At 44.4% G+C, this 130,651-nt stretch overlaps 2 protein-coding genes and 1 long non-coding RNA gene across 4 annotated transcripts; 2 read left to right on the forward strand and 1 right to left on the reverse strand.

The window, feature by feature from the left end:
• Nucleotides 1-44,212: 44,212 nt before the first annotated feature.
• Nucleotides 44,213-50,753, forward strand: LOC115151510 (profilin-2). Its single transcript, XM_029695499.1, has 3 exons — nucleotides 44,213-44,534; nucleotides 46,832-47,024; nucleotides 48,906-50,753. The coding sequence occupies exons 1-3, from the start codon at nucleotides 44,406-44,408 to the stop codon at nucleotides 49,001-49,003; spliced, it is 420 nt and encodes a 139-aa protein (XP_029551359.1). The 5' UTR covers nucleotides 44,213-44,405; the 3' UTR covers nucleotides 49,004-50,753.
• A 2,206-nt stretch (nucleotides 50,754-52,959) lies between these two features.
• LOC115151509 (E3 ubiquitin-protein ligase RNF13) lies at nucleotides 52,960-121,574 on the reverse strand. 2 transcript variants are annotated; one of them, XM_029695497.1, is made up of 10 exons: nucleotides 121,362-121,574; nucleotides 114,208-114,412; nucleotides 113,999-114,079; nucleotides 97,271-97,396; nucleotides 68,131-68,218; nucleotides 65,596-65,686; nucleotides 64,486-64,591; nucleotides 63,501-63,594; nucleotides 56,444-56,524; nucleotides 52,960-54,429 (listed from the first exon to the last, which is right to left on the reverse strand). In XM_029695497.1, exons 2-10 carry the CDS (start codon nucleotides 114,319-114,321, stop codon nucleotides 54,068-54,070), a joined length of 1,143 nt encoding a protein of 380 aa, XP_029551357.1. In that variant the 5' UTR covers nucleotides 114,322-114,412; nucleotides 121,362-121,574; the 3' UTR covers nucleotides 52,960-54,067. The 2 variants fall into 2 exon arrangements, with proteins under 2 accessions (XP_029551357.1, XP_029551358.1); XM_029695498.1 differs by lacking the exon at nucleotides 121,362-121,574 and adding an exon at nucleotides 120,710-121,262.
• On the forward strand, nucleotides 55,189-56,421 carry LOC115151511 (uncharacterized). The gene is made up of 3 exons (XR_003867314.1): nucleotides 55,189-55,269; nucleotides 55,514-55,657; nucleotides 55,775-56,421. It is a non-coding gene; the product is annotated as an uncharacterized LOC115151511 (long non-coding RNA).
• Nucleotides 121,575-130,651: the final 9,077 nt, after the last annotated feature.

Below are 130,651 nucleotides of genomic sequence, written 5' to 3' on the forward strand. Positions count from 1 at the left end.
GGCACACCTGTTTTTGGGGAGTTTCCCCTATTCTTCTCTACAGATCCTCTCAAGCTCTGTCAGGTTGGATGGGGAGCGTTGCTGCACAGCTATTTTCAGCTCTCTCCAGTGATGTTCGATCGGGTTCAAGTCTGGGCTCTGGCTGGGCCAATCAAGGACATTCAGAGACTTGTCCCAAAGCCACTCCTGCATTGTCTTGGTTGTGTGCTTTAAACATTTTTTTAAATAAAAGATCTCTGTACTTTGCTCCGTTCATTTTTCCCCTCAATCCTGACTAGTCTCCCAGTCCCTGCTGCTGAAAAACATCCCCACATCATGATGCTGCCACCACCATGATCACTGTAGGGATGGTGCCAGGTTTCCTCCAGACATGACGCTTGGCATTCAGGCCGAAGAGTTCAATCTTGGTTTCATCAGACCAGAGAATCTTGTTTCTCATGGTCTGAGAGTCTTTAGGGGCCTTTTGGCAAACTCCAAGCGGGCTGTCATGTGCCTTTTGTTGAGGAGTGGCTTCCGTCTGGACACTCTACCATAATGGCCTGATTAGTGGAGTGCTACAGAGATGGTTGTCCTTCTGGAAGGTTCTCCCATCTCCACAGAGGAACTCTGGAGCTCTGTCAGAGTGACCATCGGGTTCTTGGTCACCTCCCTGACCAAGGCCCTTCTCCCCCAATTGCTCAGTTTGGCCGGGCGGCCAGGTCTAGGAAGAGTCTTGGCGGTTCCAAACTACATCCATTTAAGAATGATGGGGACCTTCAATGCTGCAGAAATGTTTTGATACCCTTCCCATATCTGTGCCTCGAGACAGTCCTGTCTCTGAGCTCTACAGACAATTATTTTGTCCTCGTGGCTTGGTTTTTGCACTGTCAACTGTGGGACCTTATATAAACAGGTGCGTGCCTTTCCAAATCATGTCCAATCAATTGAATTTACCAAAATAAAAAATAAAACAGTTTTCGCTTTGTCATTTTGTGGTATTGTGTGTAGATTGATAAGGGGGAAAAATGTTTTTAGTCCATTTTAGAATAAGGCTGTAACGTAACAAAATGTGGAAAAAGGGAAGGGGTCTGAATACTTAGCAAATTATTTAAAAATATATATATTTAAGCTAGGTCAAATGAGTTGTTGATCATTGCTAGACAACCATTATCAGTTCATTCCATAGATTTTGAAGTAGATTTAAGTCAAAACTCTAACTCAGCCACTCAGGAACATTTACTGTCTTCTTGGTGAGCAACTCCAGTGTAGATTTGGCCTTGTGTTTTAGGTTATTGTCCTGCTGAAAGGTGAATTAATCTCCCAGTGTCTGTCAGAAAGCCAACTGAACCAGGTTTTCCTCTAGGATTTTGCCTGTGCTTAGCTCTATTCTGTTTAAATGTTTTAGGCTTGCCATAACAAAGTAGTTGAATACTTATTTACTCAAGATATTTCAGCTTTTCATTTTTAATGAATTTGTCAGATAAAATCAAACATTTTTAAAAACAGGTTTTCACTTTATTATAATACGAGTCTTTAGGGGCCTGTGTGTAGATTGGTGACAATTTTTTGGGGAATAAGTTAAGGGGTATGAATACTTTCTGAAGGCATTGTATATAATTAGTAATATATAATATAGTTATTATATAATAACTGTGTAATATTGCTACAGATTTTAATAACTGTGTAATATTGCTACAGAAAACTTTTCCCAAAATGGTCTTTCTCACCTTTCCACATTCTATCTAATTTTGTTTTTTACTTGCTTAAGTCTTGAGACTGATGATGGCTTGGTGACCGAAACACGTCCTTTAGACTGCTACTACAACACATCTAAAGAAATAACTTCATTTGTTATTTGATCATGTTTGATTACTTTATTTGCGTTATGAACACGTTGGGTTACTCTTGGGCTACAGCACCCAAAAATGTAGCAACATATCGTGTTAAGAGGTGGGCCCACCAGATTTTTCATTTGAAGCCTTGACGCCACCGCCTTGTTAACTTTTGTATCGCATATTGATATGAAACTACCAGACTGATTGATATGTTTGACAGGTTTATCTTTTCTTTGGAAACAGACGCTGAGACTAATACACACTGCGCAAAGACAAATAATGGTAAGAATTAAATGGTTTTAGATATCATCATTGGATGAAACACTTGGAAACATTTCACATGAGGGAAACGTAGTCACCAAATAAAGTCAAAACAAAATATACTAGCTCAGTGGCGGTTGGTGCCGTTGAAGATAAAGGAGGATGATTATTTTTAATGAGCATGGCTTTATTTCTATTACAGCATATTGGATGACCGTCATTCATTTTCGATTCACCCAGTTCAATCTGTCATCGATAGATTTAGGCTACTACATGATACTCGCATTTTCCCTGTACCCCATCACGAGGTTGCTACAACCTATCAAATCAAATCAAATCAAAGTTTATTTTACACGTGCGCCGAATACAACAGGTGAAATGCTTTCTTACAGGCTCTAACCAATAGTGCAAAAAAGGTATTAGGTGAACAACAGGTAAGTAAAGAAATAAAAACAACAGTAAAAAGACTGTGAAAAATAACAGTAGCGAGGCTATAACAGTAGCGAGGCTATAACAGTAGCGAGGCTATATATAGTAGCGAGGCTATAACAGTAGCGAGGCTATATACAGTAGCAAGGCTATATACAGTAGCGAGGCTATAACAGTAGCGAGGCTATAACAGTAGCGAGGCTATAACAGTAGCGAGGCTATATATAGTAGCGAGGCTATAACAGTAGCGAGGCTATAACAGTAGCGAGGCTATATATAGTAGCGAGGCTATAACAGTAGAGAGGCTATAACAGTAGCGAGGCTATAACAGTAGCGAGGCTATATATAGTAGCGAGGCTATAACAGTAGAGAGGCTATAACAGTAGCGAGGCTATATACAGTAGCGAGGCTATATATAGTAGCGAGGCTATAACAGTAGCGAGGCTATAACAGTAGCGAGGCTATATACAGTAGCGAGGCTATAACAGTAGCGAGGCTATAACAGTAGCGAGGCTATAACAGTAGCGAGGCTATAACAGTAGCGAGGCTATATATAGTAGCGAGGCTATAACAGTAGAGAGGCTATAACAGTAGCAAGGCTATAACAGTAGCAAGGCTATAACAGTAGCGAGGCTATATATAGTAGCGAGGCTATAACAGTAGCGAGGCTATAACAGTAGCGAGGCTATATATAGTAGCGAGGCTATAACAGTAGAGAGGCTATATACAGACACCGGTTAGTCAGGCTTATTGAGGTAGTATGTACATGTAGATATGGTTAAAGTGAATATGCATATATGATGAACAGAGAGTAGCAGTAGCTTAAAGAGGGGTTGGCAGGACACAATGCAGATAGCCCGGTTAGCCAATGTGCGGGGGCACTGGTTGGTCGGGCCAATTGAGGTAGTATGTACATGAATGTATAGTTAAAGTGACTATGCATATATGATAAACAGAGAGTAGCAGCAGAGTAAAAGAGGGGTTGGGGGGGCACACAATGCAAATAGTCCAGGTAGCCATTTTGTTACCTGTTCAGGAGTCTTATGGCTTGGGGGTAAAAACTGTTGAGAAGCCTTTTTGTCCTAGACTTGGCACTCCGGTACCGCTTGCCATGCGGTAGTAGAGAGAACAGTCTATGACTGGGGTGGCTGGGGTCTTTTACAATTTTTAGGGCCTTCCTCTGACACCGCCTGGTGTAGAGGTCCTAGATGGCAGGCAGCTTAGCCCCAGTGATGCACTGGGCCGTACGCACTACCCTCTGTAGTGCCTTGCGGTCGGAGGCCGAGCAATTGCCGTACCAGGCAGTGATGTAACCAGTCAGGATGCTCTCGATGTTGCAGCTGTAGAACCTTTTGAGGATCTGAGGACCCATGCCAAATCCTTTTAGTTCCTGAGGGGGAATAGGCTTTGTCCTCTTCATGATTGTCTTGGTGTGTTTGGACCATTCTAGTTTGTTGGTGATGTGGACACCAAGAAACTTGAAGCTCTCAACCTGCTACACTACAGCCCCGTCGATGAGAATGGGGGCGTACTCGGTCCTCCTTTTCCTGTAGTCCACAATCATCTCCTTAGTCTTGGTTACGTTGAGGGATAGGTTGTTATTCTAGCACCACCCGGCCAGGTCTCTGACCTCCTCCCTATAGGCTGTCTTGTCGTTGTCGGTGATCAGGCACTGTTGTGTCGTCTGCAAACATAATGATGGTGTTGGAGTTGTGCCTGGCCATGCAGTCGTGGGTGAGCAGGGAGTACAGGAAGGGACTGAGCACGCACCCCTGAGGGGCTCCAGTGTTGAGAATCAGCGTGGCAGATGTGTTGCTACCTACCCTCACCACCTGGGGCGGACCATAAGGAAGTCCAGGATCCGTTTAGTCCCAGGATCCTTAGCTTAGTGATGAGCTTTGAGGGTACTATGGTGTTGACTGCTGAGCTGTAGTCAATGAATAGCATTCTCACATAGGTGTTCCTTTTGTCCAGGTGGGAAAGGGCAGTGTGGAGTGCAGTAGAGATTCCATCATCTGTGGATATGTTTAGGCGGTATGCAAATTGGAGTGGGTCTAGGGTTTCTGGGATAATGGTGTTGATGTGAACCATTACCAGTCTTTCAAAGCACTTCATGGCTACGGACGCGAGTGCTACGGGTTTGTAGTCATTTAGGCAGGTTGCCTACAAATGGAAGTTTACAACGTAGGTGCACAGGTTGAGAGAAATTTTGAGGAATCAAGGTGACAGACAGTGACACATTCAATACCACATTGCACACTCTTGCCTGCGTCTAGCTGATCTAGGGTGTAATCATTAGTCCAACGGTTGCAAACCAGAGTTTTTATTGGACAAATTCAGGTATGTTTATCCCCGTTTCATACCATTTACTTCCGTTAAAGAAATGTTTTTCAACAGAATCGGTGCAATGAATATACGCCCTGATCACACGTAAACACAGTTCACTTTCATAGCAGCCACATACAAACAGCATGATCACTTTCATAGCAGCCACATACAAACAGCTCGTTGTATATTTAATTCCTTCTCACATCTATCTACATTCTCTCCTCCAATCATCTAATTCCCTTCAACATAGTTACTAGAACTAAGGTTTTAGTAAATCCTCTACAATCCTGCAGTAAAATGTTGTCAGCAGCAATCAGTTTAGCAGTTACACCGACGAGCTCTGGTGGCAATAAATTAATAAAACTAAAAGCTTACCTTGACTTGGAAGAGTTCCAGTGTTAGCTAGTCATAGCCAGCTAGCTAAAATAGAATCCCTCTCTGTTTGACCCGGGTGTTTGAGTAGGCTAAACTAGCTAGTTGCATTTGACACTAAGTAAGTGAAAGTGAAAAAAAAATTACTATGAAAAATAGCTCTCTCTTTCTCTCTTGCTTCTCCTTAATTTTGGAAGTAATTAATTTGTTCAAAACTGTTCAAATATTGTCTTTCTCTCTCTTTGAGTCAACTACTCACCACATTTTATGCATTGCAGTGCTAGTAAGCTGTAGATTATGTTTCAGTACTAGATTCATTCTCTGATCCTTTGATTGGGTCGACTATGTTTAGTATAGTGTTATCTAAAAAAGGATAACTTTTTTAATGTTTCACTATTATTTATTTATTTATTCACTGAGGACGGTGGTCCTCCACTGACAAGTTTAAAAAAAATACTATATTGTAAAAAATTCATGAAAACCAAAATTAGCTTTTCGGTCTTAATTTAAGGTTAGGCTTAGGCAGGGTTAGCAGTGTGGTTAAGGCTAGGGTTAAGGTTAGGGTTAGGTTTAAAATCAGATTTTATGACTTTGTGGTTGTGCCAGCTATTTTGGCTCTGTCAGCTAGTGTGCCAGCCAATGACCACTAGAGCTACTTCCAGAACAATATTCATGGCAAAAAGCGCTAACCTGTGGAAATCTCTCCTATTCAAGAATTTGACCGAAGCATTAGGCCTGTGTGTTTGGTCTGACCAGTGAGAGGCCCGGGGTCACATTATGTGTGTGCGTGCATGCTTGTGTGACAGAAGTTCAGAGCATCTAAACAAGACCTGTATAATAGCAGTAACCATTGAAGCATAAATTGCGCATAAGTTATGTGTCGTCTCGTCTCTCTTTTCTCCTTCGGTAAAGTGAAGATTGAAAGTGGAAAATAATGGAAAATAATATCTTAAATTAAACCATCAAGAAGTAGACATGTTGTCATGGTAACTCTAATCTTAGATTTGACACCTAAAACTGTTTTTACGGGTTTCCTATTGTGACTTCACCAACATAATCTAAATTAAAATCTTTAGATTGTCATCTCTGCAGTATGGCCAACCTGTTGAAACGAGTGGCTCTGTTTTCTGAGGAACAGGTTTGCTTGGAGAAAGAAAAACATCCCAATCCCAACACCACACTGTAAAATCAATTGTTTAGGATCTGAACACATAACTAAACACTTTTCTGTAACACTTTAGATTTTAAACACCAGAACATGTTTATTCGCTGTAATCATTTTTAAACATGAACACATTTATTCAACATAAGGCATTTCGGTTTTAAACACGAAACACTGGGGGTGTTGTTTTAACACTGTAGCGTGTAAAGCCGTATTTGCATATTTCCCAGCATTCCTTCCAAGTGAATGTGATAGATACGCACTCATGATTGTGTTTGTTAGTGATAGAGACATGGTTGTTGCATTCAATAACTTCCATTCCTGAAGCCTTCACCAAGTGACTGCTTAAGTGAATGTGTTTCAACTTAAAGTTAACCCTTTCTGACCACACCCTTTATAACCACATTTCCCAAGGCCTTTAGTTATGGCCTAGTTATCCTGCGGTCTGAAAATCAGGCCTGCAAGTCAGAATATGCCGGTTTGTTAAGGGATTATAGATTCCTATCAGAATCCATCCAGAATATTGAATATTCTATCACCCACAACCTGTACTCAGAATGACTGCTATGGTAAAGGACTGAACAAATATGACCTAAACCATCTAAACTGGAACAACAATGTCAGTAACGAGTGAAATAAGTCGAACCCATTACAGATTTTTTATTTTTTATTTTATTTAACCTTTATTTAACCAGGAAGGGCTCATTGAGATTTAAAATCTATTTTTCAAGAGCGTCCTGGCCAAGATAGGCAGCGCCAAGTCATTACAAAAATTACAGACAAACAACATGAAAAACTACAAGTAATCTAGTAAAAACCATAGAATTAACAAAGAATATAACAAAATCAAAAACAGCAAATTAAAAACATTGACAGGTCAGGGAATCAGTCTCCAGATCATTCATCCGTGATTTAAAAATACCAATCGGGACAAGTTCATCCAGTTTAAAAGTATTTTGTAAGGCATTCCAAGACGATGGCGCAGAGTACATTTGGAACAAATTCAGTTCAGACATTTGGAACAGTTAGCAGGATAAAGTCCCGCGAACGAAGAGAGTACCCACCACATTTCTGAACAATAAAAATGCCCAAATAAAAAGGTAGTAAACCCAAAATGGCCTTGTAAATAAAAGTATACCAGTGACTGAGCCTACGAGTGACTAGAGAGGCCAGCCAACCCTGGTATACAAAGTGCAGTGGTGCGTAAGGGTTTTGCAATTTAAAATAAATCTCAGTGTGCCATGGTAAAGGGTGTCAATTGATCTCAAACACTGAGCGGAAGCATTCATATATAAAATATCCCCATAGTCTAGTAAATCCATAAATGTAGCTGATACTAGCCTCCTTCTGGCTTCAAAAGAAAAACAAGCCTTATTCCTAAAATAAAATCCTAATTTCAGCTTCAATTTTTCTGTAAGTTGTTGAATATGCATTTTAAAAGAGAGGCCATCATCAATCAAAATTCCAAGATATTTATATGAGGTTACAACCTCAATCTCCTTGCCCTCACAGGTAGTAATAGGTGAAAGGTTCAGAGGTCTATTTCTTGCTTTATTTTCTAAAGCAAGAAATAGTAGTTTTGTTTTGTCAGTATTGAGGATAAGCTTCAATTGAGACAAGGTATGTTGAACAGTATTAAAAGCAGTTGGCAAGTTCTGGAAAGCTTTTGTAAGAGATGAAGCACAACAGTAAATAACAGTATCATCAGCATAAAAATGAAGTTGTGCATTTTGGACATTTTTATCTAAATTATTTATATAAATAGTGAATAAGAGAGGACCAAGCACAGAGCCTTGGGGCACACCATTTAAGACAGACAATTTAACAGACCTAAGCCCATCAAATTGAGTGCACTAAGTTCTATCAGACAGATAGTTAACAAACCATGCAACTGCATGCTCTGAAAGACCTACACTTGACAATCTCTGCCTTAGTATAGCATGATCAACTGTATCAAAAGCCTTAGAGAGATCAATAAAAAGTGAGACACAATGCTGTTTTTTGTCAAGAACTTCAGTGATATCATTTAAAACCTTCATGGCTGCTGTAATTGTGCTGTGCTTCTTCCTGAAACCCGATTGGTACATTGATAAAATAGAGTTAGTATATAAAAACTCTTGATTGGATTAGTTTAGAAAAATGTAAGTTATTATTTCATTATTTTAAATATTTTAATTATTTATCTTTATATAGTATAAGATCCATTAATCAATCAATATGCAGAAACATAGATATTAAAACAAACTATTCTAAAAATCTACTTGCAACAAAGTATGATTGTAAATATGATAATGATGCCCTTGCCATGTCTTTTTCACTCTGAGAGAGTTAACAGAAATGAATTCAACACAGTTGAATAAGAACAACAGCACGCAATTGAAAATATTTTTTAAATCTAATGTCCTGTTCAGTTTTGCTGAAATGTAGGTAAGGTGACAGACATTCCTAACACTGATCTGAATAAAAGGCATTGAAAGACACATCAACTTCTAATTGCTAAAAGTACTCTAAACAGGACGATGGGAAAGTAAAATCTGAATACTTAGAAGATATACAGTTGAAATCGGAAGTTTACATACACTTAGTTTGGAGTCATTAAAACTCGTTTTTCAACCACTCCACAAATTTCTTGTTAACAAACTATAGTTTTGGCAAGTCAATTAGGACATCCATTTTGTGCATGACACAAGTAATTTTTCCAACAATTGTTTACAGACAGATTATTTCACTTATAATTCACTGTATCACAATTCCAGTGGGTCAGAAGTTTACATACACTCAATTAGTATTTGGTAGCATTGCCTTTAAATTGTTTAACTTGGGTCAAACGTTACAGGTAGCCTTCCACAAGCTTCCCACAATAAGTTGGGTGAATTTAGGCCCATTCCTCCTGACAGAGCTGGTGTAACTGAGTCAGGTTTGTAGGCCTCCTTGCTCGCACACGCTTTTTCAGTTCTGCCCACAAATTTTCTATAGGATTGAGGTCAGGGCTTTGTGATGGCCACTCCAATACCTTGACGTTGTTGTCCTTAAGCCATTTTGCCACAACTTTGGAAGTATGCTTGCGGTCATTGTCCATTTGGAAGACCCGTTTGCGACCAAGCTTTAACTTCCTGACTGATGTCTTGATGTTTCTTCAATATATCCACATCATTTCCCTTCCTCATGACGCCATCTATTTTGTGACGTGCACTAGTCCCTCCTGCAACAAAGCACCCAACAAAGCACCCAACAAAGCACCCAAAGCACCCAAAGCACCCAACAAAGCACCCAACAACATAAAGCTGAAATAAATAATTCTCTCTACTATTATTCTGACATTTCACATTGTTAAAATAAGGTGGTGATCGTAACTGACCTAAAACAGGGAATTTTTTACTAGGATTAAATGTCAGGAATTGTGAAAAACAGAGTTTATAAATGTATTTGGCTGAGGTGTAGCTACACTTCCTGCTTCAACTGTATGTGTTCTCCTGGTTGGAAACTATTATGTTTAATCGTTGCATTCTAAATGTCTGTTTTAGAAATAGAACACTTTTTGGCTAATATAAATGCCTAATGTTTTAAACACTGACATTTAGGTTATAAACGTGTTTCATGGTTTTACAGTGCACCACATAACCTGCTTATAACACGCAATTAAAAAGTGGCGTGTGTGTGTGTGTCTGTGTGTGTGTGTGTGTGTGTGTCTGCATCTGTGTCTTTCTGGTTTCTGTGTGAATGTGTTTGTATGTGGTGCCAATGTGTGTGTGTGTGAGGTTTTTTGGTTTTCTTTGGCTTTTTCGTTTGCACTGCTCACGTCATTGAAGGTGCTACACATAGGATTTGTATACATTTTTGCATTGTAATTTCAGAAAATGTCCATAATGTAGCTGCAGTAATAGTGGAATGATAGTCAGTTCCGGTCACAACTTGCAGATTTGTGTACGTGCTGCTGTGCGTTTTGTTGCTAACCTTACTTTGCTACCTGACAACTTTACGGTTTTTACTTTTTAATTACCATTTATATTTTTTGTTTTTCCCTCACTCAACTTTTTTTCATTCAACTTTTTCACTCCGGACGCTTTATCTGGGCATGGTTCGTCAGGACATCCACCAGCCAAAGCTAAGTAGTAACATTAACATGATGCCTTCTAATTTCAGTCGGTGTATTCATAATATACAGGAGAACGATCGCCTTACGGCGAGGATAGCTGTGCTACTAGCCCAGCTTCAGACGCAATCCTTAGGCAAGGGTCATTTCAGTGTAGGAAAGGATGAAACAGCGTCTGTGCCACCAGTAAGTACAGATAGTAACGTTAGTATAAATCCCCTCGCACAGTCCCCGCAGCCGGACAACTTTCTTATGGTTTCTGGAGGGAAACGCTGTAGGAATGCTCAACCGGTGTCGCTCATTCAGCCGACAGAAACTTTCAACCGGTTCTCCCCATTAAGCAGTGAGTCGGAGTCAGAGGCCGAGCCTTCTCTGGTCTCTACTCCTCCCGTTACGGGGTCTGAGACGTCGAAGACTCCAACCATTAGCTCTGACAAATTGAAAACACTAGTCATTGGCAACTCCATTACCCGCAGTATTAGACTTAAAACGAATCATCCAGCGATCATACACTGTTTACCAGGGGGCAGGGCTACCGATGTTAAGGCTAATCTGAAGATGGTGCTGGCTAAAGCTAAAACTAGCGAGTGTAGAGAGTATAGGGATATTGTTATCCACGTCGGCACCAACGATGTTAGGATGAATCAGTTAGAGGGTTAGAAGGATTATTTTATCCTATCCCAGGTATTCCTTAAAGAGGTGGGGTTTCAAGTGTCTCCGGAAGGTGGTGATTGACTCCGCTGTCCTGGCGTCGTGAGGGAGCTTGTTCCACCATTGGGGTGCCAGAGCAGCGAACAGTTTTGACTGGGCTGAGCGGGAACTGTGCTTCCGCAGAGGTAGGGAGGCGAGCAGGCCAGAGGTGGATGAACGCAGTGCCCTTGTTTGGGTGTAGGGACTGATCAGAGCCTGAAGGTATGGAGGTGCCGTTCCCCCACAGCTCCGTAGGCAAGCACCATGGTCTTGTAGCAGATGCGAGCTTCAACTGGAAGCCAGTGGAGTGTGCGGAGGAGCGGGGTGACGTGAGAGAACTTGGGAAGATTGAACACCAGACGGGCTGCGGCGTTCTGGATGAGTTGTAGGGGTTTAATGGCACAGGCAGGGAGCCCCGCCAACAGCGAGTTGCAGTAATCCAGACGGGAGATGACAAGTGCCTGGATTAGGACCTGCGCCGCTTCCTGTGTGAGGCAGGGTCGTACTCTGCGAATGTTGTAGAGCATGAACCTACAGGATCGGGTCACCGCCTTGATGTTAGCGGAGAACGACAGGGTGTTGTCCAGGGTCACGCCAAGACCCCATCATAGCACTGAGACTGCACTTGTGAAGATGGTAAATTACCTTTTAATGGCGTCAGACCGAAGCTCTGCATCTGTCCTTGTGCTCCTAGACCTTAGTGCTGCTTTTGATATCATCGATCACCACGTTCTTTTGGAGAGATTGGAAACCCAAATTGGTCTTCATGGACAAGTTCTGGCCTGGTTTAGATCTTATCTATTGGAAAGATATCAGTTTGTCTCTGTGGATGGTTTTTCCTCTCACAAATCAACTGTACATTTCGGTGTTCCTCAAGGTTCCGTTTTAGGACCACTATTGTTTTCACTATATATTTTACCTCTTGGTGATGTCCTTCAGAAACATAATGTTAACTTTCACTGCTATGCGGATGACACACAGCTGTACATTTCGATGAAACATGGTGAAGCCCCAAAATTGCCCTCGCTAGAAGCCTGTGTTTCAGACATAAAGAAGTGGATGGCTGCAAACTTTCTACCTTTAAACTCGGACAAAACAGAGATGCTTGTTCTAGGTCCCAAGAAACAAAGAGATCTTCTGTTGAATCTGACAATTAATCTCGATGGTTGTACAGTCGTCTCAAATAAAACTGTGAAGGACCTCGGCGTTACTCTGGACCCTGATCTCTCTTTTGATGAACATATCAAGACTGTTTCAAGGACAGCTTTTTCCCATCTACGTAACATTGCAAAAATCAGAAACTTTCTGTCCAAAAATGATGCAGAAAAATTCATCCATACTTTTGTCACTTCTAGGTTAGACTACTGCAATGCTCTACTTTCCGGCTACCCGGATAAAGCACTAAATAAACTTCAGTTAGTGCTAAACACGGCTGCTAGAATCTTGAGTAGAACCAAAAAATGTGATCATGTTACTCCAGTGCTAGCCTCTCTACACTGACTTCCTGTTAAGGCAAGGGCTGATTTCAAGGTTTTACTGCTAACCTACAAAGCATTACATGGGCTTGCTCCTACCTATCTTTTCGATTTGGTCCTGCCGTACATACCTACACGTATGCTACAGTCACAAGATGCAGGCCTCCTAACTGTCCCTAGAATATCTAAGCAAACAGCTGGAGGCTTGGCTTTCTCCTATAGAGCTCCATTTTTATGGAATGGTCTGCCTACCCATGTGAGAGACGTAGACTCGGTTTCAACCTTTAAGTCTTTATTGAAGACTCATCTCTTCAGTAGGTCCTATGATTGAGTGTAGTCTGGCCCAGGAGTGTGAAGGTGAACGGAATGGGACTGAAGCAACGAACCGCCCTTGCTGTCTCTGCCTGGCCAGTTCCCCTCTCTCCACTGGGATTCTCTGCCTCTAACCCTATTACAGGGGCTGAGTCACTGGCTTTCTGGTGCTCTTCCATGCCGTCCCTAGGAGGGGTGTGTCACTTGAGTGGGTTGAGTCACTGATGTGATCTTCCTGTCTGGGTTGGCGCCCCCCTTGGGTTGTGCCGTGGCGGAGATCTTTGTGGGCTATACTCGGCCTTGTCTCAGGATGGTGAGTTGGTGGTTGAAGATATCCCTCTAGTGGTGTGGGGGCTGTGCTTTGGCAAAGTGGGTGGGGTTATATCCTGCCCGTTTGGCCCTGTCCGGGGGTAACGTCGGGTGGGGCCACAGTGTCTCCCGACCCCTCCTGCCTCAGCCTCCAGTAATTATGCTGCAGTAGTTTATGTGGCGGGGGCTAGGGTCAGTCTGTTATATCTGGAGTATTTCTCCTGTCTTATCTGGTGTCCTGTGTGAATTTAAGTATGCTCTCTCTAATTCTCTCTTTCTTTCTTTCATTCTTTCTTTCTTTCTCTCTCTCTCACGGAGGACCTGAGTCCTAGGACCATGCCTCAGGACTACCTGGCCTGATGACTCCTTGCTGTCCCCACTCCACCTGGCCATGCTGCTGCTACAGTTTCAACTGTTCTGCCTGCGGCTATGGAACCCTGACCTGTTCACCGGACGTGCTACCTATCCCAGACCTGCTGTTTTCAACTCTCTAGAGACAGCAGGAGCAGTAGAGATACTCTGAATGATCGGCTATGAAAGCCAACTGACATTTACTCCTGAGGTGCTGACCTGTTGCACCCTCGACAACCACTGTAATTATTATTATTTGACCCTGCTGGTCATCTATGAACATTTGGACATTTTGGCCATGTTCTGTTATAATCTCCACCCGGCACAGCCAGAAGAGGACTGGCCACCCCTCATAGCCTGGTCCTCTCTAGGTTTCTTCCTAGGTTTTGGCCTTTCTAGGGAGTTTTTCCTAGCCACCGTGCTTCTACACCTGGATTGCTTGCTGTTTGGGGTTTTAGGCTGGGTTTCTGTACAGCACTTTGAGATATCAGCTGATGTAAGAAGGGCTTTATCAATAAATTTGATTTGATTTGATAGTGTTTCACAGTATTACTTACCCGTCAGTGTTGTAATTGGCTGTGATATTCGCCTATTGATTTCTCCTGCCGAAATAGGAAAGCTGTTTTGACTTTGTGGCTGGGTTATTTAGTGCAAATCGGGTCAAGTGGCCATTGTAGAAATCAGTCTGTCATTTCCTGGTTTCTAAAATTCTACATTTACATTTACATTTATGTCATTTAGCTTCTACACCGGTTCTCTCAATTTCAGTTTATGTGAGAAAGCACTGAATAGTATAAGGAATCATTGTACCATCTAAATCGCTGAGAAATATATTTTCAATAACAAAAAATATAATTTTTTACAGCTGTTTGAAGCTAGTGGACCAAAACCAAAAGTAAAATGCTCGAGTCTCCAGCATGTTACGGAGAAATGGGATTTTGAATGCAGCCTAGTGCTGTTGCAATTCACCTCGCTTCCACACATGGGGAGAAATTCTGAGAAGTTGTAGGTGTTGCACTTTTAACACAGATGGAAAGTTAATGAGGACTACTCCAACACCTCTCGTGAAATTGGAAAACTTAAAGGGGCAATCCGGGATTTGAAAAACAACAAAAATGGTTACCACTTGTTTTGGTAAACAGCTGAGAGATGGGGCTCGAGAAATGTAACCACTCTCAAAGACAGAGCGCTATGGATGCAAGGACTGTCCATCCATCCATCCATAGTTTTAACCATGTTTCGAAGCTATGAAGTTTTTGTTTACAATTACATTGTTAACAAACAATGGAGTAAAACAAACTTATTTGGGTTCTGATGGGGTATGATAGCTGAACCAAGTTCGTGAGGCATTTAAAAGCTATATTCTTAAACAATCAATGGCGACATTTAAAAGTACCAAAATGGTTGTAGCAATCTCGGATTGCTCCTTTAAATAGGCCAATACTGTATTTAGTTCCCTTACAGCCAGGATTACATATACAACAGCAGTTAGTCTGGGTGAATGAGCCAATTGGAAAGTGTTGCCCTTAGGACCCATTAAAGTGGCGCAGTGGTCTAAGGTACTGCATCTCAGTGCTAGTTATTGCAAAAATGGAAATGACGGCCTAGTTTATCACTATATGCCAGTCAGAAGGGCCTGGCTTCGGAATTCATAGATATTGCAAAAATGCGGGTGGGTATTACGTGTCTGTGTCTCAATCGTCACTTTACAACCACAAAGACATAAAGCGGGAAGTGTGTGTGTGTGTGTGTGTGTGTGTGTGTGTGTGTGTGTGTGTGTGTGTGTGTGTGTGTGTGTGTGTGTGTGTGTGTGTGTGTGTGTGTGTGTGTGTGTGTGTGTGTGTGTGTGTGTGTGTTCATATCTGGATTTGGTCATGGAAATGTACAGCACATGCTATGAATGTTTTTTGGGGGGTTACACCACTCAGACACGACACAAGACTAAAGAAGTTCAAACCAAACAACTACCCCTGTCAACCAGTCACTTATTCTCTCATTGGTCAAACTCCTCCAGACAGAGTTCCATGTTAGACATCAACAGGGGGAATGGAGGTAACTGGGGCAAATGGTGAGTGGGATGAGTGCTACCCTTGGACAGGTTGCTAATTTCTGGGTTGACTCAGACTAGTGTCATGTGACTACTAGACACCGGAGGAACATTTCAACGCTATTTTACCAACGGAATTTCCCTGATGCCGAAGACCTCTGAAGACCTCTAGGGTACAGGATCCAACTCATTCCACTGAGGCCCGAGTGTCTTCGAGTTTTTGATCCTTCCCTGTACTTAATTGGTGAATTAAGGTCCCTAATTAGTAAGGAAGTCCCCTCACCTGGTTTTCTTGGTCTTAATTGGAGAGAAAAAAAACTGCAGAAACTAGGCCCTCCAGGGAATGAATTTGAAACCCCTGCTCTAGGGTTTGCTCTACCTAAACCGCTGCCACTTTTTAGCCTCATCATTGGCTTACCATTTAGCATTGTTAGCCTCATCATTGGCTTACCATTTAGCATCGTTAGCCTCATCATTGGCTTACCATTTAGCATCGTTAGCCTCATCATTGGCTTACCATTTAGCATCGTTAGCCTCATCATTGGCTTACCATTTAGCATCGTTAGCCTCATCATTGGCTTACCATTTAGCATCGTTAGCCTCATCATTGGCTTACCATTTAGCATCGTTAGCCTCATCATTGGCTTACCATTTTGCATCTTTCTAAACACTCACAAATACACTCACTACGCGAGGGAACCAACAACTGACGAGAGCCACGTTCGCAGAAGGACAAACTAGGGTAAACTCGCTATAAAGTCAAATTCATAATCATCCCTAGTAATTGGTGTCATTAAGTGCTTTATAAATTAATTTAATTCATTGATTGATTGAATGATTGAATGATTGATTGCTGCTAATAGAAACAGCCTGTGACCCTATGCAGTGTTTGTTAGAACAGTGCAATAGTATAATATCTCATAGCAGAAATATGGTGTTGGATAAAAATCATCACAGATTCTATATGACCCCACATAAACGCTGTGGTAGCAATGAGAACCTAGACTAAAAGTCACAGGCTTAGTCGGCATATAAGTGAAAGGGGACACGTCCCCTCCAATATTCTAGAGCGCTATTTTGTCCCCACTCAATAATTTTTAATCCACTGAATGCCCTGCTTTATTTATTGACCCAAGGTTACATCAGTAACCTCAGATACCAGCAATTAGCAGATGTGATAAACAGAGTGGTTTCTGTCTCCTTCCTACATATGTGGGTCTAATTTTTGAACGGGTGCTCCCAAATGCCTTTCTGATGTGTTTCAGTCACTACAAACCAGTAATATTTCAGATAAAAATGTTAGGCTACCTGATATGACATACCTTTGTGTGTTATTTAGTGCACTTAATGAGGTAATGGCAGTTAGGCCAAGATTTGTTTTATTTAACTAGGCAAGTCAGTTAAGAACAAATTCTTATTTACAATGACGGCCTACCAGGGAACAGTGGATTAACTGTCTTGTTCAGGGGCAGAACAACAGATTTTTACCTTGTCAGCTCAGGGATTCAATCCAGCAACCTTTCAGTTACAGGCCCAACGCTCTAACCACTAGGTTACCTGCCACTCTAACCACTAGGTTACCTGCCACTCTAACCACTAGGTTACCTGCCACTCTAACCACTAGGTTATCTGCCCCTCTAACCACTAGGCTACCTGCCACTCTAACCACTAGGTTACCTGCCACTCTAACCACTAGGTTACCTGCCACTCTAACCACTAGGCTACCTGCCACTCTAACCACTAGGTTACCTGCCACTCTAACCACTAGGCTACCTGCCACTCTAACCACTAGGTTACCTGCCCCTCTAACCACTAGGTTATCTGCCCCTCTAACCACTAGGCTACCTGCCACTCTAACCACTAGGTTATCTGCCCCTCTAACCACTAGGTTACCTGCCACTCTAACCACTAGGCTACCTGCCCCTCTAACCACTAGGTTACCTGCCCCTCTAACCACTAGGTTACCTGCCCCTCTAACCACTAGGTTACCTGCCCCTCTAACCACTAGGTTACCAGCCACTCTAACCACTAGGTTACCTGCCACTCTAACCACTAGGTTACCTGCCCCTCTAACCACTAGGTTACCTGCCCCTCTAACCACTAGGTTACCTGCCACTCTAACCACTAGGTTACCTGCCCCTCTAACCACTAGGTTACCTGCCACTCTAACCACTAGGCTACCTGCCCCTCTAACCACTAGGCTACCTGCCACTCTAACCACTAGGTTACCTGCCACTCTAACCACTAGGTTACCTGCCCCTCTAACCACTAGGTTACCTGCCACTCTAACCACTAGGTTACCTGCCGCTCTAACCACTAGGCTACCTGCCACTCTAACCACTAGGCTACCTGCCACTATAACCACTAGGTTACCTGCCACTCTAACCACTAGGTTACCTGCCACTCTAACCACTAGGTTACCTGCCACTCTAACCACTAGGCTACCTGAAACTCTAACCACTAGGCTACCTGCCCCTCTAACCACTAGGTTACCTGCCACTCTAACCACTAGGCTACCTGCCACTCTAACCACTAGACTACCTGCCACTCTAACCACTAGGTTACCTGCCACTCTAACCACTAGGTTACCTGCCCCTCTAACCACTAGGTTACCTGCCACTCTAACCACTAGGTTACCTGCCCCTCTAACCACTAGGCTACCTGCCTCCTCTAACCACTAGGTTACCTGCCACTCTAACCACTAGGTTACCTGCCCCTCTAACCACTAGGCTACCTGCCTCCTCTAACCACTAGGTTACCTGCCACTCTAACCAATAGGTTACCTGCCCCTCTAACCACTAGGTTACATGCCACTCTAACCACTAGGTTACCTGCCACTCTAACCACTAGGCTACCTGCCACTCTAACCACTAGGTTACCTGTCACTCTAACCACTAGGTTACCTGCCACTCTAACCACTAGGTTACCTGCCCCTCTAACCACTAGGTTACCTGCCACTCTAACCACTAGGCTACCTGCCCCTCTAACCGCTAGGCTACCTGCCACTCTAACCACTAGGTTACCTGCCACTCTAACCGCTAGGTTACCTGCCACTCTAACCACTAGGTTACCTGCCACTCTAACCACTAGGTTACCTGCCCCTCTAACCACTAGGCTACCTGCCACTCTAACCACTAGGCTGCCCGCCACTCTAACCACTAGGTTACCTGAAACTCTAACCACTAGGTTACCTGCCACTCTAACCACTAGGCTGCCCGCCACTCTAACCACTAGGTTACCTGAAACTCTAACCACTAGGTTACCTGAAACTCTAACCACTAGGCTACCTGCCACTCTAACCACTAGGTTACCTGAAACTCTAACCACTAGGTTACCTGCCACTCTAACCACTAGGCTGCCCGCCACTCTAACCACTAGGTTACCTGAAACTCTAACCCCTAGGCTACCTGCCACTCTAACCACTAGGCTACCTGCCCCTCTAACCACTAGGTTACCTGCCCCTCTAACCACTAGGTTACCTGCCACTCTAACCACTAGGTTACCTACCCCTCTAACCACTAGGCTACCTGCCACTCTAACCACTAGGTTACCTGCCACTCTAACCACTAGGTTACCTGCCACTCTAACCACTAGGCTACCTGAAACTCTAACCACTAGGCTACCTGCCACTCTAACCACTAGGCTACCTGAAACTCTAACCACTAGGCTACCTGCCACTCTAACCACTAGGCTACCTGCCCCTCTAACCACTAGGTTACCTGCCCCTCTAACCACTAGGCTACCTGCCACTCTAACCACTAGGTTACCTGCCACTCTAACCACTAGGCTACCTGCCCCTCTAACCACTAGGCTACCTGCCACTCTAACCACTAGGTTACCTGCCACTCTAACCACTAGGTTACCTGTCACTCTAACCACTAGGTTACCTGCCCCTCTAACCACTAGGCTACCTGCCCCTCTAACCACTACGTTACCTGCCACTCTAACCACTAGACTACCTGCCACTCTAACCACTAGGTTACCTGCCCCTCTAACCACTAGGTTACCTGCCACTCTAACCACTAGGTTACCTGCCCCTCTAACCGCTAGGCTACCAGCCACTCTAACCACTAGGCTACCTGCCACTCTAACCACTAGGCTACCTGCCCCTCTAACCACTAGGCTACCTGCCACTCTAACCACTAGGTTACCTGCCACTCTAACCACTAGGTTACCTGCCACTCTAACCACTAGGTTACCTGCCACTCTAACCACTAGGTTACCTGCCACTCTAACCACTAGGTTACCTGCCCCTCTAACCACTAGGCTACCTGCCACTCTAACCACTAGGTTACCTGCCCCTCTAACCACTAGGTTATCTGCCACTCTAACCACTAGGTTATCTGCCACTCTAACCACTAGGCTACCTGCCACTCTAACCACTAGGCTACCTGCCACTCTAACCACTAGGTTACCTGCCACTCTAACCACTAGGTTACCTGCCCCTCTAACCACTAGGTTATCTGCCACTCTAACCACTAGGATACCTGCCACTCTAACCACTAGGTTACCTGCCACTCTAACCACTAGGTTACCTGCCCCTCTAACCACTAGGTTACCTGCCACTCTAACCACTAGGTTACCTGCCACTCTAACCACTAGGTTACCTGCCACTCTAACCACTAGGCTACCTGCCACTCTAACCACTAGGTTACCTGCCACTCTAACCACTAGACTACCTGCCACTCTAACCACTAGGTTACCTGCCACTCTAACCACTAGGTTACCTGCCCCTCTAACCACTAGGTTACCTGCCCCTCTAACCACTAGGTTACCTGCCACTCTAACCACTAGGTTACCTGCCACTCTAACCACTAGGTTACCTGCCCCTCTAACCACTAGGTTACCTGCCACTCTAACCACTAGGTTACCTGTCACTCTAACCACTAGGCTACCTGCCTCCTCTAACCACTAGGTTACCTGCCACTCTAACCACTAGGCTACCTGCCACTCTAACCACTAGGTTACCTGCCACTCTAACCACTAGGCTACCTGCCTCCTCTAACCACTAGGCTACCTGCCCTCTAACCACTAGGTTACCTGCCACTCTAACCACTAGGCTACCTGCCCCTCTAACCACTAGGTTACCTGCCACTCTAACCACTAGGTTACCTGCCCCTCTAACCACTAGGTTACCTGCCACTCTAACCACTAGGTTACCTGCCACTCTAACCACTAGGCTACCTGCCCCTCTAACCACTAGGCTACCTGCCCCTCTAACCACTAGGTTACCTGCCCCTCTAACCACTAGGTTATCTGCCCCTCTAACCACTAGGCTACCTGTCACTCTAACCACTAGGCTACCTGCCCCTCTAACCACTAGGTTACCTGCCACTCTAACCACTAGGCTACCTGCCACTCTAACCACTAGGTTACCTGCCACTCTAACCACTAGGCTACCTGTCACTCTAACCACTAGGTTGCCTGACACTCTAACCACTAGGCTACCTGTCACTCTAACCACTAGGCTACCTGTCACTCTAACCACTAGGTTGCCTGACACTCTAACCACTAGGTTACCTGCCACTCTAACCACTAGGTTACCTGCCCCTCTAACCACTAGGTTACCTGCCACTCTAACCACTAGGCTACCTGCCACTCTAACCACTAGGTTACCTGCTGCCCCGTTCTAAGTTCTAAAGTTTAATTAAATAATTTCTACACATTAGTTTCTTATTAAACGATACCCCCAGGTGTCCTAAAATTGATAATTGAATAGCTTGACGGTCCATGTTATTACTAACTTCAAACAATTCTATGTGTTAACATAGGCCAAGTAGCTATAGATAAAATCATGTTTTTTTGAAGTTTGAGAAATGCAGAAAGAAGCCTCTTGTTCCCTTTCCTTGAATGCAGTGTAAGCAGATAGAGGCCAGTTATGGACCTAAACTCAAACACTCATGAACATACAAAAAAAGGTATTTTAACTTTAGCTACCATTAGCAAAAGAATCAATGGAAGTGATAGAGGCATGTGATCCCTGTGACCAAAATCACCTGAATTCAGCTCAAATCAACTCCATATTTGGATTGATGTTACTTAAAGGTGATTTAGCCATAAAAAAAAAATGTGTTCACATGCCCCTATCACCACCATTGACTGTTTAAAAACTATTCTTTCTTTTTGACTATTTCCATGGAAAGCTGCTGTAAGGTACTTAATTGTGACCCAGAAATGATTTGATATTGAGATGAAACGACTGCATTTGGCCTTTAAAATACAGGAAGAAATTCTGGGGGAGGACTCAAAATTGCCCCACCTTCTTACAATATAGTAGATTTTTTGGTAGAACCTACACTATAGAAATGGTGTTTCAGAACCTATGCACTATAGAAATGGTGTTTTAGAACCTACACACTATAGAAATGGTGTTTCAGAACCTAAACACAATAGAAATGGTGTTTCAGAACCTACGCACTATAGAAATGGTGTTTCAGAACCTACACACTATAGAAATGGTGTTTCAGAACCTAAACACAATAGAAATGGTGTTTCAGAACCTAAACACAATAGAAATGGTGTTTCAGAACCTACACACTATAGAAATGGTGTTTCAGAACCTAAAAACAATAGAAATTGTGTTTCAGAACCTACACACAATAGAAATGGTGTTTCAGAACCTACACAATAGAAATGGTGTTTCAGAACCTAAACACAATAGAAATTGTGTTTCAGAACCTACACAATAGAAATAGAGTTTCAGAACATACACAATAGAAATGGTGTTTCAGAACCTACACACAATAGAAATGGTGTTTCAGAACCTACACAATAGAAATGGTGTTTCAGAACCTACACACTATGGAAACGTAGGTCAACAGAAGTCTGACAGGGTAACGAGGACACATGCTGATGAAGGTGAGTTGATCCCACTGTCGTGACCATTCTTGTGTACTACTAAATCACTCAACCAAGGTGCCTGGTAAGACTAGTTCTCTCACATCCTCCTCTTCACATTTCCTGTTGTTTTGAATATCTCTTCCTTCCCATCAGTTTTCTTTGTCATCTTGCTTGGGCATGCCCCCATTGACTGAATCTACTAATAGTGCATTTCCACTATCAGGCTGAGCTCCAGTGTTTGGCCCAATAGTGTTGCCTTTTGTGTTTCTACCTCTGATTCCTGGCCCCCAAAAAAAGCCCCCTAAAATCACATTTTACTATTTTCATGGAAAGCTGCTGTAAGGTACTTAATTGTGACCCAGAAATGATTTGATATTGAGATGAAACGACTGCATTTGGCTCAATGTCTTGAGCAAAATGTCTTAAAGGTTAATTATCAATCTCACTGGAATAGTGTAATCTGAGTATACTGTAGGTCATTTTAACTGTGGAAATGTCAAGTTATGACACCCTAAAAGTCTATTGTAACAAATGGCACAATAGACCATTTTGTAGATATTTACTATTAAATAAAATTACAATTTCAATGGTTTGGTTACCACAACACTGAACTATTTAAGACCAATTCCCATACCATTTGAATAATTAAAGCAACTTCACTGTGGAAAGGTGTGAACATCCCACATAGTGTATTTCACTGCATGGGGTCCAATAGAAACACTTTCAGAAAAAGTATGGAAAAGGATTTCTTTAAAAGTAAAGAAATAAGTTATTATATGTCACATTCGTCATAATAATGATTGGATTAAGGCGCAGCGTGAGTAGTGTTCCACATCATTTATTAGAAAGTGAAACTTTAGAAAAAAAATACAAAACAAATAAAGAATAAACGAACCGTGACTACAAAGCAACTAAAACAATATCCCATAAACCACAAGTGAAAAACAAGCTACTTAGGTATGATCCCCAATTAGAGACAACGATTACCAGCTGCCTCTAATTGGGAATCATACAAATCACCCAAACATAGACAAACTAAACTAGAACCCCACATTGAAAATAATAACTAGATAAACCCCCAGTCACGCCCTGACCTACTCTATCATTGTCACGGGTGTCGTTGTGTAAGAGAGGACCAAGGCGCAGCGGGTTGTGTGCTCATCATTATAATTTATGAAATAAATGTGAACACGGAAAACAAAGAACGACAAACCGACAGTTTTACAGGCTGAATACTAGCAGTGCAAAATCAACTACCCACAAACAAACAGGTGAACACAAGCTCTTAAATATGGCTCTCAATCAGGAACAACGACGAACAGCTGTTCCTGATCGAGAGCCACACGGACCAACAAAGAAATACACACACTAGAAAAACCTAGAATACAAAAACTAGAACATACACCAAAACCCCGGAATACATAAATAAAACACCCCTCTACAATACACATAACCCCCGAACCACATAAAACAAATACCCTCTGCCACGTCCTGACCAACCTACAAATACAAATAACCCCTATACTGGTCAGGACGTGACAATCATAGAAAATAAGAGCTTTCTATGGTCAGGACATGACATTATATGATCATTATGAGTATTAGAAGTCACACTAACATCATGTGAAAATGCCATATTAGACAAAAAATCTGAATCTTTTTAAAGAAGCCTTTTAATCTACTACCCTAAATTAACTTCCTTCCCGACTCGACCTCTGACACAACTAGCCAATGATACCCCACGGTGTTTATTGTAAGCAGGTCTGCGCCATCTTCTAATCTTTTTATCGCATTGCAAATCCTGAGCGTTAGGGTTATTCTTCATTTCTTAATCGGGGGGGGGGGGGGGTCCCTTAGGGATTAGGGTGTGATTTGCTCTCTGAAGTGCACTAGAAAACTTAGTAAAGGGTTAAAATGTTGGTGTCAGTATGTCTACTTCCCTTAATCAGTCACATATAACATGTGTGATTAATTCTAATTACCCCTACATTCACTGTGTTTACCTGAGTTTATATCTGCACCTGTGTATTGATACTTTTTTCATAATCTGTTGTTTGATGTGTTAGTAATGAAATATTTGTCAGTTCATATCAACACACTGTCTAGGTCTGTAGCTTTTAGTAGGTCAAACCGCCAAGACAGACAGACAGCTGCAAAGAAGTTGGAAACGTCTTATTCATTTCCATGGAAAGAAGAAAACACAACAAATCCATTTGTGTAATGTTCCCCTCTCCAATTTACCTATATTTTCAGACCATTCTCACACAGCTCATGTGGTCATAACCAGCATAAGAAAATAACTTGCATGCAAAGAAAAATCATTACTTAAACAAAAGTAGGTCGATTATATTTTCATATTTTAATTGCCCTGCATGTGCACAAATCATAACATTTGCCGGACAATAAAACGACGCTGACTGAATTGGATCCAATCAGTGTTTAGCTTCTCACATTGTTACATTGTAATTAGCTCACAGGGATCATTTGATACAACAAGTCACTATAACTCAGTCTCAAGCAGTCTTTGTGCACCATCTATGCGGCATTCTGCTCATTACACCAAATAACTTCTTTTTTTCTCCAGAAAATGAATTAAACTTCAGTTACAGGCTCAGGCCACTGTGTGTCTTCATTGAGCGGTAACACATTCAACGAGAGGAGACACCCAGTTCACAATGGGTTAGTGCTATCAGGAATCCCTGGGACGTCCCTACCCTAACCCTGAACTTAATCCTTACCTAACCCTAACTTTAACCCTTATCGCCCATCAGAACCCAAAATATAAGCTTGTTTTACTCCAATGGTTGTAAACAAAGTAAATGTAGCCTCGAAACATGGTTACAATTATAATATATAAATAATTGTGATACCATGGATGGTCAGACCTTGCATCCGTAGCTCTCACTCGCTGTACGTGGGTGGTTACATTTCACCAGCCCCATCCCTCAGTTTTTTACCCAAATGCTTTGTTGTTGTTTCAACTGCTGATTGGTCCTTTAAAGGGGAAGTGGCAGCCATGGATCACATTCCTTCATCCTTATCAGTTAATTATGATCCTGTACTTTCACCTGTTTAGTGTGAATGTATAAAACCCAATATGAATGTTGTCTTCTCTACCTCACAGTAATTGTGTGGATTGGAAAGTACCAGCCTTGCTTCCCAGCTGTGGTGGTGAATCTGATCTTTCCCTGTTAAAGACGAGTTGTGTGTAATCAATATTGTCTAAATATGGGCACTTTGCTCATAGTCATGTGACTCCCATGGTGGTCTATTTGACCTTGTGGTTTCACATCAATCTCTTTGTTTGAGAGTGCAGCAGAAGAATTGAGATATATCCTCCATCATTGGCAGACCGCCTGAGAAGAAACACCAACTTTGTCCTTTGTTAGCAGCCCTGGCATATACAAGCCATTTTTCCCAATTCCCATACATTCACAACAGTTTGATGCAGTACTATACTGATGCAGATATTGAATCAATCCCTTCAATTGCTCATCCCTAACACGACTCAGGACAAGACTCAGATGCAGACGCAGGAGGCAGACAGTTAGAATCTCAGATGTTTATTACAAAACAGGGGGCAGGCAAACTGCAAGTCAAGGGCAGGCAGAGGTCACTAATCCAAGGCAGTGTAAATCAGGGAAAGAACTGCAGGCAGGCTCAGGGCAGGCAGAATGGTCAGAACCAGGAGGACTGGAAACCAGGTAAACACGCTGGTAAGACTTGACAAGACAAGATGAACTGGCAACAGACCAACAGAAAACACAGGTATAAGTACACAGGGGATAACGGGAGACACCTGGTGGGGTGGAGACAAGCACAAAACAGGTTAAACAGGTCAGGGTGTGACAATGCAGCTTTTCAAAAACAGCGGTCCACTCCACACCACTCTGAAGAGAAGCTGCCATTGAAAAGAGACACCCTACTACTTCCTAGTCCAGTGAATAGGATATCTGTGTCACAATCATACTTGTCGTTCTGACCTCAGAATGCCTCTCTCTGTTTCTCTGTGCTAGACAAGAACTCTAGTAGAGATGTAGGATCTTAATTTGAGCCTGTTTGCTACAGGAAAAAAATAACCCTGCAGCAACAGGAAATGTGAATTATTAATATGTGGATTATAACGGACTTTTTTTTTTGTAGGAGTTGATACATTTTTTGGTATGGAAAATCAAGTCTGCAATTTTTAAGTGGAAATTACAAACCTTAGAAGCCTTTGTAAACCTTGAATACATTACAAGTTTGCATTTCCTGCCGTGCAGGTAAATTCCTGCAACATCAGGATGATCAAATGAAGATATGCCCTGCAGCTACGCTGTCTGTGGTTATTTGCTGCAGGTGACCGGGGGGAGTGGTGCAGTAGTGCTCACAGGCTACTCTTTATTATACATTTTACTTGCAAACGACTGGTGGCTTTATGGAGCACATCTTTGGGTAGCTCTGAGGTAGTCAGTGTAACTGGGACCAAACGAGCAAGGCGAATGCCCCGCCCACCCGAGGATTTGTCTTTTTCAGCAATCTATTTCCTGTGTTTGAGGGTTTGTAAAATCCACTTAAATCTCTTTCATAATCTTGCTTCTGCCTCTCATTTTTTCCCTCATTAACGTTACGACCACGGAAATGTATCAAACAAACCCCATTAATGGCTGAAATCAAGAGGAAACACTGGTTTTCCACTGAATCTATCAGAATACGAAAGCTTGGTCTGGGATTTAACACACTGTCTCGACACTTACGTCACAAAAAGAGAGGAAAGATCATTTTATTTTGATGGGCCAATTGAGATCATCATGTGTGACTAACACATTTCAGTTAATTACTATAGCTCCAGCCTTGGGCCAATCCGTGTAATTATGTACGTGACGGATCTCTACGGCAACACGTACGTTGTTTTAGGTACTAGTCTAGAAAATATTGCGTCGAGAGACGTTTGTCCATAGATGCCACATATCAAGTTTATTGCAGAACGGTAATTCAGTGCCAGAAGACTAGCGTTTAAAGGGTTTTTCACTAAATTCAAAATGGTGGAAAATTCATAATGGCGGACCTTATGGGTTCCTTGTGAGGAGAGGGATCTATGTACCGAATTTCAAGACTATAGGTCAAACTTGGTGAAGGATGTGATCTTTCAGAGTTTGCATTTTCAATCTCTTGTTATAACGCCACCATCTGCCCAATCAGTGTAATTATGTAAATGCTGGATCTCTATGGCAAGACGCATCATCCACGAGATTCATCAAAATCAATGTTGTCTGATATATCCTGTGTGACTGACTAACATGCGAACGAACATACAGACTGACAGAGACAGATCCACAATCCCTCCCCGATTTCATAGTGAGGGACAATGAGGCAGTCTAGACAGCACAGGTGAGTTCAGGTAGGGTAGACAGAGGAGGTGACTGCAGGTAGGGTAGACAGAGCAGGTGAGTACAGGTAGGGTAGACAGAGCAGGTGAGTACAGGTAGGGTAGTCAGAGCAGGTGAGTTCAGGTAGGGTAGACAGAGCAGGTGAGTTCAGGTAGGGTAGACAGCAGGTGAGTACAGGTAGGGTAGACAGAGCAGGTGAGTTCAGGTAGGGTAGACAGAGCAGGTGAGTGCAGGTAGGGTAGACAGAGCAGGTGAGTACAGGTAGGGTAGACAGAGCAGGTCAGTTCAGGTAGGGTAGACAGAGCAGGTGAGTTCAGGTAGGGTAGACAGCAGGTGAGTACAGGTAGGGTAGACAGAGCAGGTGAGTTCAGGTAGGGTAGACAGCAGGTGAGTTCAGGTAGGGTAGACAGAGCAGGTGAGTGCAGGTAGGGTAGACAGAACAGGTGAGTGCAGGTAGGGTAAACAGAGCAGGTGAGTGCAGGTAGGGTAGACAGAGCAGGTGAGTACAGGTAGGGTAGACAGAGCAGGTGAGTACAGGTAGGGTAGACAGAGCAGGTGAGTTCAGGTAGGGTAGACAGAGCAGGTGAGTGCAGGTAGGGTAGACAGAGCAGGTGAGTACAGGTAGGGTAGACAGAGCAGGTGAGTTCAGGTAGGGTAGACAGAGCAGGTGAGTGCAGGTAGGGTAGACAGAGCAGGTGAGTACAGGTAGGGTAGACAGAGCAGGTGAGTTCAGGTAGGGTAGACAGAGCAGATGAGTTCGGGTAGGGTAGACAGAGGAGGTGAGTTCAGGTAGGGTAGACAGAGCAGGTGAGTTTGGGTAGGGTAGACAGAGCAGGTGAGTGCAGGTAGGGTAGACAGAGGAGGTGACTGCAGGTAGGGTAGACAGAGCAGGTGAGTACAGGTAGGGTAACCAGAGCAGGTGAGTACAGGTAGGGTGGACAGAGCAGGTGAGTACAGGTAGGGTAGACAGAGCAGGTGAGTACAGGTAGGGTGGACAGAGCAGGTGAGTACAGGTAGGGTGGACAGAGCAGGTGAGTACAGGTAGGGTGGACAGAGCAGGTGAGTTCAGGTAGGGTAGACAGAGCAGGTGAGTACAGGTAGGGTGGACAGAGCAGGTGAGTTCAGGTAGGGTAGACAGAGCAGGTGAGTACAGGTAGGGTAGACAGAGCAGGTGAGTACAGGTAGGGCAGACAGAGCAGCTGAGTACAGGTAGGGTAGACAGAGCAGGTGAGTACAGGTAGGGTAGACAGAGCAGGTGAGTACAGGTAGGGTAAACAGAGCAGGTGAGTGCAGGTAGGGTAGACAGAGCAGGTGAGATCAGGTAGGGTAGACAGAGCAGGTGAGTACAGGTAGGGCAGACAGAGCAGGTGAGTTCAGGTAGGGTAGACAGCAGGTGAGTTCAGGTAGGGTAGACAGAGCAGGTGAGTACAGGTAGGGTGAGCAGAGCAGGTGAGTGCAGGTAGGGTAGACAGAGGAGGTGAGTACAGGTAGGGCAGACAGAGCAGGTGAGTACAGGTAGGGTAGACAGAGCAGGTGAGTACAGGTAGGGTAGACAGAGCAGGTGAGTACAGGTAGGGTAGACAGAGCAGGTGAGTACAGGTAGGGTAGACAGAGCAGGTGAGTTCAGGTAGGGTAGACAGAGCAGGTGAGTTCGGGTAGGGTAACCAGAGCAGGTGAGTACAGGTAGGGTAGACAGAGCAGGTGAGTTCAGGTAGGATAGACAGAGCAGGTGAGTACAGGTAGGGTAGACAGCAGGTGAGTTCAGGTAGGGTAGACAGAGCAGGTGAGTTCGGGTAGGGTAGACTGAGCAGGTGAGTACAGGTAGGGTAGACAGCAGGTGAGTTCAGGTAGGGTAGACAGTCAGGTGAGTTCAGGTAGGGTAGACAGAGCAGGTGAGTTCAGGTAGGGTAGTCAGAGCAGGTGAGTTCAGGTAGGGCAGACAGAGCAGGTGAGTTCAGGTAGGGTAGACAGAGCAGGTGAGTTCAGGTAGGGTAGACAGAGCAGGTGAGTTCAGGTAGGGTAGACAGAGCATGTGAGTTCAGGTAGGGTAGACAGAGCAGGTGAGTTCAGGTAGGGTAGTCAGAGCAGGTGAGTTCAGGTAGGGTAGACAGCAGGTGAGTTCAGGTAGGGTAGACAGAGGAGGTGAGTGCAGGTAGGGTAGACAGCAGGTGAGTACAGGTAGGGTAGACAGAGCAGGTGAGTGCAGGTAGGGTAGACAGCAGGTGAGTTCAGGTAGGGTAGACAGAGCAGGTGAGTGCAGGTAGGGTAGACAGAGCATGTGAGTCGTGGTTGCAGCCCTGTTCCTGACCGCTATGTTAATTTATTAAGATATGCAAATAGACCTGGTGTATTCACGCAAATGAGGCACATATCATTTTCTTTTTTTTAACACGAAAATATAAAGAAATACCTGATACAATAAGAAAATGTATATAAACTCAAAAAAAGAAACGTCCCTTTTTCAGGACCCTGTCTTTGAAAGATAATTCGTAAAAATCCAAATAACTTCACAGGTATTCATTGTAAAGGGTTTAAACACTGTTTCCCATGCTTGTTCAATGAACCATAAACAATTAATGAACATGCACCTGTGGAATGGTCGTTAAGACACAAACAGTTTACAGAAGCTAGGCAATTATGGTCACAGTTATTAAAACTTAGGACGCTAAAGAGGCCTTTCTACTGGTTCTGAAAAACACCAAAAGAAAGATGCCCAGGGTCCCTGCTCATCTGTGTGAACGTGCCTTAGGCATGCTGCAAGGAGACATGGGGACTGCAGATGTGACCAGGGCAATAAATTGCAATGTCTGTACTGTGAGACGCCTAAGACAGAGCTACAGGGAGACAGGAAGGACAGCTGATCGTCCTCACAGTGGCAGACCATGTGTAACAACACCTGCACAGGATCAGTACATCCGAACATCACACCTGCGGGACAGGTACAGGATGGCAACAACAATTGCCCGAGTTACACCAGGAACGCACAATCCCTCCATCAGTGCTCAGACTGTCCGCAATAGGCTGAGAGAGGCTGGACTGAGGGCTTGTAGGCCTGTTGTAAGGCAGGTCCTCACCAGACCTCACCGTCAACAACGTCACCTATGGGCACAAACCCATCGTCGCTGGACCAGACAGGACTGGCAAAAAGTGCTCTTCACTGACGAGTCGCGGTTTTGTCTCACTAGGGGTGATGGTCGGATTCGCGTTTATCGTCGAAGGAATGAGCGTTACACCATGGCCTGTACTCTGGAGCGGGATCAATTTGGAGGTGGAGGGTCTGTCATGGTCTGGTGCGGTGTGTCACAGCATCATCAGACTGAGCTTGTTGTCATTGCTGGCAATCTCAATGCTGTGCGTTACAGGGAAGACATCCTCCTCCCTCATGTGGTACCCTTCCTGCAGGCTCATCCTGACATGACCCTCCAGCATGACAATGCCACCAGCCATACTGCTCGTTCTGTGCGTGATTTCCTGCAAGACAGGAATGTCACTGTTCTGCCATGGCCAGCGAAGAGCCCGGATCTCAATGGATTGGAGGGTGAGGGCTAGGGCCATTCTCTCCAGAAATGTCCGGGAACTTGCATGTGCCTTGGTGGAAGAGCGGGGTAACATCTCACAGCAAGAACTGGCAAATCTGGTGCAGTCCATGAGGAGATGCACTGCAGTACTTAATGCAGCTGGTGTCCACCAGACAATTTTTCACGTGAACAACATTTTTGTCAGCCTATATAAATTGGTCTATAGATCATTTAAAGGCTATGTTATATTGGGCAAAAGATGCTCAATGCGTTCAAGGATGTTTTTAATGCCATTAAAATCTTTGGCATGGGGCCAAAGATGAGGAGGAGATGCACTGCAGTACTTAATGCAGCTGGTGGCCACACCAGATACTGACTGTTACTTTTGATTTTGACCCCCCTTTGTTCAGGGACACATTATTCAATTTCTGTTAGTCACATGTCTGTGGAACTTGTTCAGTTTATGTCTGTTGTTGAATCTTGTTATGTTCATACAAATATTTTGCTGAAAATAAATGCAGTTGACAGTGAGAGGACATTTATTTTTTTGCAGAGTTTATATGAATGCATTCTAAGAAATTGTTTTTTTTACAATAAAATGAATACCCGAATTCGCATCAAAATCACTGAACATTATTTGTCCGTGCCAGTAAAATGTTTTATGTTCTATAACTTCTCTAGGCCTATTCCTAGTTCTGATAGAAACCTATATATCCTTTCAAAGATTCACTCTGAAGATCCTTAAGTGGGTTTCCCATGGCCTAGCTCTACAAAGAGCTCTACAGGGCCCAACCTAAGGAGGATCTACAAGAGCCTTAGTTCCCAATCACCTAAAGCCCAATCACCAATCCACAAGGCCCAATACCCAAGGCCCAATCCCCAATACCCAAGGCCCAATACCCAATACCCAAGGCCCAATACCCAATACCCAAGGCCCAATCCCCAAAATCAAAGGCCCAATCCCCAATCCCCAAAGCCCAATCCCCAATACCCAAGGCCCAATCCTCAATACCCAAGGCCCAATCCCCAAGGCCCAATCCCCAATCCCCAAAGCCCAATCCCCAATACCCAAGGCCCAATCCCCAATACCCAAGGCCCAATCCCCAATACCCAAGGCCCAATCCTCAAGGCCCAATCCTCAAGGCCCAACATCCAAGGCCCAACATCCAAGGACCAATCCTCAAGGCCCAATCCCCAAGGCCCAATTCTCAAGGCCCAATCCCCAAGGTCCAATCCCCAAGGTCCAATCCCCAAGGTCCAATCCCATAGGCCTAATCCTAGGACTCAAGACTATTCTGAATGTATTACTCCTCATGCAAATGTGGCTTTCCAAGGACAGGACTCCAGTTCTCCTTCAGATGAATCACTTCCATTCAGTCCCCAGAACAGTTGACTATTATACCAGACTGTACATTATAATACCATCCTTCCATGTAGAAAGACTATGTGCATCTGCACTGTGCATAATACATTAATACCATACTTCCACAAAGCCAATGAGTGTATCTATCTATAATCCATCTCCATCTAAGTTATTTGGAGACTGACTGATATGTAACTGAGTGGTTGTTCTGCATGACTTAATGGTCTTTTGGTGGCTTGCCGCTGGTTAAGGGACAGTGAGCATCAGTTACGTGGCGGCTGGGACTTGGCGGGAGGAGGGTGCCCCTGGAGAGGGGGTGTGAAGGGGGGATTCTGTGAGCACCGTCCAGGGGCGGGAGGCTGACTCTCAGGGGCACAGTCGGCTGCAGCTGTCCTCTGAGCTGGTTTATGGCTGCAGATGGGCAGAAGTGAGTGGTGGAGCACAGCATGGCTCTGTCATATTCCCCCCCCCCCCCCCCTAGTATGGGGGGGGGCTTTCTTCTGGCAGGGACACAGGGTATGAGCCCACCATACCACAAGTGAATCCAAAGGCCTTGGGGCAGCCATGTCGAGTGTGCGTGTGTGCATGTTTTGCGTGCATGCATGCGTGCATGTGTGTGTGTGTATGTGTATGTGTGTGTGTGTGTGACACTCCCGCGTTGCAGTCATGAGGTTGGCTCAATGGTTGTGTTGATCCACTCTCCACGGAGGGTGTGAGGGTGTTGTGGGGGCGAATGGGTGACCAATGAACACACTGTCTTTTTGTATGGGTCGCTACTGGACATGCTGGGATTTGTAACGCAATATGGATTTCACTCATTTGATTGGCAAGTGAGGCTGGACTTCCTTTTGATTCATCATGACCGGTTTGATTAGTGTGAGGGTTAGGATTGGTGGAATTAGTGGGAGTGGTGATGCAGAAGGTGGGTGTGCACTTTTCTGTCATATAGTGTGGAAAGAAGAGGGAGAGAGAGAGAGGGAGAGCACTGTTTACATATTGTGGTATTATATTCATGTTTTACTGCAAATTACACATACTTTTTACACCCTGCTGAAAAAAACAGCATAGTCCAGCATAGGCTAGTCATGCTGGTCACCATCCTTTTCTGTGTTTTGTTGGTCACCAGTCTTGGCTGTGATTTTGCTGGTCACCAGTCTTGGCTGTGTTTTTGCTGGTCACCAGTCTTGGCTGTGATTTTGCTGGTCACCAGTCTTGGCTGTGTTTTTGCTGGTCACCAGTCTTGGCTGTGTTTTTGCTGGTCACCGGTCTTGGCTGTGTTTTTGCTGGTCACCAGTCTTGGCTGTGTTTTTGCTGGTCACCAGTCTTGGCTGTGTTTTTGCTGGTCACCAGTCTTTCGCTGTGTTTTGGACAGTGTTGACCAACATACCAGCATAAGCTGGTCACCAGTGTACTAGTATATGTTGGTCACCAGTGTACCAGCATCAAGGTGCTTCATTATTTAAGACATTACATTACATACAATTAACTGCCAGAATAAAGGAAGCACCAGCATAATGTCTTAATAGGGCGTTGGGCCACGACCAGCCGTCAGAACACCTTGCAACACCACTCTCCCAAGAGATATACCATAATTTGGTGTTTTGCTGATGGTAGTCAGAAAACACTGTCTCAGGCAGTGCTCCAGAATCTCCTATAAGTGTTGAGAGTTGGTGACTGACTGACTGACTGACTGACTGACTGACTGACTGACTGACTGACACACACACACACACACACACACGCGCGCGCGTGAAACATACTATGTAGATGACTAAGTATAATAGGACGTTAATTGCTTAATTATCTCAGGAACCACACCTGTGTGGGAACACCTGCTTTCAAAATACTTTATATTCCTCATTTACTCGGGTTTCCTTTATTTTTGGCAGTTACCTGTATATCACAAGGCCTTACTTCGAGGGCCTAGTTTTTCCCTAATAGAGTGGCCGCATCGGGCCTGCAAGTCACGTTATGCTTCCAGTCATTGCGCTAATGCTAGTTAGCATTGGCTCGTGAAACTACCTCTAACTTCCTTCATACTAAAAATGATATCCATGATGGTATCTCTTGTAGCTAATGGGATTCAGAAAAATCGCAAAAAAATATTTTCAAAATTAGATATTATAATTTTTTGTGGACCCCCAACAGCGCAGACCCCAGTTTGAAAACCCCTGAGCTAGACCATTCTGGACCAGCATCACCAGCATAAACTGGTCCACAGCATCACCAGCATAAACTGGTCCACGGCATCACCAGCATAAACTGGTCCACGGCATCACCAGCATAAACTGGTCCACGGCATCACCAGCATAAACTGGTCCACGGCATCACCAGCATAAACTGGTCCACGGCATCACCAGCATAAACTGGTCCACGGCATCACCAGCATAAACTGGTCCACGGCATCACCAGCATAAACTGGTCCACAGCATCACCAGCATAAACTGGTCCACAGCATCACCAGCATAAACTGGTCCACAGCATCACCAGCATAAACTGGTCCACAGCATCGCCAGCTAGTCAGCCAGTCTAACCAGCTAGACCATTCTGAACCAGCAAAACAAGGATCAAAACAAAAAAATGTAAAGTCCACAAATAAGAAAGTGGCTAGATCTGACCTATTATAGCAATCTCAGGAAGAAATCTTAGACATGTATTGATTGGTGGGGAGTTAAGATAAATGTTATTGTTTTCCCTAACAACAGTGGTGAAACTAACCAATACACATTTTAGTGCTGTTTTATTTCTTCATTCTGTGCTGCGACTCTTGCTGTATTTATTATTTTTTTTACATGAGACCAGCTTGGCCAACATAGACCAGCCTGAACCAGCTTGAAATGTAGACTGGTCTATGCTGTATTTTTCAGCAGGCCAGCTAGGGAGAGACAGTCTACATAACCTGCCTGTTAAGAGAATATGGTTTCCTGAAAAACAAGATCTCTAAGGATTTTTCCTTTTACTTGGCGCATTGATCAACAATTAGCTGTGGGCTGTTGTATTGATTTCCCACTGGGCGTGACAGAGGGTCAGGAGTGTTGAGGATGAAAACAACCACCAATCCTCCCGTCTTCTCTACCTGCTCCTCCTCCATTTTTAATGCACTGCGCTGGAACAGCTCATGGAAAAAAACAACTGTGACTAATGTCACCATTCCTCTTGAATGATGGTCCCTCTGGAAATCCTGCCTCACACCACTCAGACCTCTCACAGGGAAGAGAAATACCTTTGAAATTCCTCTAGCTTCCAGTCTATTCCAGTCATTCACTCCACAACCTCCATATCTCAAGGCCAAGTCATCACAATGTTCTGCGATAGGCGAGGTGCCGTCTATTAAGTCAGCTAAATAAATTGAATACAAACACCATTTCATGGGTGTGAAACAATGGATGCAGAGGAAGCAAGTGAGGGGAGGACGGAATGGAATGGAGTTAATGGCAGCGTTTCCAAAACTCGGTCCTCTGGACCCCAAGGGATGCACGTTTTGGATTTTTGTCCTAACACTACACAGCTGATTAAAGTTATCAAAGCTTGATGATGAGTTGATTATTTTAATCATTTGTGTAGTGCTAGGGGCAAAACAAAACAAAACAAAACAAACGTTCACCCCTCAGGGTCCCGAGGACCGAGTTTGGGAAACCCTGAGTTAAAAGGACTGGTCCTAAACACATGGAAACTATGTGCTTGAGACCATTCGTGTTTGACGTGTTTGAGACCATTCCATTTATTCTGATCCAGCCATTACTATGAGCCTGTTCTCGCCAGTTAAAGTGCCCTGAGATTACTGTGTGGAAGAGTTGGACAGACACATTCCTTCATTTATTAATGTCGCCTTGAAATGTTGATAAGGAAAGATGTGTTTATGCCGGCAGAAAGGAGAAAACATGGAAAATGAGTAATTCTGAGCTTTTAATCTCTTGGGGCTTGTAGAATAGAATAGAATGTGAAACTGTTTACTGATCGGTGGAGGCCACTGAGGGGAGGGCGGCACTAATAATGTCTGGAATGGTGTCCATGGAATGGCATCAAACACCTGGAAACCAATGTGTTTCATGTATTTGATACCATTCCACTGATTCCGCTCCAGTCATTACCACAAGCCCGTCCTCCCCAATTAAGGTGCCACCAAACTCCTGTGTTAGTGATATATTAAAATTGCATCTCTCTATATTCAGAGTGCACACACTTCCCCATAATCCATTAGTGCTCTGTGTGCCCTATGAGCACAAGACGTTAAAAAGGTTGAATATACTTTTTTTCAATATTTCTTGCTCACTGGGTTTCACGACACCCTCTGAATGGCACACGTACACAATCCATTCATGTCTCTATCATCTCAAGGTTTACAAATCCTTCTTTAACCTGTCTCCTCCCACTCATCTACACTGATTGAAGTGGATTTAAACAAATCACATCCATAAGGGATCACAGCTTTCACCTGGATTCACCTGGATTCACCTGGTCAGTCTATGTCATGGAAAGAGCAGGTGTCCTTAATGTTTTGTACACGCGGTGTATGAATACAGCAAAATAAATCCCACCTTAATTATTTAATTTCACCCGTTTCATTTTGTTTCATTAAATGACATGTTACCACCACCCAATAACATGATTGCAATCTCCTGATTTGTTTCGGGGGAGGGGGGACACTCAAAATAATGAGTGAACAAACTAATTATGGGGCAACATAATTTGTCTGTAATGGAGATTGTCTCCCCAACTATTCACACAGATGGGAAATACAAAACCTCCCAGATTATAGGGATTACCCAAATCAGACAAAGATTTCACGGACCCCACATTGTTGAATGACAGCAGGGGGTCTTGGAAGGCATAAGATTTCTAGTAATCGTTATCTCTCTCTGGGTCATCTTTAGGGAAAAAACCACTGTGGTTCCTCTAGTTCCATATATCACTGTTGTTCCTCTAGTCCCATATATCACTGTTGTTCCTCTAGTCCCATATATCACTGTTGTTACTCTAGTTGTTCCTCCAGTCCCATATATCACTGTTGTTCCTCTAACCCCATATATCACTGTTGTTCCTCTAGTCCCATATATCACTGTTGTTCCTCTAACCCCATATATCACTGTTGTTCCTCCAGTCCCATATATCACTGTTGTTCCTCCAGTCCCATATATCACTGTTGTTCCTCTAGTCCCATATATCACTGTTGTTCCTCTAGTCCCATATATCACTGTTGTTCCTCTAGTCCCATATATCACTGTTGTTCCTCTAGTCCCATATATCACTGTTGTTCCTCCAGTCCCATATATCACTGTTGTTCCTCTAGTCCCATATATCACTGTTGTTCCTCTAGTCCCATATATCACTGTTGTTCCTCTAGTCGTTCCTCCAGTCCCATATATCACTGTTGTTCCTCTAGTCCCATATATCAGTCTGTATATGTGGTCCTGTCTTGGTGTGGTGTAGAGTCAGGGGAGGTCCATCCATACATGACAGAGTAGTTGGTTGATACTCAGGTTATTAGTAGTGGGTTGATAATCAGGTTATTAGTAGTGGGTTGATACTCAGGTTATTAGTAGTGGGTTGATAATCAGGTTATTAGTAGTGGGTTGATACCCAGGTTATTAGTAGTGGGTTGATACTCAGGTTATTAGTAGTTGGTTGATACCCAGGTTATTAGTAGTGGGTTGATACTCAGGTTATTAGTAGTGGGTTGATACTCAGGTTATTAGTAGTTGGTTGATACCCAGGTTATTAGTAGTGGGTTGATACTCAGGTTATTAGTAGTGGGTTGATACTCAGGTTATTAGTAGTGGGTTGATAATCAGGTTATTAGTAGTGGGTTGATACCCAGGTAATTAGTAGTGGGTTGATACTCAGGTTATTAGTAGTGGGTTGATACCCAGGTTATTAGTAGTGGGTTGATACTCAGGTTATTAGTAGTGGGTTGATAATCAGGTTATTAGTAGTGGGTTGATACTCAGGTTATTAGTAGTGGGTTGATACTCAGGTTATTAGTAGTGGGTTGATACCCAGGTTATTAGTAGTGGGTTGATAATCAGGTTATTAGTAGTGGGTTGATACTCAGGTTATTAGTAGTGGGTTGATAATCAGGTTATTAGTAGTGTATTGATACTCAGGTTATTAGTAGTTGGTTGATACCCAGGTTATTAGTAGTGGGTTGATACTCAGGTTATTAGTAGTTGGTTGATACTCAGGTTATTAGTAGTGGGTTGATACTCAGGTTATTAGTAGTGGGTTGATACTCAGGTTATTAGTAGTGGGTTGATACTCAGGTTATTAGTAGTGGGTTGATACTCAGGTTATTAGTAGTGGGTTGATACTCAGGTTATTAGTAGTTGGTTGATAATCAGGTTATTAGTAGTGGGTTGATACCCAGGTTATTAGTGAACACCAGTGAATGACAATGAGCTTCCAGAGCCGAGAAGCTGTAACAGTAGCAGAATAATATTTCTGCCTCTGACTATATTACCAGGGATGAAAAATCTGAAGTCATGAGGGGCCACAGTTGCTCGCAGATCTGAGTACCCACATCCGTACCCACACATGTAGTCAGAGCTGGCCCTAGCCTTTTGGGGGCCCTAAGTGACATTTTGTTGGGGGGGCCCGCCTGGGGGGACCCGCTCACCTTGCGAACAAAGCATTTTAGTGCCCCTTTTCTTGACAGTGCAAAGAAAACATTTAAGTTTAGAGTTCATTTCATGCAATTCTACACTTTTGCAATGGTGTGTAGAGAAAATATTGCAGTTTTAAAGCAAGCTAGCTGCAATTTTACACATTTTGCCATGGAGCGTAGAGAAGATTTTGCAGTTCTATAACTAATTCCATGCAATTACACAAATGTTTCCAAGGGGTGGAGAGAAAAGTTTTAGAGCTAATTTCCTGCAATTGTACTAATTTTGCCATAGGGTGGTGTCACGGCTGTCTAAGGAAGAAGTGGACCAAAATGCGGCGGAATTAGGGTTCGTCATATTTAATTCACGAACACTATGCATTTACACAAAACAACAAAAACTGACAGCCAACACAGTCCTGTCAGGTACAAGCACACTGACATGAACAATTACCCACAACCCCACAAGGCAAAGTAGGCAACTTAAGTGTGACTCCCAATCAGCCACAACCCTCTACAGCTGTGCCTGATTGGAAGTCACACGGCCAAAATTAATGAAACAAAAAACACACAGACTCTGCTGCCACGTCCTGACCCAACTACACCCTCTACTGGTCAGGACGTGACAGTACCCCCCCCTCAAAGGTGCATACCCCGAAATGCACCAACACAAAACACAGAAAATCCCCAACAAAAATAAACACATAAACAATAAGGGAGGGAAGGGAGGGTGGCTGCCGTCACCGACGGCACTGTGCTACACCCCTCTCCCCAACCCACCTATATCAGGAGGTGGCTCCGGTTCTGGCCGTTCCGGGCAGTCGGGCCACTCTGGCAGTTCGGGGCAGTCCGGCAGCTCGGGACAGTCCGGGCAGTCCGGCAGCTCGGGACAGTCCGGGCAGCTCGGGACAGTCCGGGCAGTCCGGCAGCTCGGGGCAGTCCGGGCAGTCCGGCAGCTCGGGGCAGTCCGGGCAGTCCGGCAGCTCGGGGCAGTCCGGGCAGTCCGGCAGCTCGGGGCAGTCCGGCAGCTCGGGGCAGTCCGGGCAGTCCGGCAGCTCGGGGCAGTCCGGGCAGTCCGGCAACTCGGGGCAGTCTGGCCACTCCGGCAACTCGGGGCAGTCTGGCCACTCCGGCAACTTGGGGCAGTCTGGCCACTCCGGCAGTTCAGGGCAGTCTGGCCACTCCGGCAGTTCAGCGCAGTCTGGCCACTCCGGCAGTTCAGCGCAGTCTGGCCACTCCGGCAGTTCAGCGCAGTCTGGCCACTCCGGCAGTTCAGCGCAGTCTGACCTCTCTGGCGACTGTTGACTGGCGGGCAGCTCTGACGACTGTTGACTGGTGGGCAGCTCTGACGACTGTTGACTGGCGGGCAGCTCTGACGACTGTTGACTGGCGGGCAGCTCTGACGACTGTTGACTGGCGGGCAGCTCTGGTGACTGTTGACTGGCGGGCAGCTCTGGTGACTGTTGACTGGCGGGCAGCTCTGGTGACTGTTGACTGGCGAGGCTGGGCTGACGCACTAGACTCCTGATGCGTTGGGCTGGTATTGGACTTGCCAGCCTGGAGACACGCACCTCCATGCTAGTGCGTCTAGCGGGAAACACCGGACCGAAAGGGCGCACTGGCGGTCTTGAGTGCAGGGTTGGCATCACCCCTTCCGGCTCGATGCTCCCCTTGCCCTGGCACCTGCGGGGCGCTGGTACTGGGCGAACTGGGCTGTGCGTCCGTATAGGCGAGATGGTGCGTACCACGGCGTAACATGGCGCCCTCCACCTCATACGCACCTCCCTGTAGTCACGGGTAGCTGGCTTACGGCTCTTCCCTGGCCTGGCCAAACTACCCGTGTGCCCCCCCAAGAAAATATCTTGGGGCTGCCTCTCGGGTTTGAACGCTAGTCTTGTACCTTGGAAACGTTCCCGGTGGTTCCTCTGTCCAGCTGCCTCCGCTCTCCTGAGTGCCTCCACCTGTTCCCATGGGAGGCGATCCCTTCCGGCCAGGATCTCTTCCCAGGTGTAGGCTCCCTTGCCATCCAGGACGTCCTCCCATGTCCATTCCTCCTTTTTTTTCTTCCGCCGCTTGGTCCTGGTTTGGTGGGTAATTCTGTCACGGCTGTCTAAGGAAGAAGTGGACCAAAATGCGGCGGAATTAGGGTTCGTCATATTTAATTTCACGAACACTATGCATTTACAAAAAAACAACAAAAACTGACAGCCAACACAGTCCTGTCAGGTACAAGCACACTGACATGAACAATTACCCACAACCCCACAAGGCAAAGTAGGCAACTTAAGTGTGACTCCCAATCAGCCACAACCCTCTACAGCTGTGCCTGATTGGAAGTCACACGGCCAAAATTAATGAAACAAAAAACACACAGACTCTGCTGCCACGTCCTGACCCAACTACACCCTCTACTGGTCAGGACGTGACAGGTGGAGAGAAATGTTTGCCGTTTTGAATATGATATCTGAGTTAGAGTGACTAACAAAATCAATGGGAGCCACCCCCGGTCTGTAATTTTACCATGATTATTACAAGTTTAGAAACTGTAGCTGGCTAGACTAACTTACCAATCTTAAAAATGTTACCTGAGATGCGCTAATTGAGTGACTATCAGTGACTGACATAACAAGAAGAAAACGACTGATGTACAACCAAATTTCAAAATTGCACCTTGTGTATTCTACTATTCTATAACTCTCAACAGTTGAAACTCCGACTGACTTTCATTTTTATTTTATTTGTGTCAATAATGCGCGGGCCTTTTCTTCATTCTTTTTTTTTAAGGGGGGGGGGGCGGGCTAGTTGCCCATCCCTGGACTATACAATAGGACTATTGTAAGGGTGCTATGACATATTAGTGAGTGACCATATCAGGCTTGCCTTGCCAGCAGTTTACTATTGCTGAGTTATTTCCTCAGTTAAAAAAAAAGAAGAAAAAACAGGTCAGCTTTCTGTCCATGACTCATTGGCTGAGTGACTCACTCAGCTGGTTGGTCAAACTACCTCCACCCAACAAGGGTTGGCCTGGTAACCAACTACATAGGATGGATATGGGCGTGGTCAGCAGATTGGAGGTTCTGACTAGAGGGAGCATAGCTACGACCAGAAGTTGCTATTTCGTAGCAGGTTAGGAGAATTTACGCAGAAGGTTAGAATCATTAACTTGGCAGGTTAGGAGAAGGTTAGGATTAGGGTTGGTTATTTGACAACACACAGATAAGGCAAGGTGAAACTCCACGTATTCTGGACTAAGTTATTCTACCTAGGTGGAGAGAAACTAATGCTATATTGCTATGTTCCTCTGCACCTTTCTGGAAAAACAGAGACTTTCATATACTGTGGTTATTTCAATAGGGAGGTAAGGGAAGGAAGTTGTGTGTATTTATATAACAGATCCTGGTTTGATGAGGAATGCTTACTTAAACCTCTTGGCCCCTTGGGAGCGTAGGGCTTCCACCATGGCTCTCCACCTCAGTCTCTTCTGTGAGAAGGCTTTTGCCTCTAGCCAGGAGATCCCCGCTTTACTCAGTGGAGCGTCTCCACTTGTTTTTTAGCCTTCCCTGCCTGAACATATTACTTAGAACCTTTGTATCAATCTGTGACAAGTACATGAACATTGAACTCAGCGAAACAAACCACACCTCTGAAGTAAATAGTCCCAACAGGGCAATATCATGCAAATTCTCAGGGTGCAAAGTGTTTGGATTGGATGAATTGCACAAGGGGTAGAGTCATGGGTAATAACTTAAAGGAGAGAGGGCCAAGGGATGAATGAATCATCCTAGGTAATATATATATTTTTTTAAAGATCAGAGACAATGGTCACATTCTGCCTCTCTGGGGAAATGAAATGATGCCTACACTCAGATAATGTTCTTTTTTTAAGAGCAAGTTGATGAGAACATGTGGAAAGAGGTTAGCCTGGTCCCTGATGTGTTTGTGCTATCATCAACTTGCCATGACAATGAGAGACAAGGAGTTGACAAGATAGAACAAAGATCTGGGACCTGGCTAGAAAGAGGTTGCTCTGTTTACCACTTTTCCACTTTCTTTGTTGTTGTTATATTCTACATACAGCTTCTGAGAAAATGCCAAACATCTATTCTATCATGCTGTACCCATGCAGATGGCGATTAACAAACGGAATAAACATCGACTCCAATATTGTTACACCCTGAGTGAGTTAATATGTAACCAACAGGTGTCTTTATTTTGTACACCACATTTATTGTAATAGGTGTCACACTGGTCTGACCTGCCACAAGCACTTATGCTAGTTCAATCACATGCATTAAATGTCTCCAAATATGGCGACCTCTATTTTCTAATAAAGTGGAGCTAAATAGGCAAGTTTGGGATCTCAGACTTGTTTGTTGTAAAATAAGTAACATTGCAAACTGACTAATTGTAGACTGACTAACTGTCTAACACAAATTAAATGTCACTATTGCATGCTTTCAATCTTAAATATCTGACAAATTATCGCACAAGAATCTGACGAGGATCATTGATGATATATATATATATATGCCATCAATTGAATAGAAATTCCAATGACATACTTTGATTCATAAAGGACATCGTGGCGGGAAAAGAAGGACTATGTCATATGAAAAAATTAAGTCTGTCACTGGTCAGAAGGAGCATATCGCTTGTGTAAAATACCACATAAGATCGACATACAAAACGATAAAGAAAATTGCAGCATATTGACAAATTAGTTAAAAAAAAAAATAAAAAAAAATAGATACCACACCGTACAAATCATTCTTAGGAACACTCGTTTTATTCATCCGCGACAACCGACGATTTGCAATAAAGTTCAGCCTAACAACGACTGTGCGGAGTGATTTATTGAAGGACTACACCCAACCCGTTTGCTGTGAGGCTTCTCTTCTTCAGACCCAGAAGAAAGCGGGGACGTGACGGAGCTGGGGAATTGTTGGGAGACTGCAAAATCACCGAAAATACAGCTTATAATACCATCACTGTTGCTCCAGAGTACCTGTCACACATATATATATATTTTTTATTAAATATATATATATATCCACATTTGAACTAATACGCAAGTATGTCCTGGCAAGGCTACGTGGATAACCTGATGTCCGATGGCAGCTGCCAGGACTCCGCCATTGTTGGCTATACGGACGCCAAATATGTCTGGGCATCGTTTCCCGGTGGTACATTTGTTAACATAACGGTAAGGACTTTAAAAAAAAAAAATAATAATAATTTAAAAGACTAATCTACGAACTCGGTAAATGCCGGTATTTTAGTCTGTTGTTTAAATATGGGTGTTGGGCCCTGCCTAAAGGGGAATGCCCCAGACTGAACGGGCTCTAGACAGGCAGCATGTGTTAGCTAGTTACGCTAACTAACACATGCTATCCGGTGTTTTTCGGTAGAGTTATTAAGACTTTTCACATGGTTATTTGAAATATCAGTGAATAGGTTTAGGACCACACACTATATTAAATGTAGTTGTGGTCTAGCAAGTTAACGTTAACCAGCTGACTGACACATTTTTAACTAGTTATCAACACATTAGCCAGGCTATTTGGCGTCTGTTAGCATAGGTAACTCCACACATTAAGCCTTAAAGCGTGCGTTAGGAAAACGTGTTACCACAAATGTTAAATTGAAACCAGTTTCCCTGTTATGTCTAGCCGGCAATGCGGGCTTTGGGAGGAGCAGCGGTGAAAAATGGCACTCTCTCTCAGGTCATCCAGATCCGAAAGGGATTAGGCGAAGTTGGCGGATCATTGCGCTGCATTCATACGTTAAATGTACATTTGTAGACTCCGCGGAGTTCGTAAATGCTTTTGTGAATCAGGCTGCAATGCTGCCGCCCCTTTTAATTTTCCAAGATGGCGCCGCCTTTGACTGCTTTTTTTTTTTACCCTTCCAGTCTACGCAAATAATCTTATGGGAACTTAAATTATATGCACCAGCTCGAAGCACATTGGTCGTTGTACAACAATATACTATTAGCTTGGGAAGTTTTTTTTTTTTTTTTTTTTTAGCTAACACATTGTATCACTCCTGGTCATTCATGAACCCTCCATTTTGTTAGTTAGCAAGCATGGAAATTAACTATTTTATTGCTTGTGTTGTCAATTTCCAGATTGCAGCATTTAAATAAACGCGCGTACAGGAGGACATTTCTTCCGTAGTTTCCGTCGGGATCGTAGTTGGATGCATGCTAGCTCAATAAAACATGTTTTAGCTACCAAACGTTGACTATCTTTCTAGCCAGGATGGGACTGCGGCAGGATGTATGATTCCACACTCCAATTGAAATTCGCTGGTCCTGTATCGATATCCGTGTGTAATGGGGGTTAATTTTCAGTGAGCTGCTTCCTTGTCAGTATTCTAGTTAGCTGCTTTGCTAAGCTTTGGCTAGACAGTTAATCATTAGCTGTTTGGTACCCTGGGCACATTCTCATGGATGTGAAATGAACGACTTGGCACTTGCTCTGTTAAGCTTATGGTCAAATGTTACAGGTTGTAGGCAAGCTGTCAGTTGACCTGTATATTGCCTCGGTGGACAGCGTTGCTCTGGTTTCAGCTAACCTCAAGGCCGTCATTGTAAATAAGAATTTGTTCTTAACTGACTTGGCTAGTTAAAGGTAATAAGAAAAGTAACCTGTAGTGTTTTAGACTGACTTAACAGGAGGCGGCCAGCTAGGGCTAGTCTAATCTCCTAAAATACGATTGATCAAACATGCAAAACGAAGGGGTTGCATAGTCTTAACAGTTAGTAGGTAGGTAGCCTGGCAGGGCAGGAGCTTTGGGCCAGTAACCGAAAGGTTGCTTGGTTGAATCCCCGAGCTGACAGTAAAAACCTGCCGTTCTGCCCCTGAGCAATGTAGTTAACCCACTTTTCCCCGGACCCCAAAGATGTGGATGTAGATTATGGCAGCCCCCCCCCCCCACACCTCTCTGATTCAGAGGGTTAAATGCGGAAGACACATTTCAGTTGAATGCATTGTTGTACAACTGACTAGGTATCCCCCTTTCCCTTAGTACCGTATTAGTGTTAATCTAACTAGTCTTTTTACTAGCTGTGCCAAGGTATGGTCTACTGAGAGTGCATAAATATTCAACAAACCACATGAGGAATCTGGACACTGTCCTATCAGAGCTGAGTAATATGGTTACAATGTATCAATCTCTAGCACAAGGTACCCTGAACAAATCATTTGGCAAGTTTCTTTGTGCTTGGTAGGACAAATGTGACCTGCAATACTTATGAAATGAACTGGACAACAGCGACTCCAAACATTTCCCAAATTATTTCCAAAGTCAGACTGCATTTGACTGCCAAATAAGGCTCTCAGGACTTTTTATTTAGCTGAGAGTCCTACTATTTTACACAGTGTATTTGAGGAAATCAGGCTGTAACATTGGCCCTTATCTTATTGGTAGTGGAATAATGAATATTATTTTTTGCTAATGAAAATGAATGGCTTTCAAACTTTACATGGTCATCCGTAGGTTGACGAAATCGACATCATTATAGGTAAGGACCGAGAAGCGTTCTTCTGCGGTGGGCTGACCCTAGGCCAAAAGAAATGCTCTGTCATCAGAGACAGCCTCCACACCGACGGGGACTGGACAATGGACATCAGGACAAAGAGTCAAGGAGGGGAGCCCACATACAACGTTTCCATAGGCAAAGCCGGCAAAGGTAGTGTCCATCCCATTTCTTCACTGCTCACTCAAACATTAAACGCTGTCGTTTGCTGTGCATGTACAATATACTGGTATTCACATTTCCTCTTACTATTTATGTATTTAAGAGACTTGTGCAAATTAAAACTTGACACATTAACTCATCAACCGTTTGATGCATGTGCCAATTTGCTGCATCATTCCCTAGATGGGCTTAAAATTGTATAAATGATGACACAACTGAAATGTGGGAAGCTTTCTTAGTCTTGATATATTGATGTCATTATGTGAAGCACATAACCTACCTTTTAATGCATTACCTCCAACTATTGTCTGTGGGGGGGTGGAGGGTGTTATTAAGGTTCATGCAGTATAATGGTTTTTAACTTGTCATGGGAGGGTTTCGTTTAGAGGGGAAAGTTCAATTTCAAGTATTTTTTGAAAAATATACTTTTCAGGTCAACAAAGCCAATCAAGTACAAATGTTGGAAATAAGTGTTAGTTTTGTATCAGATCTGATTCGAGCACACTAACTGCTAGCCAGTCAAATGATCCACCAATTCCATGTTGGTCTGCCCAATTTTGAAGGTGAGGTGGTCATTTAAAAAACACTGCCTGTGAGTTGGGCCTTTTCCGGTCTCTATTCTCCCACGTCCCCTAGCAGGATTAAGTCCATAACTCCCCCGACTTGTAATTCACAGGTGGGAGGTTTTCTGTCGCTGGGCAACCTTTCTCTTCTGGTTTCGGTCTTCCCTCCTGATAGACTCCCCTTTTTTGAATTGCATGCATGACCCCTATCCCTCTAATTGACACACCTTTCTCCTCACATCAAGTCTTAAGTGTCCAGTTTAAGTTATCCCCACCCCATCACATGGTAAAACTAGTCCCCTTCAGATAGTGGTACTGAAGGATTTTGCTTCGGTTCATATGTATTGAGGTACTGCAAGCATGCTGTATTGCGTTAATGTAGGTGTCAGTGAGTTAAAGCATTGAGTCAGTGAGTTAAAGCATTCCCTTTCTCATTCCTCCTTACTGCTGGCATGCCATGTAGACTCAGTTGGATAAGTAGAGGATAAAGGAAAGGCTTAAGACCAGGGCGTTTTCTTTCTAATTTAGAACATTTGTCATTGCTGCCTTCCCCCTTTTTACTTTTACTTTTTTTACTCTTCCTTGGTTTAGAAACTGAGCCATTTGTGGTCAGCTGTTGCTTACTGCAGTTAATGTCAAGGCTTCCAAATGGGTAAAGACACCATTTATGGACTTTGTTAACATAAGGGAATGATTCAGACATTCCTCTTATTAGTTCAGAAGAGTAGGAAGGTTAATGTTGGCGTACAGTAAAATAGGCTAATGGACTTTATTGGAATCGTCGGCGCTATTACATCATTTTAGTGACCGCTTTGCATGTTTTTCTTCTCCCCGTCCAAGGCCAGAAGCTTTAATAAAGTGAATGCTTGCATATTGGCTATGGGTGGGAGCCTCTTCCTGTCTTCCTTCGTACTATAACCACCTGCTTGTTTTGATTGGACTGTTTTCTTGAACTTTAATTTGTTAGTTTTTTTTTAAGATCTCCCAACTTCACATTCTCTAAAAAAACAATTCCAGTCTTGGTTCTTATAATGGGCAAAGAAGAGGTCAATGGAGGTGGATGAATAAGAAGGCATATGTAATGGCAAAATATTTGAGGGATTCTCGGTTCTAGTCTTGACTTAGCCTTAGTGTTGTAGTTGAGGGAAGGTTATTTTCAAGCAGTCCTAATTAAAATACTTCCTGGAAGGGTTAGTAGGAGTACAGGGTCACATGGTTAAGACCCTGACGTCAACAATGTAGCCCCCCACCACCAACACATCTGTTAATTTCTGCTCTTGTTTTTTTCACCCCCCCTTGTGTATTTCAGCGTTGGTTTTAGTCATGGGGAAGGAAGGTGTCCATGGAGGACAGCTCAACAAGAAAGCGTATACAATGGCTGACTATCTGAGGAAGTCTGGATACTAAAGCAGCATCGGCCCAGCCACCTAGCAGTTCACCCATAACACACTCTTCCAGTTTTAGTTGGTAGTTGCTTGCTTTTTCTCCCCAGACCCTCATATTGTCTCCCCCCCCTTTTTTTTTTTTTTTTTTTATTTCCCCTTTTCTCTTGTTCTTTCCCAGTCATCTTGATGCATTCACACTGTACTCAATTCCATTCTAGCACTGTTGCACCATAGTTAAAAATGCATGTTGTTAACAGGACATTGTGACAAATCTATACTTGTAAAAAAAAAAACTGAAAAAAACTTGCACCATTCTGGCCAATGCTCAGTGAAGGAAAAAAACAAAAAAAAAACAAATAAAGTGAAGGAAACCTAAATTGATGAACTGAGATTTCGTGTGATGGTGCCCCGGAAGTTCACTCTTGAGCAGCCGATGCCTTTGGAGCACTTGAGCTGTAACCAAGCTCATTGTCTTCCTTTTCTAGAGCATGTTTTTGGGGGCGGTGGGGGCCGCATGCATATCTTTGAGCCTACTGAAATCCTGTTGTTCCCTCTGCCCCCTCCCTGTAACTCCTGCCAAATGTCTGTAGCTCCTTCCCCCTCTTCCTGTTTGTCCATAGGTGACACTACATCAGTACACGGGAGGAACACTCATCCATTAACCAATCACTACACCCTAAAGTCCCCTTTATCTCCCTCTCTGAGCCACACTACTCTGTACCGGATGGGGTTTTTTTGGGGGGGGGGGGGGTTGCGCTTCAATGCAGTCATGGCAGGCTATCAGTTTTGGTATTGATCGAGTCAGAAGGCAAAATCGACGTTGTTGATGCAGAATCTCTTCCATGTCGTCTTCATGACTACATGAACCCCCGTCATGGACATTCCATCGTTACAATGGCTCAGACACTTAAAACTGTTTGCCAGCTCCTGTAATACATTTCCTTGTTTTTTTTTTTTTTTTACGGCTGCCATTTTGGACAGTAGATATATCCAGTTTGACATTTTCATAGGACCAATTTTAGTCACAGCTTTGGGTATATGTACAATTGCTCTAAATCATTGTGAAGGATGCCTTCTAGCCAGCCTCATCTTTCCCGCTGAAGGCAAAACAACACTAATGTAAAACCACATCATTCTGTTGAAGGCAAAAGGGAGGGAGGGTTTGCGGTGGATGAAATCGAGCAGTCATAATTTGTAAACGTCATATTTTTTTTTTATTAAAGAAATGAATTACTGCATTTCTAAACCCATGCTGTGTGAAGAAACGACTGTGGAATAAATGGCCTTGTACTCGTGTTCAACTAAGATATGGTATTAAACTTTCTTTTCAAGCTCTGTAATTAAAGTAATGTCCAATTTGAAAAGACCTTAAAAAAATAAAGTAGGAATTACACAATTTAAATAAATGGGAGATGGGCTTGGTTGGAATAAGAACTCTTTGTCTTGTGGAAACTTGTATACCAAAGCTGTGTATCCTGTACCATAATGTTGAAACATCGATTTCTATTGTATGATGGATTTTTAACAGCTGCCCAGGAAGGAGTCATTTCATTGGCACTTTTTTTTTTTTTTTTTCATCAGTGCCAATGTTCAGGCCTTGTGGGATGTGTGTACGAATTAAAACCATTTGCTGACTTTCTTTCCCGACACTCCTTTTTCTAACACTTGGGATACAGTCTCTTTTAACACTTCATATGCATAAACCAAGAAATGCCATAAATTAATTTATCACCTTGTTTACAGACAGATCAAATAAATAAATTCCAAGCAGATTGATTTTTGTGCTTGTTTTTCCAGTTGAACTGTACTCTCTATTTGGCGTGGGACCTTAGCTCTGGGGGGGAAAGGATTTTTGAGCCAGAGCAGCAGTTTTCAGAAGGCCATCAGGCGGTTCTTACCATCCTAGCCTGGAGCTCAATAGTTCAGCTGAGATGCTCTTTGTTAATCTCTCCCCCCCCCCTAAAAAGTTGTTGGGAAACATGGAGGAAGTGTTCCTTAGTAGACGCATGAGGGTGTGTGGCACAGTTACGCCTGGGAATCCCCTCCCCGGCATGATGGGGGGGGGGTATAGCTAAAATATACGTGGCCATCAGCTGCCAAGTACAGCTTTAGTTTCTTTTTACTTTGGGTGTTTTAATGTATTTTTATATAGGCTAGACTAAACTGAAGCTTTGGTCTGACCTTTTTTGTATCAGCATAGAATTAGTGTAGCAGTGTATAACCATTTGAACAGGAGTGTGAAACTAGGCACAGGCCGCGATGCAATCCGACTGCAGGTTTTAAAGGCAATGTGATCTCTGCGAAAGGGGGTTGGTTACACATTGCCTTTTCAATGACTCATTACAACCTGTGGTTGGGAGTGAATCTCTTAATTCAGGGTAGAGCACATGTTCCTCTTCACTGTACTGATAGTTATATATTACAACCCTTTTGATTTTTGTGGACTTGATATGTCTAAATGTGTTTCTGATCGAAGTAACCAAACTAGGAATATAGAGTAATGTCACTGCAACAACTTGACATGTGATCCGTCTTCAGCGTCTCACATTTAAAAAAATAAAGCTTTCTCATAAAGGGTGTAGTCCACGACTTGGCAAGTATTAGACAATTGAAACAGGCTTTTCCCCTCATGTAACCTGCATCAATTGGACACAATACAGCAGATTGTTTTTCAAAGCTGACGTCGAAGTAATTTGTCTTATGTCATGGGGAGAGATCTAGGCCACCATGTAGCCTGTTACCTACAAGTCTGATCAAAGAGACGGGGTTTCAGAAACCATTGTCCTGGCTGCAGTGTGCGCTGTAACATTGACGATTTTAATGGTTTACTGATCCTCTCTCAATACCTGTCCTGATCAATCATTAAATTGCTGTAAAACCTTAGCCCTGTTTATACTTAGTGCTAACATGAGTCCTTTGTCCTGGTCTTGTCTACATTCTGATTGTATACACATGGTATTAAAATGGTTTCTGTCCACTGTCTGCACTGTGACTAGATTTCCTGGGCTCTTTAATGCACATTTTAACAGCTGGTCTTTAGAAATATTTATTTTAAGACCCATTGTAATCCGTCACTGGTGCCACCTGTCTATGACTAGAGTGTGGGAATAATAAATTAAATGACTTCTCTGTCCAGATCTGTCTACACTTGTAAGATATCCAGACACAATGCGTGTTTGACTACCCTCGCGAGGTGTTCAGAATGATCTGCTCACAATGTATCTGTCAATGTGGGTACAAACAGAATATGGACAAGATCAGCACAAAGGATCCAGGTGAGAACAGGAATCATCACAATGAACACAATCACTGAGGCTGTGTGCCATAATGAGAACTCTTGAAATGGATGGAGGGCATCAGCATTCTGTAGACTTAACAAATGTTTTTTTGTTTATTGAAGTGAAATTAGATTGCATGTAGACACTGGTGAGACATGGTATAAGACATATCAAATAAAAAGGAAAGGCAACAGGACTTAACATAAAACACTTCATGTTAGGGAAAAAAAATATAAACGCAACATGCAACAATTTCAAAGATTTGACTGACTTGGTTCATATGTAAATCGGTAAATTGGAATAAATTCATTAGGCCCTAATCTATGGATTTCACATGGCTGGGGCTCAGCCAATCAGAATGAGTTTTTCCCCATACAAAAGGGCTTTACTACAGACATAAATACTCCTCGGCACCCCTACCCCCCCCAGCCGATCCCGCAGGTGAAGAAGTCAGGAGGTCCTGGGCTGGCGTCGTTACACGTCGTCTGTGGTTGTGAGGCTGGTTGGACGTACTGCAAAATTCTCTAAAATGAAGTTGGAGGCAGCTTATTGTAGAGAAATTAATATTAAATTATGTAATGATCATGCTGTTTAATCAGCTTCTTGATATGCCACACCTGTCAGGTGGGTTGATGGATAATCTTGGCAAAGGAGAAATGCTCACTAACATGTATGTAAACAAATGTGAATAAAACATACGTTTTTTTTGTGTATGAAACATTTTCTGGGATTAGTTTATTTCAGGTCATGAAACATGGGACCAACACTTTACATGTTGCGTTTTATATTTTAGTTCTGTATACTTGTAGAACTACCTATTTACAGTATTAAAATGATATGACACCAAATACGTTGCAAGACCCATCCACCAATGATGTCTTGTATTTCAGGGAATTGATCTCTCTGGTATGTCTAGATTAAGCCAACAGGCTGCTTGTAGCAATGTAGACGTGGGTATGAACAGAACTGTCTCCCAGCCCCATTCTGCTTGTATTACATATGACTTCTGAGGAAACGCATAACATTGGGCAAACAAACAACTTCCTTTGGCTGAATGCAGCACCACAAACAGTTCGTTTTCATTTTGCCTTTGCATTATCAACGGACCAGATCAGTCGCATCCAAATCGTACTCCTCCGACTCCATTATCTCTGGCTCGAGACCGATTGACAAAACCCTGTTCCCATGGCCTCATTTCTATATAGTCTTATGGAAAAAAGGTCAGTTCAATCAATTTATAAAAGGCTGCTGCATAATACTTGAAGATATTTCTATACAAGCAGCAAGAATATATACAATATTAGAACTCCTCACCTTCTGATACAGAGGCATACAGATATGCAGGCTATCAAAATAATGTTTTAAGATGTTACGGATAGTGATCTATACATTATATATATACACACACAACACATTCCTTCATAGTTGGTGTTGAGCCCTTTCTCACAGTGATGAGTATAACCACAGTCAGAGGACGTCTGCGGTGCACTACCACCCCATACAGACCGAACTACAGTACAATACACTACAGTCTACTGCCTGTAATGTTCCTGTGAAATCAATGTTGTCAGTTAGCCCAAAACACGCCATGACACTGCTCAGTAATCAGGTTAAACATACAACAATCTGATTATTATGGTGATTTGCATTCTAAACTTAAGAGATAAAAATTAAATGTTTTATTTAACGGGGACTTCAAAATTAAACACACAATCTCGGTTGCGCATCCAGCGTGAGTCTCTGCCGCTGCAAGCCTGTAGGGTGAGTGGGGAGGGAGAGGCAGGGGAACCGGTGACCTGTCCGTCAACTCAGGCCAACCAATCAGGTGCGTCGTGGTCATCGGGACGAGGCTCCTGCAGCTGGACCACCACCGTCTCAGTCTCCACGGTGACGTCCTCCTCGCTGTCGTCGCTGGTGTCTTCATACTCCGAGGACTCCTGATCAGGCTCGGAGCGAGAGGCCCCTGACATGGTGCCGAAGGAGTGGCCGCTGGTGGAGGCTAGGGAACGCAGCAGCGGGGTGCTCTCAGACACTTCGTTCTCCTCGGCCCCGCTGTCGCCCTCCGAGTCGGAGTCGGAGTCACCTGCAGAGGGGACCACCTTCTGCTTGCACACGGGACACGTCTTCTTGGTCTTGGTTAGCCAGGGGTCCACACATTTGCTGTGGTAAGCTACAGGGAGGGAGAGGAGAAACGACCTGGGTCATTACAATCATAGGCAGCATCATGTAGGTGTTTTACCCCGGATACAGATCACTAGGGTTGGAGATCATAAGGTTGAGTTCAAAAGTAAATCTGTTGATTTCCTCCCAATAAGTCATGAATTAATTCAAGTTCACAAAAGTCAAAATACGGACGTGACTATTCAAGACGTTCCCTAAAGCTGAGCAGTGCCCGATGTCCAAGAGCTGGTGAGGTTTAGAGCTTAGACCAGCTTCCTATTAGAAGCAGCAAAGTGAGCCGGAGCCAAATGGATGATTTTCTGGGATGATGCAGAAGCCGGGCTTGGCTCCAGGAGCAGCACGGGTGTTCCCACTGAGATATCACATTCACATGATCTACTGGGTGTGTCTGTTGGGGGTAGAGGACAGTAGGTTGTTGGGGTAGAGGACAGTAGGTTGTTGGGGGGGTAGAGGACAGTAGGTTGTTGGGGGGGTAGAGGACAGTAGGTTGTTGGGGGGGTAGAGGACAGTAGGTTGTTGGGGGGGGTAGAGGACAGTAGGTTGTTGGGGGGGTAGAGGACAGTAGGTTGTTGGGGGTAGAGGACAGTAGGTTGTTGGGGGTAGAGGACAGTAGGTTGTTGGGGGGTAGAGGACAGTAGGTTGTTGGGGGGTAGAGGACAGTAGGTTGTTGGGGGTAGAGGACAGTAGGTTGTTGGGGGTAGAGGACAGTAGGTTGTTGGGGGTAGAGGACAGTAGGTTGTTGGGTGTAGAGGACAGTAGGTTGTTGGGGTAGAGGACAGTAGGTTGTTGGGGGTAGAGGACAGTAGGTTGTTGGGGTAGAGGACAGTAGGTTGTTGGGGGTATGTGTTGGGGGGATAGAGGACAGTAGGTTGTTGGGGGGTAGAGGACAGTAGGTTGTTGGGGGGGTAGAGGACAGTAGGTTGTTGGGGGGGTAGAGGACAGTAGGTTGTTGGGGGGGTAGAGGACAGTAGGTTGTTGGGGGGGTAGAGGACAGTAGGTTGTTGGGGGGGTAGAGGACAGTAGGTTGTTGGGGGGGTAGAGGACAGTAGGTTGTTGGGGGTAGAGGGCAGTAGGTTGTTGGGGGTAGAGGACAGTAGGTTGTTGGGGGTAGAGGACAGTAGGTTGTTGGGGGTAGAGGACAGTAGGTTGTTGGGGGTAGAGGACAGTAGGTTGTTGGGGGTAGAGGACAGTAGGTTGTTGGGGGTAGAGGACAGTAGGTTGTTGGGGGTATGTGTTGGGGGGATAGAGGACAGTAGGTTGTTGGGGTATGTGTTGGGGGGGATAGAGGACAGTAGGTTGTTGGGGGTATGTGTTGGGGGGATAGAGGACAGTAGGTTGTTGGGGGTAGAGGACAGTAGGTTGTTGGGGGTATGTGTTGGGGGGATAGAGGACAGTGGGTTGTTGGGGGTATGTGTTGGGGGGATAGAGGACAGTAGGTTGTTGGGGGTATGTGTTGGGGGGGTAGAGGACAGTAGGTTGTTGGGGGTATGTGTTGGGGGGATAGAGGACAGTAGGTTGTTGGGGGTATGTGTTGGGGGGATAGAGGACAGTAGGTTGTTGGGGGTATGTGTTGGGGGGGATAGAGGACAGTAGGTTGTTGGGGATAGAGGACAGTAGGTTGTTGGGGGTAGAGGACAGTAGGTTGTTGGGGGTAGAGGACAGTAGGTTGTTGGGGGTATGTGTTGGGGGGATAGAGGACAGTAGGTTGTTGGGGGTATGTGTTGGGGGTAGAGGACAATAGGTTGTTGGGGGTAGAGGACAGTAGGTTGTTGGGGGTATGTGTTGGGGGGATAGAGGACAGTAGGTTGTTGGGGGTATGTGTTGGGGGGATAGAGGACAGTAGGTTGTTGGGGGTATGTGTTGGGGGGATAGAGGACAGTAGGTTGTTGGGGGTAGAGGACAGTAGGTTGTTGGGGGTATGTGTTGGGGGTAGAGGACAATAGGTTGTTGGGGGTAGAGGACAGTAGGTTGTTGGGGGTATGTGTTGGTCAGGTCAGGCTCACCGTGGGAGCAGGGAAGGACCCGGAGCTGGTCTCCATCCTCATACTCGTCGAGGCAGATGGCGCACACATCGTAGACGTCACCTGGGTCAAAAAGACAAAGCTCAATGGCAGGACAATATACATAAACATCCTCCTTATAAAGACATTGTGTTGCCCGCATTTATTTCAATGAAGAGCTGAGTCAAACTGCTGACAACTGACTCATTCCTCTACAATCTGACACCACACTGGTCATTCCTCTACAATTTGACACCACACTGGTCATTCCTCTACAATCTGACACCACACTGGTCATTCCTCTACATTCTCACACTGGTCATTCCTCTACAATCTGACACCACACTGGTCATTCCTCTACATTCTGACACCACACTGGTCATTCCTCTACAATCTGACACCACACTGGTCATTCCTCTACAATCTGACACCACACTGGTCATTCCTCTACAATCTGACACCACACTGGTCATTCCTCTACATTCTCACACCACACTGGTCATTCCTCTACATTCTGACACCACACTGGTCATCCCTCTACAATCTGACACCACACTGGTCATTCCTCTACAATCTGACACCACACTGGTCAATCCTCTACAATCTGACACCACACTGGTCATTCCTCTACAATCTGACACCACACTGGTCATTCCTCTACAATCTGACACCACACTGGTCATTCCTCTACAATCTGACACCACACTGGTCATTCCTCTACAATCTGACACCACACTGGTCATTCCTCTACAATCTGACACCACACTGGTCATTCCTCTACATTCTGACACCACACTGGTCATTCCTCTACATTCTGACACCACACTGGTCATTCCTCTACAATCTGACACCACACTGGTCATTCCTCTACTGACACCACACTGGTCATTCCTCTACATTCTGACACCACACTGGTCATTCCTCTACATTCTGACACCACACTGGTCATTCCTCTACATTCTCACACCACACTGGTCATTCCTCTACATTCTCACACCACACTGGTCATTCCTCTACATTCTGACACCACACTGGTCATTCCTCTACATTCTGACACCACACTGGTCATTCCTCTACATTCTGACACCACACTGGTCATTCCTCTACATTCTCACACCACACTGGTCATCCCTCTACATTCGTTTCGTACTAAGTTCTCACTCTTTCCAAAATGGCTGCCAGGTAGGCGGCTGCTGAACAGGGCCTATGCGCATTTCCTTTTTCAGTCCTGACGTTCCGGAGGACTTTTTGGCTAGGGTCAAGTAAAGAAAAACGCTCCCTCTAAAAGCCCAGGAATTCTAAATGCACTCCCTTTCCAAATTCCACAGCATTCTTCCCTGCCACTTCGCTTGTGGGGAGGAGGATGTGCAGTGCTGTGGAGGGGCCGGTGTTTATGTGAGCTTTAAATGAGCATGTTTTGGCTGTTCCCCAGTATCCGTGCCAGGACTGCATGTGACCGTATAAGGATGAGGAGTCACGGCCACTCCCTCCTACAGTAACGTCACTCTCTCTCATTTTTTCCCCTTTCCTCTGCCCCCTTCTTTATTTCTGGCCCCCCCCTCTGCCTCTGTCTCGTTCACTTTTTCTCAGACTGTCTCTGTCGCCTTTCTCCAACTCTCTTGCTTCTCTCTGTTTGTCACACTTCCTCTGTTTTTATTTCCCCCAGTCTCTCTTCCTTCTCTCTCCCTCGCTCTCTCTAACCCAGTGCTGGACAGAGGGGTGAGAGAAGGGGAGCGTTTTATAAAAGTCATGGGTCAGGCACACTCAGGAAATGCTGAACTGTGTCGCTGGGCTATTCTGAGTGAAGTTTAGCACTAAGCAGAAAAATACTTCCAACACCACAAACTCCAACACCACAAACTCCAACACCACAAACTCCAACACCACAAACTCCAACACCACAAACTCCAACACCACAAACTCAGTGGTGCACTGCTTAGTATTATTAGTGGTATGAAGTAAGACATAGTGAATAACAAAGGCACAAACACAGTGACATCTAAGACCTGCTCCGCAGTGTAACAGCTCAGTTTAACAACCTGATATAGCAAAGTAAACAAAACAAAACCTGTGCCTTATGGTCGTCAGTACTCCATTGAGCTTGTTTAAAAAAGTATTTTTTTAACCTTTATTTAACTAGGAAAGTCAGTTAAGAACAAAATTCTTATTTACAATGACTGCCTATCCCGGAACGACGGTGGGCCAATTGTACGCCGCGCTATGGGACTCCCAATCACGGCCGGTTGTGATACAGCCTGGACCAAAACCAGGGTCTGTAGTTACGCCTCTAGCACAGAGATGCAGTGCCTTGTGCCACTCGGGAGTCTAAACTTGCCTCACTTCAAGTTCATTTTACAGTCTTCATTTTATGATATCTACATTACTACGACGGCCTTATCTGATTGGTCTAATTTCAGTATATTTTTCAAGGCCACTGTCTCTATCAAGCAGTTCAAGTTTGTGTCGGTCAGAGAGAAGCATGGCGGCAGAATTATCTGGTTGAGCAAAATTCACTGTCTGGTCATCCCTTCTCACAAAAGCAAAGGGATTAAACTACTCATGCTGACCAGAGGAGCTGATGTGAGCATATTACTCACATTTCCTGGAACTTTACACTCAATGTACTGAGTACTGTTAGTAGTGATGATATCACTGTTTACATTAGATACATCACACGTCAACATATGTGGGAATGAAGGATTCAATAACCTTTTTTTACACAACAGCGTCAAAAAAACGAATTATTGAAGCATTAAACCTTTAACCATTTGGAAGAGTCTCTGTTTAGCCAATAATGTTAAATCAGACTGTATACGGTTTGATTAACACGTTATTATCCCAATATCGCTGATTGCGATAGGCTCTTTTCAACACTACCCTCAACTGACATCGTGTTGAAGAGGCCTCTAAGGGGTTTTGGGGGCCAGTAGTTTAAAAAGAGCCAGAATGTCAATACAAGTCCTCTATTTTGCTCCAGCCAGTCAACCAGCCAGCATTCCTGGGTCTTAGGAAGAATCATACTGCCCTACTGAACTAATCAGAGCGAGGAGACAACAATGTGTTTGTGTGTGTACACTTGTGACTTTGTGTGACGGGCACAGATCTGCACAGCTACCTACAGATAGAAGGGCTTTATCACCATCTTCCTGCCTCACTGTTCACAAAGCCTCAGAGTGTATATATTCAGCCCAGGGCTGGAACAGGGGAGGAGCACACACAGTGACTCATCAGTCAGAGAGCCCCGGGGAGAGAAGCAGGGGTCAGAGGGAGAGTCCGGTCCCTCTCAGACATGGAGCAATGACGTACCATCTTGGGTTGAGTGGTTTTAGAAGGGTGAACTAGAGCGAGGGGAAATTCATCTCCCTGGCTTTCTCTGGTATTGAGGTTGTTGTGTCTGCTCCTCATCTGGTGGCGACACCAAACACACACCCTCCGCCTTAACCAGAGCCGGAAAGACAATCAAAAAGCACACAGTCACACGGTAAGCTTATATGGATAATGCACGGGCTAGCAATAAGGCTACACCAAAGTCAATACTCGAGGAGCTATAAAACTGCATTAGCCTTCTAGGAAGATCACAGGAACTAAAACTAGGGATAGCATCAAAGCTAATGCAAAAGCTAATCAAGGGCTAACAACAAGGCTAGCAAACAGTTATCATCAACACAAGGTACAGAAACGGCACAGTGGTACTAGGCCCTGTGCTCCAGAATTAGCTAACGTTAGTATTACATCATGTTTACTAGCCTAGTATTATTGTATACTTTACATAATACTCCTCAGACTAGTATTGTGTGGTAATTACGCTGCTATTGTACATGGCATTGACACAGGTACCGGTCTATTCAGAGCCCCTCCCATTGTGCTCTATGTACAGTGTGCTCTGCCTGTGAGTCTCATCTCTAGACATGCAAGTCTGACATCATCCCACGCCCGTGTCTCTCTCTCTCACACACACGCACGCACGCACGCCAAATTCCTCATTAACGCTGCAGGCTAGACGCACCGCTCTGCAAAGGCACAGACAATACGCTAGGCCGGCTAATCAGCTAGCATCTCGCCCACATGTCATCCCGCTGCCCATAGAAGCCTGCATCGCTCAGTTAAGGGAATTAATACTCGCTTTATTCACACCACTGGAGGTATAATTGCATCAGTGCACACTGTGCTTCTCTGGGATGAGTCTCGCAGCCACCAAACAGCCCCTGGAATGACAGGGAAAACAACTAAAAAGACTTAGCGTGCTAACACTTTGGTGTGATTTCAAAGATACTGGTAACTAACTGAAGATAGTTCATCTGCGTCGTTTCCAAAGGGAGCATATGAACACAGTGAGTAGAACAAGTAAGGAGGTGGGTATAGAGCCAAGCACGAACGAGCGAGATCCTATTGGTGTGTTTTTAGCATGTATCTGCATATTTCCGTTAAGGAACGCCTACTCCGAAGTGCGTTTGCGCGATAACTCAATTCGCCCTAAACAATGCAGTTTTTGGAAACTTTGGCAAAGAGTCGTCTACAAAACGTATATACACTCTGTTCGTGACAGATATTCGTTTTGGGAACAGAATATTTCTTCGATGAGAAAATGTGTTAAAGGTCGGCCCAGTTTCATCTGGCTCCATCTTCCCGCCACTGGATTTCCTCTCATCACCATATTTGGTGGTGACTGGAAGTTCTAAAAACGGATGCTTCGGATTTATACCCCCTATGATCTATCTGGGTTTCCCCTTTTATCTGTGGTGATACCATTAGATTAGCATTGTTAACACTGGCTGTAGGTTAGATGTGTTATCAGCACAGGACATAGAGGCCAGTGTAGAGAGAAGTTGATTTTAATTGTCTGACTTGTGGGAGATGATGCGATTAAATCATTGCGGCGTGTGGTTCCCATCTTCAATTAACGTTTTCATTTTGCAGTGTGCACAGACTGGTTCCAATCCAAAGCCCTTAGTGACAGGCCTTCTCTTTCAGTTGTCCACACACACCACACACACACAGCCAATGAGGACCAGGCCCACAAAACCATTCAAAACAGACAGACGGCATCACAGTATCATACAGCCTGCTAAAAGAAATCCCTACGGACCAGACTCAGCAGGCATCAAGGTTTAGCTGAGGGGGAGGAGGCGAGTGGCTGAGGGCACCATTAGGCATCATTACCACATCGCAGCAGAAGCCTGGAAAGCCAGCCAAGACAGAAGAACTCTGCTGTCGCAGAGTGGTGTTAGGGATAGCTAAAAATACCCCGGGCTGGAGAACATGAGCGCTGAGTTGCGTATAAAGAGCAGCCCGTTCGTGTAAACAATGAGCACAGAACGTGTCAGACGAGCGATTTTAAAAGGCTCCATGATTCATCAGCCGCCCCATGTAGAGAGAGAGATGTATGGGGCGGCTGCAAGGTTTGGCCACGGACGAGTGTGAATCTGGGATGCAATTCCATCCTAGAACATAGCTCTGCTAGCCTAGCTACTCACCTTCCATGTTGAAATGGCGCCAAGCTGGCAAACCCACTTCGGCCTATTAGGAACAACTAACAATATTGGCATACTCCCCTTCAGGCCTAACAGGCCAATCAGCAGCGAGAAAACCCTCAGATCATAGTTTTAAATAAAAACAGTCCAATCTCTGTCATTGATAACACTCAATTCTATCCCCTTACCTGCCACCACTTAAACGCTCTATAAAAACGGCGAGCTATAGGCCTTCCGGAGTCCCCACAGACCCATTCTGTGCGATGATTGCAGGGATCCGGAGTTCAGGGCTTAAAAGGGTGATTAGGTAGAGATTTGGTGTCCCCGCTTTGTATCGCCACAACACTGGCAGAGTGAGCAGAAACCCAGCTCACTGATGGATTCATTCCCTGGGACGTCTGAACTCTCTGGAACGCCCGCGGAAACGGTCAGTCAGACAAGGGCTGTCGCACTGTTGCCCGTTTGCCTCTCCTCAGAGCACATGCTACTGCCAGCCAGAGGGAGGAGTCTTGCCATACCCCCATTATAAGCTCTGCGAGGGGGCTACTTAGTATGCGCCAGCCAGACTCAGACAAAATCTCCTCAGTGTTCCCTGCACAGCAGATTTTTAATGGCTTCCCACCCCAAACCCGGCAGAGGCATCTAAACTCCTTCCCAGTGTGAAAAGAAGAATGAATGCAGCCAACATGCTACTCAGGACTGACATTTACTGACTATCTTGGACAAACACTATTTGCAATGCAAAAGTATGGACTATAAATTCATCCTGCGCTGAGAGAGACAAGTGCAAAATGGAGGAAAACCTCTGAAGTCCAGGAGTTTCAATTCAGGAGTTTAAAATACCTCCCTCAAGGTAAACAGAAGATGTATTTATATTGAGATAGTGGCATTACTCACCTTCAGCCCTGTATTTAGTCTCAAGAGTAAGGAGCCTTAATCTGTAGGGTTGGCTTTTTGGAAAATCAAGCCGTATTTTTTTTATATATTTGTTTAACCTTTATTTGACCAGAAAGGTCAATTAAGAACCAATTCTTATTTCCAATGACAGCCTGGCTAATCTCATTATTTCATAAGTCATTCTTAACGTCACCCTCATCGTGGCCCAGTCACATGACACTAGGCTAGAGCCGGTTGAGATCTAAGGTCAGTTTGGAGTTGTCATCTAGGTCGAGGGTTAGCATGAGCTGACCTGCTAAATCTGCGTTTACGGTCAACTGTTCGTTGAGGACAAAGGTCGATAGATTAATGCCCTCATACAAGGGTAAGTGTGCTTTCCGATCATAAAGCCACATTTCAATCTTTGTGTTGTTGACGCATACAAAAGGCAGGCAAACAAACAGACAAAACTATTTTAAGACTCTTTGTTCTCCCATGTCAAATCCCCATGTACACAGGTACTCCCTCAGCGGAGGCGACCTGAGCCTGTGTTGAAGCAGTTTTACATGAACACAAAGTGAGAAAAACAGACATTACTACAACACTTCACAGATGTAAAAAGATCAGGGCATTACACATCATGAGGGGAGTGCCATCAATGCTTAACACAAAACTGTCCAGATTGCCATGTTGATAGCTATATCCCTACATACCTTTCTTGTACTTGTGAATGGGTAGTTTCTTCAGTTGGTCCTTGCGCAAACGGCTTCTCCGAGCCCTGTGTCTGTCCTGGACAAACTTGGTGATCTGAGCGAATAGGGAAAAGTCAACAGTCAGTTAGTGAGTTTTAAGCCCCTTAACCTCACCGAAAATCCTGATGAATACTCCACAAGAGTTTTTCTGAACCGAACAATGCCCTTGTACTTCTAACCATGCACCCTCTTGCCAAAAGTCTAACGTCACCATTTGATTGACAGTTATTTTCAAATTAGAAGAATTCTCTGCAGTTGATAAATTCCACAACTAATACTAAAGCAATATTTGTATTTAACAGGCATTTAACAGAATTTCATTAATCAACATTCTTGTGTCAATTCTGTAGGAAATGGGATGGCTTGGGTAACTGGTTCTTCTTCTCGTAATAATGTTTGAGTTATCTAGAAACAAATCGTATGAACACGCGCTCTGTTATTTGTCCTAGCTTGATGATATCGTCACCAGCCCGATGCCTAGTGCCCTGAGACCAGAACATTCTAGAAAACTCCCTACTACTGAGCAGTGGCGGTTCTGGACCATTTCAACTGGGGGGGCCAAGCTGGGGCCAGTTGTACTGTTAGAGGGGCCAGTTGTACTGTTAGAGGGGCCAGTTGTACTGTTAGAGGGGCCAGTTACATTAGATGTTATTGTTGTCATATCGTTTTCTTCACTGCATTAGCAGGCAAAATACCATGTTCATAATCATCATCGTTGCCACTGTCTAATAACGGATGTAAAAAAGAACGATAGCAAAAATGTGTTATGTAAAAATTATTTCATACTCCACATTTAGGGGGGCCACAAGGGGGTCCAAAATTGTTGTCACAGGGGGCACTGCCCCCCCCCCCAGAACTGCTAGTGTTACTGGGATTCCCACAGATCTGCCATGCCACCATTGACTCAATCACATGAATGAATTAACTCTCCAGTGTATTTGCCTACCATGAAAACAACGATGAGGATGAGGCAGATTCCCACGGTGATGAGGAAGGGAATCAGGTAGTATTCCAGAGGCAGGCTGAAGTCTGGCATGAGGACCACATGACCCCTGGAGAACAACAGCACCACCATTATGGAGATATATTCAAGAGGGTTTATAACTGACAATAACACACTCCAAATAATGATCTGCATCCCCCTTTAACCTATAAAGTACACTTCCTTATATAGTGCACTATATAAAAGAATAGGATGCTATTTGGAACGCATCCATAGTGACCTAAAAAGGGAGTCGTTATGATTGGAGCATTCGGACACAGCCTGTCATCTCGAGGCGACTCATTTACATTTTAAACTGAAACGAAAAACAACTCCGTCCATCTGTCTGACGTGATTTCACACTGAAATAATGGGTTATGGTGCTATAAGACCCATTTACTTTTCTCCCTGTCGTCGTTGTTGCCCAAATACATAGTAGGCTAATTCAGTTAACGTTGCTAGAGAACAACACAATATTTCCAGGCAAACAGACTGAGGATTGGCCACTCATGTACATTTATAGTATACCTGGTTAACAGAGATGCCAGGCAAACAGACTGAGGATTGGCCACTCATGTACATTTATAGTATACCTGGTTAACAGAGATGCTAAACTGAATGTAGGGTTGATATCAAGGAGGAGAAAGAGGTCCATTAGTGACAACATGGCAGTCTGCCTATTTCGTCGGCTATTTTTGAGGAACTCGAGACATTTTAAATTCCCAGATGATCCACTGATCTCGGGCAGAGCGCTGGGAAAGTGATGACCCGTCGTGAGGCAGATTATCTGCTTTACGACGTCGACAAGTCAACACATTGTGTTACATTATTACGTCATAAAGACAGAAATATATTTCTTTAAAAAGATGGACAATCCGGTTTATGTTGTCTTTCCACTGAATTCATTGAATAAAGGAATATATTATTTAACAACATGATGCAGACAGATTTATGTGGACATCATTGTTAAAGAGCCCAGTTAGGCTATGCCAGTTAAGGTGCCTGTAATGTCAGAGGCTTGAATTAGCCTTGATGTTGATAGACATGGAAATTAGATTCACGTCCCCGACTCACCCCTTGTCGTATGTGTAGTCTTCTTTCAGGGAGTTGGCAGTCTCTTCACTAACAAACACTGATGGAATGTCGATTTGCTTCAAAATATCCACTAAATGGGAAAGGAGGAAGTTATTTATACACATGTGGAGTGGCTACATATTGATGTCCATGAAATAACACTAGACCATCATGAAATAACATTACGTTATGAAGGAAATACCAAGATACGAGTTAGCTATTGGGGGAAAATACTGGAATAGAAAGAAGGGCCTGTTTGCTGTATATCAACGCAGTTCAACGTCTGGCCTTTTCTGAAAACATTTACTTAGATAGACCATAATCATGGCGAACCCCAGATCTTTAAAGCTGTCAGATGAGGTAGTTTTCAGAGGAGGTAGTTTTCAGAGGAGGTAGTTTTCAGATGAGGTAGTTTTCAGATGAGGTAGTTTTCAGATGAGGTAGTTTTCAGATGAGGTAGTCTATGGGATCCAGGCTGATGCCCACTTGTGCCACTGTCATTTAGTATTCTGCTCATGTGCAACTGCGGGCAGTTGTTAAGGCCCACCGAACCCCAGTGGCAGAAATCTGTTGGATGGCTGCTAAGTTAAGAAATGGCTCACTGCCCAACGTTTGAAAAAGAAGCCATCCGACCGGATGATCCGTTCTAGACAGTTACCAGCATGAGGAGCTGTCACCGTTACTCATGATATGTTGTCATACGCCCTGGAGTGAGAGACGGAGGAGACGGAGGAGACGTGAGAGAGACGCAGGAGACGTGAGAGAGACGGAGGAGACGTGAGAGAGACGGAGGAGACGTGAGAGAGACGGGGGAGACGTGAGAGAGACGGAGGAGACGTGAGAGACGGAGGAGACGTGAGAGACGGAGGAGACGGGGAGACACGGAGAAAATGATGTGAAGAAAAAGCAGTTCTACTCCACTAATAAACTACTCCACTACCCCTCCACTAATATACTACCCCTCTACACCTCTACTATACTACCACTCTACTCCACTACTCCACTACCCCTCTACTCCATTACTATACTACCCCTCTACAATACTACCCCTCTACTCCACTACTATACTACCCCTCTACACCACTAATATACTACCACTCTACTCCACTACTCCACTACCCCTCTACTCCATTACTATACTACCCCTCTACAATACTACCCCTCTACTCCACTACTATACTACCCCTCTACACCACTAATATACTACCCCTCTACTCCACTACCCCTCTACTCCATTACTATACTACCCCTCTACTATACTACCCCTCTACTCCACTACTATACTACCCCTCTACTCCTCTACTCCATTACTATACTACCCCTCTACTCCACTACCCCTCTACTCCACTACTATACTACCCCTCTACTCCACTACTATACTACCCCTCTACTCCACTACAATACTACCCCTCTACTCCACTACTATACTACCCCTCTACTCCACTACTATACTACCCCTCTACACCACTACTATACTACCCCTCTACTCCACTACCCCTCTACTCCATTACTATACTACCCCTCTACTATACTACCCCTCTACTCCACTACTATACTACCCCTCTACTCCACTACAATACTACCCCTCTACTCCACTACTTTACTACCCCTCTACTCCACTACTATACTACCCCTCTACTCCACTACTATACTACCCCTCTACTCCACTACTTTACTACCCCTCTACTCCACTACCCCTCTACTATACTACCCCTCTACTCCACTACTATACTACCCCTCTACTCCACTACTATACTACCCCACTACTATACTACCCCTCTACTCCACTACTATACTACCCCTCTACTCCACTACCCCTCTACTCCACTACTATACTACCCCTCTACTCCACTACTATACTACCCCTCTACTCCACTACTATACTACCCCTCTACACCACTACTCCACTACTATACTACCCCTCTACTCCACTATTATACTACCCCTCTACGCCACTACTATACTACCCCTCTACCCCACTACTATACTACCCCTCTACTCCACTACTCCACTACTATACTACCCCTCTACTATACTACCCATCTACACTTCTACTATACTACGCCTCTACTCCACTACTATACTACGCCTCTACTCCACTACCCCTCTACTCCATTACTATACTACCCATCTACACTTCTACTATACTACGCCTCTACTCCACTACTATACTACGCCTCTACTCCACTACCCCTCTACTATACTACCCCTCTACTCCACTACTATACTACGCCTCTACTCCACTACCCCTCTACTATACACCCCTCTACTCCACTACTATACTACCCCTCTACTCCACTAATATACTACGCCTCTACTCCACTACTATACTACCCCTCTACTATACTACCCCTCTACTCCAGTAATATACTACCCCTCTACTCCACTAATAAACTACTCTACTACCCCTCTACTATACTACCCCTCCACTCCTCTACTCCCCAAATGAACAGAAGACTGTGTGTAGTGCTGCTGCATGTTTGTTTGTTTATGTGTTTGTGCAGAGGAGGAGGATTGTCAGAGGGGGGGACTTACGATCATTGGATCCCATGCTGATTAAGTCATCAGAGTCCACGTTGTGAACAATGGCTGACTTGTACCCGGCCTTCTGGGCATTAAGCACCTGCGGGAGACAAAATATTTGTGTTCAGTGTGTGTGTGGTTCCTATGGATCCTATGGATACTCTATACTGTATCCATACTGCAGTAACTATCTCTATACTGTATCCATACTACAGTAACTATCTCTATACTGTATCCATGCTGTAGTAACTATCTCTATACCGTTTCCATGCTGTAGTAACTATCTCTATACCGTATCCATACTGTAGTAACTATCTCTATACCGTATCCATACTGTAGTAACTATCTCTATACTGTATCCATACTGCAGTAACTATCTTCATACTGTATCCATACTACAGTAACTATCTTCATACTGTATCGATACTGCAGTAACTATCTCTATACTGTATCCATACTGCAGTAACTATCTTCATACTGTATCCATACTGCAGTAACTATCTCTATACTGTATCCATGCTGTAGTAACTATCTCTATACTGTATCCATACTGCAGTAACTATCTTCATACTGCAGTAACTATCTCTATACTGTATCCATGCTGCAGTAACTATCTCCATACTGTATCCATACTGGTAACTATCTTCATACTGCAGTAACTATCTCTATACTGTATCCATACTGCAGTAACTATCTCTATACTGTATCCATACTGCAGTAACTATCTCCATCCTGTATCCATACTGCAGTAACTATCTCCATCCTGTATCCATACTGCAGTATCTATCTCTATACTGTATCCATACTGTAGTATGGATATAGTTCCCTGTGGCTCAGTTGGTAGAGCATGGTGTTTGCAATGGTGTTTGCAACGCCAGGGTTGTGGGTTCGATTCCCACGGGGGGCCAGTACGGGGAAAAAAAAAAAAATGTATGAAATTAATTGAAATGTATGAAATGTATGCACTCACTACTGTAAGTCGCTCTGGATAAGAGCGTCTGCTAAATGACTAAAATGAAAATGAAAATGTAATGCAGTAACTATCTCCGTACGGTCCCCAACGCCTCTGCCAAGCCCTCATTCCAACTCCATCACCCATACTCTCTGGGCCCTGGGATAGGCCTACTGGCTTAAGGGGAGGGATTGAACTCTACTGTAACTGACATCCCTTCGGGGCAGGGAGTGAGTGTGTGATTAAATATGTGTTAATGGACGTGCAGACGTCTGGTCCACTGTGTGTATAATGACAATGACATGCTATATGGTCACACCAAAACACGAAGGACAATGAGGCTAGAATTAAAATAGGTAGGATACTTAGTCAGTTGTACAACTGAACGCATTCAACTGAAATGTGTCTTCTGCATTTAACCCAACTCCTCTGAATCAGAGAGGTGCGGAGGGCTGCCTTAATCGACATAATTAGCATAGTGGCTAAACACATAGCATTCTGAAAGAAATCTAAAGGCTAAAATAACTTATTTCATAGAGTCGATGGTATGCATTGACATTAACTTATAGAGGGTATGTGAAGTTATGTACTGGCAGACTCCAGTAATAACAGTGTGCCCTACAGGTTAACATGTAGCCATGGAACCTGAGAGTGTGCGTCGGGCTCCATGTCGAAAACGGTTTGACATTTCACTACTAACAACTCATCTGCTTAGGACCTTCTTCCCAGAAAGCAGGAGAAAAAAAAGAAATGAAAACAGGTTTGAGTTTAAAATACAACAGCTTCCCCTGCAGTGGTAAACATTGATCCCTCTGCCTCATGTAACCGTGTCCCTGCTACAACTGACGCTCCAAAACAGGAAAAACGTTGATGAGAAGAGGAAATATCATGAATTAAGTAATACTGCTTTACAGCCTTCATTTATATTCACAAACTGCCACTAGGCTATGGATGAAAAGAAGGGGACGTATTCAGTGCATTTGGAAAGTATTCAGACCCCTTACATTTTCCACATTTTGTTACTTTACAACCTTATCCTAAAATGTATTAAATCTTTTTTTGTCTCAAAAAAGATTTTGAAATTTTTGCACAAAAAAAACTGAAATATCTTATTTACATAAGTATTCAGACCCTTTGCTATGAGACCTGAAATTGAGCTCAGGTGCATCCTGTTTCCATTGATCATCTTTGAAATGTTTATACAACTTGATTGGTATCCACCTGTGCTAAATCAATTAATTGGACATGATTTGGAAAGGCACACACCTGTCTATATAAGGTCCCACAGTTGACAGTGCATGTCAGGTCGAAGGAATTGTCCGTAGAGCTCTGAGACAGGATTGTGTCGAGGCACAGATGTGGGGAAGGGTCCCAAAATATTTCTGAAGGTCCTTGGTCAGGGAGATGACCAAGAACCCGATGGTCACTCTGCCAGAGCGCCAGAGTTCCTCTGTGGAGATGGGAGAACCCTCCAGAAGGACAACCATCTCTGCAGCACTCCACCAATCAGTCCTTTACGGTAGAGTGACCAGACGGGAGCCACTCCTCGGTAAAAAGGCACATGACTGCCTGCTTGGAGTTTGCCAAAAAGGCACCTAAAGGACTCTCAGACTATGAGAAACAAGATTCTATGGTCTGATGAAACCAAGATTGAACTCTTTGGCCTGAATGCCAAGCGTCCTTTCTGGAGGAAACCTGGCACCATCCCTATGGTGAAGCATGGTGGTGGCAGCAACATGCTGATTGGGAGGTTTTTCAGTGGCAGGGACTGGGAGACTAGTCAGGATGTGAGGGAAAGATGAACGGAGCAAAATACAGAGACATCCTTGATGAAAACCTGCTCTAGAGCGCTCAAGATCTCAGACTGGGGCAAAGGTTCACCTTCCAACAAGACAACGACCCCAAGCACTAGCGTTGCAAAGGGTCAGAAACTTTCCAGTAAATTTCCAGAATTTTTCCATGGAAATTAAGCTCTGGAATTTGGGAAACTTTGCTTAAATTCATCAAAGAAGTTAGCTTATAACAGTGAACCTTTTTGTAGGGTACACAAGGCAATACTAGGTGTTGTGCCATATTTTGGTTAAACTATCCACAATTCAATGGAATTGCAACCCTCTGCATGCACAGTGCATTCTTCCATCACATGTGCAGCTGATTCTCAAGATCTTGCACACTAATGAGATGCTATTGAGTCCACACTACTACACTGTCTGAGCCAAGGACTACATGCTTTCTGTTAAGTTTTGATTACAATACTGGGTGGGGTGAATATATTTAGTAAATAGTAGCCTACAGCAAAGTATGTTTAAATCCTTTCTAACTTGTTAACAATTTCTGCTCGTTAGTCTTTGCTACCATGTGGGTTTTAGCTTGCTTGAGCCTGCTAACTTAAAATATTTAAAAATGAAACAGGTGAATTATCTTACAAAGGAGTTGTTTAATCTAACTGCTTAACTATTTATCTGTACATGGGATTGTATTTGGGTTATTTTTTATAAAACATTTTCCTAATCTTTACAGGAAAATGCCACGGGCACTATCTGATGTGTGGAGACATTTCACTGCAGCTAATGTAGAAGGAAAAGCTGTGTACATTTGAAAATACTGTGCCAAATCATATGTGAAGAATGCAACAAAGATGCAGAATCATCTGGCCAAGTGCATAAAGTTCCCTCAGCTCTCACAACAAGCAACCTCTGACAAAAGTCCCTCTACTTCTATTTGAGGCGAAAATGATGAATCAGACACCTTATCGATAGCAACAGCTCATGGTCCTCCTGGAATCAGAAGTTTTTTTGACTCAATGGAGGAATGTAATCAGAGAAATGCTGATGAATGTCGTGCTCGAGCTATGTATGCAACTGGTTCACCTCTGATGCTCACAGGCAATGTGTATTGGAAGAGATTTCTGAATGTTCTTTGCCCAGCATACATCCCTCCAACCAGACATGCTTTATCTACTAATTTGCTGGATGCAGAGTTCAACAGAGTTCAAGTGAAGGTCAAGCAAATCATAGAGAAAGCAGACTGTATTGCAATCATCTCTGATGGATGGTCGAATGTTCGTGGGCAAGGAATAATTAACTACATCATCTCCACCCCTCAACCAGTATTCTACAAGAGTACAGACACAAGGGACAACAGACACACCGGTCTCTACATTACAGATGAGCTATAGGCAGTCATCAATGACCTTGGACCACAGAAGGTATTTGCACTGGTGACAGACAATGCTGCGAACATGAAGGCTTCTTGGTCTAAAGTGGAGGAGTCCTACCCTCACATCACACTCATTGGCTGTGCTGCTCATGCATTGAATCTGCTCCTCAAGGACATCATGGCACTGAAAACAATGGATGGATACACTCTACAAGAGAGCCAAGGAAATGGTAAGGTATGTGAAGAGTCATCAAGTTATAGCAGCAATCTACCTCACCAAGCAAAGTGAGAAGAATAAGAGCACCACATTGAAGCTGCCCAGCAACACCTGTTGGGGTGGTGTTGTCATCATGTTTGACAGTCTCCTGGAGGGGAAGGAGTCTCTCCAAGAAATGGCCATATCACAGTCTGCCGATATGGACTGCCCCATCAAGAGGATCCTCCTGGATGATGTATTTTGGGAGAGAGTGGAACGCAGCCTGAAACTCCAGAAACCTATAGCAGTAGCCATTGCATGGATTTAGGGAGACAATGCCATCCTGTCTGATGTTCAGACTCTGCTTGCAGATGTAAGAGAAGAAATCCGTACTGCCCTGCCCACTTCACTGTTGCTCCAAGCAGAGGAAACTGCAGTTCTGAAATACATCAAAAAGCGTGAAGACTTCTGCCTGTAGCCCATACACACCGCAGTGTACATGTTGGACCCCAAGTATGCTGGCAAGAGCATCCCGTCTGGTGCAGAGATCAACAAGGCCTATGGTGTCATCACCAACGTGTCTCGACACCTTGGCCTGGATGAAGGCAAGGTTCTTGGCAGTCTGGTGAAGTACACTTCCAAGCAAGAGCTTTGGGATGGAGATGCAATATGGCAGTCGTGTCAACACATCTCATCAGTATTTCCTGTTTGGCAGCCATTTTGTTTAGACCTGCATGGTCTTTCTCTGTGTTGATCATCATGGCCTATACGCACACAGGCTGGGTTGGCAAGGCAACCTGTTATGGTTGGTGCAGAATTCCAGTTTAAGTCATGGTTGAAATTGTTGAGGAAGCCTGTGATATTGTGGTGTGTGTGTGTGTGTAAAAAGGCAATGGCCTGTTTCCTTTACTCACAGAGTAGACAGCCAAACAGACTGTCACAGTAAGTGTGGTAAACTACAGAGGTTTTTTCCACCCTTCCACCCTGCTGTGGTCTGTACTAGTTTCTCTCTCTCGCCCGAACACACACGCACCTTTTAGCTACAGCCAAATTATTGCATAAACACACCAAGGTCTTACGGTCTTTAAACGTCCAGTTAATGGAGAAGCCAAGACCCCACATCCTCCCCTAACTACATAGATCCTTGGCTTTAAATTCAATCAAGACCAAATCAAATACTTAAATGTACAACTAGACTAAGTGAAAGGATGTAAGTGAAGTGTGTAAGTGTAGTGTGTAAGTGTAGTGGGTAAGTGTAGTGTGTAAGTGAAGTGTGTAAGTGTAGTGTGTAAGTGTAGTGTGTAAGTGAAGTGTGTAAGTGTAGTGTGTAAGTGAAGTGTGTAAGTGTAGTGTGTAAGTGAAAGGATGTAAGTGAAGTGTGTAAGTGTAGTGTGTAAGTGAAAGGATGTAAGTGAAGTGTGTAAGTGTAGTGTGTAAGTGTAGTGTGTAAGTGAAGTGTGTAAGTGAAAGGATGTAAGTGTAGTGTGTAAGTGTAGTGTGTAAGTGTAGTGTGTAAGTGTAGTGTGTAAGTGAAGTGTGTAAGTGTAGTGTGTAAGTGAAGTGTGTAAGTGAAAGGATGTAAGTGTAGTGTGTAAGTGTAGTGTGTAAGGATGCTACAATTGCAAAACAGGGGGAAGAAAATGTCATATTAGACGCTTGAATCACTTTAGATGTTATAACCATATGCCTAAATCCAACTTCACTTACAAAAACAAAACATAAAAAGGAATAAAATCCTTCTAAGAAGTCCCCTCATAAATGATTTGGGCTAAAGATGTGTTATCCTTGGTGTAAATTGCAAGTGAGAGTGAAGCACAGGGAAATACTGTAACAAAATAAACCATGAAGAGAGCTGAGAAATCAGGTTCTCTCAGTCACACGGAACTCGCTGTGAGCCCAGATAGCCAGAGCAGCGAACCTCATCTGTTGAGATAAATAATGGATGTGTGGCTCTCTCAGTGGCTTTCAGAGATGCTGTGTTGTGTTGCATACAGAACCCCCCCCCCTCCCCACCCCATCCACTGACTGCACCAAAGTAGCCTAGCGATAGCTTGTTTAAGCCCTGAGCCAATAGGTTATTCTAGGCTTTCACTCCCCACATTATATCCAATATAATAGTCTGGTATCATTTTCTGTTGCTATGCTAAGATAACAAAATGGAATTGTTCATTCAGACAAAGCGGATGAGCGAAGAGTTGTTTGACGGAATCAAGATGCTAGCAGACATTAGCGCAGCCTTTTGTTAATCACTGTCATTTTCTGCGCTCTGATTCGTGTGGGTGTATTTGTGTGTGAACGTGTGTGTGTGTGTGCTTCTTTGTGTGTCTCCTTAAGGAGGCTGCCTTTGAAGAGAGACAGAGAGAGCCAGCATGATAATTCTTGTTAAGTCTAACAGCCCTGATGCTGTCTCAACCCACCCCCTTCATTCCCACGGCATAAAAAGCTTACACACTGGAACAGAGGAGACAAATCCAACCCAATGAGGCAAGAGTTCTAGACTAACTTTTCCCACTGATGCTACCAGTTTTTCAGTTGATGGCACCAGCACATGACTTGGTCGCACCAATTTTTTTAATATGCGCAATATATATATTTTACAGCTGCTCGGTTTTCCAATAGCGATGGATATTGCGTCGTTGGAGCATCTGTCGATACTGATAGTATCAAAAGAAAGGGAACGCTGCTCCCTCGTCAGATTTCTCCATTCAAATCTTACCTTAACATAAGAATTATTTCACAATACTGATGACGGATCAGCTCCTAGAGAGATATAAGCACCTACGGCTGCAAATTTTGAGGCGGCTTATTCTAATGCTTTTCCAATAAAAATTCACTAAAATCACAGATTTGGTACATTATTGCACACGTTAGACTACACATCATGAAATATATTGAGACAAATTACAGACAGTATCTTACAAGAAGCAACATGGAACAATTGATTGCACATTAAATATATTTCAATATGATTGAAATAAGCCTTTTGCCTACAGTTGATATTTTAATGCAGTCATCTCAGTTTTCATTTGAAGCATTTTATACATGACCTGTCCGGGGTACGCCGTCATTGTAAATAATAATTTGTTCTTAACTGACTTGCCTAGTTAAATAAATAATAATAAAGTTATCGGAGGTCACAGAGAGAAGAAAACCATGTGATTATGTTTAACAGAGATCTTCTTTGTATAAAGTGACCTGGGATTCAGGGGGGAAGCACCTAACGATGCACTAGGCTGTTCTACGAGTGGTCTGAGGCAGGCGTTAAGATTCCAAGCCTTTTCAAGTGCAACATTAACAACTATGGTTTTGGGAAATAGCGCAGAGATTTAGCGATACTCCTACGAAGGTTCTGAAGATGAACTTAGCCTTAAGATGCTTTTGGGAAACCATGCCCACAATGTACCTGCATTCCATCCAGAACCAGGCTAATAAAGACTAGCCATATTTTTAAATTAGCATGCCCTTGCAGAGCTTGACATTCAGGTAAATTTTCCAGCGGCACACCAGGCCATTACCAGCCGAAACCTACTGGCCCGAATTAAAATAATATTGGCCCGCGAAAGTGGATGATGCGCAACATTTAAATGTTATCTTTAATTTGCGGGCTGAGCAGGTAGCCTACAATGACCTACCCTAACAAATAATTACACTTTAACGTTACAATATCATATTTACATTGACTGTTTGGAGGGAAAAAATGTAAACCTTTGCACAATCTCAAAAAGGGGTGTTATTGTTAGAGAACAGCCCTATAAAAATCAGTTTGATCAATTACGTTTTTCCCGGTTTTATTTTTCCCAGTTCATTTTCAGATTTTCACTTTTTTTTATAGAAAAACTAAAACAATTGGAAGTCCACAACAATGCTTAAAGCATATCAGGAGAAGTCTGGGAACAATCCCTCCCTACAAAAAAAATGGAGGGTGTAGTTACCCTTTGATTCAATTGCAAGAGACTGTTGTGGTGGTTTTGTACAGTACAAGAGACTGTTGTGGTGGTTTTGTACAGTAATAGAGACTGTTGGTGGTTTTGTACAGTACAAGAGACTGTTGTGGTGGTTTTGTACAGTACAAGAGACTGTTGTGGTGGTTTTGTACAGTAATAGAGACTGTTGGTGGTTTTGTACAGTAATAGAGACTGTTGGTGGTTTTGTACAGTACAAGAGACTGTTGGTGGTTTTGTACAGTACAAGAGACTGTTGTGGTGGTTTTGTACAGTAATAGAGACTGGTGGTGGTTTTGTACAGTACAAGAGACTGTTGTGGTGGTTTTGTACAGTACAAGAGACTGTTGGTGGTTTTGTACAGTACAAGAGACTGTTGGTGGTTTTGTACAGCACAATGTACAGTGTAGGCTACATGTGATGGCAGAGTTGGCAAAACAAACGCCCCGCGATTGATACAAATCATCATGTTACTGATCATTACATTTTTTACATGTTTTATTTAACTAGGCAAGTCAGTTAAGAACAAATTCTTATTTACAATGACGGCCTACACCGGCCAAACCCAGACGACACTGGGCCAATTGTGCGCCCAATCACGGCCGGTTGTGATACAGCCTGGAATGGAACCAGGGTCTGTAGTGACGCCTCCAGCACTGAGATGCAGTGCCTTAGACCGCTGTGATACAGCCTGGAATGGAACCAGGGTCTGTAGTGACGCCTCTAGCACTGAGATGCAGTGCCTTAGACCGCTGTGATACAGCCTGGAATGGAACCAGGGTCTGTAGTGACGCCTCTAGCACTGAGATGCAGTGCCTTAGACCGCTGTGATACAGCCTGGAATGTAACCAGGGTCTGTTGTGACGCCTCTAGCACTGAGATGCAGTGCCTTAGACCACTGTTATACAGCCTGGAATGGAACCAGGGTCTGTAGTGACGCCTCCAGCACTGAGATGCAGTGCCTTAGACCGCTGTGATACAGCCTGGAATGGAACCAGGGTCTGTAGTGACGCCTCTAGCACTGAGATGCAGTGCCTTAGACCGCTGTGATACAGCCTGGAATGGAACCAGGGTCTGTAGTGACGCCTCTAGCACTGAGATGCAGTGCCTTAGACCGCTGTGATACAGCCTGGAATGTAACCAGGGTCTGTTGTGACGCCTCTAGCACTGAGATGCAGTGCCTTAGACCACTGTTATACAGCCTGGAATGGAACCAGGGTCTGTAGTGACGCCTCTAGCACTGAGATGCAGTGCCTTAGACCGCTGTGATACAGCCTGGAATGGAACCAGGGTCTGTAGTGACGCCTCCAGCACTGAGATGCAGTGCCTTAGACCGCTGTGATACAGCCTGGAATGTAACCAGGGTCTGTAGTGACGCCTCCAGCACTGAGATGCAGTGCCTTAGACCGCTGTGATACAGCCTGGAATGGAACCAGGGTCTGTAGTGACGCCTCCAGCACTGAGATGCAGTGCCTTAGACCGCTGTGATACAGCCTGGAATGGAACCAGGGTCTGTAGTGATGCCTCTAGCACTGAGATGCAGTGCCTCAGACCGCTGCACCACTCGGGAGCCCCTTAATTGGGATGTTTTTTGGGGAAAGCCTTGAGAACCCTATGATGGTGGTTGAAGTGAGGAGCTAGACTTAGCATTTCTGTTCATGTTGTTCAAATGTTGTTCAGTGTTCTTAAAAGGTAGACTCAGCTAAAGGACGTTGCCACCAGCAGCACTGCAAATAAGCATCCTTTGGGGATTTTTTCAAGTATTCTATAAGCGTTTGGCTTTTTTCATGTTATTTAAGAGTTTTTTCATGTTATTTAAGCGGTTTTGAAGGGTCCTCGTGTACTGGTGAGAATTGCTTCTCCTCTAATGCCAGTGTGTAGTCTGCCTGGAATCTGAGAGGAATTCAACCTCTACTGGCTCACAGAATGTTTGCATGGGCAGAGATAAGGACATTCAGTGCATTCCTCATTGCGGAGCGAGAGAGAGCGGGAGAGGGAGAGGGAGAGGGAGAGGGAGAGGGGGAGAGGGAGAGAGAATGAAAAGAAAAAAAGGTGCAAATCAGAGCCTACCGAGACATGAACCCTCACAATGAGAAATCGATAGCACACAAACACACGCATGCTTGGATGGATGGATGGACAGACACACACACACACACACACACACACACACACACACACACACACACACACAGCTCTTTTCTTAATCCCAGCCTGAAGGCACCAAATGTCTGCAAACAAGCACCAGAGTAACAACATCATCGATCAGAATTGAACAGCCATTGTTGTTAATTACTGTAATTCCTGGGTGACAATAAAACAAAAGCACTTTAATGATGCATTTCCTTTACTGTCAGCTTGACAGAGTATTTATTGAAGTCTAAACCTCTAAACTGAGGTCCACGGTAAGAAACAAAAATGTTTCACTCTCCCATTTTAGCACGCTGGAAGCCCAAGGTTAGCTAAAGAATAACTACAACACCGAATGAACATAGCGTCTTCGTGAAGCCTTTGTGAAGGGTTACTAACCTGTGTATGATGAATTATAGAGAGACTGGACTAGGGCTTTGGCAGTCATTGCATTTTGTCGGCTGATTATTATCATGCAAATGACTGACTGGTCTCACGGTGATTGACCATTAATTAACATAAACACTTTTAGCAACTCCAGGCCTCCAAACATACAATCCTCTGATGCCTTCAGAACATCTATATATAGATTTTTTTTTTTATATCGAATAAGTCCATTTAATATAAATCATCATAATAAATACATGATTTTAGTTATTATTATTTTGGTTAACAACAACAGAAACATTATGATATGAAGAAAATGTATTTCAGAAGAACAGAATCGGAGTCGGCCTACACTATTATCTGGCTATGCACCATGCTGTAGGCCAGTTCATTTATACTGAACAAAAAATTATAAAACGCAACATGTAAAGTGTTGGTCCTATGTTTCATAAGCTGAAATAAAAGTTCTCAGAAATGTTCCATACGCACAAAAAGCTTATTTCTCTCAATAGAGACTCTTGTTTAAAGGTATTTGTGACCAACAGATGCATATCTGTATTCCCAGTCATGTGAAATCCAGAGATTAGGGTTCAATGAATTTACTTAATTTGACTGATTTCTTATCTGAACTGTAACTCAGTAAAATCTTTGAAATTGTTGCATTTTATATTTTTGTTCAGTGTAGCTGACAAGATATGCACAAGTCCTGTGCCATTCTTTTATAAGAATAATACAAATGAATTTAGCTGGACTAAAATGGATAGGATATTTTTCCCCCATTCTGGAGTGAGTGTGCATATGAAGTAGCTATGTTGAGCATATCAATGATCACTTGAAACAGGTCCTATATGCTAGATTTAGAGATATTTGGATAATTTAGTTGCGAATGATGAAAAACCTTAAAAGTTTTTAGAAATCCAAACATATATGGGCTGCTTGATGCGACTACAGGCTGAGCTCTGTTTCTTACCTCAGGTGGCACACCCCGTTCTCTAATCATGTGATCATATTTTCACCCATCAGATTTTACTAACGCGTAAAATTTGTTTGAATTTAGAACGGCCCATTATCAAAATGGGTAGTGGCAGAGGGGAAAAGACATGTCATCTACGCACTCAAATAGCGAATGGAGGTCATTTTCCTAGCAACTTCATGCATCTACCACTGTTCGAGGAACATGCTGCGTAACAGGTGATATTCCGCCCAATCTCTGTACGCCATGGGCTCTCCAACCCTGTTCCTGCAGCTACCCAGTGGTTACTTTGGGAAACCAAGTGAAATATTGTTTTCACAACAAAACATATTTCATTAAAACTGTTGACAGCCCCTATCTCTGCACGCTCGCTTGAGAAAGGAGGAGGAGATGGAAACTCACGGTGGTGAGATATATTCTATAGCGAAAAAGGTAACGCGTCAGCCTATTAATTATGAAAGTAGTTTTGTTTTTAAATGCCCTATTACTAGGCTATTGAAAATCAAATACAGATTCACTATAATTGTAGGCTACCTCTAAGTCGCCGTGCACAATCAAAGAAGCAACAGCATCACCAAGGCCTATACGTTCTCTCCCAGACTCATGGACAGAACGTTTGGAGCGCAGCAAAAGGTAGCCAGTCCATCCAGTACGCATAATAATACAGTCCAAACTCAAAGATGATTATGATTACTTGTTTCATTTTGGAGTATAGACTAGATCACTTATGTACCAAAGACATTTTAAATGATTATATATATATATATAAAAAATGAAAATCTGCCGTGCGTAATATGCGGTTGGAGGGGGGGGACTCGTATATCGGCGTATGCAGCAGCTCTAACATGCCTATGGGTGTTCTAAATTCAACATCTTAAACGCTGTGAATTAATCAATAAGTTAGAAAACGATGTCCACTTCGTTGTGTTTGGGTTTGAAACAACATCCATTTTGTTGTGTTTGGATTTGAAACAACATCCACAAACACCATATTTTCTACTCATTTTAAACTTGTTGTTGAACTTCTTTCTTCAAATTGATAATCACAGTGAGGTCCAAAAATGTAGCCGAACGGTGAGTTTTAAAAGCATGATACTGTTTTGATGAGTTTGAGATGGGATTTTAGATTATATTTGCATTGATGTCAAAGTGGTTAGAGGGACAATAGTGCCCTGAGTCCCAGGCCATTAGGACCTGATGGAGGGACAATAGAGCCCTGAGTCCCAGGCCATTAGGACCTGATGGAGGGACAATAGAGCCCTGAGTACCAGGCCATTAGGACCTGATGGAGGGACAATAGAACCCTGAGTACCAGGCCATTAGAACCTGATGGAGGGACAATAAAGCCCTGAGTACCAGGTCATTAGGACCTGATGGAGGGACAATAGAGCCCTGAGTACCAGGCCATTAGGACCTGATGGAGGAACAATAGAGCCCTGAGAACCAGGTCATTAGGACCTGATGGAGGAACAATAGAGCCCTGAGTACCAGGCCATTAGGACCTGATGGAGGGACAATAGAGCCCTGAGTATCAGGCCATTAGGACCTGATGGAGGAACAATAGAGTCCTGAGTACCAGACCAATAGGACCTGATGGAGGAACAATAGAGCCCTGAGTACCAGGCCATTAGCGACCGGATGGGGGGGATAATAGAGCCCTGAGTACCAGGCCATTAGGACCTGATGGGGGGGATAATAGAACCCTGAGTACCAGGCCATTAGGACCTGGTGGGGGGGATAATAGAGCCCTGAGTGTAGCAGTCCATTAGCGACCGGATAGTCGTTAGCGACTTGGGCACTACCAACGCAGAGTGCATAAAAGGAGATTACCGTGACTCTCAACGGTCACATGGAATTTGACTGTGGTCATGACTCATGACTGCCGGTAATAGGGTCACCGTAACAGACCTAGACTGGACCATCTGTGTAGCAGAGCTACACTCTCTAGCGTCCTGATGTGTTGGTGACAGAGTGGGGTGCAATGTGAGCTTTCAGGCTTCTGCAGTTCTGCTCAGTATCATCATGGATGTGTTTGAATTTATGTCTCACAAAGCAACTGGGTCAACCAAGGAATGTTTATTGGTGGTCACTGGTCAGTGTCAGTCACCAAGGAAAAGGTGTTAGCTACCTCTTATGTGCAAACATTCAGGTGTATTGAGGATTATTGACGATAAATGACAAATTCACACAAGAATTATTTTCTTCAGTGCTTTTCATCCCATTTCCAGTTTGACTGTAGAAAATTCTAAGTAGGGTTACCATTTTGAACTTAGAAGGTAGACTCAAGAGAAATTACGTGGCTACGAGCAGCACCGCAGATATTGAGATGAGCGAGATGCAAGACTTCGCTCTCACAGTCACACACAGTATCTGCACATGTGCATGGGTTCACTTCACGCTGTTAGAGCGTGGTAGGTACGGGACAAAAACAGCTGAGAAGTTGAGCCTCACGCTTTAACGCTCTTAGTTGTGGAAATTGACCCCACTATGCGGTTTACTTTGTGCACCTACGTCATATCGCTGAGTCTACCTTTAATGCCAATTTCATTGAGATATGGTTTACAAGATCGTGCTAAATACAAAGTTCTGTTAATTAAGCTAATTTCATTACCTGTGCCTTGCTTTTTCTGCCTCAGTGCTCTACGTTCTCCCTCATATGAAAATACACAAGTCAATTTCAGAAAGGGAATATAAATTTATAAAAGAGGGAACACTTGCAATTAAATTCCCAAATGTAGACTCGTATGACTTAATTAGCGTGTGGCTACAAAACAGTGTCCTATATGAACCTGGTTATGTCATGGTAAAAAACACTAACCAGGAACTAAACAACGTGAAAGGTGAACTTAGAGGAGGGAGAAGTGGCCTCGTATCAGTTTTGAATGGCGAAGAGTAACCAGGAAGAATTTGCAGTGGTGGTAGTGTGTGTGTGTGTGTGTGACCACTACACCGTGTTCTGAAAACACGTCCAGTACGGGACAGCTGGGTAATGTGGGAGGCAGGAGTTAAGAGGAAGCTCATTGGTCATGGATAGAGCTGTTTAAATGGAACCATCTGGAGATGTCTGACTAACTAGTACAGTACTGTAAACCTGTGGACTGCCTGATAGATAGTCTATGGGCAGAAGCATAGAGAGCAGAGAGGTGGACAAACTGTACTGCAACTGTTAGCACTTGGAGCAATTACTTGTTACTTTTATTTCTTATTCTTATCCGTATTTTTTTTTAAACGGCATTGTTGTTTAGGGGCTCGTAAGTAAGCATTTCACTGTAAGGTCCTGTTGTATTCGGCGCATGTGACTAATAAAATTTGATTTGATTTGAATGTGTATGGGCAGGACAGGGAGTATGGAAAGCTGTATAATAAAATCGAAATACTCTCAGAGTGAAGTAAATAAAGAATATGAAATGTTTAAGTACTGTTTCCTCTAATGATGAAACCATTTCACAACAGTGGGATCCATAGCCTTATCGATGATGACAGAGACAACTGATAGCATCAGTAATTACTGCCGCGTCAATGTGTGTGTTGCTGCGTTGTCAGCCAGCACTGCAGAATCAGGGCTCCTCAAAACGGTGGTGCAGCCAAAAACCAACGTCTCCTGGCCTGGAGTTGTCAGCCTTTCCTCTCCTGGCCAACTGAGGCTCTCTCAGTTCTCCCTCCCTCCCTCTACTGTTTATACAGTAGCTGCACATCAGTTCCCCCCTCCTCTCTTCTCTAGGCTTGATTCACACTCCTTGATCTCTCTCCCTCTGTCTCTCGCACTTATTAAGTCTGCTGTCTCTCGCTTTCCTTCTCTTGTTCTCCCCCCTTTCCCTGCATCAACCTCTCTCCCTCCCCTTCTCTCTCTCTCTCCATCTCTCGCTTTAGGAAAGAATCTGCTGCAAAGTGGGGCTTCGTTTCAAGGTTCAGACTTCTGATTAGATAAGAGCTATTGAAACTGCAGGGAGGGGCTTTGCAACTGATAATAATGCACAGCTGCACTATAGCACTGAAACTCTGTGTGTGTGTGGTGTGTGTTTGTGTGTGTGCGTGCCACTCCCTGGAGATGAGATCACCAGGCCACATGTCATTAAGGTCAGGGGAGCAGAGCAGCACGGACTGTGTTGATACCACAACAGTACAGAGACATAACAACAGGAGATAAGCCACATCCTGAACCAGTCGAGTCATACACATAGGATACATCCTGACCCAGACGAGTCATACGCATAGGATACATCCTGACCCAGACGAGTCATACGCATAGGATACACCCTGACCCAGACGAGTCATACACATAGGATACATCCTGACCCAGACGAGTCATACGCATAGGATACATCCTGACCCAGACGAGTCATACGCATAGGATACACCCTGACCCAGACGAGTCATACACATAGGATACATCCTGACCCAGACGAGTCATACACATAGGATACATCCTGACCCAGACGAGTCATACACATAGGATACATCCTGACCCAGACGAGTCATACACATAGGATACATCCTGACCCAGACGAGTCATACACATAGGATACATCCTGAACCAGACGAGTCATACACATAGGATACATCCTGACCCAGTCGAGTCATACACATAGGATACATCCTGACCCAGACGAGTCATACACATAGGATACATCCTGACCCAGTCGAGTCATACACATAGGATACATCCTGACCCAGACGAGTCATACACATAGGATACATCCTGACCCAGACGAGTCATACACATAGGATACATCCTGACCCAGACGAGTCATACGCATAGGATACATCCTGACCCAGACGAGTCATACACATAGGATACATCCTGACCCAGACGAGTCATACGCATAGGATACATCCTGACCCAGACGAGTCATACGCATAGGATACATCCTGACCCAGACGAGTCATACGCATAGGATACATCCTGACCCAGACGAGTCATACACATAGGATACATCCTGACCCAGACGAGTCATACGCATAGGATACATCCTGAACCAGACGAGTCATACACATAGGATACACCCTGACCCAGACGAGTCATACACATAGGATACACCCTGACGAGTCATACACATAGGATTAGGGATATATTTTTTTTAACCTTTATTTAACTAGGCAAGTCAGTTAAGAACAAATTCTTATTTAATGACGGCCTACCCCGGCCGAACCCGGACGACACTGGGCCAATTGTGCGCCACCCTATGGGACTTCCAATCACGGCCGGATGTGATACAGCCTGGATTCTCGACCAGGTTACTGTAGTGACGCCTCTTGCACTGAGATGTCACACACACACAAGAAAGTTATTTTGTTGGCATTTACGTATGTCCCCATTACCAGTAAAACATAATCAAAACCTATTTCTTTCACTTACTTGCTGTGCTGTTTCGTTGTTCATTTGTTCAGTCGTTTCATTCTCAACCAGGATTTCTATGGAACGTTTGGGTCTTTGCGTGTTAAAAAAAAAAAAAAACTCTATTTGATGAGTCAGATAAGCTTGTTGACCAATCAGGACCTGAATATCACATAATAATTTAACGCGTTCATTAATTTACGTAGTTATTACACATGGATTACACTATCACTCGTATTTCATATGCCACACTGATTAATCGATACGTATGCTATGATGCTGATAAAGTTGTCTCGCACACCTACAGTGCTAGCTAGGTCATGGATGCAAAAATATTCTTCCCCAAAAACATAGCAAAACGACAATCTGTTTCAGTAGCTATAGTTAGCTAGCTAACTATATAGCTAGGTGTCATCATCTAAAATAACCCTAATTTATAAGACAGTTATTATTTGATTAATGGTGGTCGGACCCATCTATGTGAAGCTAGCCACAATAAGGATTAGCCACAATAGTGGACTTTGCGGTTAGGCTTCAAAATAAAAGTATGGCATAATTCTACTATTTGTATTAATTTGCATTACTGTCAATTACATGCTTTTATTTTGAAGGCAAACTGCAAATTTCACTATTGTGCCTGATCCTTATTGTGGCTAGCTTCACATAGATGGGTCCGACCACCATTAATCAAATAATAACTGTCTTATAAATTAGGGTTATTTTAGATGATGACACCTAAATCATTGCTAAGAATAATGAAAATCACTGCAGTTTCTACTGGTCATTGTTTTCAGGCTGGTTGTATTGGTGCTAGCTAGGTACCAAGCTAAAGCTAGCTACCCCAGAAGTTGCGGTCGAACAAATGATGCTTTATTACCAACTCGGTATTGTAAACACATAATTTGTGGTCGGTGTTTGCTTGTTTGCTGACTTTTTTGTACAGCTTTGACAGTGCTACTGTATCTTTTTTGACACGCAAAGACCCAAACGGCGTTCCGTAGTATGTATGTCGTGAAGCTAATAGCAGTGACACTATTACCGTGTAACTCCGGTAGGGCAACATCGGAAAAATAGCGCACTTGGCAGTGTTAACCGGTGCTCGACCAGTCGGTGAAAGCCAACATCACCCATGACAAGGGATTGTCAAGGGCAACGAATTCCATTATTTCCTATAATTCCATTATTCCATTATTGAGTTGTCTCGCTGAAATTTTGTTACTCTTTCAAATGACTGCTTGACTTGTTGACTGCTCGATCCACAAAACAGGCATTGTGGTCTAGGTTAGGAATGCTGTGTTGCATGTATAGCGCAACATTTTACGTGGCGTCATTACGCCCTGTACCTACGTTATATAGGTATGCACGTCCTGTACCTACGTTATATAGGTATGCACGTCCTGTACCTACGTTATATAGGTATGCACGTCCTGTACCTACGTTATATAGGTATGCACGTCCTGTACCTACGTTATATAGGTATGCACGTCCTGTACCTACGTTATATAGGTATGCACGTCCTGTACCTACGTTATATAGGTATGCACGTCCTGTATCTACGTTATATAGGTATGCACGCCCTGTACCTACGTTATATAGGTATGCACGTCGTGTACCTACGTTATATAGGTATGCACGTCGTGTACCTACGTTATATAGGTATGCACGTCGTGTACCTACGTTATATAGGTATGCACGTCATGTACCTACGTTATATAGGTATGCACGTCATGTACCTACGTTATATAGGTATGCACGTCCTGTACCTACGTTATATAGGTATGCACGTCCTGTACCTACGTTATATAGGTATGCACGTCCTGTACCTACGTTATATAGGTATGCACGTCATGTACCTACGTTATATAGGTATGCACGTCCTGTACCTACGTTATATAGGTATGCACGTCCTGTACCTACGTTATATAGGTATGCACGTCCTGTACCTACGTTATATAGGTATGCACGCCCTGTACCTACGTTATATAGGTATGCACGTCGTGTACCTACGTTATATAGGTATGCACGTCGTGTACCTACGTTATATAGGTATGCACGTCATGTACCTACGTTATATAGGTATGCACGTCATGTACCTACGTTATATAGGTATGCACGTCATGTACCTACGTTATATAGGTATGCACGTCCTGTACCTACGTTATATTAGGTATGCACGTCCTGTACCTACGTTATATAGGTATGCACGTCCTGTACCTACGTTATATAGGTATGCACGTCGTGTACCTACGTTATATATATATATAGCTTTTTATAGCTTTGACATCGGTTTTGCACATTGGGCGTTAAACTAGACATCGGCCGATACCGATGTTGGCATTTTTAGCTAATATCGTTTGATTCCAATATGTTCACCAATATATATATATATATATATATGTAGCTCATATGGGGTGGCAGGTAGCCTAGTGGTTAGAGCGTTGGACTAGTAAACAAAAGGTTGCAAGATCGAATCCCCGAGCTGACAAGGTAAAAATCTGTCGTTCTGCCCCTGAACAAGGCAGTTAACCCACTGTTCCCCTGTAGGCCGTCATTGAAAATAATAATTTGTTCTTAACTGACTTGCCTAGTTAAATAAAGGTTCAATAAATACAATTTTAAAATGTAGTTTAACAAGTGGATTATTTTCACTCGTAGTTGCTTAATAGTCCCAACCAAACGCCTGTGACTTGTCTTAATAAATCCATGGGATTTTGTTTCACTGAATCTCCGTCTGTACATTTGGGTAATAAGTGAAGGTGGTTTCACTGATAAATTTGTTTGCTCACCTATCACTAATCAGAAACATTTAGCATGCAATAATGTGTCTAGGTCTATTTTGCTCGATCGTGTAAAGACAACTCCAAAATCCCGCGGATGTTGTGAAATATGAACACAAGACTATAAATATAGATTGCTGTTATTTTCTAATAAGCATCATGATGAAGAAACCTTGACAATATAAGCCCCTTACGCCTTCTCCCCTAATAAAAGGGGAGTGAGGGTAGGAAAGAGATTAAACGCGGATCAAAAAAGCATGGGCTTGTCTCTGCTTCTGTTTCAAAATACAGCTTTTTATTATATGACAGCGGTTCCACATGTTGCCATGATGTAAGTTGTGTGAGAAAAATATTTTTATTTTATTCTGTTATATTTAATTATATTCTTACTACAAAATATGTGTGTTGACTGTGATCGGGGTAGGTGTGTCTTGTCTGTTTAATTAAACTAAATGAACTATTGATTTCATTCATTTGGATGTAACAAACAAAAAATGACATTCCATCGTTTAAAATAAATACATTTCATTAGTCTTATAATGTTTCTTAGGACCTGCCTAAACGAATCAATTATGGACTATTTTTGATGGTGTATATTGACAAGGTGAAAATCTGCTGTTCTGTCCCTGAACAAGGCAGTTAACCCACTGTTTCCCGGGCGCCGAAGACGTGGATGTTGATTAAGGCAGCCCCCCGCACCTCTCTGATTCAGAGGGGTTGGGTTAAATGCAGAAGACACTTTTCAGTTGAATGTGTTCAGTTGTACAACTGACTAGGTATCCCCCTTTCCTTTCAATGGATTTATTACAATAGATGCCCACCCACATCACAAGAATGTGGTAAAAATGGGCCTGTTTGTAAAGGGGGTCAAATAAACATTACCCAATTTGTTTTACAGACAAAATACCATAAATCCTAAGTGAAAGCAGTAATAGTCATAAGGTCAGTGACTGAACCTAAGCAGGGTCGGGCTGGTTAGTGCTTGGATGGGAGGTGACCTGGGAACACCAGGTGCTGAAAGCTAAGGTCAATGACTACTAAACCGTACTGTGGGTCAGTCAGGTATTATAAACAGAACTTGTCACTTTTATATGTTTATGGCAAAAACAAAATATAAGTTTGTCTATTCCATTTGCTTTGGCAATGTAAAAATACATTTTTGTTCATTGGCAAGTTTATTTTTTGTTGTTCGGCATTTTTTTCTGGAGGAAAGACAGTTTTAAGCCGAAGTCTACGCCCCTTCGTCTGTGATTGGTCAACAGTAGGGTTTAATTCAAAGAGGGACCACTCACTTTCAAAATGGACAAACAGTACTATTGCCGCTTTTTTCTCATTTTTTCAAGCAAAGGCCTTGTAAGGGAGTATGGGAGCACACTCATTTGGTTCAGCTAGCCGAGTTTGGATAGGCGCCAGCCGAACTGAAGCATTTTGACGCCTTGCCTTTACACTGTATGACAGAGCATGTGCTTTACACAACACGGCCATTTTGTGCCTCTATATTAAGAGTGCGTTTCGTGGTGAGAGGGGCAGGAAAAGGGTCGATTCACCGGCTTTCCGCTTTCTGTCCCAGGCGAAGCTTGGTAAGGAGGGGGGGAAGAGAGGAGGAGGGCCTCTTTTCACACAGGCGGGCACGGAAGGGGGGGGAGAAAGTGGGGCGGTGTAGTGTCGGGTTTCCTTCCCCCACAGCTGGGGTCAAATGGGTCACCAACCAGCCCCCCCCCCCTTCATCTCCCCTCATTTCAGAGGCCCAGCATGCAGGAAGTGCTAACCTTGTACACACCCCCCTCCCTCTTCATCCCCACTTCTCCTTTAGCTGTGAGCCCTCTAAAACGAATCTACCCCAGGAGGCTGCTGTTCTAAAACAAGGCTTGACATTCAGGTCAATTTGTCAATGGCATTTGGCCCAACCCTATTGGCCCGGGCCAATATCTCACAGGGTAGTGGATGATGTGTGTATCATTTCAATATCAGGTGATTTTATCTTTAATTAAATCAGACTGACCAAACTAGCCTATAATAACCTACCCTTCATACACAAATAATTACATTTTAACTTTGCAATTTCATATTTACTGTTTTTTTAAAAATGTATTATTTATATTTATTGGGGGGAAAAAATGAAACTTGATGCAATCTCAAAAAGGGTGTTATTGTTAGGTGATTTTGACCAATCAGCAGACTACAGTTGTAGGGCCCTATAGAATCAGTATTATCATTTGCTTAATTCTGTTTTCCGGTTTAGTTTTTCTGGGTTTTCCCCCATTAGTTTCTACTCTCAAAATCACACTTTGGGGTTGCCCTTTAAATACAACTGGGCACTTAGCAAGAAACCGTTGTGTTTGACTGCAGTGTTTCTGTACTGTCAACGTAGGTCTACAGTGTAGCCTACACGTGAAGGCAGAGTTTGAAAACGAAATGCCCTTCCGATTGATACAGCTCATCATCATATCATTCTGCCTGGTAGGCCTACTTTGCAGTCATCATTTAAATTGGGAAGTTTTTTTTGGGGGGGGGTAAAAGTATTTTCATTCAACCAAGACTTTCAACTAAATATTTTCAATAACTGGTTCGCATTCTCATTGTTGCCTTAGTTAACATGTACTGGTAGATCTGACAACCTAACCTACCGACGTCGTTCTTCTGTGAGCTGATCCATGCAACAACCAGTTGAGAGGTGCTCGACAGATGATTCCTCTCCAACTAGGCTGCGTGTGCAGCACACGGGTGCTAAATAATCTACATAGTGAACTAACATTAATTATATAGCTTAGATTGAAAGTAGCAGGCCACTGATGTGGATGGTGCACTGGTCCAGTGGGTTTCCAAAAGCCTCCCTGGCTATCAGTTAGCCCTGTATGACTGTCTCCCCTCCACTACCACAGAGTGGCACGTCTCCCCTCCACTACCACAGAGTGGCACGTCTCCCCTCCACTACCACAGAGTGGCACGTCTCCCCTCCACTACCACAGAGTGGCACGTCTCCCCTCCACTACCACAGAGTGGCACGTCTCCCCTCCACTACCACAGAGTGGCACGTCTCCCTCCACTACCACAGAGTGGCACGTCTCCCCTCCACTACCACAGAGTGGCACGTCTCCCTCCACTACCACAGAGTGGCACGTCTCCCTCCACTACCACAGAGTGGCACGTCTCCCTCCACTACCACAGAGTGGCACGTCTCCCTCCACTACCACAGAGTGGCACGTCTCCCTCCACTACCACAGAGTGGCACGTCTCCCTCCACTACCACAGAGTGGCACGTCTCCCCTCCACTACCACAGAGTGGCACGTCTTCCCTCCACTACCACAGAGTGGCACGTCTCCCTCCACTACCACAGAGTGGCACGTCTCCCTCCACTACCACAGAGTGGCATGTCTCCCTTGGTGGAGGGGAGCTGTGTAGCTTGGTGGAGGGGAGCTGTGTAGCTTGGTGGGGTGGAGGGGAGCTGTGTAGCTTGGTGGAGGGGAGCTGTGTAGCTTGGTGGGGTGGAGGGGAGCTGTGTAGCTTGGTGGAGGGGAGCTGTGTAGCTTGGTGGAGGGGAGCTGTGTAGCTTGGTGGGGTGGAGGGGAGCTGTGTAGCTTGGTGGAGGGGAGCTGTGTAGCTTGGTAGGGTGGAGGGGAGCTGTGTAGCTTGGTGGGGTGGAGGGGAGCTGTGTAGCTTGGTGGGGTGGAGGGGAGCTGTGTAGCTTGGTGGGGCGGAGGGGAGCTGTGTAGCTTGGTGGGGCGGAGGGGAGCTGTGTAGCTTGGTGGGGCGGAGGGGAGCTGTGTAGCTTGGTGGGGCGGAGGGGAGCTGTGTAGCTTGGTGGGGTGGAGAGGAGCTGTGTAGCTTGGTGGGGTGGAGGGGAGCTGTGTAGCTTGGTGGGGCGGAGGGGAGCTGTGTAGCTTGGTGGGGCGGAGGGGAGCTGTGTAACTTGGTGGGGTGGAGGGGAGCTGTGTAGCTTGGTGGGGTGGAGGGGAGCTGTGTAGCTTGGTGGGGCGGAGGGGAGCTGTGTAGCTTGGTGGAGGGGAGGGGGGGAGGGGAGCTGTGTAGCTTGGTGGGGTGGAGGGGAGCTGTGTAGCTTGGTGGGGTGGAGGGGAGCTGTGTAGCTTGGTGGAGGGGAGGGGGGAGGGGAGCTGTGTAGCTTGGTGGGGTGGAGGGGAGCTGTGTAGCTTGGTGGGGTGGAGGGGAGCTTCAACATCCGACTGACTGTTTCGTGGTCTGGGGGAAGACCAGGAGAGTAATGTATTTGAATTTGGACTGAACTGTCCTTTTAACTGGTCCGAGTGTGTTATTGACTGTTCTTGGTTCAGTTTCCTGGGTCCGTTTGATTGTGGTGCTAACTGCTAAGGGCTGATCTGAGGTCAGGCCTATTGTGTTGGTCTCTGGTTGACACACAACTGGAGAGGGTAGAGGGGGGTCATCCGGTTTCAGTCCCAGGGAACACCTCACTCACTCTGTGTGTGTGTGTGTGTGTGTGTGTGTTGTAGAAAGGCCTTATAAGGCATGGAACAGGAGAGAGACCAGGGACTACAGCCAGCTCCAGAGACCAGGGACCACAGCCAGCTCCAGAGACCAGGGACCACAGCCAGCTCCAGAGACCAGGGACTACAGCCAGCTCCAGAGACCAGGGACTACAGCCAGCTCCAGACCAGGGACCACAGCCAGCTCCAGAGACCAGGGACCACAGCCAGCTCCAGAGACCAGGGACTACAGCCAGCTCCAGAGACCAGGGACTACAGCCAGCTCCAGAGACCAGGGACCACAGCCAGCTCCAGAGACCAGGGACCACAGCCAGCTCCAGAGACCAAGGACTACAGCCAGCTCCAGAGACCAGGGACCACAGCCAGCTCCAGAGACCAAGGACCACAGCCAGCTCCAGAGACCAAGGACTACAGCCAGCTCCAGAGACCAGGGACCACAGCCAGCTCCAGAGCTCTACTCTTTCCCTCGTTCTCTTCTTTCTCTTCCCTTAATCTTATCATTCTGTCTCCTCTTACTCCTACCATCTCTGTGTGATTCTGTCTCCTCTCATACTCTCTTTACTCCTTCTATGATTTCACAGACACAATAAAACTGTGTTCTCTCCCTCTTCTTTCCTCTCTTGTGAGGAACTGTGCTTCCTTGTGCACGATTGTGTGTTTTCACCTTCATCCTCAGTATTGTTCATTTGAAGCATGTATCATATGTTGTCATCTGAGAGGCAGACAGTCTATGCTGCTTCGGCTCAAATGATCAAAATCAGAGCTTTTTATTCCGTCTCTCTCTCTCTCCTCACATATCGCCTCCCCCACCCTCCTTCTCTCACCTCCTTTTCTTCCCCGTGTCTCCCTCTCTCTCTCTCTTCCCCGTCTCTCCCCCTCCCTCTCTCCCTCCCTCCCTCCCCCCTCCCTAAATGTCAATATGCCTTGTCTACTGCTGTTTTGGTTAGTGATTATTGTCTTATTTCACTGCAGAGCCTCCAGCCCTGCTCAATATGCCTTAGCTAGCCCTTTTGTTCCACCCCCCACACATGCGGTGACCTAACCTGGCTTAAATAGTGCCTCTAGAGACAAAACCTCTCTCATCATCACTCAATGCCTAGGTTTACCTCCACTGAATTCACATCCTACCATATCTTGTCTGTACATTATGCCTTGAATCTATTCTTCCGCGCCCAGATGTCTGCTCCTTTTACTCTCTGTTCCGAATGCACTAGATGACCAATTCTTATAGCCTTTAGCCAAACCCTTATCCTACTCCTCCTCTGTTCCTCTGGTGATGTAGAGGTTAATCCAGGCCCTGCAGTGCCTAGCTCCACTCCTATTCCCCAGGCACTCTCATTTGTTGACTTCTGTAACCGTAAAAGCCTTGGTTTCATGCATGTTAACATTAGAAGCCTAAGTTTGATTTATTCACTGCTTTAGCACACTCCGCCAACCTTGATGCCCTAGTCGTGTCTGAATCCTGGCTTAGGAAGGCCACCAAAAATCTAGAAATTTCCATCCCTAACTACAACATTTTCCGACAAGATAGAACTGACAAAGGGGGCGGAGTTGCAATCTACTGCAGAGAGAGCCTGCAGAGTTCTGTGCCCAAACAATTCGAGCTTCTACTTTTAAAAATCCACCTTTTCAGAAACAAGTCTCTCACCGTTGCCACTTGTTATAGACCCCCTTCAGCCCCCAGCTCTGCCCTGGACACCATATGTGACTTGATCGCCCCCATCCATCTTCAGAGCTCATGCTGTTAGGTGACCTAAACTGGGACATGCTTAAAACCATTTCCGTCCTACAATCTAAGCTAGATGCCCTCAATCTCACACAAATTATCAAGGAACCTACCAGGTACAACCCTAAATCCCTAACCATGGGCACTCTCTTAGATATCATCCTGACCAACTTGCCCTCTAAATACACCTCTGCTGTCTTCAACCAGGATCTCAGCGATCACTGCCTCATTGCCTGCGTGCGTAATGTGTCTGCGGTCAAACGACCAACCCTCATCACTGTCAAACCCCCCCTAAAACAGATATAGCCCTTGGTTCACCACAGACTTGACTGCCCTTGACCAGCACAAAAACATCCTGTGGCGTTCTGCATTAGCATCGAATAGCCCCCGCTATATGCAACTTTTCAGGGAAGTCAGGAACCAATATACAAAGTCAGCTAGGAAAGCTAAGGCTAGCTTTTTCAAACAGAAATTTGCATCCTGTAGCACTAATTCCAAAAAGTTTTGGGACACTAAAGTCCATGGAGAATAAGAGCACCTCCTCCCAGCTGCCCACTGCACTGAGGCTAGGAAACCCTGTCACCACCGATAAATCTACAATAATCGATAGTTTCAATAAGCATTTTTCTACGGCTGGCCATGCTTTCCACCTGGCTACCCCTATCCTGGCCAACATCCCAGCACCCCCTGCAGCAACTTGCCCAAGCCCTCCCTCCCGCTTCTCCTTCACCCAAATCCAGACAGCTGATGTTCTGAAAGAGCTGCAAAATCTGGATCCCTACAAATCAGCTGAGATAGACAATCTGGACCCTCTCTTTCTAAAACTTTCCACCAAAATTGTTGCAACCCCTATTACTAGCCTATTCTCTCTTTCGTATCGTCTGAGATCCCCAAAGATTGGAAAGCTGCTGTGGTCATCCCCCTCTTCGAAGGTGGAGACACTCTAGACCCAAACTGTTATAGACCTATAACAACCCTGCCCTACCTTTCTAAAATCTTCGAGAGCCAAGGTAACATACAGATCACTGACCATTTCGAATCCCACCGTACCTTCTCCAGTGTGTAATCTGGTTTCCGAGCTGGTCATGGTTGCACCTCAGCCACGCTCAAGGTCCTAAACGATATCATAAACGCCATCGATAAAAAAGACAGTAACTGTGCAGCTGTCTTCATCAACTTGGCCAAGGCTGACTCTGTCAATCACCGCATTCTTATCGGCAGACTCAATAGTCTTGGCTTTTCAAATGACTGCCTCGCCTGGTTCACCAACTACTTCTCAGATAGAGTTCAGTGTGTCAAATCGGAGGGCCTGTTGTCCGGACCTCTGGCAGTCTCTATGGGGGTGCCACAGGGTTCAATTCTCGGGCCGACTCTTTTCTCTGTATATATCATTGATGTTGCTCTTGCTGCTGGTGAATCTCTGATCCACCTCTGGCAGTCTCTGGTGCAGACGACACCATTCTGTATACCTCTGGCCCTTCTTTGGACACTGTGCTAATAAATCTTCAAACGAGCTTCAACGCCATACAACACTCCTTCCGTGGCCTCCAACTGCTTTTAAATGCTAGTAAAACTAAGTGCATGCTCTTCAACCGATTGCTGCCCGCTCACTCCCGCCCGACGAGCATCACTACTCTGGACGGTTCTGACTTAGAATATGTGGACAACTACCTAGGTGTCTGGTTAGACTGTAAACTCTCCTTCCAGACTCACATTAAGCATCTCCAATCCAAAATTAAATCTAGAATCGGCTTCCTATTTCGCAACACTATCCTACCGATCCTTGACTTCGGCGATGTCATTTACAAAATAGCCTTCAACACTCTACTCAGAAAACTGGATGTAGTCTATCACAGTACCATCCGTTTTGTCACCAAAGCCCCATATACCACCCACCACTGCAACCTGTATTCTCTCGTTGGCTGGCCCTCACTACATATCTGTCGCCAAACCCACTGGCTCCAGGTCATCTATAAGTATTTGCTAGATAAAGCCCCACTTTATCTCAGCTCACTGGTCACCATAGCAACACCCACCCGTAGCACGCGCTCCAGCAGGTATATTGCACAGGTCATCCCCAAAGCCAACACTTCCTTCGGCGGCCTTTCCTTCCAGTTCTCTGCTGCCAATGACTGGAACGAATTGCAAAAATCTCTGAAGCTGGAGGCTTATATCTCCCACTCTAACGTTAAGCATCAGCTGTCTGAGCAGCTTACTGATCACTGTACCTGTACACAGTCAATCTGCAAATGGCACACCCAACTACCTCATCCCCATATTATTACTTACCCTCTTGCTCTTTTGCACCCTAGTATCTCTACTTGCACATCATCATCTGCACATCTATCACTCCAGTATTAATGCTAAATTGTAATTATTTCGCCACTATGACCCATTTATTGCCTACCTCCCTACTCTTCTACATTTGCACGCACTGTACATATTTTTATTTTGTGTTATTGACTGTACATTTGTTTATGTGTAACTATGTTGTTGTTTTTGTCGCACTGCTTTGCTTTATCTTGGCCGGGTCGCAGTTATAAATGAGAACTTATTCTCAACTGGCAAACCTGGTTAAATAAAAGTGAAATAAAAAATAAATAGATAAAAATACCATGTTAAAATGATGACAATTCCTTTGTTTACAGCTTTGTATTTCTGCAGAGGGTCGTTGAGGGCACCAAGTTAATGGAACACGAGAGAAGCAGGGGATGGGAGGGAGGGAGGGAGGGAGGGAGGGAGGGAGGGATGGGTTCAGTGCCAGAACAGGAAGTCCTGACTGGGCAACAGCCATTTCCTGTGTACTGTGCTGCATGTAAGAGGGCCTCGAGGCAGAAGTTGTGCCTTAGGATCAGCTTTCCCAATCCCATCAGGAGGTAAGAGAGGAAACTGAGTCTGGATCAGTGCTAAGTGGTAACTTCATCGTAGACCATAAGGGGGCCTTGAGGTAGAATTAAAACACATATCTTGGATCAGATTATCCTAACCCCAATCGTAACCTTAACCATTAGGGGGATGCTAAAATATCTGATGTTGTATAAGTGGCTAGGGAACACTTAGGGAAAACCAATAATACATCATGTGGGGAGGTTTTTGTGAGTGCGATGCACCTTACCTTGATGTCAAAGTTACAGTCGAAGCGCTTGATGAGCACGATGAAGGCGTCAGTGAGGTTGTCCCGGATAGGGGGTGGGTCGATGGGCTCGCAGGCATTTGCGGGCCGTGCACCAATCAGAAAGCCCTGTTGGTGTGACATCACAGTAGAGTTAGAGCATCAGTTATTAGCTGTATTAGGAACATGATCAACACGACCAAACAGCGTGTGTGTGTGATGGATTCTGTCGACTAAGTAACTTTACGTTCCAATACCATAAACAGAAAATTGCGGTGGTGCCCATTTTTAATCTTTGCTCTCCTCAACAGAAACATTCGCTGGAAATAAATATTCCCTGGATTCTAAATAAATATTCACTGGAAGATCAAACATCTAAAATTAGATCAATTAGACTAGAGAGAAATGGTGAGCCACGTACTGAACTAAGATAACACAAATGACAAATAACAATTGAATAAAATAAAAATAAACGTAAATGGCTAAAGTAACAGTCAATATGGGTCCTGAATTTTGTTTTAATTAAAGCTGCAATATTTCACTTTTTGAAAGAGAGAGGGAGGTGCGGAGGGAGAGAGCACGAGAGAGGGGGGAGGGAGGGAGAGAGAGAGCACCAGAGAGGGGGAGGGAGGGAGAGAGAGAGCACCAGAGAGGGGGAAGAAGGGAGAGAGAGAGCACCAGAGAGGGGGGAGGAAGAGAGAGAGAACACCAGAGAGGGGGGAGGAAGAGAGAGAGAGCACCAGAGAGGGGGGAGGGAGGGAGAGAGAGAGCACCAGAGAGGGGGGAGGGAGGGAGAGAGAGAGCACCAGAGAGGGGGGAGGGAGGGAGAGAGAGAGCACCAGAGAGGGGGGAGGGAGGGAGAGAGAGAGCACCAGAGAGGGGGGAGGGAGGGAGAGAGAGAGCACCAGAGAGGGGGGAGGGAGGGAGAGAGAGCACCAGAGAGGGGGGAGGGAGGGAGAGAGAGCACCAGAGAGGGGGGAGGGAGGGAGAGAGAGCACCAGAGAGGGGGGAGGGAGAGAGAGAGCACCAGAGAGGGGGAGGAAGAGAGAGAGAGAGAGAGCACCAGAGAGGGGGAGGAAGAGAGAGAGAGAGAGCACCAGAGAGGGGGAGGGAGAGAGAGAGAGCACCAGAGAGGGGGAGGGAGAGAGAGAGAGAGCACCAGAGAGGGGGAGGGAGAGAGAGAGAGAGCACCAGAGAGGGGGGAGGGAGGGAGAGAGAGCACCAGAGAGGGGGGAGGGAGGGAGAGAGAGCACCAGAGAGGGGGGGGAGGGAGAGAGAGCACCAGAGAGGGGGGAGGGAGGGAGAGAGAGCACCAGAGAGGGGGGAGGGAGGGAGAGAGAAAGAAAGAGAACGAGGAGGGAGAGAGAGAGAGGGGGTAGAGAGAACGAGAGAGGGGGAGTGAGAGAAAAAGAGTGAAAATGAGTTTGGCTGGTAAACTTGATTTGAGATGGGTAGCCAAATTGGCAGTCCTTGAGTTATAATGCTATTTTCAAGGGAATATCGGTGCCAAAATTGGCCAAAATGGTAACATCTATACCCCCAGTGAGTCAGACTCCACAGGGTGTGATCCACAGAGCATTGTGCTAATGAAACCCAGCAGGTCCTGCAGCTCTGGAGTCTCGGACCCGCCTCGGCATGACTCAGCCTGTCAGAACACAGCCAGAGAGGCAGGCCTAATTTCAGGGCCTGATGCTGTCCAATTACACTGAGGTACTGTTCAAGTGTTTCCATTCAGGGAGAGGTGTCCTGGGGTTTCTTCAGTGAGTGAAACGTTCATTACATTGCAGACAGAAATGTAATGAATAGAGCCAAATGACACAATTCTCTTCTACAAGACAGATAATCGTATCTGTTCTGCACATTCTATTTCTATCTGAATATTCTGTAATGTTGTGCCCTCCTGAACAAACTGCTGCTCTCCAGTGTTCTGTCCCACTGGCTTCACAGTAACCTCGCGCCAGCCGGCTTCACAGTAACCTCGCGCCAGCCGGCTTCACAGTAACCTCGCGCCAGCCGGCTTCACAGTAACCTCGCGCCAGCCGGCTTCACAGTAACCACACGCCAGCTGGCTTCACAGTAACCTCGCGCCAGCTGGCTTCACAGTAACCTCGCGCCAGCTGGCTTCACAGTAACCTCGCGCCAGCCGGCTTCACAGTAACCTCGCGCCAGCCGGCTTCACAGTAACCTCGCGCCAGCTGGCTTCACAGTAACCTCACGCCAGCCGGCTTCACAGTAACCTCGCGCCAGCCGGCTTCACAGTAACCACACGCCAACTGGCTTCACAGTAACCACGCGCCAACCGGCTTCACAGTAACCTCACGCCAACCGGCTTCACAGTAACCTCACGCCAACTGGCTTCACAGTAACCTCACGCCAACTGGCTTCACAGTAACCTCACGCCAACTGGCTTCACATTTAACCAGATTTATTGATTTGGTAATATCTGTCACATTTCCTTGCACTATTAAAAGCTGCAATATGTAACTTTATGGACGACCAGCCCAAATTCACATAGAAATTTGTTATAGATCTGTAATTCTCATTGAAAAGACAGACCTGTTCTATGTGCGCTATTTCTATGCTTCCCGTTCTTAAGTTTAGTTGAGTCTTTTACTTTCGGTTTTTGTACACCAGCTTAAAAAAAAGAGCTGAGTATTATTTGGCGATGTAAATTATATTTCTCAGCGGTTTAGATGGTACAATGACTCTCTACACTAGACCTGCTTGTTTTGTCACAAACTGAAATTAGATGAACCATTAGAATTTTAGCAACCAGGAAATGGCAGAGTGATTTCTGCATTGCGCATCTTAAATACAGTGTAACTGCACATCCTATCAGGTGTGAGTGCAGATGGTTGCCCGGGGTGACAGGCTGAGAGAGAGGGTTGTGTCCCAAATTGTTGTTTATTTAACCTTTATTTAACTAGGCAAGTCAGTTAAGAACAAATTCTTATTTACAATGACGGCCTACCCCGGCCAAACCCGGACGACGCTGGGCCAATTGTGCTCCGCCCTATGGGACTCCCAATCGCGGCCGGTTGTGATACAGCCTGGAATGGAACCAGGGTCTGTAGTACTGAGATGCAGTGTCTTAGACCGCTGTGATACAGCCTGGAATGGAACCAGGGTCTGTAGTACTGAGATGCAGGGTCTTAGACCACTGCGCCACTCGGGAGATAAAATGGCACCCACCCTATTCCCCATATACACATAGGCCTATAAAGGCCCGGTCAGAAGTAGTACACCATGTCGGCAATAGGGTGCGATCTGGGACGCAGCTGAGCTGTAAATTGCTGTGGGATTGGGTGGGGGTGGGGCCTTGACTCAGCACCAGCTACAGTCAGCGGTGAAAGGTTTAGTGGAGGAGCTTGAGTTCAGTCTCAGGAGACATGCCAGTGCCTAGAACTTCAAAAACAGACCCAGACTTCCTGCATTGCCAGTACTTTTCTCTGTGTGTGTACACGCCTTACACTGCTAAGACTGTGTGTGTGTGTTTTCTGAATGGCAACGACACAGCTCTTGCAAGCTGCCACATTGAGGTCAATCTCTCCAAATAAAAAAGGATGATCAATGAAAGAGTAAAAGGTATAAAAACATACCATCAACTTCCCCAGAGGATGGACAGCAACTCATATGTACAGGTAACTGTCAAAATAAAGATAACGCCAACATAGTGTCTTAATAGGGTGTCGGGCCACCACCAGCTGAGTGGAACAGCTTCAATGCACCGTAGCATATGTCTCAGGTCCAGCTCCGTAGCATATGTCTCAGGTCCAGCTCCGTAGCATATGTCTCAGGTCCAGCTCCGTAGCATATGTCTCAGGTCCAGCTCCGTAGCATATGTCTCAGGTCCAGCTCCGTAGCATATGTCTCAGGTCCAGCTCCGTAGCATATGTCTCAGGTCCAGCTCCGTAGCATATGTCTCAGGTCCAGCTCCGTAGCATATGTCTCAGGTCCAGCTCCGTAGCATATGTCTCAGGTCCAGCTCCGTAGCATATGTCTCAGGTCCAGCTCCGTAGCATATGTCTCAGGTCCAGCTCCGTAGCATATGTCTCAGGTCCAGCTCCGTAGCATATGTCTCAGGTCCAGCTCCGTAGCATATGTCTCAGGTCCAGCTCCGTAGCATATGTCTCAGGTCCAGCTCCGTAGCATATGTCTCAGGTCCAGCTCCAGAACATCACATTAGTGTTCCATTGGGTTGAGATCTGGTGAATGAGACACTCTTTAAACGTCCTTCGGTTCTCTGAGACTCCTCTTTCAACATCAAAGATCTCTTCTTCTAGCCAAAATAAATGGGCAACTGGGCATTTTTATACATGTAAGTATGATGGGATTGTTAATTGCTTAATTAACTCAGGAACTATACTAGTGTGGAAGCAACTGCCTTTCAATATGGTTTGTATCCTTCATTTACTCAAGTGTTTCCTTATATGTTGTCAGTCGCTCCAAAAGCTTGTTCCATTCTTGATTTGATACACAGAGGTAGTGAAGAACTGGCAATGGAAGCTGATACATGGTCTACTTTATATTGAATCCTGTTTCCAAAAGGAACACAGACTGAAAATCTCACTGGATACCTTCTGCAAAGCCTGCTATGACATCACTGTGCCACTGCCTCACATTCACACCTGGCTCAGAACAAGCTACAATAGCTCCCCCTATTGGCAATGGACCCACAAGGAAATGCTGAAACACTCCTGTACAGAACACAGTATACTTGAGGGGAAAAATACAATAAAACACCGGCAATTTTTTAAAACGTTATTTTTAAAGTTTAACAGCCGATTGTTCGTTTCAGGTTTTGAATCCGGGGCCAATGTTGGTAAATCATTTCCTTACCATATAAAAGAGGAAGCATTTTGGTTCTGGAGGTGGGTTTCCTCTGACGTTTCAGCATTGACAGTGCTGAGAGACTTTCCACTCTGGAGGACAGCGGGACTGGATCATGCTTACCCAGACCCAATTGGATGGGGAAAATCACTACACATTTCTATCTGTAGGGCATTCACAGACAATACAGTCATCTCTCTCCTCCTGCACTGCGGGATTACCTAGTGGTCCTGAAACCTAAATCAGACTTTGATTCAAATACTATTTGAAAAATACTTGAGTGTTTTCTTTGGCCTGACAGATTATGAATATTACAATGTTGAGACTATTTGATTATGTGGTTTCATGGAACAAACTCAAATCAAGCACAGATTAAGACCGTATTTGAACCCAGGTCTACACCTAATCCCAGTCCGTAAATGTCACTAAACCCAGGTCTACACCTAATCCCAGTCCGTAAATGTCACTAAACCCAGGTCTACACCTAATCCCAGTCCGTAAATGTCACTAAACCCAGGTCTACACCTAATCCCAGTCCGCAAATGACACTAAACCCAGGTCTACACCTAATCCCAGTCCGCAAATGACACTAAACCCAGGTCTACACCTAATCCCAGTCCGTAAATGTCACTAAACCCAGGTCTACACCTAATCCCAGTCCGTAAATGTCACTAAACCCAGGTCTATACCTAATCCCAGTCCGTAAATGTCACTAAACCCAGGTCTACACCTAATCCCAGTCTGCAAATGTCACTAAACCCAGGTCTACACCTAATCCCAGTCCGTAAATGTCACTAAACCCAGGTCTACACCTAATCTCAGTCCGTAAATGTCACTAAACCCAGGTCTACACCTAATCCCAGTCCGTAAATGTCACTCACGTAGACCCCGTTTATGGATTTGCTTCGGTAATAACAGAGGAAAAACAGAGGAATTATTAAATAGCCTCCAGTTTGTGCAGTTTTAAGCAGATTAAATTGAATGAATCTAAAAATCAGATTAGTAGAGAAGGTTTCATAGATACACTGCACACAGAGGAGCAGCAGCTCAACGGATTCAACTGTATTGAATAATGGCTAAACCCCTCAATCTCATGTTACAGTGAAACTACTGAGCACATGCACACAAAGGACATGCACACAAAGCACATGCACACAAAGCACATGCACACTAAGCACATGCACACTAAGCACATGCACACTAAGCACATGCACACTAAGCACATGCACACTAAGCACATGCACACTAAGCACATGCACACTAAGCACATGCACACTAAGCACATGCACACTAAGCACATGCACACTAAGCAGATGACATGACAAGGATCTAACATGTAAGTTTAATTGTAGACAGCACAAAAAATGGGAACTAAACAAGCAGAGCCAAACATTTTATCTAGGAAATCAAGTAATATCGGCACCCAGAAACATATCAACTTCTCCATTTTAATGTTGATCTGTCGCATGAAATAAGGAATCAAGTGGAACATTTTTACAGCCCAAAACTGGGTTGTAATACTTGATACAGAACAATAAAGTGGTATTTTCTGAATTGGGTCTGCGTCCCCAATGGCACCCTATTCCCTATGTAGTGCCCTACTTTTGACCAGGGCCTATGGCACCCTATTCCCTATGTAGTGCCCTACTTTTGACCAGGGTCCGTGCCATTTGTGGCACATCCTAGGAGTGCCAGGCCAGGCCACTGTAACACAGTGGTATAGATAGAGGACTGGGACACGCTCAGATGAAAGTCAGGCTTCAGGATCTGACTGCATGGGTTTCAATCTCTAAGTAGGTTAAGGCTAACAAAACATTTCCCTTTGCAAACGCAAGCAGCAGTTTAAAAAAAACACAACAACCAGGGATTAAAATGCTCTAGCAGGGCAGAAATGTGACGAACTGACTAGTTGAAAAGGTGGCATTCTATGACTGTGTCACATTGAAAGTCACTGAGCTCTTCAGTAAGCCCATTCTACTGCCAGCGTTTGTCTATGGAGATTGCGTGGCTGTGTGCTAGATTTTATACACCTGTCAGCAACGGGTGTGGCCGAAATAGCCGAATCCACTAATTTGAAGCTGTGTCCACACACACACACACACACACAAAAGTACGTCAGTGTTTCATTTTTCATACATTTTCCTTCCACTTTGACATAGTATTTTGTGTAGATTGTGGACCAAAAAAAATTAAATAAAAATTAATTTTAATCCCACTTTGTAACACAACTAAATGTGGAAAAAGTTAAGGGATGTGAATACTTTCTGAAGGCCCTGTAGCTGTGTGGACTGGAAATGGGTCAGCATGATTTTTCCCCTTTTAAAAGATGTGTACATAGCCGCATCCCATCTCCAAAACCACAGGCCAAATCCAGCTGCCCTTCAGCTTCCCAGGCCACTCCCCCTCCTGCATCCCGAGCCAGACATATGACAGGATATGACACAGTGCTTCCTGTCCCTGCTAAAAGCCAGTCACTGTTCTGTTAAGTTCCCCCAGGGCAATTATCTGCTGCTTTATCACTAATTGAACAAAACCCTAGGAATCTCTCTGCATATATTTACCACAAATAAACTGGGAAGAGACTCAGACAAATTTTTATTATCCTTCCTTAACTAATCACAGATCTGACATGACTTGATAGGGGTAAATCAGCATTTCCAGCACATAACCTACAGCATTCTAGTCATGTTAGATTAGCGATTAGACTACCCCAAAGTAGGGAGGAATAACATATTTCAACGTAAACAGGGCCTAATCTAACACCCGTTTTTGCAACTCAGGTCACGCTGGTATCGATGTTCAGTCTATAGTTTGTAAGAAGAGTGGAAGTGAAAGTCCGGTGCTTCGCATGAGGAACACAACATGAAAACAACATGAAAACCGTTGCCTACCCGTTGACCAAATTAAAAGAGGAAGGGGTGTATTCAGGGGGAATTCCTACCGTTGTAGATAGAATGAAGCTGACAGACAAGTCATTATTCAACATGATACATTTCAACTAGAAAGTTCTGTTACATCCTCTTGAACAGACAGGAGATTTAGCGGGAACACCTCTGTTCGTGACACACTGTGTTCTAGAAGAGAACATCAGGCTTCGGCTACATTTCCTGTCAGTACTATCATCGCCTTTAGTACTATTTCACCCTTGAGGGAATGGCTGGCGCACGTTCACTTCGCACACTTTCCTTTAATGATCCCAGTTGTCCCATTTGGGACACACGGCTAGTCATACACTGTGCCATTTCGGGGCATGGGAGGGGTGTGGTTCCACTGAAAGAAAGCCCCAGAATGAGGCCCACTGGGAAATCATGAGAGACAAGCAAGCTGGTAAGTGTCTTGTGATTCTGGGACAAGCTGCAGGCGCCATTGTAGGATGGAAAGTTTGTTCCATCAGGACTGCAATCCCTTGGGACATGGAAGCTGCTGCAGTTCATTCCTAAACATTCTTCTCTCAGTTCTTCCATGGTTCACTAGCCTTCACAGGGACTGGAGAGGTGGAAGCCATAAGGGAATAGTAGTGGTGTTCCATAAAGCTACAATCAGCAGTTGAAACACTAACAAAGCTAGCTCACCACCCCTGTTTTAGTAAAAACGCTGAGGGGTGGTGCTGGAGAAATGTAACCACTCAAATTCATAACCAAGCTAGGGATGTAAGGACTGGCCAGCCATTATATCAAAATGATCGTTTTAACCATGTTTTGAAGCTATACGAAGTGTTTGTAAACAAAGTAAATGTAAACAAACATTGGAGTAAAACAAGCTATACTTCAGGTTCTGATGGGAGACAACAGTTGAACTGAGCTCATGAGGCATTTCTAAGTTATATTCTTCAATAATCACTGGGTACATATCATTACTTTAAAAAAGTCCAAATGAATGTATAAACTACAGATTTCCCCTTTAAGCACCAAACAGAAGAAATGGGTTCTGGGTCAGTGCACCCGACTGCACAGATAATCACTGGACAGTAGACCGAAACATGGTCGACACGCCACATTTACCAAACACTTTGTTAACACAGCAGGACAAGTTACTGTCCAAACACTGACAGCATGCCACTGGTAGAACTGCAACCGTCGCAGGGCGACCTGCTGAAGCCAAATGGCAGCCGAACTAACATGTAGGAGACCATATTGTTTTTACAAGATGGAACACTAATGGAACAAGATGTCAAAGTGAGACAGACGATGAGCCCTAGGGTTTGGGCTGCCACGCCTGCCTTGCTCAAAGCACCGCAGTGCATCCACACAGACGCTGGCAGAGAGTTCAAACGAGTGTGTGAAGTGGCCGGGCTTAGCTCCAGTCGGGGGGGGGGGGGGGGGGGGGTAGAAGTAGAGCTGGGAATTACCAGGGACCTCACAATACGATATCACAATACTTCTGTCTGCTACAGAGGGATAAGAGAGTTTTAAAATCAGTCACGGAAATAAAAGTGCTCACTATTTAAAAGAAGACAGAGAACAAGCTATAGGATGAACAATACTGGAGTTCTGGCACATATAACTGGAGCAATTTTTCAGAACAAATTTTATTTGTCACATGCTTCGTAAACAACAGGTGTAGACTAACAGTGAAATACTTATGGGCCCTTCCCAAACAACGCAGAGGAAAATCTCATTTTCTTTTAAATCAACAACTGAGCTTGTCTAACCCGTTCACAGGATTGATTAACTCAAGGTTTCAAGGCTCTCCACCGAGCTAGGTAAATCTGCTTTTAGTTTTAATGCACCGTATTGCTGGAACAAAATGTATGATGTTCTGGTGCCATTGAAAGCAATTGAAAGTATTAATTGGTGACTTATTTGTGGACAAATGTAACTGTTTTTCTGGGTGATTTGTGACGTTTTATTTGTGCTTGACAGTCGTGCCGTCTTCACGACTGTGCTGGCGTGTGGACCATGATAGGTCCTTAGTGATGTGGACACCGAGGAACTTGAAGTTTCGACCCGCTCCACTACAGCCCTGTCGATGTGGATAGGGGCGTACTCGCCCCGCCGTTTCCTGTAGTCCATGATCAGTTCCTTTGTCTGATGATGTTGAGAAGTTGTCCTGGCAGTGTCACTGACCCCTTCCCTCTAGGCCAGAGATGGGCAACTTTGACGGGGGTGGGGCCCACAAAAAAAATCTGAAATCATGAGGTGCTGCAGTTGCTCACGGGTCTGCATACCCCCCCCCCATCGTTGTATTGTCAGCAAACTTAATGATGGTGTTAGAGTGGCCACGCAGTCATGATTGAATAGGGAGTACAGGAGGGGACTAAGCACGAACCCGAGGGGGACCCTGTGTTGAGGGTAAGCGTGGCAGATGTTGTAGTTGCGGCCCATCAGGAAGTGCAGGATCCAGTTCCAGAGGGAGGTGTTCAGTCCCCGGGTTTTGAGCTTAGTGATGAGCTTGGAGGGGACTATGGTGTTGAATGCTGAACTATCGTCAATGAACCGCATTCTCACGTAGGTGTTCCTTTTGTCCAGGTGGGAAAGGGCAGTGTGGAGTGCAACAGAGATTGCATCATCTGTAGATCTGTTGGGGCGGTATGCTAATTGGAGTGGGTCCAGGGGGTCTGGGATGATGGTGTTGATGTGAGCCATGACCAGCCTTTCAAAGCACTTCATGGCTACAGATGTGAGTGCTACAGGGCAATAGTCATTTAGACAGGTTACCTTGGCGTTCTTGGGCACAGGGAATATGGTGCTTGATACATGTAGGTATTACAGACGGTCAGGGAGAGGTTGAACTTGCCAGCTGATCCTGGTTACCTGAGTAAGAGTCCTGGTAATCTGTCTGGCCACATGGCCTTGTGAATGTTAACCTGTTTAAAAAGGTCTTTCTAACATCTGCTACAGAGAGCGAGATCACACAGCTGGTGCGCTCATGCATGGTTCAGTGTTGCTTGCCTCAAAGCGAGCATAGAAGGAATTTAGCTCATCTGGTAGGCTTGCGGCTGGGTTTCCCGTTGTAATCCATGATAGTTTGCAACCCCTGCCACATCCGATGAGCATCAGAGCCAGCAGAGTATGATTCGATCTTAGTCCTGTATTGATGTTTTGACTGTTTGATGGCACATCGGAGGTCGTAGTGGGATTTCTTACAACCGTCCGGATTAGTGTCCCACTCCTTGAAAGCAGCAGCTCTAGCCTTTAGCTCAGTGCAGATGTTGCCTGTAATAAATGGCTTCCGGTTAGGATATAAACGTATGGTCACTGTGGGGAAAATGTCGTCAATGCACTTATTAATAAAGCCGGTGACTGATGTGGTAAACTCCTTAATGTTATCGGATGAGTCACAGAACATATTCCAGTCTGTGCTAGCAAAACTGTCCTGTAACTTAGCATCTGCTTCATCAGACCACTTCCGTATTGAGCGCATCACTGGTACTTCCTGTTTAAGTTCTTGCTTGTAAGCAGAAATCAGGAGTATAGAGTTATGGTCATATTTGCCAAATGGAGGGCGAGGGAGAGCTTTGTATGCGTTTCTGTGTGTGGAGTGTAGGTGATTGAGTTGATTATTTAATTTTTTTTTTGCCTCTAGTTGCACAAGTGACATGCTGGTTAAAATGAGGTAAGACGGATTTCAGTTTCCCTGCGTTAAAATCACCGGCCAACAGGAGTGACGCCTCTGGATATACATTTAATTTTTTTGCTTATGGCCCTATACTGCTCGTTGAGTGCAGTCTTAGTGCCAGCATTGGTTTGTGGTGGTAAATAGACAGCTACAAAAAATATAGATGAAAATTCTTGGTAAATAGTACGGTCTTCAGCTTATCATGAGGTATTCTCCATCACTAGGGAGGAGAAGTACAGAGCTGGAGTGAGAGACAGTAAATAAGAAAAAGAGAGAAAAAAGGAGATGGTTTGCTTGGAGAGAGAGCAAAACAGAAAAAAAACGATGAAAAAGAGAACAAGAGAGTAGGCCTTGAAATCCCTCAGCTTTCATAACCCGACGCCTTACGTAAGTAAGCCTGGCAGGCTGTGCACACAGACGTGACCCCTGCTCTTCGCCAGCCCACCCCGTCCCAGCCCACTCCCAGCCCACCCCCTGTCCTAGCCCACCCCTTCACTCACCGTCCTAGCGCAACCCCCACCCACCGTCCTAACCCACCCCGTCCTAGCCCAACCCCCACCCTCCGTCCTAACGCACCCCGTCCTAGCCCAACCCCCACCCTCCGTCCTAACCCACCCCCCACCCACCGTCCTAACCCACCCCGTCCTAGCCCAACCCCCACCCACCGTCCTAACCCACCCCCCACCCACCGTCCTAACCCACCCCGTCCTAGCCCAACCCCCACCCACCGTCCTAACCCACCCACCGTCCTAGCCCAACCCCCACCCACCATCCTAACCCAACCCCCACCCACCATCCTAACCCACCCACCGTCCTAGCCCAACCCCCACCCACCGTCCTAGCCCAGGTAGCTGTGAAGAGTTACACGATACACCAGCACCAACGCACGGCACTCCGTTGGCAGAGAGAACCCACAGTGCAGGTCCTAAATGCTTTTCTTGTCTAGCACTCACCAGATCCGCAATCGCCGACTGGTTACTGGTAGCACCCCTCCCCAACACCTGGCCTGCACCTTACGTCCCTGAGTACCACAGGATCGACCAGCCGTATTCTGTGACCAGGAGGTGCAGCAGCCTCAAAAGGCCTGGGTGCCACGGCCGCAGGTCCAGCCGCCACCGACTCGTGGAGTGGCCACAGGTTAACCCGGTGCACCAGCCAGTGCTTTGGCCCATCAGACAGCAACCAGGACTTCAGTATGTCCAACCAGGAACGAAGCCCCGAGCTCCAGCCAACCTTGCAGCCCCCAGCACGCATGTCCGTCCAGCAGCTGCCAGAGTTGGATCTTGCCACCCAAATCGATTGCACAACGGGCATCCATTCACATGCCCAGGTTGCCGCCGGAACCAACCCGGCCTCCACCGTCGCCAGAGCCACACCCAGTCCTATCCAACCTGCTCCAGTCAGCCAAACCGACGCCAGTGGTGCAGCCAGATCAGCAACTGCCAGTGCCCAAGCCTACCCGCGACAGCTACAGAGGCCCAGATTGTTCCAGCACCTAGCCCAGCTCCACTCCGCAACCTGCAGGACCAGATCCACAACCACCAGTGCCCGAGCCAGCCCCTCAATAGACACTCGAGCAGACACACCAGCTGGTGTCTCTCCTGGACCAGACATCACTGGACTCAACACTGGTGCTAGTCCCTACACTACCCTCTGTCCTCGCAGACCTGCTTGGCCTGGATCTCACGCCCAAGCGGACTCTACAGTCAGAGTCCCAGTCGGCGTCCAATCTAGCACCTAAGACTTCACCGTCTCTCCTGGACCTGCCAGCATCACACCAGATCGCAGTTCTGATTTCGATGTCCACTGCCGTTCCTGGGAACCAGTTCAGCACCAGCCTGGGTCTATCATCCACTCCTTCACCTACTGACGCCTCAGCACCTGACCCAGCTGGAGACCTACAGCAGCATGGACACGGACTGTCCCCACTCCTGCTGGACGACCCTGCCTCATGGACATCACGATCGCCTTGTCCCTCAATCCATTCCACCAAAGGGTGACCTTGTCCCTCACTGCCCACTCCAACCATTCCACCAAAGGGGTGACTACATGGGGATGTGGGACATTCCTCAGTGCCCTACAACCACCGGCCTTCAATGGGCGGCCAAGGGGACAGACACACAGCCATGCTCGCAAAAAATGATTTGACTGAGGGAACATGTACTACATCCATTATGGACCCTATACTTTCTATTATTAAACCTTCACTGAACCCCTCTCTCTGGCTAGGACATAGAGACAAACTCTGACTTTTCTGCTGTGGCAGAGGGTACCATCCCCACCTCAGACTGACCCCCTTGTCCAGTGGCAGAGGCCACTTCACACCTCTGTGTTAAGGACCAGTTCGCCAGGGAACACAGTCCGCTGACCTGGTCAGCCAATCACAGGCCCTATCTAATGGGGTAACAACCCCATTCCTACCTGCAATTTAGTTGGGAACAAGGGTGCAGAGAGACTACAGGTCAGAAGAACTCTGCACCACCTCAACACAACTCACCACTGGACCCTTCCTACAAGGACAAGCCTCCGCCCTGGATTTCCTAAATCAAATCAAATTTTATTGGTTGCATACACACGTTTAGCAGATGTTATTGCGGGTGTAGCGAAGTGCTTGTGTTCCTAGCTCCAGCAGTGAAGTAATATCTCACAATACACACAAATCTAAAAGCAAAAGAATGGATTTAAGAAATATAGAAGTAAGGTCTAGCATTGTGGGAGTCCGCAGTATAAAAATACAGTAGCAGTCAAACGTTAGGACACACCTACTCATTCCAGGGTTATTCTTTATTTTGACAATTTTCTACATTGTAGAATAATAGTGAAGACAAACTATGAAATAACACATATGGAATCATGTAGTAACCAAAAAAAAGTGGTAAACAAATCAAAGTAAATTTATATTTGAGATAATTATTTGCCTTGATGACAGCTTTGCACACTCTTGGCATTCTCTTAACCAGCTTCATGAGGTAGTCACCTGGAATGCATTTCAATTAACAGGTGTGCCTTGTTAAAAGTTCATTTGTGGAATTTCTTTCCTTCTTAATGCGTTTGAGCCAATCAATTGTGTTGTGACAATGTAGCGTTGGTATACAGAAGACAGCCCTATTTGGTAAAAGACCAAGTCCATATTATGACAAGAACAGCTAAAATAAGCAAAGGGAAATTACAGTCCATCACTACTTTAAGACATGAAAGTCAGTCAATGGCGTAAATGTCAAGAACTCACCCAGCCTCAGAAATTGCAGCCCAAATAAATGCTTCACAAAGTTTAAGTAACAGAAATCAGGACTTCATGGATGAATTGCTGCAAAGAAACCACAATTAAAGGACACCAATAATAAGAAGAGACTTGCTTGGGCCAAGAAACATGAGCAATGGACATTAGATCGGTGGAAATGTATCCTTTGGTCTGATGAGTCCAAATTTTAGATTTTTGGTTCCAACCCCCATGTCTTTGTGAGACGCAGAGTAGGTGAACGGATGATCTCTGCATGTGTGCTTCCGACCATGAAGCATGGAGGAGGTGGTGTGATGGTGCTTTGCTGGTGACACTGTCTGTGATTCATTTAGAATTCAAGGCACACTTAACCAGCATGGCTACCAGAGCATTCTGCGGCAATACGCCATCCCATCTGGTTTGCGCTTTGTGGGACTATCATTTGTCTTTCAACAGGACAATGACTCACCACACCGACAGGGTACTATAGTGTTGAAGGCTGAACTTTAGTCAATGAACAGCATTCTTACATCGGTATTCCTCTTGTCCAGATGGGATAGGGCAGTGTGCAGTGCAATGGCAATTGCATCATCCGAGTTCAGTTACCTTTGCTTTCTTGGGTACAGGAACAATGGTGGACATCTTGAAGCATGTGGGGACAGCAAACTGGGATAGGGAGAGATTGAATATGTCCGTAAACACTCCAGCCAGCTGATCTCCGCATGCTCTGAGGTTGCGGCTAGAGATGCCATCTAGGCCGGCAGCCTTTTGAGGGTTAACACGCTTAAATGTCTTACTCACGTCGGCCACGGTGAACGTGAGCTCACAGTTCTCGGGAGCGGCCCATATCGGTGGCACTGTGTTATCCTCACAGCGGGCGAAGAAGGTGTTTAGCTTGTCTGGGAGCAAGACGTCGGTGTCCGTGACGTGGCTGGTGTTCCCTTTATAATCTGTGATTGTTTGAAGACACTGCCACACACGTCTCGCGTCTGAGCCGTTGAACTGCGACTCCACTTTGTCTCTGTACTGACGTTTTGCCTGTTTGATTGCCTTACAGAGATCATAACTGCACTTTGTATTCGACCATATTCCCAGTCACCTTACCGTGGTTATAAATGAGGTGGTTTGCTCTTTCAGTTTCGCTAACTGTGTGTTAGTGATTTTATGGTCATTCATGCTCTGTTACACCAAAAACTTCCAGTAGTCCATCCTACTTCTTGTTTGTCGTGTTCGCCGGTGCAGTTGCACCTATATCTAAACCGGCACCTCTATCGCAGTTCACCACCAATTAATGATGCTCTTTTTCAATGGACGTTTCAACAAGAGACTGAAATGAATGATTCATCATGGACGTTTCAACAAGAGACTGAAATGAATGATTCATCACGGACGTTTCAACAAGAGACTGAAATGAATGATTCATCACGGACGTTTCAACAAGAGACTGAAATGAATGATTCATCATGGACGTTTCAACAAGAGACTGAAATGAATGATTCATCATGGACGTTTCAACAAGAGACTGAAATGAATGATTCATCATGGACGTTTCAACAAGATACTGAAATGAATGATTCATCATGGACGTTTCAACAAGATACTGAAATGAATGATTCATCATGGACATTTCAACCAGAGAGGTTAGTAAGAGAGCAAGGCAAGCATAGCGATGGAAAACAAGCTCTTCACTGAGGGGGGGGGGACACACACAATGGCCTAGCTTAGAAGCACAGACATGAGTCAGCCCTGTTGCCAGCTGTGTGTGGGTCACCTCACAACCCATGACCTCATTCTCATTAGAAAGCCATGGTAATCTTGCTGCTGCACATTCACAACACAGTGCACTTATCTGTAGTTCTAGTTTGGCCACTGGACCACAACTGGGCCCACTACTAATCTGCGTCCCAAAATGCACCATATTCAGTACATACATTTTGACCAGAGAGAGAAAGAGAGATACTGTATTTCATTGGTTATACTTTAACTAGTGTCAATAGCAGTAACAATTACAGGGTATATGTATCAGTCGACATATTGAGTCCTGTAATGAACTGCAGGGATTTGTAAGCCTGTGATTAAACATTTGCATTTGACAGAAAGAAAATGACCCTTGTTGTACCCACCTTGAGTCCATCGCTGGGCAGCCGGTACCCAAAGCGTGCAGGCAGGTCATCAAAAGTACCCGTTTTGTTGTCAAATGTGTACTGAAAGAGAAAGAAAAATACAAATCACATGTGGAGTTAATAACTAATAGTTCTTGGTCAGTCAGTCATTCAGTCTGTCTGCGTGTCTGTCCACCCGCCCGTCTCTGTCTCTGTCTGCGGGGACTCACGGCAGAGATGTCGGCCTCAACGGGCAGCAGGTTGAGGAAGGCGAAGAGCTGCACGGTGAAGATGGTGTAGATCTGTGTGGCAGACAGCATCAGCATCCCAAGGGAGAGCAGCATCTTGCATTCCGCGCTGTGCCAATCAACTGACACACACCTGCGCAGACACACACACACGGACGGACTGTCCCAGCACTGGAAGCTCTCACACCTGCAGTGTACGTACACACACACACACACACACACACGATTGTCAATGTCTGTTGGCCTACGTCTGCTCCCAGCCTCCCACAGAACAAACACCCCAAAGTTCCACTGGAAAACTGGAATTATATAACCCATGAAATCTGGTGTGACCCTGCTCGGTTCTGAAATAAGACAGTAGTGAATTTGTCATTGATTCATGCCTAACACACTTACACAAACACAAGATTGAAGTAGTTAAGCCTACTAGCTTGATAGCAGAGTTGGGGTTAATTCCATTTCAATTCTGGAAGTACACTGAAATTCCAATACCATGCAATTGTTTCAATGAGGAACATTTGGAATTGGGTTTATTTCTGAATTTACTTTAATTGAACAGTACTGGGGCCACGCCCCATATATAAATTGCCTGGCTCCCTACAGGGGTGCCACTTTGGTTTTAGAAGTGAGGGGGACATGACCCCCAGATCCCCCGTCAGGTTCTCTCCTAGAATTTTTGGGGTCGTCTAAAGCTAACTTCCTGCAATTACACAATCCAACGAGCCGTCTCTATTTAGAGCAAAAAGTAATTAAGCTTGGTAAGAGATCATTATTAAATATGTTTAAGTGATTAATAAGACTGAATTACCTTTGATCTAGTTCAATAATAAATATTGTATTGCACCTTTAACCAAGACTAACAAATGAACAACACTTGAAAAAATAAAGACTTTTGATTGTCTTTATTAAGACATCGTCTATATCAAATTTCAGCCAAAGCACCCAGCCAGCCCGACCCCCACCAGTCTAGTCAAAAAAAAAATATATATATATATATATATATAAACTCTCCCAACACAATTTCCTTCCTAGTTCCCTCCCACCTTACATTTTTTAAATTCCCAAGGGAAAGGTTTGGAAACAAAAACATTAAAAACACATACACCTCAAATATACATTAACACACAGAAACAGCAAGTCCTCCATATAATGAATCTCATAGGACTAATAGTACTGTAGAGCTCTTTTTAGTTGCACACAATATAGCTGGGTCACCCCGTCCTGCCCCTAGGGGTCCACCACCCTGCAGCGCCCCAACCTAACACTAGAGGTCGACCAATTAATCGGAATGGCCGATTAATTAGGGCCGATTTCAAGTTTTTATAACAATCGGTAATCGGCATTTTTGGACACCGTTTTATGGCCGATTACATTGCACTCCACGAGGAGACTGCGTGGCAGGCTGACTACCTGTTATGCGAGTGCAGCAAGGAGCCAAGGTAAGGTGCTAGCTAGCATTAAACTTATCTTATAAAAAAAACAATCAATCTTAACATAATCACTAGTTAACTACACATGGTTGATGATATTACTAGTTTAACTAGCTTGTCCTGCGTTGCATATAATCGATGCGGTACCTGTTAATTTATCATTGAATCACAGCCTACTTCGTCAAACGGGTGATTTAACAAGCACATATGCGAAAAAAGCACTGTCGTTGCACCAATGTGTACCTAACCATAAACATCAATGCCTTTCTTAAAATCAATACACAAGTATATATTTTTAAACCTGTATATTTAGTTAATATTGCCTGCTAACATGAATTTCTTTTAACTAGGGAAATTGTTTCACTTCTCTTGCGGTCTGTGCAAGCAGAGTCAGGGAATATGCAGCGGTTTGGGCCGCCTGGCTCGTTGCGAACTGTGTGAAGAACATTTCTTCCTAACAAAGACCGTAATTAATTTGCCAGAATTGTACATAATTATGACATAACATTGAAGGTTGCGCAATGTAACAGCAATATTTAGACTTATGGATGCCACCCGTTAGATAAAATACGGAACGGTTCCATATTTCGCTGAAAGAATAAACGTTTTGTTTTCGAAATGATAGTTTTCGGATTTGACCATATTAATGACCTAAGGCTCGTATTTCAGTGTTTATTATTTTATAATTAAGTCTATGATTTGATAGAGCAGTCTGACTGAGTGGTGGTAGGCAGCAGCAGGCTCGTAAGCATTCATTCAAACAGCACTTTCCTGCATTTGCCAGCAGCGAAAACAGCAAAAAACAGCACAGCATAAACAGCATTGCGCTGTTTATGACTTCAAGCCTATCAACTCCCGAGATTAGGCTGGCAATACTAAAGTACCTATTAGAACATCCAATAGTCAAAGGTATATGAAATACAAATGGTATAGAGAGAAATAGTCCTATAATAACTACAACCTAAAACATCTTACCTGGGAATATTGAAGACTCATGTTAAAAGGAACCACCAGCTTTCATATGTTCTGAGCAAGGAACTTAAACGTTAGCTTTTTTACATGGCACATATTGCACTTTTACTTTCTTCTCCAACACTTTGTTTTTGCATTATTTAAACCAAACTGAAGTTTCATTATTTATTTGAGACTAAATTGATTTTATTAATGTATTAAGTTAAAATAAGTGTTCATTCAATATTGTTGTAATTGTCATTATTACAAATCGGTATCGGCGTTGAAAAATCATAAATCGGTCGACCTCTACCCAACACACCCCACTCAGCTTTAGGACCTTAGTGAAACATGAATTTATTGGTTTTGGGGGTGTTAGGCCAAGACTAGAGTGACAACCCACAGGACTGAGCAGCCCAGCAGCGAGGGTTTGCCTAAATAGGTATCTCCCCTGACGAGGGCATGTTTTCAATATAGACTCCTTTAACCGTACTGTATTCCATATAAGGCATCCAGGCCTTATGAAAGTTCCCCAGTATACCCTTCATCTAGTAATAAATCCAAGCTAACAATACATAACTTGACATTGTGGGAGGATAACCAATCTTCCAATGAATGGCAGTGCATGTCTTAGCCACTATAAATGCTAGGTTACACAGTTTCTTCAGATAAGTCTCCAGTATCAACATATCCAAGCAAACAAAAACAGGGAGAAGAGAGAATCTGTAGACATGCTGAGATAAAAGAACATACTCTTTTCCAGAATTCAGCCAGCCTTCACAAGACGATAACATATGCAAATATACACCTTTTGTGTTTTACACCTCCAGCAGAGGAATGACATTTCTCAGTGCATGATATTCAGTTTCACTGGCATATAGAACGTTCTATGGATGGTCTTAACCTGCAGTAATTTATGTCTGAGATGATATGAACATGACTGGGCATTCAAACATATCTGTATCCATTCGTGTATCATCAACGTCAATAGCTTCTACCAGGTCTTCCTCACAGTTTTGTTTTGTGTCATCGGGAAAAGCCTCTATCAACCCTTGATACGGTTTGGAAATCAACTTTAGAGGTTTGTCAGACTGCCTTAAAATAGTTTACATCTCTGAAGCTTCTTGCTTGTCCAGTGTTTGCTGCACAGTAGAGAATAAAGTGTTGTATCTGCTGGTTACCTGACCCTGCTGAGACCCCTGTCACCGTCACAGACTGGTCTTCCCTGGTTACCTGACCCTGCTGAGACCCCTGTCACCGTCACAGACTGGTCTTCCCTGGTTACCTGACCCTGCTGAGACCCCTGTCACCGTCGTCACCGTCACAGACTGGTCTTCCCCGGTTACCTGACCCTGCTGAGACCATCTGATCCTCATAAGATCAGGCATGACGAAGAATTACCTTGGTGTACATTTATACATTATATTATCCAAGAATAGAATCAATGGTTCAATAATTGAAATGATCATTATTCCCAGATCCCAGACTGTTTCTTTAAACTGCTGTCCTGTAGCTGCTGTAGGTCTACCCATCAACTCAAGATGGAACTTTGTTTCATTCACTGATACTGTTAATAAACTGCAAAATTCACCGGAGCTCTGTAGACTGATCTTCCCTGGCTGTCTGACCCTGTTGGGACCACTGTCACAATCTGATCCTGCTAAGACATGATGAGTAGTGTTGTGTACTGACTATACACTAGAGGGCTGCATTCCCTTGTGATGCCTGTGAGTCCCGACAGAGATCATTGCAGCGTGGTCGGCATTGTTCATGCTGCGGATAGTCAGATTAAACTGTTGTCCCACAGATTATTTGGAAACGGTCCTCTTTCTGCTTTGTATGCGTTAGCCTAGCTATTGTATTAAAAGCACATATTAATCACACGCTCAAATTTCGCTGCTTCAACATCAGTAACCTTCCAGTTATGGACCTCCTAATTAGTCTACTACATTGCTTAGAAATAAGCCTAAATATTGATCACCCATATTTCTCAGTCTGAAAATCTTCCCCCTCCTAAGAAAGGGCAAGCTATAAGAAATAGTTTGAGAGAAAGTAAGTCTCTCCAGCTCTGCTCTCTTCAATCTACATCTATCATAGTGGCTGATCTAGCCTAGTAATACAATGTAAGAGCAATGTGAGAATCTCTGGTCATTTAAATGTACTTTTGTGCATATAGGGCATAAAATTGCTAGGACCATGGCTGGCAAGTGAGCTGCGTCAAACAAGCCTAAAATAACATTGTGGGACTGCGGGTGGGTTTGGGACCAGTTCTTGCGGTAGCAGGTTGGAGTCGGGTTACTACTGTGTCAGTGAGAAAAGTAGGGAACTAGATATCGAAACTGCCATACTGACTAATATATATTTTTTTTATTCACATTGCACTGAAACAACTAAATATCAATCTTCAATCATTTGGCTGATGGTTTCATCGTTTGATTCAGGACTAATGTGATTGAGGCAAAAACAATAGCTAACGTTAGCCAACCTTTGGTCAGCTCTCTCCCTCTCTCTATTGGTACATCAACTTGCGAAGAGCTGGCCTGGCTATAGTAGCTACTAGCTAGCGTAGCTAATTCATTCACCTCAGTCGAGAGGGAAAGAAACATTAGCTAACGTTACATGTCAGTTACAATACTAGCTCAGCACTGTGAACAAACACTAGTTCCGTTTTTTTCTGTTAAGTTAAACTGCTGTTACCATGCCAGCTACATCAGTCAGCTAAAGAGAAGCCAGTTTCTGCTCTGCTTGCTTTTACAACTCGGTGAAAGAGCGCAACACAGACACTGAACTATGCTCAACTCTCCCGGGCTCGTCCAGCCAGCCTTCCAGAAGCTTTGCCTTCACACAGCCCGTCAACCCGCTCTGTGGTGTTTGCGTGGTCCTAAATCCAGCCGGCTGAACACTCCAAACAGCATACCCTACTGCTCGGAGGCGTCCTCATGGTCCTAAAGCCCATTGTCGCGGATCACATTCCAATAATAAAAGTGGGGGTGGGGGGGATGCAATTTCAGAATGTGAGGGGCCATGACCCCCACCCATCTGCAGTGAAAGTTGCACCCCTGGCTACCCATCCACATCGCTCTGGCCAAACACATTCTGACTGTTCTGATTGGTCCCAGAAAACGGCAGTTGGGCCAGAGACAGCCTACATGATGACGTTATCAACTTTGAAATTCTGATTGCTTAGATTTGTTAGAGATGATCCAATTGCTGATTAATTTGTTTTGTACAACACCCCTCATTTTGAAGTCACACAAACGACTTCTAGGATGCCAGATTCAAACAATGTGTTACGATCAATAGAGCAGCGGAATTAAAACTCAGGGTGAGTCATCAGGAAAATATATAAAAGGCTTATCAAGAGTAGACCTACTACTGTGCCTCTCAGTGATGACAGATGCGGACAGAGAGGAAATAACATGCATTAGACTACATCAGATAGCCATACAGCATCACCAAGCGCTACTAATAACACAAAATATCTCCCCAAATATTGAATATTCATTTAAACATGATATGTTGTATGTTTCAAGGTGGCACAGGTGTGTAAAGCCACAAATAAACTATTTCAAGTTTCAAGTAGGTTGGTCCTTTCAAAAGTACGGGGACATTTGCTGTGAGATACTTGCTACAGATGTTATGATCTTCGTAAAGTAAAGCCTAAAAGTAGAAGTCATGGTATTTGTTGCAAAAGATGGATGATGTCAAAGTCATGTGGCAATGTAGTCCCATGTAATGTGACTACCCAGCAGTATGACAGATAGCGACTTTAACCACATAGCCTACTTGAATAACAACCTATTCAGTTAGCCAAGCTAACTTCTTAGCTAATATTATTCTTGTCACAAATCTCCCATCTATCTAGCTAGCTAACTTAATCATAGCCCAGTATTGGACTAAAGAGCCAAACGTTACTTCTTAGTCCAAGGACCTTAAAACCTTATATGTGCTGTTTAAAGGGCGAATTGGCTCTGGAAGCCAAAACAGCCAAATGCTCCATCTAAACGTGAATGGATTCTCCATTGCGGTACAGTTATAGAAAAATAAATCCCTGGACTTTCATATCACATCAAACATTTCACAAATGCAAAATACACACTTACTGTACACTGTTTTAACCGCTTTTAACACAGCAGCCGACAGTATTTTTCAGTGATAAGACAACACGTTTGTGGCATATGTCTTCCGTTTACACATAGTGTTTGGAAACGCAGATAGCTAATTAGCACAAGTAGTCCACTCGGTCTCCCGTCTGTTTTCCTGGAAACACGCGCTGTAACATGGAAATATGGCCATATGGAAACCATATTCCTATAAAAAGGCGTGTATCAATAAAACCTTTTGTTTTCCAAAACCGTACCGCAAGCGATGCGTCGCGGATAACATCCCCCATACAGAAAACGCCTTCGTCCAATGACTATTATGTGTAATGTAGTGGAACTGAGAGTCATGACCACCGGCTAACGTAAACACAGCTGCAGAAGTGGTAAATCGGGTTTTATGATACTAACAATATATGGCAGCTGTAGAGGTGCCAAACCTGTTTAGCAAGTCTTCTAAATATACCCGATGGAGCAAGCTACCGTTATTAGCAAGCTAAATACCATTATTAGGCCAGTTTTGCAACTCCCAAGCTTCATAGCAACATCATGACATGACTCGAGTCTAAACACCAGTGTATTTGACGTTGCTAACAGCTAGCTACAAATGCAAGTTAGCTAGCTAGATAACTAACGTTAGATCGTGGAAAGTTACCTTTGAATCAGACCGAAGTTTCCTCTGGTTTAAAAAATATGCGAATAATATTGACATTACAATAAATTACTATCTATACGTATGATCGCAACAACTTTACTCCTTTACTTTAACAAGTCAGTACAACAGAACGTCAACAATAATCCGTAGCTAGCCAGCTGTGAGTGTGAGTGTTGTGTAGAGCTTCCTCTATCTGCAACCCCCGCCCACCCCAGAGCAGATTGTTGCTGCTGATTGGACGGAATGACAATCAATCTTTCCTTTCCGAAACTGTTTCCTGAGGTAAACGTAACCACGTGATGCATGATGTATTTACAGTAGAAAAATGATCTCAAATATATATAGTCTTTGTACGTGTGGGGTGTGTGACCATGTACGCAAAGGTTTAAATTGGGTGGCTGACAGTTTGACTATGAATTCGAGCGCAAGATGTGGGAGAATAATAGCGAAGCGAATGGCGGGGCAGTGCTGGCCTGGAACCCGCATTGCTTGCCTGGAATACATTGTTGATAATATATTTTGTAAGGTTTGGTTATTGTACCACACAAATATCTGCTTGTTAACAAGGTCAAAAAGATCTCTTTCAGAATTATCCATAAGTATAATCCTGCGAATCATTACCTGAAGAAACAAAAAAAAAGTACCATGAACTGTACTTTTTGGGAAAAGCATCTAGAAAAAGTTTTGCATTCATTTTGGCATTGTCTACGTATAAAGAAATTATTGCAACGTATTTATAGATTTATAATTGATAATAGTCTTGAATACTTTTGTTTATTATGGGCTAATGTGCTGCTTGGTTTCATTAACTATAATATACAAAAAACAAAAAACTCTTAAATGTAATTGTAATAATGGGGGAAAAAAGTCATTAATACATGTAAATTCACTAATAAAAAGTCATTAATACATGTAAATTCACTAATAAAGACCCAGTCGTCCTTGTTTTCTGTAAGGCGTTCTAGATTATTCTACATTCTTCGAATAAGAAAGCTGTAAAAGCAATCAATACCTGTCTTTTAAAGGCCTTTGAATAATCTGTAATTGGTTGGTTGGTTGTTTGGTTGTATAATTCCTGTATGTACACTGGTGTTTTGTGTAACAATAAGAGTACCACAGAGTCATACCCATAAAACCTTTTTCTCATAGGGTATTTTAGAAACACTTAAAATAATTGCTTTGTTTCGTGTAGGCTTATCCTGGCGTGACGTTTTGAATACCGTCTAAATCTTTCTAGGACAAGGGGACTTATCAATATATCCCGTGTGGCTCAGTTGGTAGAGCATGGTGTTTGCAACGCCAGGGTTGTGGGTTTGATTCTCACGGGGGGCCAATATGGGGAAAAAAAATGTGTGAGTTGTATGCATTCACGACTGTAAGTCACTCTGAATAAGAGTGTCTGCTCAATGACTAAAATGTAAAAATGTATTTGTCTGTATTTACTCCCTCAAAATGAAATGCTAATGTGGCTATCATAAAGAACTACAAATGCCATGATGATCTGGATGAGACTACCGAATTGAGGCAAAGGTAAGAATCTCTGGATTAACTATCTAATGTCAGCTAAATGTAGTAATGAATAAATTGGCTACATTTCTTTAAATCGACAATTGTGAACTGTCTTGTTCAAGTTTTAAATTGACACAGTACCTGTTAGCAAAGGTATCAGCTAGAGATAATGTGCAGGAGCTTGCTGGGATTTGTAGTTTTGCATGATGTCTACTTTGATGCTAATTAGCATTTTCGAACCTGAGAGTAAATGGAGCTGAAATATATTGATAAAAGTCACCTTGTCCGAGAGAGATTTACATAGTTATCAGAACGTTACACCAGGGTAAGCCTACACAACACACAGCCCTTATTGTAAGTGCGGCAGGTAGCCTAGTGGTTAGAGCGTTGGCCTAGTAACCGGAAGATTGCAAGATTGAATCCCTGTGCTGACAAGGTAAAAACCTCTCGTTCTGCCCCTGTTCCGAGGCAATTAAACCACTGTTCCTTGGCTGTCATTGAAAATAAGAATTCGTTCTTAACTGACTTGCCTAGTTAAATAAAGGTAAAAAAAAATGTTTCTAAAATCCCCTATGGGACAAATGAATGGTGGAAAAGTTATTGGAACCATTTCCCCGTTTGACTGCTAGGTTTTATGGGTATTATGACACCTCCACTGTGAGGCTCTATACCTTATCAAAGTCCTGCCCACTTCCTGGTGTAAGTCACGTACTGTTTCTGAATGGGTGTGTCACAGGCATCGTAAGGATTGGACCAAAACGCAGCGGGTAAAGTGCTCATCTTCTTTCTTTATTAAAGAAAAAACTTAAACAAAATAAACTGACGACGAAAACAGTCCAGTAAGGTGCACAGACTATACTGGAATAGACTATCCCGTTCCATAGACTCTAGGCTGGGGAGTGTCGCTGGACCCTCCGGGCTGGGGAGCGTCGCTGGAGCCTCATGGCTGGGGAGCGTCGCTGGAGCCTCCTGGCTGGGGAGTGTCGCTGGAGCCTCCTGGCTGGGGAGCGTCGCTGGAGCCTCCTGGCTGGGGAGCGTCGCTGGAGACTCCGGGCTGGGGAGCGTCGCTGGAGACTCCTGGCTGGGGAGCGTCGCTGGAGACTCCGGGCTGGGGAGCGTCGCTGGAGACTCCGGACTGGGGAGCGTCGCTGGGGAGCGTCGCTGGAGACTCCGGGCTGGGGAGCGTCGCTGGAGACTCCGGGCTGGGGAGCGTCGCTGGAGACTCCGGGCTGGGGAGCGTCGCTGGAGACTCCGGGTTGGGGAGCGTCGCTCGAGACTCCGGGCTGGGGAGCGTCGCTGGAGACTCCGGGCTGGGGAGCGTCGCTGGAGACTCCGGGCTGGGGAGCGTCGCTGGAGACTCCGGGCTGGGGAGCGTCGCTGGAGACTCCGGGCTGGGGAGCGTCGCTGGAGACTCCGGGTTGGGGAGCGTCGCTCGAGACTCCGGGCTGGGGAGCGTCGCTCGAGACTCCGGGCTGGGGAGCGTCAAGTTAATGTTGCCGCACGGATCCCGTAACCGGAATCAACAGCCAGCGAAAAAATCAGAGCGCCATATTCAAACCAAATCTAATAATTTCTGTTTCTCAAACATAGGACTATTTTACACCATTTTATAGATACACTTCTCCTGAATCGAACCACGTTGTCCGATTTTAAAAAGGCTTTACAGCGAAAGCAAAACATTAGATTATGTTAGGAGAGTACATCGACAAAAACAACCACACTGCCATTTTCCTAGCAACTAGCATGCATCACAAATACAAATAGAGAGCCGTGCATCCTCTGAAACACAACCCAGCCAAGCTGCACTGCTTCTTGACACAATGCCCACTTAACCCGGAAGCCAGCCACACCAATGTCTCAGAGGACACATTGGTGTGCACCTGGCGACCGTGTCAGCGTGCATTGCGTCCAGCCCGCCACAGGAGTTGATAGAGCGCGATGAAACAAGGACATCCGGCCGGCCAAACCCTCCCCTAACCCGGACGACATTGGGCCAATTGTGCGCCGCCTTATGGGTCTCCTGGTTGCAGAGATCGAACCCAGGCCTGTAGTGACGCCTCAAGCACTGCGATGCAGTGCTTTAACCGCTACGCCACTCAGGAGGCCTAGTTTAAGAGTTTTGAACAAATTAATTTCTTTAAAAATGAAGGAGAAGCAAGAAAGAGGGAGAGAGAGAGATAATCCGTTGGATTCTTTTGTTGCGAATGCAGCTAGCTAGTTTAGCCTACTCAAACACCCGGCTCAAACAGAGAGGGATGCTATGTTAGCTAGCTGGCTATGGCTATCTAACGCTGGAAATCTTCCAAGTGAAGTTAAGCTTTTGGTTGTATTAATTTATTGCAACCGCCGGTGTAACTGCTAAACTGCTTGCTGACTATACACTGTACTGCATGATTGTAGTGGGTTTACTAATGCGTTAGTTCTAGTAGCTTCTGTATGTTGATTATGACGTTAGCTAATATGGTGACAACGATGTAGACTGTGTGTAGTGGTTATAATATGAAGGTTTGGCTTGGAAAAGTTTGTTCACCTGGTCACAGACAGCTGATGTGTTGTACACTGAAGTTCACAAGCGAAGGGAAAAGGTGAGAGGAGGAGAGTGTGTACATGCGAGAAGGAATTATACAATGAGCAAAATGATCATGCTGTTTGTATGTGGCTGCTACGAAAGTGAACTGTGTTTGCGTGTGATCAGGGGTGTATCCATTTCGCCAGTTCTGTTGAAAAACTTTTCTTAAACGGAAGCAAACGGAACTAAACGGGGAAAAACATACCTGAATTTGTCCAGTAGAAACTCTCGTTTGCACCTATATCAGCTAGATGCAGGCAAGAGTGTGCAAGGCGGCATTGAATCTGTCACTGTCTGTCACCTTGATTCCTCAAAATTCTCTCGACCTGTGCACCTACGTTGTAAACTTTCATTCATAGGCTAGATTGTAGCAACTGCATGATGAGATATAAGGAAAATAAGAGCATTGTGTATTAGCCTAAACTTAGCATTGTTACATTGAGCTGGGTGAATGGAATATGAATGATATACTGTATACTGTAATAGACTGTATACTGTAATAGATATACTGTAATAGAAATAAGGCCATGCTCATAATAGAAATAATCGTCTTCCCACATCTTAAATGTCACTGACCGCCACTGGTGTGGGACTATTATTGATGGCATAAGTAGCTGGTTGCTGACCTACATTCTTTTGAGGATATGACTACCCTCCCATTGATCAATTCCCCCACCTACATTCAAAGGTCTTGGGTGAAAACCACCGTTATTGATTCAACAGCTAGGAGCGACAACTGTTTTGCCTTTGTGTGATAAAATCCTGCACAGCTCCCAGCACTCGGAGACAGATAGTTATTTTAAAAGGTCACATGCAAATTAGTTGAGTCCTCTGTAAAACTTTACAACACAATTGTAAAAGTCTACCAAACAATCATGTGACGGTAATGGAAATTCCTTTGGCAAGCAACACATCTTTCAGTTAGGTATCAACACATCTTTCAGTTTGGCAGCAACACATCTTTCAGTTAGGCAGCAACACATCTTTCAGTTAGGCAGCAACACATCTTTCATTAGGCAGCAACACATCTTTCAGTTTGGCAGCAACACATCTTTCAGTTTGGCAGCAACACATCTTTCAGTTTGGCAGCAACACATCTTTCAGTTTGGCAGCAGCACATCTTTCAGTTTGGCAGCAACACATCTTTCAGTTAGGCAGCAACACATCTTTCAGTTTGGCAGCAACACATCTTTCAGTTTGGCAGCAACACATCTTTCAGTTAGGCAGCAACACATCTTTCAGTTTGGCAGCAACACATCTTTCAGTTAGGCAGCAACACATCTTTCAGTTAGGCAGCAACACATCTTTCAGTTTGGCAGCAACACATCTTTCAGTTAGGCAGCAACACATCTTTCAGTTAGGCAGCAACACATCTTTCAGTTTGGCAGCAACACATCTTTCAGTTTGGCAGCAACACATCTTTCAGTTAGGCAGCAACACATCTTTCAGTTAGGCAGCAACACATCTTTCAGTTTGGCAGCAACACATCTTTCAGTTCGGCAGCAACACATCTTTCAGTTTGGCAGCAACACATCTTTCAGTTCGGCAGCAACACATCTTTCAGTTTGGCAGCAACACATCTTTCAGTTTGGCAGCAACACATCTTTCAGTTAGGCAGCAACACATCTTTCAGTTTGGCAGCAACACATCTTTCAGTTCGGCAGCAACACATCTTTCAGTTTGGCAGCAACACATCTTTCAGTTTGGCAGCAACACATCTTTCAGTTTGGCAGCAACACATCTTTCAGTTTGGCAGCAACACATCTTTCAGTTTGGCAGCAACACATCTTTCAGTTTGGCAGCAACACATCTTTCAGTTTGGCAGCATACTGCATTGCAGATTTTCTGAATGGCATGGAGAGGATCAATGTTGGTATACTTATTATCTGCATTTGGTCCGAACAAAATGACTTATTGGAGTCCCCCAAACTCGTTATTACTTTTACTACATGAAAAGTGGCTTTGGATTGTTCTACCATTGAATGATGTACATTTTTTCTGAAAGTGTCTTCTCTTTTTTCATTATTTTTTTTTTTTACAGTTATTTGTCTAGTGGTTTTACTGAGCTCTATTGAACCAGACACACTGTTCTAACATGAAAGCAAACCCAGACTGGAGCCCAGTTGTAGACAGACCATTCATTATTTCGCTCCACTTTTCTCCCCATGTTCACCATTGAATCTTGTGAACTGAACAAAAAAAACGAATCTCTAATCATTGTTCTATTTGCTGCCTATGTTACCATAGGAACCAAACACAACACATCCAGATGACCTCTAAATAGAGCAAAGCAGTCCCTCCCACCACCATGAAATCCTCAATTGCCTTCTTTAACTCATTGTTACCTCAAGAAAGAGAGTTTACCTGAATAAGAGGATGCTGCGTCCAACTAAATGCTTAAAAGAAGCTCATTTGAGAAAACAACGTGCACGGAAGCTAAACCTACATAATGGAAGTACAGCAGACGTGCAGAAAATTTTTATATTTATAGTTTACTTGAAAATACTAACTTTTCAAATATTAGAGGTAGTCGAATGTAGAGAATCAACTAAAGGCAATTATTTCCTTTTGATATCCAAAAACAGGTTTCAGAAAAACAGATCATATTTGAACTATTTGGAATACTGCTTAGAAAAAAACAAATAAGTGGTTAGAGGGGGGGGGAGGCAGGTAGCCTAGTGGTTAGAGGGGGGAGGCAGGTAGCCTAGTGGTTAGAGGGGGGAGGCAGGTAGCCTAGTGGTTAGAGGGGGGAGGCAGGTAGCCTAGTGGTTAGAGGGGGGAGGCAGGTAGCCTAGCAGTTAAGAGTGTTGGGCCAGTAACTGAAAGGACGCTGGTTCGAATACGCGAGCCGACAAGGTGAAAAATGTGTCCTTGTTCCAGGCTCTTAACCTTAATTTGCTCCAGGGGCCCCGTCTAAAACAACACATTTCACTGCACCTATCCGGTGTACGTGACAATATCTTATTTATTACAGGTGATTACGACAACAGCAACATTGTTGTTACATAGGACTTCAGAAATGGATTTATAATTATTATACAAGTGGAATAAGGAACAATCCCTATTTCTCGTGTACAATAGTTACAAAAGCTCTCAGCTCATTGCTATGCAAATGAAAATGCAATTACCCAAGTATTATTTAACAACATGCTAATAAAACACTGTTCAATTACACAGGCACAATTACAGGTTATTGTTAAGTTACTGAGAATGCTAACAGTAACAAAATATGACTATTAACCTGTTATGGATAGGGGGCAGTATTTTCACGGCCGGATAAAAAACGTACCCGATTTAATCTGTTTATTACTCCTGCCCAGAAACTAGAATATGCATATAATTGTTTGATTTGGATAGGAAACACCCTAAAGTTTCTAAAACTGTTTGAATGGTGTCTGTGAGTATAACAGAACTCATATGGCAGTCCAAAACCTGAGAAGATTCCAAACAGGAAGTGCCCTCTCTGACCATTTCTTGGCCTTCTTTAGCCTCTTTATTGAAAACAGAGGATCTCTGCTGTAACGTGACACTTTCTAAGGCTCCCATAGGCTCTCAGAAGGCGCCAGAATGTTGAATGATGACTCTGCAGTCCCTGGCTGAAAAACAGTAGCGCATTTGGATAGTGGTCGATCTGAGAACAATGAGACGTGAAGAGTCCATTTTACATTTTCAGTCTTTGAACGAAAACGACGTCTCCCGGTCGGAATATTATCGCTATTTTACGAGAAAGATCGCATAAAAATTGATTTTAAACAGCGCTTGACATGCTTCGAAGTACGGTAATGGAATATTTTGAATTTTTTTATCACGATACGCGCCGGCGCGTAACCCTTCGTTACCCTTCGGATAGTGTCTTGAACGCACGAACAAAACTCCGCTATTTGGATATAACTATGGATTATTTGGAACCAAACCAACATTTATTGTTGAAGTAGAAGTCCTGGGAGTGCATTCTGACGAAGAACAGCAAAGGTAATCCAATTTTTCTTATAGTAAATCTGAGTTTGGTGAGTACCAAACTTGGTGGGTGTCAAAATAGCTAGCCTGTGATGGCCGGGCTATCTACTCAGAATATTGCAAAATGTGCTTTCACCGAAAAGCTATTTTAAAATCGGACACCGCGATTGCATAAAGGAGTTCTGTATCTATAATTCTTAAAATAATTGTTATGTTTTTTGTGAACGTTTATCGTGAGAAATTTTGTAAATTCACCGGAAGTGTTCGGTGGAATGCTAGTTCTGAACGTCACATGCTAATGTAAAAAGCTGGTTTTTGATATAAATATGAACTTGATTGAACAAAACATGCATGTATTGTATAACATAATGTCCTAGGAGTGTCATCTGATGAAGATCATCAAAGGTTAGTGCTGCATTTAGCTGTGGTTTTGGTTTTTGTGACATTATATGCTAGTTTGAAAAATGGGTGTGTGATTATTTCTGGCTGTGTACTCTCCTGACATAATCTAATGTTTTGCATTCGTTGTAAAGCCTTTTTGAAATCGGACAGTGTGGTTAGATAAAGGAGAGTCTTGTCTTTAAAATGGTGTAAAATAGTCATATGTTTGAAAAATTGAAGTTTTCGGATTTTTGAGGAGTTTGTAATTCGCGCCACGCCCTATCATTGGATATTGGAGCGGTGTTCCACTAGCGGAACATCTAGATGTAAGAGTTAAGGGCCTAAAGGAACATTTATTTATTTTTTAAACTGCCTTCTTATTTAAGTCAACTATAGGCAAGGTAGGTGGAAAATGACGTTAATTTGTATGCTGAATAAATGATCTCTTTAAGATGGCATAGTTTGTCTTTGAAACAAGATGAAACGAGCTGAAACGAGTCACGTACTGTTCCCCACATGGCAGTTTCTTGTCAGTGTTGGTAGATATCTGGCCATCCAGAATCATAACAACTCATTGACCTCTGTCGCGTGCGCATTGTTTTCGTGACGTTATCAACTAATCAATTTATAGCACGTAACTGGAATTGAAGTCATCACACAAAGCTGGTGTATCAATGTTGCGCTGTGGTGCGATCTGGTTGTACGAATGGAGATATCTAGTAGGTGCGACTTTGTTATGGACGCTCCTTGGGGTGTGTGTGAGTGAATAATGTGTTTATGTGAATAATCTGAATGATGTGTTTTATAGCCCGACTGTAGTCACCTTCTCTGAAGTGTAAACACAGTCATACAGTATCTAGATCTCAACACATGC

This window comes from Salmo trutta, chromosome 17, assembly GCF_901001165.1.
Source record: "Salmo trutta chromosome 17, fSalTru1.1, whole genome shotgun sequence".
Lineage (NCBI taxonomy): Eukaryota > Metazoa > Chordata > Actinopteri > Salmoniformes > Salmonidae > Salmo > Salmo trutta.

Excerpts from the sequence above, each read along its gene's own strand:
- LOC115151510 (XM_029695499.1), top strand. The coding sequence starts at position 44,406 with ATGTCCTGGCAAGGCTACGTGGATAACCTGATGTCCGATGGCAGCTGC. Across the intron at positions 44,535-46,831 it reads GTACATTTGTTAACATAACG|GTTGACGAAATCGACATCAT; the intron begins GTAAGGACTTTA and ends GGTCATCCGTAG. Across the intron at positions 47,025-48,905 it reads CATAGGCAAAGCCGGCAAAG|CGTTGGTTTTAGTCATGGGG; the intron begins GTAGTGTCCATC and ends TGTGTATTTCAG.
- LOC115151509 (XM_029695497.1), bottom strand. The coding sequence starts at position 114,321 with ATGCTGCTCTCCCTTGGGATGCTGATGCTGTCTGCCACACAGATCTAC. Across the intron at positions 68,219-97,270 it reads ACTGTAACTTTGACATCAAG|GTGCTTAATGCCCAGAAGGC; the intron begins GTAAGGTGCATC and ends TGTCTCCCGCAG. Across the intron at positions 54,430-56,443 it reads GGTCCTTCCCTGCTCCCACG|CTTACCACAGCAAATGTGTG; the intron begins GTGAGCCTGACC and ends CCCTCCCTGTAG.